At 42.7% G+C, this 101,600-nt stretch overlaps 7 protein-coding genes and 1 long non-coding RNA gene across 12 annotated transcripts in view; 3 read left to right on the forward strand and 5 right to left on the reverse strand.

Moving 5' to 3' along the window:
• Positions 1-5,821: 5,821 nt before the first annotated feature.
• Positions 5,822-20,357, forward strand: LOC140359549 (nectin-3). The gene is made up of 7 exons (XM_072444524.1): positions 5,822-5,915; positions 14,137-14,478; positions 14,564-14,866; positions 18,882-18,990; positions 19,053-19,210; positions 20,057-20,138; positions 20,211-20,357. The coding sequence occupies exons 1-7, from the start codon at positions 5,864-5,866 to the stop codon at positions 20,323-20,325; spliced, it is 1,161 nt and encodes a 386-aa protein (XP_072300625.1). The 5' UTR covers positions 5,822-5,863; the 3' UTR covers positions 20,326-20,357.
• Positions 20,358-22,129: 1,772 nt separating this feature from the next.
• Positions 22,130-22,896, reverse strand: LOC140359551 (uncharacterized). Its single transcript, XR_011926870.1, has 3 exons — positions 22,789-22,896; positions 22,247-22,327; positions 22,130-22,170 (listed from the first exon to the last, which is right to left on the reverse strand). It is a non-coding gene; the product is annotated as an uncharacterized lncRNA (long non-coding RNA).
• A 1,352-nt stretch (positions 22,897-24,248) lies between these two features.
• On the reverse strand, positions 24,249-28,202 carry LOC140359548 (gap junction alpha-8 protein-like). The gene is made up of 2 exons (XM_072444523.1): positions 27,895-28,202; positions 24,249-27,450 (listed from the first exon to the last, which is right to left on the reverse strand). The coding sequence occupies exon 2, from the start codon at positions 27,433-27,435 to the stop codon at positions 26,203-26,205; it is 1,233 nt and encodes a 410-aa protein (XP_072300624.1). The 5' UTR covers positions 27,436-27,450; positions 27,895-28,202; the 3' UTR covers positions 24,249-26,202.
• A 7,967-nt stretch (positions 28,203-36,169) lies between these two features.
• On the forward strand, positions 36,170-45,549 carry LOC140359554 (gap junction alpha-5 protein-like). The gene is made up of 2 exons (XM_072444533.1): positions 36,170-36,292; positions 43,669-45,549. The coding sequence occupies exon 2, from the start codon at positions 43,743-43,745 to the stop codon at positions 44,862-44,864; it is 1,122 nt and encodes a 373-aa protein (XP_072300634.1). The 5' UTR covers positions 36,170-36,292; positions 43,669-43,742; the 3' UTR covers positions 44,865-45,549.
• Positions 45,550-46,011: 462 nt separating this feature from the next.
• Positions 46,012-50,465, forward strand: acp6 (acid phosphatase 6, lysophosphatidic). Its single transcript, XM_072444532.1, has 11 exons — positions 46,012-46,063; positions 46,614-46,831; positions 46,902-47,030; positions 47,520-47,650; positions 47,741-47,820; positions 48,616-48,703; positions 48,870-49,002; positions 49,559-49,659; positions 49,749-49,841; positions 49,920-50,085; positions 50,158-50,465. Exons 2-11 carry the CDS (start codon positions 46,616-46,618, stop codon positions 50,287-50,289), a joined length of 1,269 nt encoding a protein of 422 aa, XP_072300633.1. The 5' UTR covers positions 46,012-46,063; positions 46,614-46,615; the 3' UTR covers positions 50,290-50,465.
• A 375-nt stretch (positions 50,466-50,840) lies between these two features.
• bcl9 (BCL9 transcription coactivator) lies at positions 50,841-73,591 on the reverse strand. 5 transcript variants are annotated; one of them, XM_072444525.1, is made up of 10 exons: positions 73,341-73,590; positions 71,519-71,684; positions 61,661-62,135; positions 57,961-58,274; positions 57,766-57,873; positions 57,461-57,635; positions 56,778-56,874; positions 54,534-56,703; positions 53,419-53,688; positions 50,841-53,147 (listed from the first exon to the last, which is right to left on the reverse strand). In XM_072444525.1, the coding sequence occupies exons 3-10, from the start codon at positions 61,942-61,944 to the stop codon at positions 52,108-52,110; spliced, it is 4,458 nt and encodes a 1,485-aa protein (XP_072300626.1). In that variant the 5' UTR covers positions 61,945-62,135; positions 71,519-71,684; positions 73,341-73,590; the 3' UTR covers positions 50,841-52,107. The 5 variants fall into 5 exon arrangements, with proteins under 5 accessions (XP_072300626.1, XP_072300627.1, XP_072300628.1 ...); XM_072444526.1 differs by lacking the exon at positions 73,341-73,590 and adding an exon at positions 72,961-73,296; XM_072444527.1 differs by lacking the exon at positions 73,341-73,590 and adding an exon at positions 72,318-72,438.
• A 21,326-nt stretch (positions 73,592-94,917) lies between these two features.
• Positions 94,918-98,912, reverse strand: LOC140359555 (uncharacterized). The gene is made up of 6 exons (XM_072444534.1): positions 98,580-98,912; positions 98,367-98,440; positions 98,036-98,264; positions 95,942-97,809; positions 95,153-95,365; positions 94,918-95,059 (listed from the first exon to the last, which is right to left on the reverse strand). Exons 1-6 carry the CDS (start codon positions 98,890-98,892, stop codon positions 94,949-94,951), a joined length of 2,808 nt encoding a protein of 935 aa, XP_072300635.1. The 5' UTR covers positions 98,893-98,912; the 3' UTR covers positions 94,918-94,948.
• A 1,744-nt stretch (positions 98,913-100,656) lies between these two features.
• Positions 100,657-101,600, reverse strand: part of chaf1b (chromatin assembly factor 1, subunit B) — a 5,810-nt gene continuing 4,866 nt past the window's right edge. The window contains exons 13-14 of the mRNA XM_072444535.1: positions 101,583-101,600; positions 100,657-100,889 (exon numbers count right to left, since the gene is read on the reverse strand). The exon at positions 101,583-101,600 is cut by the window's right edge and continues 71 nt beyond it. Of these exons, the coding sequence (XP_072300636.1) occupies positions 100,792-100,889; positions 101,583-101,600 (116 nt within the window). The 3' untranslated portion in view covers positions 100,657-100,791. The remainder of the gene's footprint in view (positions 100,890-101,582) is intronic.

A 101,600-nucleotide genomic window follows, 5' to 3' on the forward strand; every position in this document is an offset into this window, starting at 1 on the left:
CCGGGTCAATCTCACATGCAATACATCTAAAATAACACAAATGACTCAAGTCAACTGGATCAGCGAAAGATATTTTTATGCTTTTTCTAAAAACAAAACATTTTCAAATTTTAGTGACAAATTTCAAATTCAGCCAAAAGTTCCACCAAGTTTAAGTATTTTGGACTTTCAAGAAAGTGACACTGGAATCTATAGATGTGATTTAAATCACAAACACGGTGAACACATTTGCAATTGGACTTTAACACTGAATGAAAATATTAAAGGTAGGTAAAGCATAAAAGACATGTATGTTGGTGTTTGCACATTTCAGCTAATATATTCAATATTTTGTCTTCTCTGCAGACGGCAGCATGTTTACATTGCAAGTACACTTCATATATATTCTGTCAACTGCGGGCGCACTGCTGCTGCTTTTCACTTTAGCTGTTTGTCCCTGTAGGTGAGTATAAAGAGTACATGTATTATTCTTATATGAAAGACAAGGGTGTTTTTGCAGCAAGTTGTTGGTCAGATTATAGACTATTGTCATCTATTTGTATGTCTATGTACAAAACAAAATCCAGATGTTGAATTACTACAAATAATAAAATAAGGACTATGGTCATTACTTATGTTTATATTTGCAGATCAAATAAATGCACGCCACAGAGTCAGACCGATGAGGTATTTCACACAGTAGTGCAGTCAAGAGAAGAGGTCAGAGGAACAGAATATTACTTGAGAAGAAATGACTTGTATTTATGTCATCATCTGTCTTTCTGCTCCTCTAGGGTGGACCACAGGATGGCGATGTTGATCAGTATGTAGAGCGGTTGAACTCCCTGTATGCACAGAGAAGATGAGAAAGAGAGTGTTCTGTAGCCTACACCGTGCAGTGCCAGCAGTCGTGTGTATTATTTGGCCTTGTAGTTTGACACAATTACTCTGAGATTCCTCAAGTACATAAAGAATACTGTTCTTGTTTGTTACATATTTGTTTTGTGCATATTTCACAACAGGAAGCTATTTGATAAAAACACGTTCATAAAAGAAGATATCCTGCTTTTTTGTTTGAGTATTTTGTATTCAATTATGATATACGTAGATCATTATTTTACATTTTGTTCATTGTAATATGTAATGTCATAAGTGCAGTATTAATATCTAGAATGGCTTTACAATATAAAGAGTCCATTGACTTCCTGTTGTTTTTATGGTTGAACCCTGAATGTGTGACTCAAAGCCAGATTGATTTCTTTACTTTTTCATTTATAATGGCTTTTTCATTTATTCTATCCAAAATCTCATTTGAATGTGTGTCTGAAGCCAACCCTAAGGCCAGCGTCACCTGGAGCAGGTATAATATATATGAACATCATCATTTCAATCTTATTCTATCGACCACATCAACTTGTTTAGAAGCAGCCTGCCATGGCCAGACTCGGGCGTGAAGGTCAATGGTGCAGAGCTGCACATTCTCAGACCTTCTCCACAACTGAACGGTCTGTTTGAGTGCAAAGCCAACAACACGTATGGGACGGCTCAAGGCCACCTCTATCTGCATCTATCTGATGAAGGTAAACTATGGAGCCCACTTTATGCCACTGATACAATAACTCAGTTATAATAGTACAATGAGACACCTATTAGTATCTATAATGAGTCATATATTTTATTATCTTATTTTTAAAAAGTAAAACATTACAGCACACCGCCATAAACAATATTTACACTAAAACTAGAGACATTTAAGAGATGTTTGTCCATTATTATATATAAATGAAAAAAACATCCTTTTATTGTGGCCAGCCTAAGGCACACCTGTGCAATATTCATGCTGTCTGATCAGCCACACCGCTGAGGTGGAGAAGTGCTCACAAACAGATTTAGACAGATTTCTTTTTAACCCATTGCAATTTTAATCCCAGCTAATTGTCTATAGAACTTTCTATCAAGATAAAAAAAAAGACAAACATGATTTCTGCTAAAGTCAACAGCAAGAAGGTTTAACTGCGCAGTTAGAAGTCAAACATTGAAGTCGTACTTATTTCACATCTAGAAGCATTGAAACATCAGCTTTAACAAAAACAGGCGCTCTCGAACCCTGCTTTGGCTGAATGGAGACGTTGAGTAAAAATATCCGCCATTCCACTATTGTGTATGGAACAATACATCAAGTGCTGCCCGTTTGTTTCTATAAAAATACCCTTAACCTACAGCATGAACGAGAAGTGGCAGCAGACTAAAGCGAGCCCCGCCCCAATGACTGGCACCTGAAAGTTGGAGGTGCTTTATATGAATTATAAATATAACATTATAACTAGGATATTGAAATTGTATGATGCAACCAGATGAAAGTGTTACCCGTGTTACCAATAAACGTCTTCAGGATTTTTCAGATTTGACCTTTGAGAAGGGAAATTATGTCCATGTCAAGATTATGGATTATGTGGTAAATGGATGAGACGCAAGAATTTTAGAAGCAAAATTTAGGAGCCTTTCAGTTCAAGCTCCAATAAACTCACAAAAAACTAAATGTAAAGATTTATATTGGATGTGGATGTTAATGTAATCTGTGATTTAGAAAGTTATAGTCCATAAAGTTGGTCACATAATAAAGAAAATGATAAAGAACATGACTGATTTCACTGTTTGATCGTGATCGTAAATCGTAAATTTGAAATATTTCTTCTCACAACAATTATAACAATAACATTTTATATTGCAACATCGCTGCTTTATTGACATTAGCTTTGGTATTCAGAATAATACAATACCCCAAATCCTAAATAAACTGTGAGCAAAAGGGTCTGGGCCTGCATCTGGATCACAAATCTCACTTCTGGCATCGTAACCTATGAGAAAAATAACTAACAAACCTATTTTCCTTGTATTCCTAAATATTTGCAAAACATAATCATATTACCAAAAAGGCAATAGGAACATGAACAGATAAATAGCCTACAAACTAACTGTGTATATGACTGAAAGGATTATCTGCAATATTTTCTTTTTTAAGTAATTTTTTATAATGATTATGTATTTGTTTCGTTCTTTTTCTGTAACATATTAAATTACTCAGTGTATGAACTTGAACAGTTATGTCCAAGTGTTTAATATTTGACCAAAGTCAGATCAAATCTTAATTGTGCATATAATAATGTTCCTGTAGGGGACACATTTACATTATATAATTATATCATGGTTGTTATTAAGGCTTTTGCATAATAAAAGATAATGTGGCGTGCTAAACAGATGCAGCGTTGCAGTCTCGGCCCATCACAGTCTCTCTGCTGAATATGGCAAACGGTGTCTGCACACTGCCATTAGCCAGGAACTCATCCGTTAACCTGGCACTGGCCCTTCACATTCTCAATAACCCACTAAATACACCCTAACTTCTCCAAAATACGACATGAAAAAAATATAATATACAAACTACTCAATACTGACAATACAAAATACACACCACAGGACAAATGGAGCATGACATTGATGCACCAACTTTCAACTGTTTCAATCTAGAGTCATCCACAAAACCCACATAAATCAACATAAAAAATACAAAATGGGTTTCACAGACACAAGCACATGGTCACAATGCATTATGGGAGCCACACTTACATTCATGCACGCTGGTTCAGATGTTTTGGAATAGTCACCAAAAGCTAGAGATATCCTGAGCTGCAGAATTGCTTTATATTCACTTTTCCTTCTCTCTGTCTCTCCTACAAAAAAAAAAAAATACTTTTGTAATTATTGTGAATATTGTATAGCCCCTGTCACCTGGTGTTCAGTAAACAAAAAAAAACAAAAAAAACCTGGCACTGGGAACAAAGATGAAAAATGGTCCAAAACACACAACGAGGAAGAGTTAAAGCAAGTACACTTCTAAGAAGCTGTGTACACAAAATGTGACAGACAAATGACACCCACACTGACTTCATGCACACAAAACCTCATCGTGGAAAACATTCACCGATGTCAAGATGAAGCAACAATATTTACATTTTCATGTAATTTATATTCTCACTGTGAGACTCTTTTACGTCTGACAGTAGGAAATGTGTAAAGCTGAGGAGCATGATTGGTGTTTTTTCAGTAATAATGTCGGCTGCTGTGGACCTGTACTAGACCTTTTCCTGTATGACAGAGGAACATTAGACACTTCACTTACCACATGTTCAGACATAAAGCTGGTGCGATGGTCTCTGTGGTATCTCTCCTGCCACTCTTTCTGTTCTGCAGGCTCATTTTTGCAGGTAGGACTACGGTTACATTGTCTTTTACTACAATACATTTGTAAATTATTTCCTTTTCAGATTCAGTTAACATCATTTGTGTCATTTGTGTTATAAAATAACACAAATGACTCAAGTCAACTGGATCAGCGAAAGATATTTTTATGCTTTTTCTAAAAACAAAACATTTTCAAATTTTAGTGACAAATTTCAAATTCAGCCAAAAGTTCCACCAAGTTTAAGTATTTTGGACTTTCAAGAAAGTGACACTGGAATCTATAGATGTGATTTAAATCACAAACACGGTGAACACATTTGCAATTGGACTTTAACACTGAATGAAAATATTAAAGGTAGGTAAAGCATAAAAGACATGTATGTTGGTGTTTGCACATTTCAGCTAATATATTCAATCTTTTGTCTTCTCTGCAGACGGCAGCATGTTTACATTGCAAGTACACTTCATATATATTCTGTCAACTGCGGGCGCACTGCTGCTGCTTTTCACTTTAGCTGTTTGTCCCTGTAGGTGAGTATAAAGAGTACATGTATTATTCTTATATGAAAGACAAGGGTGTTTTTGCAGCAAGTTGTTGGTCAGATTATAGACTATTGTCATCTATTTAATGCACAAAACAAAATCCAGATGTTGAATTATTATAAATAGTCAAATAAGGACTGTGGTCATTACTTATGTTTGCAGATCAAATAAATGCACACCACAGAGTCAGACCGATGAGGTATTTCACACAGTAGTGCAGTCAAGAGAAGAGGTCAGAGGAACAGAATATTACTTGAGAAGAAATGACTTGACTTGTGTTGTTTATATTTCTCAACAGGAAACACAATAAAAGACATCCAGCTTTTTGTTTAAGCATTTTGTATTCAATTATAATATACATAGATCATTATTTTACATTTTGTTCATTGTAATATATAATGTCATAAGTATTAATATCTAGAATGGCTTTACAATATAAAGAGTCCATTGACTTGTTTTTAATGGTTGAACCCTGTATGTGTGACTCAAAGTCAGATTGAATTCTTTAAATTTTCATTTACAATAATAAGATAAGTACAAAGCAGTGGGCTGGGATTGGTGATAGGTGAAAACACATTTTCTGAGCACTCAAATTCATGGAAATAAAGGATTATTCAAGCATGTATGAATCAACTTTGCACATATAACGATGAGGGGACAACTTTACAACATTAAGAGGTACACATTATATGAGGTTCCATTGATTGATCTAAGAGTAAACTTACACAGGTCTAGTATGCCCTCTACACAGCAGACACCACCTCACATGCTGCTTTGGACGGTGGTCTTCATAGGGGTCTGGGTGTTGACCACAGGGCAGAGCCAGAGTGAAGGTCAGGAATCGAAAAGCCACATGTCTGAGAGGAAATGTGGAAGAACATTAGAGGGCAAGAAATGTACCAAAACTATTAGGTGACCAAACTCAGACAGTATTACAGTGTATACACTCCAAACTCCAGACCAGGAGAGGCCGCACTAATAACAGCTCAGGATGAAGCTTTTTTTTTTTTTTTTTTGATGATTCATTCTTCAGTCATTCTAACAGTCATTAGCCGAACACTGGCTATGATACGTCTTCAGAATTGTCTACTACAAGAACATGTACAGTTTAATGGTGACGATATTCATTCTACAGAACACCGCGATTCAAGGTAGGAACACGAACCATCGCTCACGTGCCCCTGTGGTTGGAGCGCGTGAGCGCGAGCTTTAGCCACACGTTACTTCTTACGTAGTAACGTCTAACGTATTCTACTTTACAAGATCCGGGACAAGATCCGTTCAAGTGTCAATAGTGTTATGTCATTGTCACTGATCAATGTTTATATTACAGTTTCTGTAAAATAGTTCTGTTGAGTTATGTAGACGATTAAATAAGACAAACCGCGGTGAAGTTAGTTTCACGTTGGACGTTGGACATTCGCCTCCGCAACTAGAGCGGGAGCTTCCTCTGAGTGTGCCCCGCCTGCAGTAGCTCGACACAGGGAGCTGCGCGCTGAAGTGCCGCTTGGTACGCCAGTTAGGGACCGTCTCTAAAGTACCGTTTGTTATCTTAAAAAATATAAACATATTTATAAAAAAAACAAAAAAAACAACAACATTGAGCATGAATCCAAGTTGCTAATCCTAGATGTCATAGTCCTTTTGGGCTAAAAAATTAACCCTTTGTAGATTTTTAAAGAATATTTTTAGTCAAAAAACAAGGATTCTTTTCAATAGCTCCTAAGTTAGCAAACCTAGATCGTAAATGCTAAGTGATTATAGTAGTTGTGCTCTCCAGGTATCACGCACACCTTTTACTTTTTCAAATTAACCCTTTGTAGATTTTAAAGGAATATTTTTCGTCAAAAATCAAGGATTCTTTTCAATAGCTCCTAAATCGGGTAACCTAGAAAGTCAACCCCAAGTTATTATAGTAAATTGAGTGTCCAGGTATCACGCACACCTTTTACTTTTTCAAATTGATCCTTTGTTGATTTTTAAGGAATATTTTTTGTCAAAAATCAAGGATTCTCTTCAATAGCTCCTAAGTCAGCTGACCTAGAAAGTCAAACCCAAGTGATTATAGTAGTTGTGGTCTCCAGGTATCACACACACCTTTTACTTTTTCAATTTAACCCTTTATAGATTTTTAAGGAATATTTTTCGTCAAAAAACAAGGATTCTTTTCAATAGCTCCTAAGTTAGCAAACCTAGATAGTAAAAGCTAAGTGATTATAGTAGTTGTGGTCTCCAGGTATCACGCACACCTTTTACTTTTTCAAATTAACCCTTTGTAGATTTTTAAGGAATATTTTTCGTCAAAAAACAAGGATTCTTTTCAATAGCTCCTAAGTTAGCAAACCTAGATAGTAAAAGTTAAGTGATTATAGTAGTTGTGGTCTCCAGGTATCACACACACCTTTTACTTTTTCAAATTAACCCTTTGTAGATTTTTAAGGAATATTTTTCGTCAAAAAACAAGGATTCTTTTCAATAGCTCCTAAGTCAGCTGACCTAGAAAGTCAAACCCAAGTGATTATAGTAGTTGTGGTCTCCAGGTATCACGCACACCTTTTACTTTTTCAAATTGATCCTTTGTTGATTTTTAAGGAATATTTTTTGTCAAAAATCAAGGATTCTCTTCAATAGCTCCTAAGTCAGCTGACCTAGAAAATCAAACCCAAGTGATTATAGTAGTTGTGGTCTCCAGGTATCACGCACACCTTTTACTTTTTCAATTGAACCCTTTTTGAATTTTAAGGAATGTTTTCCGCCAAAAATCAAGGATTATTTTAGCAGTTAGCAAACACCGTAGAGTTGCTGAACTGACTGGTAAACGGTCAAGGAAACGGCCTGTGCTACTGGACCCTGGACCACAGAATGTCAGCAGAGCTTTGAGGCCTTAAAAGCCAAGCTCACCACGGCCCCGGTACTTTGCCTACGCTGACTTCTCCCTCCCATTCATTCTGGAGGTTGGTGCAAGTCATGCTGGATTGGGGGCAGTGCTCTCCCAGGACCAGGAAGGGAAGGTGCGACCTCTTGCGTACGCCAGTCGAGGCCTGCGCCCGACTGAGCGCAACATGTCCAACTACAGCTCCATGAAGCTAGAGTTGTTGGCCCTTAAGTGGGCCCTGACTGAGAAATTCAGGGAGTAACTGCTAGGACACAAATGCGTGATCTATATGGACAACAATCCCCTGAGTCATCCCTCCTCAGACACACTGGGAGCTGTTGAGCAGCGCTGGGCCGCCCAGTTGGCCTCTTTTGATTTTGAATTAAAATATCGTTCAGGTAAGTGTAACCAAAATGCTGACACTTTGTCTCGCCAGCCTGGCACTTCCTTACAGGAAGTGGCACCGGGAACTTGGGGCACATGTCTGCCTGGGCAGTTAAAACAAGCCCTAAAGGAATGGTTACACAGGCAACACAGTCCCTTGTGACTTTTCTACCGCAAGTTGCCCCTGCTGACCTCCGCGAGCTTCAGCAGTCTGACCCCGCCATACAGGAGATCTTGACCTTTTGGCAACAAAATCGACAGCCCACTCGTGAAGAGCGACGAGCCCTCTCTTCGACTGCCCTCTTAGTGCTGGCCCAGTGGGACCGCCTGGTAGAGTTAGAGGGGCTGCTGTATCGGAAGGTGTTTCGTCCTGACGGTGGTGGGGCTGTGTATCAACTCCTTCTGCCTAAAGCCTTGGTCCAGAATGTCCTCACCCAGGTCCATCAGGAGCATGGACACCAAGGAATAGAGAGGACTCTGGCCTTGCTGTGTTCCCGGTGCTATTGGCCAGGTATGTCACGGGAGGTAGCCCAATGGTGCCAGGCTTGCGAGAGATGTCAGCATGCAAAGGACAACCAATCGGTTCCTCACGCCTTTATGGGCCACTTACTGGCTTCACAGCCAAACGAGATCCTTGCTATCGACTTTACCCTGTTAGAGCAGACCTCCACTGGTCTGGAAAACGTGCTGGTCATGACTGACGTTTTTAGCAAATACACACTTGTAGTTCCAACCCGCAACAAGCACGCTTCCACTGTGGCGCAAGTCCTGGTCACAGAGTGGTTTGCAAAGTTTGGTGTTCCGGCACGCATACACTCGGACCAGGGACGAAACTTTGAGAGCCCTCTCATCCAGCAGTTGTGTAAGCTGTATGAGATTACAAAGTCTCGGATATTGAACTATTGGCTATTGGCATGAGGCCATATTATCTGCCCCGGGAGTTCTCGCATGTGATTTTGATTGTAGTCTATGTGGCCCCGTCTGCCAATGCTGAATATGCTTGTGAAGCACTGCTCTCCTGCACTTGTAGGCTGCAATCACAGCATCCACAGGCTCTCTTCCTCATCTCTGGTGACTTTAACCACGCTTCTCCCTCTTCTGTTCTACCAACATACACCCAGTATGTCACCTGCCCCACCAGAAACAATAGAACATTGGACTTGTTTTTTGCCAACACCAAAGAGGCTTATTCTTCTTCCCCCCTCCCTCCCCTGGGCAGCTCGGACCACAACCTTGTACATCTGAGGCCTGTGTATGAACCCATCATGCGCAGGCAGCCTGTGGTGTCCGGTGTGGTGAGGATGTGGTCTGCTGAGAGCGAGGAGGCTCTGAGGGACTGTCTGGACTGAGCTTTACGGCCATGGGGAGGACATCAACACCATCAGAGAGTGCATCACGGACTACATCAACTTCTGTTTTGAGAACATTGTTCCCTCCCTGACGGTGCGGTGTTTTCCAAACAACAAGCCATGGATTACCCGTGAACTGAAGGCTCTGCTGAAGGAGAAGAAGAGAGCCTTCAGGTCAGGGAACAAGGAGGAGCTGAGGACTGTGCAGAAAAAGCTGAGGAGGAAGAGCAGGCAGGCTGAGGCCGGCTACAAGAGGAGGATGGAGGAGCAGCTGCAGCAGAAGAACATTCAGGGAGTGTGGAGAAGCCTGAAAACCATCTTGGGCTTCAAAATCTCCCCTGCCCAGACAGAGGGGGATCTATAGTGGGTGAATGATTTAAATGCTCACTTCTTGAGATTTGATTGGTCACCCGCCCCTCCCCCTGCACAGCTGCATGCTCCCTCTTCCACAGCTGGACAATGCCCTGCATCCGTTCCTCTTCATTTCTCCGCCCCGGACCATCAGCTCCGGGGCGGAGCTGTTATGACCACCCGGCTCAACGGCAGCCAAACAAAGAGGGGAGTCCACACAGCACTCACAATAATTAATAGTATATTTTTATTATAAATAATCAGGCCCTGCAAAAGAAACTAATGTATCTGTGTAGATGGCAACTAAATAAGTGTAGTGTGATATGTATCGTTGCCATGAAAATGTGCAAAAATAAACAGAATTAAACTGTGCTGCCACACAGTACAGCAACCAGTCTTGGGGCGTGGCGAGAGAGAGAGAGACTGCTCCCACCAGCCTCCCTTATATCCAGGCTGGCTCCACTCAAGCCAAATGATCCTAAGGTGTGTTAGGAGGGACCTGCAGTGGAGAGAATCACCTGGCAACGAGGAGAGGGTGCTGACTCCCACTGCCCAGGGAGCTGACACCCCTACAGAATCCCTAGGTTCGTAACAGTGGGTGAAAAGAGCACCAGACGCGTCTTCAGGTGGCTTTCAACGGGGCAAGAGAAAGATTGCGTCTGGCGTCCTCACGCAGAAAGGCAAATCATGACCAACGGGTCATAGATGTGCCATTTAAGGAAGGCCAGCTGGTGCTACTTCGCGATTACAGTGCTAGGGGTTGTCGGAAGACCCAAGACCTGTGGGGTCCTCAACCTATGTTGTCCTGCAAGCCCCAAGGGAAGATGGTGTGGTGTACACGGTGGCTCCTGTGGATCAACAAACCAAGGTAAAAAGGGTCCACCGATCCCCGTTGAAGGCCCTGCTTTGCAGTGACCTGCCACTGTCCCTGGTGTGAATCCTCCGGATGCACCTGTAGCACCAATCGTAGAAGATGAACAGTCATTTGAGGATGATTTGTTTTTACAGCCGCCGGTGCGGCAGCCAACAGTTGTGCCCCAAAACTCCTCCCACGTCCCATTACACGTGCCGAGTGCTCAAGAACCATTAGTTGCTCTCCCCACCGTGGTCACTGACCAGGCTCCGCCAGTAATTGACGCTGTGGCCAATCCTGGCTTCAGCGAGGCATCTGTACGCCGGTCCACTCGCACGACCGCTGGCCAATACCTAAATCCCCACCGTATTCCAAGGTCCCTAGTTGAACAACCATCCGGCCAAGGTGCTCCTGTGTCATCCTCCAGGCTGACACAAGTAGTTTTTAGGCCTTGGTGTTAAGTTGTGTTTCATCGTCGGGGCGACGATGCATTTCGGGGGGGGTGGAATGTGGCAATATGGGCTGTAGAGGCCTGTGCTGAGGGTACACTTACCTGCCGCTCCGTGGCGCTCAGCTGGCAGACACTTTAAGCGCGCCCTCCTCATCCGCCTCTCGTTTCACCCACACGCTCTTCCGGGCCTTGGTTGTTGGCCACTCCGTCCTCCATTCCAGGTAATGACAATCCCACGGCTTCGATTCATTTCACAAATTCATGAATTAAATTCTTCCGGTAGTGCCGCTGCAGTGCCACAGGCACCCATAATGCGGTCCGGGGCTCTGGCAAATCACCTAGCAGGTAATGAACTCCCAATTCTCCTCAGTCATTCAGTTTCAACGCTCCTAAATCCCGGTTTGCCCCAGATACACCGGTCAAGTACACCCGTTTGGCTTTTAACGCCTTGTCCATGACCACGTGCCGCAGATTGCGGCGAAGGCGCTGTTGTGCGGCAACAGCTGGCCAACGTTGCATGCGCTGGTCCACTCAGTTTGGATGCAGCCTGTGGTGTGGAGCGATCCCATTGAGCAGCTAAGGAAGTATCGTGTGCTACTCTGTCAACCATGCCCGGTATGTGCCGAGAATTTATTTTGATCAGTTTCGATTGAACGTAGTAATTCCACTGGTAATATTGCAAGTCTCCTGTGGTGGTCCGCAGCGGCTTGGGCACGCCCCCCTCTGCTGTTTAGTTCCTTCTTGGCTTCTTTTTGTTTTGTTCCTGCTCTGTTCTGATCCTGTATTGTGCCTATTTTGCCGTCCCGTTTTGTTCCTGTTTTGTCCCTATCTTGTTCTTATTTCGCCTACTATTATAATAACTTGGGTTTGACTTTCTAGGTCAGCTGATTTAGAAGCTATTGAAAAGAATCCTTGTTTTTTGACGAAAAATATTCCTTAAAAATCTACAAAGGGTTAATTTGAAAAAGTAAAAGGTGTGCGTGATACCTGGAGACCACAACTACTATAATCACTTGGGTTTGACTTTCTAGGTCAGCTGACTTAGGAGCTATTGAAAAGAATCCTTGTTTTTTGACGAAAAATATTCCTTAAAAATCAACAAAGGGTTAAATTGAAAAAGTAAAAGGTGTGCGTGATACCTGGAGACAGACTACTATAATCACTTAGCGTTTAGTATCTAGGTTTGCTAACTTAGGAGCTATTGAAAAGAATTTTTGTTTTTTGACGAAAAATATTCCTTAAAATTCTACAAAGAGTTAAATTGAAAAAGTAAAAGTTGTGCGTGATACCTGGAGACCACAACTACTATAATCACTTGGGTTTTACTTTCTAGGTTTGCTGACTTAGGAGCTATTGAAAAGAATCCTTGTTTTTTGAAGAAAAATATTCCTTAAAAATCTATAAAGGGTTAATTTGAAAAAGTAAAAGGTGTGCGTGATACCTGGATACCACAACTACTATAATCACTTAGCGTTTACTATCTAGGTTTGCCAACAGAGGAGCTATTGAAAAGAATCCTTGTTTTTTGACGAAAAATATTCCTTAAAAATCTATAAAGGGTTAATTTGAAAAAGTAAAAGGTGTGCGTGATACCTGGAGACCACAACTACTATAATCACTTAGCGTTTACTATCTAGGTTTGCCAACTTAGGAGCTATTGAAAAGAATCCTTGTTTTTTGACGAAAAATATTCCTTAAAAATCTATAAAGGGTTAAATTGAAAAAGTAAGGAGCTATTGAAAAAGTAAAAGGTGTGCGTGATACCTGGAGACCACAACTACTATAATCACTTAGCGTTTAGTATCTAGGTTTGCTAACTTAGGAGCTATTGAAAAGAATCCTTGATTTTTGACGAAAAATATTCCTTAAAAATCTACAAAGAGTTAATTTGAAAAAGTAAAAGGTGTGCATGATACCTGGAGACCACAACTACTATAATCACTTAGCTTTTACTATCTAGGTTTGCTAACTTAGGAGCTATTGAAAAGAATCCTTGTTTTTTGACGAAAAATATTCCTTAAAAATCTATAAAGGGTTAAATTGAAAAAGTAAAAGGTGTGCGTGATACCTGGAGACCACAACAACTATAATCACTTAGCGTTTACTATCTAGGTTTGCCAACTTAGGAGCTATTGAAAAGAATCCTTGTTTTTTGACGAAAAATATTCCTTAAAAATTAACAAAGGGTTAAATTGAAAAAGTAAAAGGTGTGCGTGATACCTGGAGACCACAACTACTATAATCACTTAGTGTTTAGTATCTAGGTTTGCTAACTTAGGAGCTATTGAAAAGAATCCTTGATTTTTGACGAAAAATATTCCTTAAAAATCTATAAAGGGTTAATTTGAAAAAGTAAAAGGTGTGCGTGATACCTGGAGACTCAAACTATTATAATCACTTAGCGTTTACTATCTAGGCTAGCTGACTTAGGAGCTATTGATAAGAATCCTTGATTTTTTGACTAAAAATATTCTTTAAAAATCTACAAAGCGGCGCACACTCAGAGGAAGCTCCCGCTCTACTTGCGGAGGCGAATGTCCAACGTCCAACGTGAAACTAACTTCACCGCGGTATAAGACCAAGACTTACGTGTAGCCAACTTGAGACAAAAAAACAAAGAGTGTTTTTTTTGTTCAAACGTAGACTTAACACCGACTTGTAACTTGTCTCCATGGAGATGCGTTTTTTATTTCTAATACCTTGCAATACATGGATTCTTACTGTGAGCCTTGCTCGCCTCTCCACAGATAAAATATCCATGGAAACAAGCATGGGGTGTTACAAAATGTATTCACTGATTTTATTGATATTTATTATTCATTCATTCATTTTCTACCTGACATGCAGACTCCACCCAGAGAGATCATGTGATGTTGGTCTGGCCCGGGAATCGAACCCATGATATTTATTATGTCATTCATATTTTAATTGAGCTTTTTATTTTCGATAACTTTATTTCTTCTGCTGGTCAGTTGCATTTCCATTTAAAAAATAATGTATTCTTGGGGTTTGTTCAATATTAGACAACTAACCCTATACAGTTAAAACAACAACAATAACAACACTACTTCTACTAATAATGATAATAACAACGATAATGTACTTTCAGCTGTTCGGGTGATTGGAGGGAACGTGACTGTGGTCCAAGGTAACACTGCGGTTTTACCCTGCCTCCTGACTGAATCCACTGAGAGCCTGACGCAGATCACTTGGCAGAGGAGAACCAGACTGATCAACACCGACACCAACTTCTTCACCATTTTGATTGAAAACGGCCCGGAATATTTCAATGGGAAAGATAAGAGATTCAGTTTTGTTGGAAATAAGTTGCAGGGCAATGGATCATTACAATTGTCCAATGTGACTAAATCTGATGAAGGGACCTACACATGTATATACACTTTGTTTCCAAGTGGTAACGTCAAGACAGAGATACCGCTGAATGTACTAGGTATTAACATTATAGTCTGTTTTGTGCGTCCATATATTTGGTTATTTGACCAGCATTTTGACTTTTGTCTGTTTTGATTTTGCAGTGCCTCCAGAAAACAGCCTGAAGGACGAGTTCCTTATTGTGGGGAACGAGGAGGTCGTTCTTGCGACCTGCATAGCTGCACGTTCCTGGCCTTCCTCTAATGTAGGCTGGGATTTGGGAGAATTATCTGACTTGTTAAGAATAGCACAAAAAATCACTGAAAATGCAGACGGCACTTTCACTACAGTCAGCATATTGTTAGGGGCTCCTACAAGAAACCTTCACAATCATTCTGTAACGTGTGTGATCAAGAGTCCAGCATTACCAGAAGGGACCACACTACCTCTCACCATCCAGGTCCACTGTGGGTATTTACACACACTATGCAGTTCACAAGTGATTTGTCAAATACCTTTCCACTCTGTCTATACATGATAATAAGTATTTGAAAAGGGAAAGGGAAGAAAAAGAGGAGCTTTGTTACACAATAACGTCTCACTCTGGGTTACATCCATCCATCCATCCATCCATCCATCTTCTGCCGCTTTATCCGGGGCCGGGTCGCGGGGGCAGCAGTCTGAGCAGGGACTCCCAGACTTCCTTCTCCCCAGACACTTCCTCTAACTCCTCCGGGGGGATCCCGAGGCGTTCCCAGGCCAGCCGAGAGACATAGTCTCTCCAGCGTGTCCTGGGTCTTCCCCGGGGCCTCTTCCCGGTGGGACATGCCTGAAACACCTCCCGAGGGAGGCGCCCAGGAGGCATCCGGAACAGATGCCCGAGCCACCTCAGCTGGCTCCTCTCGACGTGGAGGAGCAGCGGCTCTACTCCGAGCTCCCCCCGTGTGGCCGAGCTCCTCACCTTATCTCTAAGGGAGCGCCCAGCCACCCGGCGGAGGAAACTCATTTCGACCGCTTGTATCCGCGATCTTGTTCTTTCGGTCACTACCCAAAGCTCATGACCATAGGTGAGGGTAGGAACGTAGACCGACCGGTAAATAGAGAGCTTTGCCTTTCGGCTCAGCTCCCTCTTTACCACAACGGTCCGATGCAGCGACTGCATCACTGCAGCCGCTGCACCGATCCGCCTGTCGATCTCACGCTCCATCCTTCCCTCACTCGTGAACAAGACCCCGAGATACTTGAACTCCTCCACTTGGGGCAAGGACACCCCACCCACCTGGAGAGGGCAAGCCACCTTTTTCCGGTCGAGAACCATGGCCTCGGATTTGGAGGTGCTGATTCTCATCCCAGCCGCTTCACACTCGGCTGCAAACCGTCCCAGTGCATGTTGCAGGTCCGGGTTTGATGGAGCCATCAGGACAACATCGTCTGCAAACAGCAGAGATGAGATCCTGTGGTCCCCAAACCGGACCCCCTCCGACCCCTGACTGCGCCTAGAAATTCTGTCCATAAAAATTATGAACAGAACCGGTGACACAGGGCAGCCCTGGCGGAGTCCAACATGCACTGGGAACAGGTCTGACTTACTGCCGGCAATGCGAACACAGCTCCTGCTCCGGTCATACAGGGACCGGACAGCCCTGAGCAAAGGGCCCCGGACCCCGTACTCCCGGAGCACCCCCCAAAGGACACCCCGAGGGACACGGTCAAAAGCCTTCTCCAGATCCACAAAGCACATGTGGACTGGTTGGGCAAACTCCCATGAACCCTCGAGCACCCGATGGAGGGTATAGAGCTGGTCCAGTGTTCCACGACCGGGACGAAAACCACTCTGCTCCTCCTGAATCCGAGGTTCGACTATCGGTCGGATTCTCCTCTCCAGTACCTTGGAATAGACCTTACCCGGGAGGCTGAGGAGTGTGATCCCTCTGTAGTTGGAACACACCCTCCGGTCCCCCTTCTTGAACAGAGGGACCACCACCCCGGTCTGCCAGTCCAGAGGCACGGTCCCCGAACGCCACGCGATGTTGCAGAGACGTGTCAACCAAGACAGTCCTACAACATCCAGATACTTTAGGTACTCAGGGCGGATCTCATCCACCCCCGGAGCCCTGCCACCGAGGAGTTTGCGGACAACCTCAGTGACTTCAGCTTGGGTGATGGATGAGCCAGCCTCCGAGTCCCCGGTCTCTACTTCCTCTTCAGAAGACGTGACTGAGGGATTAAGGAGATCCTCAAAGTATTCCTTCCACCGTCCGACGACATCCCCAGTCGAGGTCAGCAGGCCTCCACCCGCACCGTAAACGGTGTTTGTGAGACACTGCTTCCCCTTCCTGAGGCGCCGGACGGTTTGCCAGAATTTCTTTGGTGCCGACCGATAGTCCTCCTCCATGGCCTCCCCGAACTCCTCCCAGGCCCGGGTTTTTGCCTCTGCGACAGCACGAGCCGCGGCTCGCTTGGCCTGCCGATACCCGTCGATGACCTCCGGAGACCTACAAGCCAGAGTGGCCTGATAGGCCTCCTTCTTCAGTCTGACGGCATCCCTTACTTCCGGTGTCCACCACCGGGTTCGGGGGTTGCCGCCACGACAGGCACCGGAGACCTTGCGACCACAGCTCCGAGCAGCCGCATCAACAATGGAGGCGGAGAACATGGTCCACTCGGACTCAATGTCCCCAGCCTCCCCCGGGACATGGGAGAAGCTCTCCCGGAGGTGCGAGTTGAATACCCTACTGACAGAGGGCTCCACTAGACGTTCCCAACAGACCCTCACAATGCGCTTGGGTCTGCCAAGTCTGTCCGGCTTCCTCCTCCGCCAGCGGATCCAACTCACCACCAGGTGGTGATCGATTGACAACTCTGCCCCTCTCTTCACCCGAGTGTCCAAGACACGCGGCCGGAGGTCTGATGACACGACAACAAAGTCGATCATTGACCTCCGGCCTAGGGTGTCCTGGTGCCATGTGCACTGATGGACACCCTTGTGCTTGAACATGGTGTTCGTTATGGACAATCCGTGGCTAGCACAGAAGTCCAATAACTGAACACCGCTCGGGTTCAGATCGGGGAAGCCGTTCTTCCCGATCACCCCTCTCCAGGTGTCACTGTCATTGCCCACGTGGGCGTTGAAGTCCCCCAGTAGAACAACGGAGTCCCCGGTCGGTGCACTGTCCAGTACCCCTCCCAAGGACTCCAAGAAGGCCGGGTACTCTGCACTGCTGTTCGGCCCGTAGGCCGCCACAACAGTGAGAGACCTGTCCCCCACCCGAAGGCGGAGGGACGCGACCCTCTCGTTCACCGGGGTAAGCTCCAACACGTGGCGGCTGAGCTGAGGGGCTATCAGCAAGCCCACACCAGCCCGCCGCCTCTCCCCGCGGGCAACACCAGAGAAGTGGAGCGTCCAGCCCCTCTCGAGGAGATGGGTTCCAGAGCCCAAACTGTGCGTGGAGGTGAGGCCGACTATATCTAGTCGGTATCGCTCAACCTCCCGCACAAGCTCAGGCTCTTCCCCCCCCAGCGAGGTGACATTCCATGTCCCCAGAGTTAGTCTCTTTGTCTGGAGATCTGGTCGCCGAGGCCCCTGCCGTCGACTGCCGCCCAGATCTCTCTGCACCGGCCCCTTATGGATCCTCCTGCGGGTGGTGGGCCCACGGGAGGGCGGCCCCACGTCGCTCTTTCGGGCTGTGCCCGGCCGGGCCCCGTGGGGTAAGACCCGGCCACCAGGCGCTCGCCATGGAGCACCCATCCCAGGCCTGGCTCCAGGATGGGGCCCCGGTGACGCCGATCCGGGCGACGTGAACTGCCTTGATTGTGTCGTCGTCATAAGAGGCTTCTGAACCGATCTTTGTCTGACCCGTCACCTAGGACCTGTTTGCCTTGGGAGACCCTACCAGGGGCATGAAGCCCCCGACAACATAGCTCCCGGGATCATTCGGGCACTCAAACCCCTCCACCACGTTAAGGTGTCGGTTCAAGGAGGAGCTGGGTTACATGGTTCATGTAAAACACATTCTTCGTGCATTGTGGGGCAGGTTGTGTTAATAATCCAGCATTTGTTTGGCTCAAATTCAAACTTGGGTCTGATTCAGATGTGTTACATTTAAAACTAGATTGAAGATAAGATTGAATACAAGAAATAAACACTTTCTCAGCATTATATCATATTTAATTCATGATGAGGAAGTTAGATGAAATTCATTATAGTTATTTTTGTGGTTTAAATGCAGGGCTTGAAGTGGCTAAAATGCCCCTTTTTGATTTTGATACAAGAATGTGTTGCAATACAGTAAGTATCAGTAGTTCAGTAGTTCAGTATCACACCACACACATTCTCAACATACCATACATTACCTTTGAACCTGAATTACCGTGATTCATTCATTCATGCATTCTACTGTAGTCACAAAATGAACTCATTGTTTGTGCTGGGATGTCCCTCTCCTAGCTATGATACTTACTCAAGTTTCCTTTTCCTCTTAGTCCCACCGAGTGAAGTCAGAATAAAGGAACTACCAAGGAAAGGAACTTCCAAACCCTCATTTGAATGTGTGTCTGAAGCCAACCCTAAGGCCAGCGTCACCTGGAGCAGGTATAATATATATGAACATCATCATTTCAATCTTATTCTATCGACCACATCAACTTGTTTAGAAGCAGCCTGCCATGGCCAGACTCGGGCGTGAAGGTCAATGGTGCAGAGCTGCACATTCTCAGACCTTCTCCACAACTGAACGGTCTGTTTGAGTGCAAAGCCAACAACACGTATGGGACGGCTCAAGGCCACCTCTATCTGCATCTATCTGATGAAGGTAAACTATGGAGCCCACTTTATGCCACTGATACAATAACTCAATTATAATAGTACAATGAGACACCTATTAGTATCTATAATGAGTCATATATTTTATTATCTTATTTTTAAAAAGTAAAACATTACAGCACACCGCCATAAACAATATTTACACTAAAACTAGAGACATTTAAGAGATGTTTGTCCATTATTATATATAAATGAAAAAAACATCCTTTTATTGTGGCCAGCCTAAGGCACACCTGTGCAATATTCATGCTGTCTGATCAGCCACACCGCTGAGGTGGAGAAGTGCTCACAAACAGATTTAGACAGATTTAGTGAACAATATTTGACAGAAATTGTGTTTTTTCTGTCCATTGGAAGTGTTTTATATATTTTATAACTCATGAGAAATATGAATTATATGAATTTACTTCAGTGATCATTGAGACAAGCTCAAGTGTCTTTTTTGTGACTAACCTAATATGTCACGTCGGTCTTTCCTGGTGAACAAGTCAGTGCTTTTTTATCGCTGGTTTTGCTGGTCATAGCTAAACCTCATAGTTTCCATCGAAGGACACGCCCCACACAAAATCATGGGAAACTGCACTCGTCCAATGTCAAGAGACACTTGATAGTCTCATAGCTGCAGGAGGTTTTGACATATGAAGAGCCAGATAGCATTTACAGTAGTGTCATTATACAATTCATGGCAATGTTCCTCTTTTACATTAACTCAAATAGTTTCATGCCTTTTGACCGGTAAAACAAGCTCCAGTGGTTCTCTCTAGTGTCCATGTTATCAGTCTTGCTTAAAACAAAACTCCCACAGCTCTGGTTGACTCACTTTTTCTCCTCTTAGGAACCTGTGTTCCTGCCTGGGTCTTATTTAGTCTATTACTTCTGGGCATCGTAGTTGCTGCTGCTGCAGTTTGGTTTTATAGGTACAGACATTTTTTATGATGAATTTTCAATACAGTGTTTCTTTTGTATATTAACTGATAATGTGTTTTTAGGTCAGATCAAAAGTGTAACATTCCCTGGTTCAACAGAAGAGGACAGCCTGTCCGTACAGAAGGGTCAGAAGAACAGGAGCCACAGTTATCTGCAGTGGCAGTCGATGTTGTTTAGGTATTTCATATACGGAGTTCACAGTTTTAGTTTTAGTTATAGTATATAGCACTGATATTGAGTTATCTCTGTTTATTTAACATATTGTTTGTTTGTTTGTTTGTTGCATTTAATCTTTATTCAATAGAAATATTTACATGAAATTCAAACGCAGCTACATTTTTAATTGTTACTTATTTCAAGTTTTTTACCTTTTGTTTAACTTATTACATTGACAAAGCATTACATGACTGTACTACATGAAATGCAACCACAGTGTCATTTTATTTAACATTCTATTTTTTTCTACACTGTGTTTAAAGTATTGAAATGCATCCGTTACTACCCACACTCCCGGTGCTGTGCCAAAACAAAACAGAAGCAATAAATCAAAACGCTAAAACATTCAACAGTCAAGTGTGAAACATGAAACATGGTGCAGAATCTACAAAGTAATTTCCTGTTACTTAAATTAAATCAGCACAAGGAAATTTGAGAGACTTGGGACCAAAGGGGACTTTTTATTTTAATTTAAATGTCTCATGATTGTGTTTCTTTTGATGTTTAGTCTATTATATTCTTGTGTATTATGTTATTATATTCATGTTATTTTTATTTTTGCTTTTTTCTGGCCATGTTCTGTGTTTTATGATTTAGAGAGAGAGAGAGCAAATGAATGTACAATGGCACTGTCTTGTATTCCAGAAAATTGTTAGTCTAGTTGGAGTATATGTGATGGCTTTGGCTGAGCCGTCCTTCCAGACAGTTTTCATAAATGTCTTGTTGCTGAAAAAATACAAGAAAACATACTGTATTTTAATTCACTTGCTACAACACATTTGTATCTAGTAGTTTTACCTCATCTAACTGATAGACAGTGTTTACCATTTCTGCAGCTACAGGTCGTGTCTTCCTACAAAGAAAGAACAGTAGAGATGAGCTTTTTCTTAATAAAAGTGGTTAATACTATTTCTTTACTTTATGACGATACATAGCAACTTACCATTTGCAGAAGAGAGTGGCCAAACAAACACAAACCATCCCAACACAAATTGCAGAAATTATAATTATAAGCATCAGAGGTTTTTGTTCAGATGATCCTTTATCTAGGGAGGGGGGAAACATGATCAATATTCCAGAATCCCTGTGTCCAGATGTGTCAGGAAGAAATCTATGATAGAATGAACTGTTTAAACGTCAGATGGCAGTTTTATTGACCTGGTTTATCATCAATATCTGAATGTTGTATGTTGAAAGGATTTTAAGCCATAAGATGAATCGTTTGTGAGGCCAATCTCTAATAAATAATGCACAGGTTTAACCTTAGAGAATCATAGGTTTAGAGATTTCTTTCAAAAACAGTGAATCGGCCACAGAGTTTTATAGATCCATCTGAAATTATTGACATCAAATTTTGGAATGTACATAAACACAACCTAGTATAAGGTTTTGTATACAGCAGAAAGGAGACTATGATATTACAACTAACAATTAAAACTAACATGACATGTCCATAGCTCAAGATTTATACACTTTTTTTTTTTATATGGATCAACGCACCTTCAACGTTGAGTATCCAACTCTGCTCCCAGACACCTGACTCTGTGGTGGTCTCACACGTGTAGCTCCCGGCATGGTCCCACAGAACATTGTGAATAATCAGCGCATACAGTTCGGCTTCAGAAAACGACATATTCATTTGAAGTCTGTACGCTTCAGGATTCCAGGTTATCAGTTTCCGTGATGCATATGTTACAAGTTTGGTTTTATTCTTGGTCCATGTTACTTGTCTGAGACTGCCAAGAGACTCATTTTTACAGAATAATTTAACTTTGTCCCCAATAATTGCAGATAATACATTTGGCTCTGAAAGGACAAAACAAAAGATGTCAAGTGCAATGATTGTAGCAGATTATGTTAATATTGAAGCATTGTCTTATACCTGCATTTGATGGAATGCAGAAAAGGCAATATGACCACATTGTTATCATGCAAAAAAGGCTGTAAGCATGTGCCATTGTGCCTGTGACATAGAAGAATTTTCAGTTAGTTAATTCAATTACCGGTGTATATAGTTTTAACACTCAATACATTAAGAGATCATGTCAAAGGTCAATGTGGGTAATAAACAGAGTGGATGGAAAACTATGAGCAAAACCTTTTCCACAACTAGTTTAGTCTGTGTTTAGAAAATGTCAGTTGATGTAAGCTCATGTTTTTATCACAAACAGTGGCTTTAGATGCGGTGGAACAAACCAACAAGCGCTCTTTTGTTCTTCTCAAAATGTGTGTGACTGTAAAATCTCTGAATTGTTTATCTTTGTTTGTGCTGTTATATTGGAAACAATGTTGTTAAACCTATTACTTTTAGTTACTTTGAATTACTTTTACATTTTGAATACCGGTGTTCTACAAAGACGTGGGAACTCAGGTCTGAAGATTCAGTTTCATATGGTTAACAAAGATTTAAGAAACCACACTTACCTCTACAATCACTATGTCAGCGGCTGCCTCAATGTGTAACAGAATGCAAATAAATATAAGTGCTAGCCTGGAAAGTATCATTAATAGTTTTTTACAATTGCAAAAAAAACACAACCTTAAGTGTGAATTGAGTATTGCAATGTGGCAAAATGATGTGGCAAGTGAATGATACAAATTGCACCCACAAAAGTTTCCAGGAAGTGGATGTCAAACACTACAATGTAACCCTGTAGCTTTTGTCAGCTACTATTCCACAGGAAGAGCTGCAACATTTAAAAATAGATTTGAATGTATTATTTTGTTTGTTATGCAAATAAAGAAATATGAATGACAATATACATTTATTTTGCCAGTAGGTTATGATTATATCCATAAATATGCATGTCTTTGTTTACATGTATGGGCTATTGGCCAGTGATTCTGAGGAATGACTCAGTTAAGAAACTTTTACTCTGTTATAAATGAGTATTGGAATATTTAAAATCATTAGGTAAATGAATAAACCTTGTAAGAACGCTACAATAGATGTTCTCTATAAATAAGCATCATTTGACCATCAAAAGTGGCTCAAGTTGTAAAGGTGTAACGTTGTGTCATGAAAGAAGAAAACATATTTACAGTGAGAATCAATAGCTCAGTGCTGCTCTCTAGTGGTGCCAATGATTGAGTACAACTCCAAAGAGATGTCCAATTGGTGGTTTTCATGGTTTTGAATGTGAGCTTTCCCTGAATAAATATCCATCCATCCATCCATCCATTTTCTACCGCTTGTTCCCTTTCGGGGTCGCGGGTGACTGGAGCCTATCCCAGTGACTTCGGGCCTTAGGCGGGGTACACCCTGGACAGTGGCCAACTTGTCGCAGGGCCAACACAGAGACATAGACATTACAGACAGTTCACTCTCACATTCACTAGGGCCAATTTAGAGTCACCAATTTTGCCTAACACATGCATGTCTTTGGACGGTGGGAGAACCCAGAGAGAACCCATGGTAACACGGGGAGAACATGCAGACTCCACCCAGAGAGATAGTCTGGTCCAAGAATCGAACCCACGATCCCCTTCTTGGGAGGCAAGAGCGCTAACGGCCTTTGCCACCGTGCACCCAACTGAATAAATATCCTGAACGAAAATTCACAAGTGTCAACCCTGTTCATTTATATTAGACCCCCAGAACTCCCTATATTACAACAAAGACTGTTTTAACAATATTCTGTTATAACTTATTCATTGTTCATTGTTTTATGTTGCACCGCATAACCAAGACAAGTTCCTATGTTTGTGAGTTCAATGGCAATAAACCCTTTCTGAGACTGATATTCATTTTAGCTGCCTCCTTCTGTGTTGTAATTATTGGCCTGTACAATGTTGTGAGGCTGAAAAAACAGCAATTATGCATGAAATAACTTAATTAAGTAACTTAAGTAACCAACATATTTTGCAGAAAGAAGAATATGAACTTATCCATGTGTGACTTTTTATTGAATTGGTTCACATTCCAAAACATTTACTGCCACACATAGAATATCAGCATAGAATACAAGTTAGTAGTAAAAACATTTTGTTTTTCTCTTTGGAAAATTTAAGCATATCTTCTTACAAACATACAGTGCTGCAACGAATCTACAAATACAAAAAGCGTACACGTATTCATTCTCTAGCAACACTTACATTTGAGCTTTTGTGGCATGTGTTAATACTCAGTATTGGCATATGAAGGCAAACTGTGGCTGGGGGTCACAAAGGAGACAAAGCTGCCATCTCTGTGAAATTATTGAGAGCCTTTTGATCATGCCCCCAAAACCAACACTGTGATTGTGCACACAGAGGCACATTGCGATGTACAGTAAGCCTGCACTGACTTTTCTACTGTCATTTGTTTGATTTAAAAACTCTATAAAAGGGGAGTAGGATTACTTAAAACGTAAGCTTTTAGATTTAAATATAGGCAAAGGTTTTCTTAGGTCCCAGAGCAATACAATCTATTGAAACAATGTAACACAATTTACATTTATAGGGCAGAATATCATACAATGATTGCAGTTGGATAAACAAAGTGCGCCAATGTAAATGTAATTCAATTGCAGTAAAAGTGTCTCCACCACAACGTTTTTTCCTTGAATTTTTACCATTGTAGCATTGGTCTTTTGGTTGCTGCTGTTTGTTTCTTGGGTTTGATCCTAAATGTTGAAAATCTCTATTTTGACACAAACAATTAACAAATAAAGTTCATTTGACATTATATACATTATTAGACATGAGAAGGGGCTTTATGTACAGTGGCAGTTGCCCATGATTTTTGTATTTTGTTTTGAATTTGTAAACAAGCCACAGTTAGTCACAAATCATTGTCACCGTGACATGCCGAGCAAGGATTACTATGTTGAACAAAAAGTATTAAGTCTATCGTGTGTTATTTTTTTACCACCGGATCAAGGATGCTTGTTTTCATTGATGAGTGCCGTTTCTTTTATTGTCTCAGTTTGAACAATAGTTTGTGCTGATGCGGCATGATCTTTATCGCCCGGACGCCTGTTTGTACAGAGCGAAAAGAGAGGATTTGGCCTGAGGTCGCTACTATAGACTATTCTCTGATAGGGCAATATGAGCCCCAGCTCTCGTTCATGGACAACTGATATCACAGTGCACAAGTCTACTTTAAAGGTCAACAACAAGCTGATCTCCACTGTTGAGATGCACAATCACTTTTAAAAAGACATTCAACATGTGGTCATTTTTGTTTCATCACTTCTCAACTTTGGGTGCCACCAGGTATACAAACAGAAATCTGATCATAAAATGTATCCTTGGGTGGGTGTTAAGGCCTCATGTCCTTCACCTTAAAGGTCACCAAAAGATTTGCTCTTATCAACCCAAAAAGCTGTTTCCTTCCTCAGAAAGAACTGTGTTTCTAAAAAATGTTTGCATTTTGTTGATCTTTGTGAGAGTTCTCAGACCCACTTCCCTTACAACCACATGGTGCTGTTTTATGGGAAAAAGTCAGCCTAACTACAGTGAAATGAACTGAACTGCAGACGCACAGAGTACAAACTACTTTCTCTCCCCTACTTTCTCCAACCTTGTACAAACTCCTATGCACTGTTTGATCGAGTAAAACTTAGAATAGAAAAAGATGGTTCTAAAAATGACCATAGGTTTTCATCAAGTAAAAACAGTTCCCTCCCTTCCATGCATATTTTATAGGTATTGAAACACATTCATAAAAAAACTACTCTGTCCTCGTAAGTCTACTTTTTGTCTAGATCACATTATTTTTATTATTTTTGTTCTAAATGTTTTTCACTATTTATATGCAGCTCACTGTTCAACACCTGTTTTCATAGTGAGCAGAGTTTTAGATGCCTGTGTGTTCAACATTTTCAGTGTGGTGTGAGCTTCTGTTCTCTCACATTTTCATACAGTGAGGTCATCTGACCTGGCCCTGCTACTGGCTTTGCTCATTCGGCTCAGCGGTCTAGTGTCCTCTATCGTATCCGATGCCTCCATGTCATTTGCTGCTGCTTGCACTTCAACATCCTCATCAGCTAATTCCTCCATTCTCCCTTTCTCTGCCTCTGCTGACTGCACTTCCTCCTCATGTAAAGTCACCCCAGCCGTCTCAGTGGTCTGGGCGTAAGACGGTAGAGTCTCATCATAAACCTTTGAGATGCTCTCCATGGGTAGCCCCTCCTCAGCCTTGTCCTCCAGGCTTTGGAAAGAGGGGAGGCCTCTCCCAGCCTCCATGCCCACCTCAGTCAGAGGATAGAGATGTGCTACTGGAGGGACCTTTTCCTCCTCCAGCAGCCTGTAGCCCTTTGCTCTCTGTAATGACGGCACTGCCAGGGGGACTAGGCCTTTACCTTGTGGTGAGGGCAGAGCTGAACCTTCACCCTGGGCTGGAGCTGGTGCTGGCTTACGAAACACAAAGCGGATCTTCTTCAAGCCCAAGTGGCTGATCTCCACAAAGTTGAGGAAGAGAGAAACACAGGCCACAGCCAGCATGAAGATGATGAAGACTGTCTTCTCTGTAGGACGGGATACAAAGCAGTCCACAGTGTTGGGGCAGGGCCAGCGGCTGCATTTGTACAGTGGCAAAATGCGAAACCCGTACAAGAAGTACTGGCCAACCACAAAGCCCACCTCAAACAGTGTCTTGAAGATGATATGGCAAATGTATGTTCTGAGCAAAGTGCCTTCCAGCCTGAACTTCTTGCTTCCCTTGGTGCTTGTCTCCTTTGTAGTTCGGACACTGCCCTGATCTGGAGCCAGTGGTAAGCGTTCCTCGCTCACCTCTTGTTGCCGGCTCAGTTCTGCCTCCTCACGTTCCTTACGTTTCTCTTCCATGTGGACGTGGTGCACAGCGTGGCCAACATACACCAGCGATGGCGTGGACACAAAAATGATCTGCAGCACCCAAAGGCGAATGTGCGAGATTGGGAAGGCCTCATCATAGCACACATTTTCACATCCAGGCTGCTGAGTGTTGCACACATAGTCAGATTGCTCATCACCCCAAACAAACTCAGCAGCGGTGCCCAGGATGAGGATACGAAAAATGAACAGCACTGTGAGCCACACCCGGCCGATCACCGTAGAGTGCTCGTTGACTTCCTCTAAAATATTGCCTAGAAAGCTCCAGTCACCCATGGTCGGTCCGTAGCACTGAAAAGTGAAGAGTGGGGTAGGGAGGGAAACAGGGTGTACCCGAAACATGGGGTGGAGTGGTCAGGTAGGACGAACAAGGGGAGGAGAAAAGAGTGTCAAAGCAAGAAATGATGAATGTGGAACACTGATGCTTTCAATATTGTAGAATAAATTTCAAGTATGACATTTTTTTGTGTAGAATATGGATTAAAAACAACTGTTAGTCATAAAACCCCCCACAAAAAACAACTTGGGCACTGTCGTCTATAGCGTAGAATAAGTTTGATTAACAGAAATATAAAGTAATACATACAGTATAGAAAAACAGCAAGTAGCATTGCAAATTTTCCTCGTAGATATGTATATATCAAAAGCAATAAACAGACAAACTATTCAGTCAAATATATCATATTTCTATATTTATAATGCAGAGTTTTAAATTAAGAAAAATGGGCAACTTGCCACAGCTGCGGCTCCGGCAAAGTTGAGTCCTGTCCCGTCCTCTTGGCACCCGACAGGGAGTAGTGAACTTTTTTCTGCCCTCTTTCCCACCTAAAGCCCTGTCCTTGTCGCCCCACTGAGCAGATGTGAATGAATCGGCTCTGATGGTTGGTTTTTAGTTAGCTGCAATATTTAAGCTTGGAGCCAGACGGCCTTTATTTGCGGGCGACGTGTGGTGACGCAGTAGACAATAGGATCAACCACGGCGGTGCAGGGATGTATGGGAGCAGGCCTCAGGCTTCCATACCAACATGGACACTGCACGGACAGGGCACCGGGTCCACAGCACCACTTGGATTCTCCATGCAGCTGCTCCACATGTAGTCTATGTGAAAACAGATACAGTGAAAGAAACAGCAGCCGCCAATCGTCCTCTAGCTGTGTGCCCTGTCAAACATCAGAGCAGTGAGGCAGGTCAACACCGAGCCACTAGCTTTGGCAGACATAGAGGAGGCGAGTGTCCAGTGACCAGTGTGCTCTTGCATTGTCCCATGTTTCAAATGTACCGTGTTATATGTTTACAGCTACATATGTGTTGCATGTTTGAATTATATTATAGATAGGCTCTTTATATCTGTGTAGACATACATATGTGTTTACGTCCTTTGGGCAGAGTCCCTCTGTCGGAATGTAAAGAATGCTTCAAATGAACTGCACACTTGAATGAAGCAAATTGGGAAAGCAAGTCAAACTTTCCTGGATCATGCAAGAACAACACTCAAGAGGGATCTTTGTTTGGAGGAATCCACTGTGTTTTTTAGAGTGAAATGCTATTGCACCTGATCTGTGCTATGAACATTATGTTTGCGTTTTATTTACTGTTTTGGCACTAAACTTTGTTATTATTATTATTATTATTATCTATTTATTTATTGACACTTATATGTCAATGTCAACTTTGAGCACATTTACAACACCACCAGCTGCCCAAAGTGCGTCACATGAACAATTCATGGTAAAAACACAGATAAATAGAAATGTAATTACAAACACAACATATTATAAATACAGTTAACTTGTGTTAAAAGCCAATGCAAAGAAATGTGTCTTAAGAGCAGATTTAAAAGACTTGTTCCACAGTTTGGGGGCAGCCAGGGCAAAGGCCCATTCTCCTCCAGTTCTTCAATAATCAGGATCTGAGCACATTTAACATGAATTGGTTTTCTGACTTCATTGATCTGGCTGGGACATGGGCTGATGAAAGCTCCGTCAGGTATAAAGGTATTTAAAACATCAATCAACATCAATATCTTAAAATCAATCCTGAAAATGACAGGAAGCCAGTGAAGGGAGGCAAGCTCCAGGGCAATGTAGATTATAGTACACTATTGTATATGCACTGTGCATGCCATGTTTAATTATATACTGAATTATTTTAGAAGACATTTTTACAACTTATTAAATGTATGGAGGAAGAGATATAGAGATGTTAGTGTGTTTGTCTGTTGATGTAGTTTGTTTTTTTAAGGATGAGTGAGGCAGTGGAGTTTTTCATAAGAATTATACACCATCACCATCGAGTGGCACCTTTGGAAAATGGTGATGTTATTTAACCATAACTTTGAAATTTGACATTGTGACATGGTAAAATGGAGTGGTCAACTGCACCTCAAGTCCACTACAGACTCACAGATATTATTCAAACAAACATGAGATTATAAGTAAAGAAGAAACAGGAGGGTTAAGTAGTTATTTTCCTCTTGTGTTGGCCGCCATGTTCAGAACCAGATGACTGTATCCACTAAGTTTGGGGACCAGAGTTGCCTTTAAAGAGTTATGTGTTGATATAGTGAACGCATGCATGCTAAGCTCTACGCTGGACCCGTGAATAGCAGTAGGATTTGACACAAAGACATGATGTCATGATTTAGGGTGCGGACTCTTTTGAGTATATCCAGTGAGGCGTAAGGTTAGATTGGAAAGCAGCGTAGAGCACGAACAGGCCCTTAATCAGGTAGTTAGCAACTCAACAAACATCACACTGTGATCTGCATATGGAAATGGTAACACAAATTCTTCTCCTGCAAAGTTGTTTTTTTATTAAATAGGAAGCAACAAAAAGCTACTGATGTAACAAACTTGATTATTGTTTTAATATAGATATATGCTTAATTCTTAGTGCAGGACAAAATAAGCAACTTTCTAGACTTTAGGTGGTAATAGAAGACATTAAGGAACAAAAAAACAAAAACTGTTATATCAAACTAAAATAATAAAACCCTGGAAGAATGACTGTGCTTTGTCTGCTCCTATTCTCAGTGGATATTTAAATCACATGAATTGTGTGTCATACAAAGTTGCACAGAAAAGAGTCTTTCAGCTGCAGTTTAGAGAGATGCCATCAGCGATGGCCTTCACAGATACAGCGTGACCTGGGGCAGCTCTGTGTCCCATGACACAGAGGCGCTCTCAGACCTCAATGGAACAGGCTTATACTTTAAGACATTACCACACTTATTTCTAAGCCCTCGTTTGTTTAGTGGCAAACGGAACGCTTACATTTTTGAACTGATATTTGTAAGTGCATCAATTTTCTTTGTTACCGCGGTGACCTGGATCTTTTCAATGTTAAAACATTTGGTTTTGCCATTGGAGGTTTTCCTCATGAATCACCTAGTCTATTGTGTAACAGAAACGCTGCAATAAAAACATTTATTCAATCAATATCATACTTTAAAAAAAAAAAACTTTAATTAAACAAATATGTACATTAGGTAAATATAGTAACTCCTGATTTCAGCCTAAATTTATGCCACATTTGCCATATGTGTTGGTTTGCTAATAGTTAATTTGCTAAATCAAAAACTATTGTCAATGCAGGGTCAATTAAAGTGCGTTTTCTACAATGGAACTCTTCTGGACGAATGAGGGATTACACCGACATGTCTTAACCTGACTACTTGGTAAGAAAAAGTAAATACTTTTTCCGGCTATTGGCAGACAGTTTATTAAAATACTGTTAAATACTGATCGATGATTAGAAAGATTACAGATGAGAGAGTGTTGTTTAAACACTGAGAAGAATGGACTGACTCACAACCTGCATTTGTGCTCCAGGTCCGTCCTGTTCTTTTATTCGTAATATATGAAGATTCAAACATTTTTATATAATCTTTTTTAAACTCAATTCTCAATAGCAAAACTGGTTGTAGATTTGTGGTTCTTTAATGAATGAAGGCGATTATAAGTCTATGTGGCTATGCGGATAATGTAGATTTGACAGAGGAATGCAATGCAATAAGCACATTTGGCATTTGACACTTAGCTGACACAAACGAAGAGGGCTGAGAGACTGTGAATAAATTGTTCTCATAAGCAGAGGAAGAAAATAGTGGAAGGGCCACTTCCTATGTATGTGGCAGCGGGCAGTAGGGACAGAGCACAGGGGGGACGTGCGACACAATGGAGATATTTGGGCGGAGGGTAGACGAGTGCTTAGCGTCGGGAGTGAGCCAGTGCTTTGTGTGACTGGATGAGAGCCCTCGATGGCTATGGGGAGAAGCTTAGATAATAATTCAGCTCAGACAGGAAGTTAAAGGAAATGTCTGCCATCTTGGTGTTGGGTTGTTTGCAGGACACACTTTCCCACAATCTCTTTGACCTTTTTTGTTTGATGGCATTATGTCGACCTTTCAAGCATCAAGGACCAAGTACAAGCATCCACCCTACTATAGTCTGTGTTTTTAGTCTAGGAAACTCACTTGGCAAGATCATAATTACATGGGATTCTTATACTTGTATCCACTGATATTGATACTAATATATTCTAGTACTTGAGGTGTGTGCACGCAGAGCAGGACGAACTATGTCAAGAACTATGACTATGTCTGACTTAGCAGGGAACACCCACCTTGTTTCTATGAGAGGAACACATGGCCTGCCACAGGATGATTTCAGGCGTCCACATCCCTCCGTCGGCCCACTGCCCTGCACAATGTTATCTGGGGCTAGGAACGCTGGCACACAGGCTCGGCCACACACTGCCAGGCGTCCAGAGGAGGTTCTCACACACTTTCACCCTGCGTGACAAATGATTTACTGTTTAGAGTCAATAGTGTTTCCTTAAATGAAGCTGATCGTTTTAACAACAACTAAGACAAACAGAAGCCACACTACAGTGCCCGGTCAGATAAGGCAGTTTGTGTAGGGCTAGGTAATTAATCCAATTTTTATTTGACATTTTTAGTCATCAATGATATGAGCGGTTCTACAGTTATATACAACATAAAAACATAATAAACAGGAAATGAAACCGAAACATGTACAAGTTCAATCCTAAATGTTTGCATGGGGACCAGTCGCTCCAGTCCAAGGGTCGTCCTGGAGCCTATTCCACCTGTCGGGAGCATGTGAGCAGAAGGCAGTCTTTCCAATTACACCCAAGAAACTGCCAAACTTATGTGCATTTGCCACAGTGTCCGGTAGTTTGTACAATTAACATAAATAATCTGGACGTTTTTCCACATAGGGTTTGTAACTAAAAATGAGGTGATGTGGCTCTCTTTGAACTGCAAGTGAGGGCCAACCAACTTTTGAATATAAAATACAAAGATGGGTGAGAAACCTGTCACCAGTTAAAGTTTATCTTATCTTATTCTTAGTAAATAATGTAATGAAAAATACATATCTTGTACAGTCCCTAATTATGTCTATATTTCATTATTGTGACATTTACATGCATGATTCCTCCACTACTCTGAAGCTTTTAGATTACATTTATCACAGTACTTGCCCTTCATTTGTCCCACAATGGGGTTGCAACACAGATTAGATACAGAAACAGATTAGGCAGAAGTATAATAATAAAAAAGAGAAAACTCTTATACTCATAATAAAAATAATACTCTTATTTACAGCTGTTGTATGGACAGAAAATATTGCACCAGGAGGATTGACATTATGCCACAGTATTGCACACGAGTATGACAGTATTGCACATGAGTATGACAGTATTGCACATGATTATGAAGATGAATGACATGTTCAGGACTAACAGTGTTTGTTGTGAAGTCTGACAGGAACAGGAAGGAAAGACCTACAAAACCTCTCCTTCACACAGCGAGGGTGGATAAGAAAAAGCAACTATCACTAATTAAGGTGGAGCATTTTTATCATAACTTTTTGGACCAAAGAATTTACTTTTGGACTTCCAAGAACATGGTTCAGAACAAACTTTACCGTTACAATTTGGGAGTAGAGTTTTGGGGATGAATGGCGGGACAAAAGAACGTGTGAGTTCTGGTCTGTCTTCAGTCATTCTGTTCACTTGAAATAAGACAAAGTCACTCTGTTAACACGTGAAGTGCAGAGTGCGCACACAGGGCCCGTCTATCCTCATGTCTGGGTTTATTTTATCCGGGTTAGGGGTCTTACAGATATCCCTCTTCCTGCGTTTGTTGGGTCACTCCTTCATCACGGCAGTCTGAGATGCTGCAGTCTGCAGACGACCAGAACATGCCGTTAAGAGTCCAAGTTTCCATATCTTGAATAACCTTGTTCACCACTTGGGTGGAGGAGGAACTGACAGAGGCCAAAGCATGGGATATGTTTAGCTTTCCAATGCTTACCTTTTCACTGCCCAAAGAACATGTTATAAAAGCTTGTATAAAGTATAAACATTGATATAAGATTTTAACTTCAACCTGACTTTTGGTCTGACTTTGAAATTCAGTATTTTTTGCTTATACTACGAAAACCCAACGAGAAACTGTAAGAGCCAGACTCTTAAGATAACAGTTTACAAAAGCAGAAAGTTACCCAGTGTCTGAGCTGATTGTGATGTACCTCTTTTGACATCAAGGGTTCAAGCATGCCTGACCCATTTATGCGTCCAACATTATTCCTTGTGTATAATATCAGTCTGGGCAGGGTCATAGGTCACACAGTAATAGCACACAAGCTATAGCTGGAGATACAAACATATGTTCAGTGTGTCAGGACCCAAATAAACCCGACAGTCGTCATGGCTGAATCCTCACTGCTCCTCACCTGTTCACGGGGGATTTGCAGCTCCATAATGAGCAAACAGAATCATTTCAATCATTTACCGCCGAGACCATGTGCTGTGTTGTTCAGAATAACTTTGAGAAGATGTTCTGTTGTAAACTTAATGGAGATAAGATGACTGATTGATGACTGATAACTGACCGGTTAATTTGTAACCTTAAAATTAAACTTATTATAAAGTGATAGTTGTACACTCAAGTAATAGTTTGCTCTTTGGTGGTGAAAATCAATAAAAACTATAATCCGGAATGCTAAAGCTGTAACTGTCCTATAATCCAGAGGGGCTGGGGAAGCAGGATCATGAGAGCTACATGCCCCGGACATGAATAGTCTGTTATTGCTGACCGATATGGAGGAATGAATGAGACCATAATGAAAACAAATGACACACCATGTATTTGGGTCTCAGAACCCCTGTCATGGACATTGGGAACGGATATCTCTGGAGGATACTTTTGGCGGGCGGGAAAGGTGTTATCACAAAAAAATGGATTACACAAACTGCACCAGCAATAAAGGACTGGACCGAAATCATAATGGACATACGGAAAATGCAAAAAATCACATATGGACCGAACTTGGAAATGGACAAATTCGACATAAACTGGACGAAATGGGACTCACATTATGGATCAGGTGTGCTCTAACCTTGTATTTTATTTTCATTTGGATGCATTATTCTAAAAACGGTAATCTCAAACAATACATACTTTGTATTTTCTCTGGTTCCGCCCTCTCCGCACTTTCTTTTCTTTTTTTATTTAGTTTTTCCTCCTTCTTTTTATTTATTTATTCTCTTCTTCTTTCTCTTTTTTTCTCTTTTGACAATGTTACTGGACTCTATCTTTATTTACACACACATTTTTGATTGGTCTGTGTTTATTCTTTCAATAAAAAAGAAAAAAAGAAAACAAATGACACAAATGTGACTAACAATTATTTGAAGGTGAGTTACAGGCTGTATGTAATAGCCATCTAAAACTTTCTCAACTCACTAAACTAAGTACATTTTTTTTTTTCTAATTCAAGCTAAGACGGGTTGAAATGTGGAAGACATTTTACTGACTGAGCTTTTTCCTACAACTGCTCTATACTTAAGCTACTGGATGAAATTAAATACAGATTCTCCATGGCTGAGATTAGGTCAAATTGAGGAAGGTATTCACTGCAGGCTTCGTGTAAAGATCCTATCACGTTTCAATTCTGACAGAGCTCAATGGAAAGGTCCAAGTCGTCTTGAAATGTAGCAGTAGTTTTCCTTTGCCCGTCATGTCCTTTGTAAACTGGGAGGGAATGCTAGTCAAATGAACCTTTGGTGTAGGTTTTATTATCATCTCAGGAAAGGGAAGTTTTAGACCAACCTATTTGCAATGTGTACAAAAAAATGAATAAAAAAATAAATATTATATATAATATTCAATTATAAACTATCACGTGAATTTGTTGTCTCTATGGGTAAATATTACTTTATATATTTCATACTTTGTTGTTGCGTGGGCTTGATACTTTATTTACCCATTTCAATGAGCTAAAGTTTGACTTCATTGCAAAAATATCCAGACAGAGCACGAAGTTATATACGAGAAATCCCCTTGGTAACGGGACATGCATGGGTTGTCGTTGTCATCCAAGTTTCACCCTATCTTAGTGAACTACAACAAGTACATTGTGGAACTTAAAGGAAAACGCTAAAGATATTTGAAACACATTTCAAAATCACACATATTATGTATTATGAGAACTCCACAATGAGTTATTGCATGTTTGTTGTCCTGGAATGGAGATGAAAGACTTGCATTATATAATTTTATCTCTAGGCAATGGAGGATTCCCCTTTTCATACTGTATGACCAAACCAAGAACACAAAGAACACAAAGGGTGTAAGTGTTTGAAATGTTTGGTATATTATTCCATAAGCAACAACGCAAACAGTAAACTTGGCCATACCAATTTTAAGTTCATGAACATTGTGGAAACAGACTGTTTAGATTTGAAAACTACTAGGAACATGCCGTAAATATGAGTACTTTGGAAGTTTACTCAGAGCGGAATTGCCATTGATCCCAGAAAACAATTCCACTTCCCCTCGGCTGCTGCTGGAGAATGCTTCCCAGCAGAAAATAGTGCACCAGGGATGTTAAGACGAAAAGGGGGGGTTACGGAGGGAGAAAGGAGGAACCGGTGGGAGGGCCAGGGTGGGAAAAAGTCTTGTGTGATGCCTCAGATTTTCTTCTGGTCCCCCCCATTAACACTTTGGAGTCGGTCAGCCGCTGTCCAATAAGAGCAGGCGCCTCGGGATCAGAAGTGACCGTCCCCTGACACTGGCCATCACAGAACTGACTTATTATTCAGGTGAGTCCATTTTACATATTGTGTAAATTATGTATTGGATGTATAAAATATACTACTCAAATAAAAAAAGCTAAAAGTAATATTTTCCCCATTGCACCCGGACCAGGACTAACTTTCTTAGAATTTTCAAGTGATTTCATAATGTACATAAGAGAGTGTATTTGGGATTTCAAAGATTAAATATTTTTTTTAAATATACAAAAATATACTAATATTTAATTAGAACCAGTAAAATGTTCCTTTTCTAATGATAATAATAATAATAATAATAATAATGAAAATACACATATAAGGTGGGGATATCCAAACAAGATTTATGAAATAGAATCCAGTTCTATTTATTATCTTGCAAAATACCAACTAAAAGAAATGTCAATAAACAAAGCAAAGAATACATTTCCAATCAGTAAGTGTGGGATATACTGTTACGAACTTAGTAAGAACTAAGTAAAAGAACAGATAACTTATAGGAAGCTTTAAAAAAAAAAAAAAAAATCTAAATAGAAAAACTCTTATAAACAAAACTCTTATAGACAAAATCTCTCATGTTCTTAATAAGGAATAATATTATTTGTTTTTCAATATCTACAAAGCATATTATATATATCTTTAATCTGGTTTTCCTTCTCTGACACCTGACAGTGTGGACGCCTCTGACAAAGAAGTTTAAACAACAGTTACCATAATGTAAATCACACATCAAGGGGTAACCTTTAAACCACTATAAAAGTCAGTGCTAGAAAGTGTGACACAAGCTAAACATTAACCAAGTCCATTTCCAAGTAAAAACAGCGGCAAAAAGCTCCCGAACATGAGTCAGGAATGGAACCACCCAATAATCTGCTTGTCATTTGATCATTTATTTCTCTGTCACACCTTGCAGTTGTCCACTTGTGTTGCCGCGTAATGCCATTTGAAGCTAAACAACCGATCATAACAAAGCTGTAGGTCTGTGTACACTTGGCAGTTGGAGATCCAAACACCCATGTAAGGCAGCAGTCCGGCCGCTCGCTAACTACCGAACGATTCAGATGAGAAGTATTATGACTACATTTGCTTTATAGGTCACACAAACCCAAACTCACCCTTTGCCAAGGCCAGCGCAGCTCCAGTTTACCTCACTCATCCTCCTTTGTAATCCTTGCCCTCGTGGGAGACAGTCCAGCAGCCGTAGACTGGGATTGACCTCGGCACGAGTTAAGAACATTGCCACTTTTAGATACAGCCTCAAGTGCAGCCTCAGCTTTATATCAGTCATTTGTATCGCTCATATTTGGTGTTACTGCATGTGATATCAGCTGAGTCCAAAACACAGATTCAGGAACTCCAGCTACATCACGGCCGACCTACAAACTATTCTCTTCGACGGCCTTAATCTGACGTTCATCATTCAAAGCCGGTCACAGCTACATAGGCAAGAAAACATGAACTAACTGTTTTTAGTGATACCAGAAGAGAAAACAGTAAGCATAGCATACATGGAATAAATTATGTTAAATACTAAGAAAATATGACAAAATGATATTACATTGAAAGTTTGTTTTAAGTGAACTTTTTCCTGCCATAACAAAATTGTATGTTATCTTATTGTGGGTTTACAAAATATTTGATCAGATGAATAAGTAGTGATGGAAAAGATGAAATGCTAAAAGGAGTCTTTATTGCTGAGGCAGAAGTAGTGTTGAACTACATATTATGCCTTGTAATCATTAAAACATTACTTTATTTCTAAACGAAAGGAGACGAAAATAAACTGGGCCACGCTTACTTCTGTAATTAAAAAATTACTTTACTTAGTTACTGACGAACAGTGGCGTCATTGATCCACAGTGCTGTTCTATATTCAACACAATATCAGTGCTGTATTGGTGCCGGCCACACCAAATTGGGTTTTATTCTGTTTAATAAAGATCTGACGCAAAATTTGTCCCACTGAAAAATGTCAAATAAGATGGTTCTTTTCTCAGTACTTCAATGAATGTTTGTTAATGACAAATACATTATTGTCAAGCGAAGAGGTCTTAAACTAGATCCTAAACACGATTACTGAAAAGTCTAAATGTTCAACAGTTATGAATAGTTTAGCCTTAACGAAGGTCAGTCCAAACACAAAGTCCCAGGAGAGGCACAGCTCTGAGAGGACTGGGCAGATAAGATAAGATAAGATAAGATAAGATATTCCTTTATTGTCCCACATGGGGAAATTTCATTGGTGCAACGCAGGTAGATACAGAGGTAGATACAGAAGAACAGATCACTTATAGGAAGTCTGAAAAACACTTTCAGTAGAAGATCTCCTATAAACAAAAACTCCCATAGACAAATAAATAAATACCATTTCATGTGATCCCGACCGTAATTGCACATGAATATGTGTCACGACAGCACATAGATTGCACATGAATTTCACAGTAATTGCACATGAATTGCACATGAATTCCAACAGCAATTGCACATACGACAGAATTGCACATCAGTATTAGGTTAGGTCAGTATTGCGCCGGGATAACGTGACGATCTCCGGGTAAGACGACTGTTCTCCCCAGTTTCATGAGTTCCTCCTTTGTGGAAACGCGGTACGGCGCCGGCCGGGGGGCGGGGCCGGAGCCGGGGGGCGGGGCCGGAGCCAAGACACATCGCAACGACACGACGAAAACACTCAATCCAGCCGAATAAAGTCAAAACAAGTTAATTTAAAGCGATTCCAGTGCGTGTCCCGATCGTTCGTGAAGTTCCTCTTTCATATAAACGTGTATATAAACGTGTACCGACGACACGCCGTACTTTAGCGCGGCCGGAGGGCGCGGGGAGGGGGGGGGGGGGGGGCTGGTGGGCTCGCTCGGAGCTAGCTCACGTCACAACAACACAACGAACGCAACGAAAAACGCTCAAATCCAGCCGAAAAAAGTCAAAAACAGTTGAATTAAAAAAATATTCCAGCGCGTGTCCCTATCGTACAGTAAAATAGAAAAAATATACTAACTATATTTACAAAATATAGGAGATAGAGCACAATAAGTGTGAGAAAGAAGAGAGAGCGTTTACACCGGGCTGCCAGCTGTACCAGCGCCTTATGACGTAGCAGATACATTAGGATGGTATGATGACAAAGGGAGCCAGAGTAAACTACACAGGATTTGAACCTATTTTGTACGGATTCTTTTGTATTTACATTCTACATTATGTTAAGGCTCCTGGTCATTTGCACACTACAAACCAAAGGTATGCATCAGCGTAATGATACCATCATCACGAAGCAATCTACATAAACTTTACATTATATAATGACAAACTGCTCATACTGAAGCATACAATATTTTAATCATTAGCAGAAGAGTAGTTATATTATAAATCTGTACAAGAGTAATAAAATCTGTAACAGTTAAATTAATAACGTATCATGAACAATACGATTCTATGTTCTCGATTTTAACTGTTAAATAAAACGTTCAATAATCAGTACCAGGATTTAGAAGGGCAGTAAAGCATAAATAACAACCGCATTGTTTGTCACCTTCGCACAATACCTCATTTTGATAAGCCCCAGTAATAACATCACATGTGACAAGGTGTTTCCTTCATCTCAAACTTTCACAGTGAGGAAAAGCTGTGGAGTGGGTGCAGCACACGACACCAGTCCAAGGACTGAGAGGGCCTGTTTAACAAAGGCTGCTCTACACTGTTCTGCTGTCACTATTACATCAGCTTTGTTCAGACCACACCCACCAATTGATATGAAGTAAGACAGTTAAATGTGTTTTTTTACATTTACAACTCTTAGTGTACTATAAGACAGGGTTATTGGTACCTGCAAGATTCCATGGTGGATGGTTGACCTCCAAACAAGAGCAAGGAAAGTACTGAATCACTGAATGAAGAAAAAGTACTGGTCAGTCTTGTTCAACCTGCCTGAAAATAGACCTTAATTAATCTAATGACTTGATCTTGCTTTTTCAGATGAAATCCAAAAAGACACAACGAGAGCAATTCCTTTAAAACCTTTTAAGTCTGTCCAAGCAAAAGCCGTCAGATGCTTATAGTTTTTTGGCCACACTTCTTACGCACATGTCTATTTATCTCAATGACTCCATAAAACTTTTACAGCTGATGCAGTAGCTCTCATTGCACTGAAGGACGCACACACACACACACACACACACCCAGCACTGATATTATAAACACATATGACAGGCACGACGAGCTCCAGGCCACTCCACAAAAGCCTTGATGAATGCTTCTAAATCGCTGGTTATTGCAGGTGGGACAATAGACACTTTCACAATTAGGACTGTAGCGTCGGCGTTCCACCTTTGTCTGTAGGAAATTATATTGTTTGGGATTGCTTCCTTTTGAGAACAGGAAGAGGCAATGTGGAATTGTCAGGAAATGCAAGAGAACAGGATGGACATTAGGCTGGACTACACGTGTGATGACAAGAAATATAAGAAATGGGTTGTTATAATTGAATGCTATGGCTGAGCAAAACGAATAAAACGATGCAAAGAGTTGATGGGAACAAAAAGAGCAGACAATTAGAGTTATCTTCCAAACAAGAGTAAGCACTTTGTTTGTATCTATTTATTTGTTTATTTGGTTTGACTGATTCAAGCATGTTAAGCCTGCATTGACCTGCATTTGAGGCTTGAGTACTCTGAAAATTCTGGTATAATCTACCCCTTGTCCCTTTGCTTGGTTGTTATTATTGAAAAAAAAACCTCCAAGTCGCACGTAGGATTCACTGAAATAGTTTTCCCAAAGGCCAAAGCAATACAAAAGATAGTGTGCATAAAGTCTGAAAAGGTAGAACCCTGAGCTTATAATGCCTGCTCCATGTATATTTACACTTAACATAAAGAGCTGCAAACCCACAAAGCACAACATACAGTATCCACAATGTCCATGGATTACAAGAAAAAAGGATATCTAATTGCTCCTTCCAGCATTAATTTTCTTATACAAAGTGTCTTAGTTTTCTACAGTCTTGGTCCAATTTATTCCATACATTCAAACCAACAGCTGAAATATGATGCAGCTTTACATACATTCTAACATTTGGTTTTCTCACAATATCACACCCTTTAATATGATAAGCATATACAGAGGTAATTCTTTACTCTTTATTTCTATATACTCTATATTTATGAAATGTGCAGTTCCAACTATCCTTTAATTTTACAGCATTAAAAAAAGGTTTGTTTGTATGTGCCCTGTAAGTAGCTTTTTTTATTTTTTACAATTCACATTAAATATAAATAAATATTAGTTGTATTAGTTTGGTGTTTGTTTCCCCACACTTCTCAACCATAGGTCATGTACAATACAAGATGTATAAAGCATAACTTTGTCTTTATATAATTTACGTGATTCTTATTGTGTTATTATTCCTAGAAATGTTGCTCGTTAAAGATTATACAGTTTTATTTAAATCTAGTTTGTTTTTTCAAACTTTTTAGTGTTTTAAATTGTTTTTCCACTACACTAGTTAAGTCTTCGAAATCATATTCAGTATATTAATATCATCTGCAAATAATATAAGGATGTCAATAGGCCTTTTTCTGTTATTAAGTAGGTTTAGATCAGAATGTAAAATGGTACTCTACTTATGCTGTAGTTTAATAGTCAATGCAAAAGTCATAATATGCCCAGGTTCCAGGTGAACATGAGGTCTCGATCTCAATGGGCTCTTACCTGGTTAAATAAAGGTTAATAAATAAATACATTTACAAATGGACCGCAAAAACACGGTCTTATAGGAGTTGAAATAACAGAATTTTTAGTGTACATTGAACCATTTCCCCGTACATTAAAATACTCAGTAACTGGTACTAGTAACCGGATGACATGGCCTGTATAGTATCACTCCTGATAAATATTCACTTATCAATTTACCTAAGAGATAATTCATTGTAGTCAGTTCCATTTGGCGAACAGTTGCAGCTCTGGGCATGGACAGAAGGTTCTCTCGCTCATGCTCCCATTTTAGCACTTGGCATCTTAACATAACAGACCACAATGATCTAAATTTAAAGTTTATTGCCATATATATCCACACATGTGAGGAGCTGGGAGGGAGGGGGGTCAGATGCTGTTGACCATCACTCCCTCACACCACATAACCAGAGTAGTTGTCATCCAAGCACGCTCAAAGCCAGTGGACAGCGTTTAACTATCTTTATAGGGAATTGCACTCTTCGGAAAGGATGAATGGTGAATGATGGTAAAGCGCTATCTTTGGATTCCTTTTAAACCCTGCTTATTATTCCAGCTTTAACCTCGGCAACCTCACTCATAAACTACTGCTTTTTAGTGAGTATATATATTTCCCATAACTTTCCCAAGTAAGGTAGTGGGTCCACTTGGGTGACGTGTTGGAAAAAGTTGTCAGCTTGTTATTTTCAGCAATCTTTTTCTTCATGTTGTAACTCATATTCCCTCTTTGATCTCCTAATGGCAAAGTAAGAGCTTAAATTATCCGAGCGTATGTGGAAACATAAAGATTGTCTCTGGATGTAGTTTTGATGGGTTTTCTTGACCTCTGGATAATCGGGGAGTTTATAGCACTCGTTAAGTTGTCTGGTAAAATACCTTATAAAGCCTGACACACAGCAGCTTGCTATACCGCCATGTTTGGGTTAAAACCAAACTAACACTAATGCTCGGGTCAAAGGAGGGAGCACTCTGTATCGAAGGGGGGAGATGTAATCAACACTATTACAAATATGAAAGGGGCTTACCGTAATCATTTTTGAACTAGTCTGTGGACATGAAATCTGCTCTACAGTGAAGTGTGCTTAAGGCAACACTGGACGGCTCTGGGTCACAGCAGAGGACAAAGTCTCCCAGCTTTGACTTGGCCTGTGGCACCTGGTTGCCCTGTCTGTCACTCACACACTATTTGGAATCTGGGACAAGGGAAATGTAAATATCTCGTTGGCGACTCATTCTCATTTCCTTGTACTTTTGCAAGACCTCTGAACTTTATGTTTTTGTAAAATTCTCAGACAGAAAAGACAGACGGTATTTTTATACGGAAGCGTCATTATTTATGTGCATTTTTCAGTAGTGCCGTTTCTTGTACCTTGTGGTAATTGAAGTGGAAAACTAAAAACAATGTTGGGGACGAATTTAGTATGCCAATTCAATATAATCATTGCTTTTTATCCTACTGACAACCCTTTGTCATCTTTGTCAATGTATATTCTGGTATAATAAAAGTATACTGTACCTGTGACATACTCGCTACAACTGGGTAGGATAACGGTGCATGGTCCGTGATGGGGTATCTAAGACGTAAACAAACCAGCAGTTTATATAACGTTCTAATCATATCAACCATCAGTCTAACCTGATGTTCTGGGCTTTGTTTTTTGATACAGGACATCCACTGCACCTTCCTCCTGTGTTCCAGCCTAGTCTCTGTCTGGCCCGGCTCGGCAGTGTGTGAGCAGTGATGGGGGACTGGACTCTCCTTGGGAACTTCTTAGAGGAGGTCCAGGAACACTCCACATCCATTGGAAAAGTTTGGCTCACTGTGCTGTTCATTTTCCGGATCCTGGTTCTGGGCACAGCGGCCGAGTCATCCTGGGGCGATGAGCAGAGCGACTTCCTATGTGACACGCAGCAGCCCGGTTGTACCAACGTGTGCTACGACAGCGCCTTCCCCATCGCCCACATCCGCTACTGGGTGCTGCAGATCGTCTTTGTCTCCACGCCCTCGCTGATCTATATGGGTCACGCACTGCACATCGTGCGGCGGGAGGAAAAGCGCAGACGCATGGAGGAGCTGGAGGATGGCGGAGCTGAGAGTGGAGAGGACCTAGATGGGGAAAAGGAGTACCTCCAGAAAAAGGAGCGCAAGAAGGAAGTTTCCCTTGAAGTGCCTGGAAAAGTGCGGCTCAAAGGGGCACTGCTGCAGACCTACATCCTGAGCATCTTAATCCGAACAGTAATGGAGGTGACGTTTGTGACTGTGCAGTACCTCATTTATGGGATCTTCCTCAAAGCCTTGTATCTATGCAAGTCATGGCCCTGTCCAAACCCTGTCAACTGTTACATGTCACGCCCCACAGAGAAGAACGTCTTCATCATTTTCATGCTGGTTGTAGCTGGTGTGTCTTTGTTGCTTTCAATGTTGGAGCTCTATCACTTGGGCTGGAGACGCATTAAAAAGTGTGTACACAAAAGGACGATGCAGAAAAAAGCATTGACAATTTCAATGTCTGCAGCTCTCGAACCTAACAGCCCACCACGGCCTTCCACCTGCACACCGCCCCCAGACTTCAGCCAATGCTTAGCAGACCAGAGCTCGATGGCCTCACATCCATTCAACAACAGTATGGCTTTGCAACAGAACTCAGTCAATCTGGCCACAGAGAGACACCACAGCTGTGACAACATGGAGCACGATGGGGATTTTTTGAGGATAAGGTACGAGCAGGTACCAACACAGCTGCTGCCCAACAGCTGCTCACAGCCTCCTCTGATGCAGCCCAGCTTCAGCAAAGACAAGCGCCGCCTCAGCAAGACCAGCCGGAGCAGCAGTCGGGCCCGTCAAGACGACCTGGCCGTATAGACTCCGAGACACACTGTGAAAATATCATGCAGAGCAGGGTTAAACCATAATGCTGACTTTGATTGACTGTGAGAGACATACAATGTTTAAAAATATGCTTCTTCTTTTTTTCTAATGCTTGAAAAACAAAATGCAAAACTACTTTACAGGGTCAGATATTCTGAACCTGATAATTGCACATTAAAATGGAATACGTCCAGTAGGTAAGACCAGATACTGAACTAAATATGACATAAAAAATCAAAAGGTTTGTAGAAAAGTCTTGCAATGCAAAACTCCTGTGCCTTAACACACACTATAATAGTAATGTTTCATACAAAGCATTCCTCTGTAAATGTGTGGTAATTGTCGGTGTAATGCCTCATCTGTCCAGGAGATTCAGTTGTCACTTAAAAATGTGTCTGACGCTGAAGACATTTGGCCACTAGGTGGCAACGATGCACTTCTCTTTATAAGTTTTATTTTGTAAATATTGTGTGGTTCACTTATATGTCAAATCGTGTTTTATGTATTCGTGCAGGAGGTTATCAGCTTCTATCATACGTACCATTGTTTCTTGTAGGATTATACCAAAACAGATATAATCCTCCATCCGTTTCTTGTGCATCAGGTTCTAGTTTCACTTGGGTGTGTCGTAATTTACTAAATTACAGCGCACTGAATAAAGAGTTAGATTTTAAACCTGCTTCCTTGTTGTCGTGTTTCTGAGGTTGTATTCAAATGATCCAGGTCAGCTTCAAGCACAGTGATACAGCTAGATTAATTGGTTAAAATTGCCTTATTTTGCTATAGTGGGATTATTTTGACAAAGAGTAAACATATTGAACAATGAAAAAATAAGTAAAACATGATCTAATAACATAACATAGATATCTACATATTGTGTCAAATGTCAAATGTGTGCCGTGCACAACGTAGTCAAATGTAAAACATTACTTTACACGTGTTCGCGGTGGAGGCGGCAGCAGCAGCGGCAACTCTGTGCAGCTGCAGCATTTCAGTGTAGAAGAAGAAAACACACGCGCGGGTTCTGGGACATGATGTTTTTATCCTCCTTCTTCCGCTGAAATGTGCACAGTGTTTGGTAGAGGATCACTACAGCTCCCATGATGCTCTGCGATACAACCAGCTAGCAGGAGTTAGGTAAAAGTGAATATAACGCTGAATTGAACACTGCTCATTTCGCCTCCAAACTAAAAGTAAGTTGATATTTTGTCTCTTGTTGCGGATTACGTTTGTCTGGTTAAAGGTGATCTGTGTGCCCAGAGTCTTGAGATAAGATTCGTCCCACAATTGGGAAATGCCATTATATTCTTCTAGTAAATAATTTTATAAGAAACTTAAGTGAATTAATGAACTTACCAACACTGTATTACTGTTTTACTGTCGCGTGCTGCTTTATTTACTACTGTGTATTACACAACGTGGTGAAGCTTTAATGTATTACATACTTATTGGCAATGTAAAGAATATCAGTAGGCTACTAATGTTTATTTCTATTTATGAATCATAAATGCAGTCATAAATCCAATATTGCTTAAGCTGTCAGAAAAAGAGGCTGTAATAATCTTATCGCTGTCTACAAAATGCCTTTGTTGCCACTTGATAAGGTTTACTGTAGAGGTTATGAAAAAGTCACATTTTGGGAATATACCTTTAAAATGCTTTTCTTCAGTACAAGTAAACATTAAGAACCAAAATGTTTATGACATGAAACAAATTTGTCTGTGATTTAAATCCTCCTTTCAGTCATGAACAAGCTTTGGGTGAAAGCTGGCGTTGTTGGTTCAGTTTCTGCTGCTTTTGGCTCAATTCTTTGGTCACAGCAAACAAGTGAGTCCAAAGCAAGTAGAACTAGCAGCCCCTCAGCTGGGGACCCCAACTCTCCTTATGAACTTCAACTGGTACAGGTCTTGTTCCGACACGGTGCACGGACCCCTCTGAAGTCTATTCCTAATGTTATGGAGGTACATATTTTGGTCGTATATTAATATATGTCCAATATTAGTAGTTTAACCATTCCTAAACGTTTTGAAGGTTCAGTGGGTAACAACTCTTCTGGAGCCTCCTCCGCACACACACATCAGTTATGCTGTAACAGATCTCAGTGGTGGTCCCAGACCTTCAGCTCCTATGGAAGATAACTATCGGAAAAGTGTCTTGACCGTGAGTACTGTAGGCGTGTTCTGATTAACAGAAGTAGAGAAAAGATTAAAACAAATTAAGAATTTGTATTATTTGTAACAAATTAGTCTTTACAGCTCAGTGTCACTTACTATAAGTGAAGTGAATAAAATTATTTATGTATCATAAACATACACAACACTTTCAAATACACCTGTATACATCTGTTGGGGGGAAATGTTATTACTTCAGTCTCAATGAATGTAGATTCTTTATTTATAACTTCATCTAGTGGTCATGAAGAAACACTATTAGGCTTCAACTAAGTGAGTAAGCAGACCATTGTGATGCAACTCTGTTTATTAAGTTAAGATTCCTACATTTACTTGCATTGTATGCTGTTGTTTTCAGTAGGAGGTTTTATTTACTAGATTTACGCCAAGCTTAAACTCTTGCTGTGTGTGTACCACATTTCTCTGCTCGAGTCCACAGTAATGATCTGATGGTAACATGATTGTGTTGATTTGGCAGGGTGGCTCTTTCCCTGGTCAGCTGACCACACTGGGCATGCAGCAGCTGTATGAACTGGGCAAAAAGTTGAGGCAGAGATACATTGAAGACAGTTCCTTCCTCTCTCCTGCATTTAGTCCAGCTGAGGTCTAGTAAGTGTTCTGAAGGAAGAACACATTAAGGTATTACAGCACAACCACGAACTATTGAATAAAATGTGTGATCTTATTTTCAATGTTTAGTGTTCGTTCTACAAATATTTGGAGAACTATTGAATCTGCCAAGTGTCTTGTAGCAGGGCTCTTCCAGCAAAAACAAACAGGTAAAAGCACAACAAAATGCATGCACAGTGCTCTCCACTAATAACAGCATTGTATCAGTTTGTTTCAAATATACTTTCATATAATTTTAAATTCTTAATTTAAAAAATAATTGTAACACTAAAATTTGACATTTTGACATCTATGATCAATTCCAATGCACTGTCAATAGGATGATTTCAAAGTCACTGCTGGAAAAGTGCAAATCTGTGAGGTCTTGGAGTCGGAACGTCCCAAAATACACTCAACTTGCTCAATGTCTCTTTTTGTGACAAATCACATCTCTTAAAGAGACATTTTATGTACATAACTGTATTGTCCTGTATTTGAGGCTGTACTTCTTTGCAATTATTTTAAAAATTTAGACTCCACGTCATACACAAAATATTGTGCATCAATTCTTTACAAATAAAAGCACTGTGAACAAAATCAGCTTCTTGCTATGATAAGACGCACTATGAAAAGCCCAGCATCTCTAAGTAAATATTGAACAAAACGTGAAATAATAATCTACATTACAACCTGTGAATCCTTTATTTCTCATGGCACAGGTCAGAGTGGGAGCAACAACCTGATGAAATAAATACATTTAAAAACGTTCAAGTAAAGATAAATACCAAACTGAACTAAATATAAAAATTGCAAATTGCAAGGTGCAAATAAAATGTTTTTATTTTTATGGATTGGGCAAATAGTTTAGGGGTTAAATGACCATTTACTGTATCTGGGGTGTTACTGGTTTGAGCACTGTATCTCTTTTTGTGCATACACATCATGTTCCTGTTTTTATTTTGTAGAGATTGTGCCAATATTAACCACGGAGGCTGAAGCAGAAATACTATACCCAAACTTCCATGGCTGCAAGCTGCTCAAAATTCTTGGCGGGTATGTATGAATTTAATGTGAAGCCAGTCAAGTCCTCCCATACTCGCCAACCAAAACTGAAATCTTGAATAATGTGTTGTGCAATTTTGACGCAGAGTTGAGATTTTTCTGGCAGGTTGTCTCCCAATTTCTATGTTGTGCGGCTGACAGTGTGTGTTGTGTGCAGCCACCGCTGGGCACAGTCGTCCATGCTGCCAGACATCGCAGCCGACCTGCAGAGCATTCAGGAGGCGCTGGGCATCGCGGCTCACCAGCAAGTCGACTTCATCCTCATTAGAGACGACATGGTTGCCAGAGAGGTGACAGTGCCACATCATGATTCATATTACTATCCCCAAAAATACACAGGTTATTTTTAAGTAGAACAGTATGAAAATGACGGCATAGAAACAAAAACCACGTTTCTATTAATTTTGACAAATTAGAATCGCTTATTACTATACTAGTTATTTGATTTCAATATATCATTCATTAACCTAAAAAATATCCCTTGTGGAAACATTGTCATTGCAGAACTGTCATTTTGTAATGTTTGATTAAACACTAAGGATTTTGTGGAATAGGATTCTTCCTTTGTTATTTGTAATATTTTCTTTTTTTAGAAGAATTACAAGAGAAACTACTGGTAAATAAGGTCAGAAATTACACCAAAGGACCACAAGTGTAACTTAATAATAATAATAATCATAAAATAAGACCTACTTGTATTAGTACATTAGAGTGAAGTCGGAATGTAAAGACTTGACTATAATTATTTGGACAATTATACTTTACATGTGAAATATTAGAAAAACAAAATTGAGTCAGATCCCAACGGACCACGTTACTCTAATGGTTTTAAATCTCTTTTTTTAGACTCATGGCCTTCCATGCCCGCCGGTGTTGGATACTTGGAGAAATAAAGTGGAGCAGAGAGCTGTTGATATGATGTGTTACGTCTATAATCCAAGCAAAAGGTTAAAACAATGAGTTATAGATATCAATAGGAACAACATTTTCTGTTGGTAATATTGTATAATACATATTATTCTTATGTTGATGACAGGGAGAGCTTGCAGCTTTGTGTAGGTCCACTCTTGCACATTTTATTAGTCAATATTGAGGACAAACTGCAGAGAGTCTTGCAGGAGCCAAACAGGTAAGACATCTTAGAAATGAGGGACCTTTTGTTACAGTATACAGGTACAGTATGTTGTTTTGATTGCTATATTTGCAGGAGGTTGTTTCTGTACTCTGTACATGACACCACATTAATCCCATGTCTCATGGCTATGGGGATTTTTGACATGCGATGGCCACCATATGCTGCCGACATCACTCTGGAGCTGTACAAGCACAGACAAACCAAAGAAGCTTATGTCAAAGTCTCATACATAGGCCAGGTAATTACATGTGATTGTTTTATCATTTGTACTTTTCAGTTTGGTTCTCAATTGGTTTTGATCTCCATTTAGGACCAGTTACTTCCTGGATGCAGTGGAGTCTACTGCCCCCTCCAAGAATTCAAACAGGTTCTCTCAGCCCACTCTCTGAGCCCTGATCAATATCAGTCACTTTGCAACAGCACAGAACATTTACCTAAATAGTTGAAATCACTGTACATGTACTCTGGAGATACACCAAAGGTTTTGAGACCCCTTGGTCAGCAGTCATGAAATGCATTTTGTATTGAGAAGAGTAAAATGCTATTTAAGATGCAATCTGTGGCACTGTCAACAATCATCTGTAAATGCATGTACTTTCTAATGTACACTTAAGCACTTGGCCAGTGAAAAAAACTGTTTGGCACTTTGAACAACTACATACCTCTGGATATGTGTGGCAATTAACCAATTAAGATTTGCTCTATTTATAATTATTGCTATCTGCCAGTAGTTACCATGTATTGACATGTTTGTGGTGCTTAATATTGTTTTAACACAGTGTTTTTAAATAAAGATTTGACTCCTTTATGCATGTTGACTCACGCACACTCCTCTAAATTGTAATGCATTTGATTAAAACAAATAGGAGTTGATGTAATGTAACTGTTCAAATGTCTGCCTTTTGCCTAACTGGTTCTCCAAATGTGGTCAAATGTTGAAATATTTGTCCACACAATCACATCACGCTAACCGCACACTCGGGAGACAACATGTATATACCAAAACAATATCTTTTATTTGTAGTCCATCACCACAGCCCTGGAAGGCTAATCTGCACCAAAGCCAATGGAGAACACATGACAAGCTTATACAATAGAGAAAAAGGAACCCAACTGGATGTAAGCAGTATGCATTTACATTTCTGTGCCGTCCTGAGACCATACACCCACACCAAATGATACCAGATTTACCTAGCTCAAGTTGAACATTGGTCTCCTGTCTCAAGCTGCTGACCATTGGGGGGATTATTGCTGTGAGAATGATTTTACCCAGAGTCAACAAGAGCCAAAACAACAGGAACAAGAAACACAGCACATCTGGGTATTAGTATTCTTCACAATGGCAATGCAAGCCCTGTACGTTTTGAAGCATTGGTCAAAAGGCGGTCACATTTTCAAACAGGACGTGGAGATCATTGTGCTACAACGCTGCCAGGATCCCCACACGTTGCTTTCACTGATAAAAATAGAAAAAGAAGACGCTTTCTGCAAACGGTCAATGTTTGTGCTTTTTTAATAATACTATTATCTTAATGAGGTCATAGTTTGGTTTGTTATACACTGGAGTTACAAAGAAAATTAAAATAGACTAAAATTTGAATAGCCCACCAATGGTAAACAGTACAGTATTTTAGGGGTCGTTCCTCGCCCAATGAAAGTTGGGTAGGAGGATTTGAGAGGTCACTGATAGATGCCTATACATACACATACACACAAACAAACACACAGTCTGAAACATTCACCCTCCCATCCACACACGGATATACTGTACAGAAACAATGGAGCCAGAGACAAGATGAAGTTCCACTAAATTCTTCACAAAGCACAAATTCTTATTCCTTTCTCTTGTTCCATACCACTTTCTGGACCAAATCTGTTTTTTTTTTTAATATGCAAAAGTAGACATATACTGTAGCATCTCCACACTGACTTTGTAAGTGTCAATTCCTCTTGACGTTGGAGTCAACTCTACAGTCAGATAATCAAAAAACACAAGAACAGATTTGCAAAATTGATGCACAACAATCCCTTACATTCTTAAGTTCATGAGCCAATTTCAAATGTTGTGGCAAGGTACTCCTGTCTGGGCCAGTACAAAGTTACACTGCAATAGTTCCCACATGGGATATTAACGCCATTCTATTCATTTCTGGATAAATCTTCTCATATCATGTCTGAGTCTGTCAGATTTGTCACCATTGAGTCTTTACTCCATCATTGATTAGTCCAAGAACATTCTTGATGCAAAGTTTCTGTTGGATTAGAACATTCCAGGGCCAGGACTAAAGCCCATGTCCATGTCGCGAGGCCTCATTTGACCTCCCATCATCATTGTCTGCTGAGGGGGGCCACCCATGCCCTGCAGCGACATCATCATGTTGGGTGAGCCGCCAGGACCAGGGTGGGCCATTTGTCTACCCTGCATCATCCCGCCCGGGCCCCCAGGGGACATCATCCGGTGCTGTGGTCCCATCATTCCTTGACCCATGAATCCCGGTGGCCGCATAGAATTGTGTCCGGGGTTCCCCATCGGCATGTCTTGGGGGCCCATTCCTCCACCCGGCCCCCCTGGCATCCCACCCATTCCCTGCATGGACATTCCCATCCTCAGGGGACCATCGCCCATCATGCCTTGCATAGGGAACCCTGATGGGTGCGGCGGTTTCCCCCCCCTCTCGTCTCCCCCTCCTCTTGGAAAATAAGACAAAGTCTGGCTGGGCTTTTCGGAAGGTATTATCCTGGACAGGTCAAATTCAGGAATACCGGATGCTCCTGGGCGCATTACTTCATGAAGGTCTGCGTCACTAAATCCACCTGGCATGTTGTTAAACTCAGGTCCTCCAGGTGTGTTTGGTTTGCACATGCCTGCATCACCCCCTCCCCCATGAGGCATGTTTCCCATTCGTCCACCCATAGGTACTCCATCACCTTGGAAACCCATGGGATGGCCCGGAAAGCCTTGTGGACCAGGGCCGTTGTGCGGGGAGAAAGGTCCCTGCTGAGAAGGAGACTGTGTAAGAGGATATCCCTGGTTCCGGTGGGGGTAGCCCATGCGTCCTTGTGGCATCATTTGAGGATTTGCCATTCCAGGGTCCTGGGGATTTTGTGGCATCATCATGCCATGGGGCATCATGCCTGGGCCCATGTTGGGGGCATTAGGAGACGGCATCTGTGGAGGGATTCCATGGGACAGAGGCTGGGACCCCATGGGATTCATTCCCAGAGGACTGAGGGCCGGCATGGGTCCCGAGCTACCAGGTCCCATCATTCGAGGGTTTCCTTGGTGATTCATTGACATACCTAAGTATGTAAAGAAAAACAAATCAACATTTTGACATTTACATGTAGAAACTATTATTCAAATCAAACAATTAACTGTGGGTGTAAATAAAATATTTTTGAAAAGACTTTTTAAAGATTTGGCACAGAAAAAAGCTTTAAGCATTAATAGGACAGCTAAAAGAATTTAAATCCATACTGTCAAATGAATCGGTGATAATCAAGTTGTGGTTTTAGCACCTTCACACATGCGAGTGCTTTTGGCACATATGCTCTAAAGATAAATAATTACCATTATTGTTCCCTGAAGGCAGGTTAGGTGATCGGGCAGGCGGCGAGTCATCGTCAGAACTGGCCACAGTCTTAATGGCATCATGGTACAGCGGTGTGGAGCTGGGCATGGCAAACTTGGACATGCGTGACATCATGATGGAGAGTGGGTTTTGAGATAGCGTGGGCTCTGGGGGTATTGTGTACGGGCTGCCAGACGGGACACTGCCGGGGAGAGACATGGGTCCAGATGGAGCTCCTGATGGAGGGGCTGAGGGAGGACCGTTACCACCTGTGAAGGACAAAACGAATACAGTCATCGGATCAATTATTAGGATTTGATGAAAATAAAACAAAATGTATTCAAAGGCCATTTTAAAAAGGGAAATGTATTGCTCAATGACCACAAGAGGGAGCTGCTGTACCATTAGCCATCAACCCCTATTAAATTCATGTTTGTTTACTACTTTCTGTCATGGCTCCTGTACAATTTAAAATTTAACTCAAGACATTAAGAATTATTGATTTATTATAAACCTTAAAATAACTCAAATATCAAGTAATAAGGGTTTTTAATCTATAAGAACTTTTTGAAGTTCCAGTCCCCTTTTGATGCACATTCACAGAGTAGGAACTAGGGACTGGGGCCACAGTTTGGGGACTTTTATTTAGCTCCTGCTTTGGGGTAGGTACTTAACGGTTGGACCAGGAACGCAAATAGTGTACAAATAAGTACAACATACTAAGACTTAGACAAACTTTTATGATACATAAGACAAATTACTTGGACACAGTAGCTCCAAAAATAAATAAATAAATAAATAAATAAAAATAAAAAAATAAAAATCGAAAAAATAATAATAGATTTAATAAATTATGAATAACGTTTATATGCATGGTTTACAATGTAGTAGAATAATTAAATAATATTCAAATGTTCTACACTATAAAAGGTGCTATGTTAGACCCACTTTCAGCCACTGTTGCAGTGTAAATGCAAGAAAGGGGAACTGTGTGGTTCCTCTGATTAACTGACGGATTATAGGTACTTGTTGGTACCGTTGTGTGTGAAAACCCCTAATGAGAAACCTTATTACAGTTTAATATATATTGTAGTATTCAATTAATAATGAATACCTTGCTCCATGTTGCCCATGTTTTGTGAGTGAAGTGAAGAGTGAGGAGGCTTGCCACCCTGAGGTGGCACTCCAGGACTCTGCATGGGCGGCTTTGGTGAAGAGGCCCATCCTGGAGATGGGGTTGGAAGAGAAGGAGACCTCATATGGACAGGAGAGGCACCTGCTGAGCCCATCATGGAGTGAGGGGACTTCATGGGTGCTGATGTTGGTGGTGCTGGAGGGGCAGGAGGGCCAGTCGGACCAGTCAACATGCCTGCAAGCTGGGACGGTGTCTGAGGGGATTTCAGGTTTCCGGAGGGGGACCCCATCATTGGTGACTGGACCTGCCTCAAAGGAGGGGACTTGAGCGGGTTGACACTGGGGGAGTTGCCCCCTCCAGCCTGGACGTTGAGGTCAGCTGGTTTACGGCCCCTTTGTCCTTGTGCTGGCCCAGGACCAGAGGGGAGGTGGTTTATGCGGCCGTTGCCCCCTGTGGGTGTAGCCCTATGCTCTGGACCAAAGCTCGGGTCTCCATGTGGACCCCTCATTCCTCCTGGCCCACCAGGAAAGGGCCGTCCGGGTCCCATAGGAAAGTCTCCTGGCTGCCCCTGTTCTGGGAAGGGTGGTCCTTGCATAGGACGGCCCTGTGGACCCATGCCGTCCATGGGTGGCCCTCCTCCTGCTCTCAGCCTCATTATTTCATCTGGACTCATGTTCATTGGAGGCTTTGAAGGAAGCATATGTGGGCCTGGCCCAGGTCCAGGACCCATGCCAAACTCTGGCCCCATGTCTCTGCCTCCCATTCCCTGAAGCCTCGATGAGGGGCTCATTGGACCGTCAACAGGCATCCGTGGAAACATACCCATCCCATTTCCTGGCTCCATTCCCCCCCTTTGGTGGCCCATCATTCTCTGCATGTCCATCATCATGCCTGGTGGAAGTCCTTTTTCTCCTCCCATACCTTGGTGGAACATTGCTTCTTGGACAGACTGAGGATTTGGGAAACGCTCTCCTCGACCACCTGGACCAGCAAACATACCTCCAGGTCCCCCTGGAAACCCACGCCCATCTCCCATCCGTGAAGGCATATCATCAGGCCACCCCATACCAGGTCTTGGTGGACCCTCCATTTCAGGATTTATCATCCCAGAGAATCCAGGCATCCTCTGCATATGTGGGGGCATGCCTCTTGGACCAGGGCCCATGCTCATACGCTCTTGATAGTGGTCTGGGGGTCCTCCGGGGCCTCCCCACATCTCTCCTGGACCCATTTGGTAGGGGGGCGGTGGCCCTCGCATCATTCCCCGTGGACCATGTGGGTGCATCATCATGTCAGGCATGGGTCGATGCTGCATCTCCTGTTTTTTCCTCTTCTCTTCATAAAACTCCTGCTGCAGTTTCAACCAAGCCACCTGCTCTGGAGTCATCTGCTCCCCGTCTCCAATGCCCCCCGGCCCAACCATGTGTGGACCCATTTCATCCTGTGGGAACGGTGGCATATCCCTTGGACCATGAGGAGGACCAAAGGGTGGACCTTGGGGACGTGGGCCTCCAGGACCAGGTGGTCCTAGGCTCTGTGACTGTGCCATCATGGCCTGTAGGGGGCCCTGCTCAGCCCTACGGGGGCCACCTTCAGGACCTCCATCATGGGGTCCACCATGGCTCTGTGGGGGCCCAGGTGGTGGAGCGTCCCGATCATCAGGAAAAAGCATGCGCTGAATGTCTCTTAAAGTCTGTAGTGAGCGCTGCCGGTGCTCCAGCTGCTCCTGGGACAGCCCCTCTGTGTTGGCCTCCATGTTGAGCAGCTCCTGGGCTAGCTGCTGCTGCTGCTGTTGTTGCTGCTGCTGCTGTGGGGTCAACCCTGTCCCTCCAGAACCTCCACCCGGACCTTCTGCTGTCGAGGGGTTGAGACCTGCCTCAGTCTGGGAGCCTGGAGCCTGGTCCACTGCTGCTGTAGGGTTACTTGGGCTACTGCCAGGAAGATTTTTGGATTCTATGCCGGAAGAAGATGACCCTTCTTGTGGAAGAACACCCGTTTGGCTTCCTTGGTTTGACGGCTGAGATGCGTTTGCCTCTGTCATGCCTGGTAAGGACGGCTTAGACCCTGCCTGGAGACTTTGATCTTGGACATGAGCAGAAGGTTGCTGGGAAGGTTTGGCGTCGTTACGGAGGTTGTTTGCTGCATTGTTCTTTAAAGAAAAAAAAAAAATCAGTACAAGTCTGATGTAGAGCAGTATTTAAGGATAAAAACGTTGGCGCTTACTAAAAGGAGGTGAGCCTTGTCCTTGCTATTGGAGATGTTTTTCATATGGAAGGCAATGATGTTTTCTGTATGGCCAGTCAGCACTGAATCAGCCGCCCTGAGGACATGGAGATGTACATAGTAAGAAAATACAGTGCAAATGATAGACAATTAAAAACAGTTAGGGTCATGGCAGTTTATCATAGTTAACTGGTTGTAAACTGCTACACACTAACACCTTCCACAGAACATGCTTGATCCAACTCCCGTCTGTGCTCATCTGAGCCAAAGGACAATTCCTACTGAGACACTTGCTTTGGAAACACTGGATTTAAGCTATTACTGGGAAAGGGGAGGCGGAGTGGAGGGGAAGCAAGCATCCTAATAACATCCACAGAAATGGCGGCAAACAAACATCAAAGACAACAATATCTACTGCTGATGACAGGGACACAGGTGCACTTCAGGCAATTTACATAGTTGCTTATTGCATTTAGTTTTGAACTGCAATTTAGTAAAATTATTCACAGTGGGCATCTGTAAAACTGTTCTACATATTTACGTGAATTTAAGTCACATTCTACTTGGCAACTCTACTCTATTACATAAAGTGCATAGCGCCGTCTTCCCATCACCATGAGATTGAGATTATGACAAGAAATATTAAACACATTGTTTTTCTTGGGAAAAATATTATATCTTACTTGTTAGCCATCTCTGTAGTGAAGACATACACAAGCTTTGAGCCTGGTTTCTGGCCACTAGAAGATTCTGTTGTTGAGCCTTGGCCCATAGCATTGTGGGAAGGTGTAGAGGAGCGACTGAGTCCTGTACTGGAGGTAGAATGGGTGTCTTGGGGCTTCACATCACTGTTACAGTCTAGGAAGACGCAAGGAAAACTTTAGGATTTGTTTTTCCCCATTATAACAAACAGTTATAAGTCAACCAGATCCATCACAGGTTTATTGCACATGATTAGATGCTTTTTTTTTTTTTAAATCACACTTACTGAAGAATCCTTTGTCTTCTTCATCACTCTCCCCCCCAGAGCACCAGTCAGCCCCACTGTAAGGCTGCCTCCTCTCTGCCACACACATACGCTTTACCCTGCTGCTTTCTGGAGGGACAGACACAAAAATAGTGTAAACAATTTAATAAACAAATAATACAATAGTGGGTGATGAAGTCAGACTGTGTGTGCCACCTTTCTCTTCATTGGAAGGCATGCCACTCTCCGGCTGGTCAAAGGACTCCACAGAGGTGCTCCTCTCCCTTTTTACTTTAACCTTGGAGCCGGGGCCAGAGGTCAAGCCCTGGCCATTTTTTAGTCCCATGCTCCCTGCCACACCCTGAGCCCCTTTAGAACCAAGCGTCTTGGGGTCACAAGGTGAGGGCTGTGATTGGCTACCAGCACTTCCTGGCTTGCCCTGATTGGGCATTTTAGACTCCATTTGGACAGCAGTGGAGGGGGACATTACAGGAGGGGATCGCACCATGACCTCCGTCTTAGGTTTAGGGCTGCAAGACACAAAGCAATGTACAAAAAATTAGATGACAATGTAACTACATTAAATGGAGACTAGAGGCAAAAATTTACCAAATAAACATATCGAGAACAATGTTTTAATGGATAAATGGTCGCATTTATATAGCAAATCTCTTCCTTCAAAATAAGATAAGATAAGATATTCCTTTATTGTCCACACATGGGGAAATTTCATTGATACAACGCAGGTAGATTCAGAGGAAAAGGACGGATAACAGATTATAGGAAGTTTGCACTCAAATGCACTCAAAGCTCTTTACATCAAGGAACCAGTCATCAATCCACACACCAATTCACACACCAGTGTACGCAGACTGGGAGTGAGGTGGGTTAAATGTATTGCCCAAGGACAGTTGAGTCAGTTGTGAGTCAGGTGAATCTGACGACGACTCTACCAAGGATGTATATGTCTTGACCAGTATTCACAGGTAATGCCTGATCTCATCATCTCTCAGAAGCTAAGCAGGACAGGGCCTGGATAGTACTTGGGTGGGAGACCACTGGAACACCAGCTATCACAGTGGAGCAGCTAGAGGAAACTGTTGTGTACTTGGGCAAGACACTTCACCCACATCGCCTAGTTTGAAATTGGTGAGTGCGGTGGTCAGAGCAGCCGGAGGCGCATTTTAGCTGTCTCGCTTCAGTTGGCCTACCCCTGGTCTGATCAACTATACAGGCTTATAATCTGACATTTAACACAAATAATATTCAAATTTCTTCCTCCAAGTCTGACCTCTGCTCCAAACCGCAATTTTACATGTTCTTAACTTACAGGGAATTGTCTGTTAAAAAAACCCTCTCATATAGGGATGCCACATGACGCAAACTCGATCTGTCGATCTTTCAATTAATTGCCCAGCCCCAAGTATCATGGAGGGAGCTATATAAATCCAATGATTAATAAATATTTATTTATTAATTAAACTTCGGACCCTAACCCTACCTGGATATGTTATATCGTACCTCATTTAAAGTTGGCCTCAATTCATTCAATCCTTGAATTATAATACACTGACAGAATAAGTAGAAAAAGCTTCAGTTGTAGTCGTGTATGGAACACGCCTGGACGAATGAGGGATTACACCGACTGACAGAATGAGCACAGAAACATAAAAATCAATATTTAGTTATCTAAATTGCACAATAGAGAAGCTAAAACAGTACCATCTGTGTAGAGCTGGGTTTCGATTCAAATTTCAAGAATCGATTTGATTCCGATTTTTACGTTTCAAAATCGTTTTTTTCGATTTCTCAGATCCCATCCGATTCGCTCCGATTTCGATCTGATTTCCGATTCGATCCGATTTCGATTCGATCCGGGGGTTAATGTTATTAAAAATGTATTTGAACCGTTTCCTTCACTTCATGACTGTGTAGAGAAGCAACATATTAAAACTAGTATTATATCAATATTAAACAGCAAATCTTACAAGTATTGGTAGTTACTGATGAAAAGGTTAAGGGTCAATCTACCTTCAAGAAAGATAATCCAGGAGTCCTGAATTATCTTTCTTGAAGGAAATGTAGAAAATAATTTTAATTAAAAAAAAAAAAAAATCGATCTTTGGACGTACGAATTGATAATCGGTCATTAATATGCGAATCGATTAAAAATCGGAAAATCGATTATTTCAACCCAGCTCTACATCTGTGGTGTGTTGTAATTTATGGTTGATATGTAGATTAACAGCATTTCCAAACCCCTCAAGATCCCTATTGGCTCCCAAACCTTCAGAAGTCAGAAACCCTACTTCTTATTCTGCCAGCCGGTAAATAAATAAAGACAAGACTGTCATGACAACAACATTTTGACAGTGCTGTATTCACCATAGGAGGAGACTCGGGCCATAGCCATTCTCGACAAAGCTGCAACCATTACAGTTCAGGCAACTCAAGCGAGCAGCACATGTCCGACTGGCAGGGTGCACTATTACCACACCCTGACCTCTTTTCCCTCTGTCCTGTACATCACAAGTTCAAATATTCATAAATATATAAAACAAATGTCTTGAAAGCTAGCCGTGTCCTGGTTTGATTGTGTGTATTCAACAAGGCTGACACATAACCATCTGAAAACTGTGGCAAAGGTAGAACTTTGGCAACCAAGACTCTTTTCCAGAGGCCGCAGATCCATGAGTCAGCAGGGAAAACATCCACGCTCAGCGGACTCCCTGAACCCAGAGCCACTTAAGATCACACACCAGGAAGTCCCAACCGAAATGGATGATGGACTATTTTTGTTGAGAAGCGACAAAATCAAATTCTAAATGATAATTGTACTTAATAAATAAAAAGCGATGGCAGACCAGTCCACAGTGCAGTCTTGGTAAAAAAGATTCCTGTATAAATATCTAAATAAATCTTTCAAACCTTAGAGAAATACTAAAATAAAAGTTAAATAAGTTATTCTTAAAGTTTATTTCTAGACTCATTTTAGTGCTGCCACCCCTATTACACGCATCACATGCAGAGCACAGGGTTCCGAGGACCACCAGCTTGACCATGAAGTTTGGATTGAGCCCATTTATGCACCAGCTTCATTGTACAAACTGTAATTAAACAGGGAACATACAGTAGGTCTACCATGTGGAGATCTTTCTTCTGGAGAAGAGGTGCACTCTCTCCAGTGTTTGAGAGACATATCGCTGAAGAAGCTTTAACAAACAGATCAGGGGCACAGTTTGGAGGACATATGACTTTGCTAAAGTGTTCTAAAATCCCGTCTTTAGTTGATAAAAATATGCTTCATATTCAATTAGAAATAAAAACCTAGAAGAGCTATCTGTTGAGCTAAACCGTGGCTATGTGCAAAATCAACGTCTAAAACGCATTGTTCAATAATAGTCACTGGAGATAGTGATACAGCCTTCCAAGCTCTAATGTATTTTTACACTTTCGAGGAAGGTTGGGGGCACAGGGGGCACTAGCAGGCATTTAGGCTTAGGCACTTAAATAGCTAGCAGTGGCCATGAATTATCATTCTATGTTTTTAACCAACTGGAGGCAATGTATTTGCTACCTCGACAACATTTTTAGAACTTGCTAATTAATGAAAAAAATTACAGTAATTATTTTAATATCCAATTATAGAAAAAAGAGCTGCATGCATTTGAATGTTTTTTTTTGTGTTTTGAATGTAATTTTTTTTTTGAATGAAGTTATACATTATTTGAATTGTTAGTGGCCGTACATGCGTTCGAGTACATTTGTTTTGACATGATTTGATGGCAAAAATGCTCAGAACGAGTCTGTCGATGTTTTATGGCTTTAGGATTTACAATTAACCTTTAGATAGTTTTGTCAGGAGCAGTGTATGATAAAACACATGGCTGAGTTGGCCTAAATGACCTGCTCTCACCTTTGTGTGTTGGTGGACGGGGAGTTCTTGAGCCGAGTGGAGTGCATTGATGGGGCTCCCAGGACCACAGAACAGGGCGGAGTAATGAGCTGGTTAGGGCTGCCGCTGTGTGCTGTGAGTGGTGCTTTTGCCCGTGCGTTTCTAGAGCCCTGGACAGGATTTCCAAGATTTGAAAGATTTCTGTCTTTGGCGTCTTCCCGGTCTTTCTTTCCTCGTTCCTTCTTGTTGAAATGTGTCGCTGCTGATCCTGCCGCCGCTGGCCTCTCCTCTTGGACCTCCAACATTCTCCCCTCTCCGTGTCTGTGTGAGTGTGTGCGTATGAGCGCGTGTGGTGAATGTAGTGTGTGCAGTGTGTATGTGTATGTGTGTGTGTACAAGCTGTGTGTTCAAACTAATATAATACTGCAGGAGTCTTCTCTTGTTCTGGGTGTTTATGAAACTCACCCAAGGGGGCTTTCAATGGCCCTCGGGCACACTGTGGAGAGAGGAAAAGAACAGTCAGTAAAATGAGGCACGATCGGACACAATACCTTGAATCAGTCAGACAAACCCTAACTCTAGTCAGAGAAGCTGTTTAAACTAAACTCACAACAACCACAATAGCTTAAAACTTTTACATTACACTAGCTATAAGCTGTAAAACTGGTATTGAACTCAGAAAAAAAAGAAATATCAGACATAGCAACTGACCCAAATATGGAAGCTCTTGGAGTAAATAAAGTAAGCAATAAAATATTTTTTGGAGATAAAAGAGAATACATTTTACATTTCAAATTACAGAGCTACTGTACAGCACGGTCATTAATGCCACAGTGAAAAGACAAAGCCCTACACATGGGTAAGCCGTAGGATATTACTAAAGGCCTGATCAGTGAATCAGTGACTTTTCTCTTCACTGAGATGATGAGAACTGCACGAGAATGTTGTTGAAAAGAGCAGCACAGTCAGTTAAATTACACTGTCATCCAGAAAATATTTAGGCTCTCTTCCAAAAACTCCACATTCTAGCTGGCTCTGGAGCACTCTCCTGGTGGAGGAGCAGCAGGAGGTGCAGCGGTGGTGTATCGGAGAGACCCAGACAAACATACACTGTGAGTCCTGCTACTGCGGCTCGTCTGGTGTGGCTACAGAGAATATGATTAACAGCTCCTACCGTATGTCCTCACTTCTGTTTCACTGTTACAAATGAGTGGAGCACACAATGGGACCTTGTATTTCTAAACCTATGCTTTGCTATAAACAGAAGACTGACCAATCAGAGTGGGTCATAACTTGTCCCAATATGAAAACAAAAGTTACATGTGTGCTATGCTAACGCAAATGGAACTGCCAATAGTACAAACTTTTCTGCACACACAACTACTTTCAACTGCACAAATGCCATACAAACAAGCTATTAGACTAATCTCGCTGCTTACGCCAAATGCACAATATTGTTCTTTTCAGTCTTTCAAAGATTACAGCTGATTACACAGCCACAATTTAATTAGTAATCATGTGTACCTAGTTTCACAATACTGGTATCTGTCTGGATGCCTTCTGGTCTATTAACCTAAAAAACATGGATTTATTAAATATTGTATTCTTTAAATAAAGTTACTGGTTTTGCTACCTACAGTATTGGGACCCATAAACTAAAAGGTGTTCATTAAACGATAGCCTAAAGTACAAAGACATTCATAATGGGAATATGCTCACCAACAAGGACCTGTCACTCACGTTTGACTGCAAACTAATGAGTCTAATTGGAAAACTTGTTGACCAGACATATTTTAAGAAAAGGCAAACACGCACAGGAAAAAGCTACACATTCAACAAAGGTAATCAGAGCCTGCTCTCCCTCCAGCTCAACACCGGAGCAGCTCCAGTGCAGACGAGTTAATGGGCAAACTCTAGAATGTGCCTCTAAAAATTTGCTTTTTGTCTCTCGTATAAATATGAGTTTCCACATGAAAATAGAGCAGAAAATAGTTACATTACAATTGATTTGGGGTTTCAAATAAAGGGAGGCACAAAAGGGGGCACACCGTCTGAACAGTGATCAGAGCAGATCCTAGACTGTCACAGAGAGGATGGGCTCCAGGTGTGAAGAACATGGCCCGCTGCAAACCAATGGTGGCAGAGCCTGAATGTTACAGCAGAGCAGTATCAACATGCAAAGACACACACAGTCTCATTGGTTCATCTCAGCCCCGCTGTTGGCTGTAAAGACCCTGCTGATGTTTCAGCCTCATTTATGCAAATCCTATTTTGCAGTTCAGTCACAATGAAGCTCCCTTGCTGCATCTGCTTAACTTCCATCTCAAGAATGCCTTTACCCTACTATTTGTTTAGGACTGTAATAGAGACAATATCTCCACCTTTCTCATTATAAAAAAGCAGTTTGAAGCAGCAGCCGTGTATTAGCTCACATAACAAAACAGCAAAGATAAAACCGAGGAGGTACATAAAACACTCTGATCGATCCAATTACTGTAAAGCACATAGATTTCTGCAAAAAATAAATAATAGTTATGTTTAAATGTTTCTTGTGCTTTTTTTGAAGAACAAGTTTTGAAGCAAAGATCGTTTTACCGATGGATGACCAAAAATGAAATGTCTTTAGTCCAACAGCATGATGACTGATGGTTGAGGTGAAAAGGGCTGTGTGCAGCAGGGCACAACATGGACCTGCAGCTTTGGAGCTCACCTGAACAAGTTCTCTCCAGCGCCACACCCAGAGCTACAGACAGTACTCACAGTCTGTGCTCAGAAACTCAGGAATGCAGAATGGCACTAAACATAGAGCTGTGACGCCACCAACGCAACATTTAACATAATACACCAATCATTTGTGACAGGAACAAGTGTTCACACAAGTAAGGCCTTTTTTTTAACTAATGGCACAAAGATGTACAAATATTTACAATGAACTCAAAAAAATGTTTCTGTGACTGTCTTCCACAGATATTCATCTCAACAAGCTGTAGTCCACAGGAAGGCTAAATGACAACAGGTTTCAAAATAAAGGCTGAACTGAGTCTGAAAGAATGACAATTTTCATGATGAATCAATGGACAAGATTTTTCTGAATTATGCAGGTTATTGAAGAGGACATTTCTCAATCTGAGACAGGCGACAAATAACCGGCAGTGATTGGCTCGCTTCCAAACACACTTAATACTATAAAGCAGTCGCACAACATTGTACAATGCCCCTTTCAAATCAACAATCAAGACCTTTACCACGTTTAATACCCAAACCATAAGGGTTAACTTACGCTGGGTTGTGTAAAGGCCAATTCATTCGGCTCTAGCGTTCATACTTCAACAGAAGCACCACAGCCAAACTTCTCTAGACCCCGCCCCCCCATGAGCCCCAACAACTGTTTCAGTGCCGTTGCTATGGAGATTATTATTACAGCTCAGTTGATATGGTTTAGCCCAGTGTTTAACTTTTTCTAATTGTCAGATGTGCAGGAGGCAGATAAACCAGCTCACACACACAGAGACTGTGGCGAGCGGGGACAATGGACGTGTTCTCTGTATGTTAAGCTACAAAAATGCTTCATGTTTATTACGATCACATATTCACAGAGAAACGAGCCAACTGAGGAACTGAATTTAGACGCAGCAGGCCGTGTCCACAGCGCCGCCCTCTGGGTGCATATAAAACCTAACCAGGTTATAATGTTGGTCATTTATGCTTGAGAAAAATATCTAAAACATCCCAAATCTATAACCAACGCTAATGCAAAAATCACCCCTCAACCTCGCGAGAGCTGTGGCTGGTCTCATCACTCAAAAAGACTCAGAAAGTGTTCAGAATGAGAGACTGTTATATGTGCAACTTTGACAACAAATGGTTTAGCAAATCAGAGCCTAGTTGACGTAATTTTGAGCCTGAGGTGCACAAACAAACTTCTTGCTTCTTGAAGTATGAATTGGCCCAACTGATTCACACATCTATGAGTAATGCTGTATTGTCCTGCCTTTGAGGGTTTCAGTGCCCAGAAAACCTGTGCTTCTTTGAAACGTTTGAACTCCGGGTCATTCATGTAAAATTGTTGTGTCGCCATACTTTAACATTAAAGACTTCTTCCTATGGCTAAATGTCACTATGAAATAGTGGGGCCAGCAACAGAACTATATCTGCAGGTTTGAATCAGGTTTGAAACCGATTTCTAGTTGCCATTTATATTACAATGATTTTGAACAATATGTGGTGTGCGATGAACAAAATGTAATATAATGATCAGCGTACAAGAGGATAGATTTGGATTACACAAAACAGCACGGTTCTGCACACACAATACAATGAGAGATTGTCATATCGGCCCTAAAGAGGTACCAGCAGTGATAATCAAGTCTGACCGATTTAGAATAATTTACCGGCCTGGATCAGTTAGGAGATCAAGAGTTAGGCATTAATTTCACCTCATGACAAATGTATACGTTTACTGTTGGACGTTGGACGTTTTAAATTCTTGACACTCTGTACTGGCATTTGTTGGTAGGGGGTCGCCACTAAACCGATGCGGAGTGAAGGAGCTGGATGGAAACCGCTCGAGACCCCGGTGTGTCCTGGTGGTCTATCTGCCCCTCTAGTGGGCCAACCATGATGCCTTGCAATCCCCAGGGAGGCGACATGTGTGTAATGTCATATTTGGTCTGATCAGATGGTAGTGACAGAAGCCTCTGTGTGTCCATCACAATGATGGAAGTGGCAATGAAAACGCAAAGTGTGATCCACATTTAGCTGGTGGAGGGGGAGCGTGGGTGTCCGTCTCAGACACACATAAAGAGCTGACTCACTTGTGACACATCTGCTGGCGTCGCCCGGGCATTCTGCCATGTGTGGTGGCCAGCTCCAGCAGCAGAACGGGCACTCAGCACTTCAGCCAGCTCTGATCTGTCTCACACACTTCACCCTGCTCCTGCCTCTGTCCATCTGTCCTCTTCACTGGCCTACTCGCGCTCCCTCTCTCACATCCACACACCCGAGGAAGCCACAAACAACATCCTATTAGAACTATGATATGCAAATTAAGTGAAAAACAAAAACATGGCAATATACACAATATAACAAACTTGTATCATCTTGGAGTATGTGTCCTGTTGACACAGAGATGCAGAGAAATCCCACAGACGGTGACACACAAGATGTTGGTGTTCATGGTGGTCATGTGAAACTGACTGAGGAGCGCCTGCTTACAGCCAGTGTGCTGCCCTGCACGCAGACCCTCTTGACTGTGCTCTTTGGTCCGTGACGCCCTCCCTCCATTGCTACAGTCTCTCCCACACTCGACCCACATTCCTCCCTCGCTCACGCTGGGAGGACGTCTCCCTGAAACCACAAGCATTGTGGGAAATCCCAACGGCTGGGCCCTTCCAATTCATGCAGACCACTGAGGTCTTCCTTGTGTCCTACTAAGACAATTTTCATACATTTGTCAACATTCATGATAACAGTTAATGAATAAATGACCTTACATACCAAAATCTTATTTCATTCATCTAAACCATTAAAGAGATTCATTGGAACCAGATTTCGTCCCTAAGTTACCCGAGACTGCCCTAGTGGTGGTGTGTCATTACCATGGAATTTTAAATACAATGACTAAGACCTGCCCAATTAAATATAAAGTCACATAGCAGAATATACATGCACTCACTCATACACGAACAGTCACACGCTGCACTGAGGAAAAGGTCTTTGTTGATTCCACAGCATATAATAACTTTTTCCCCATCAAATTTGTGAGCTGGGCTGAGCAATATGAAGAGAAAAACTACTTGTGTTTCTCTCTGTGTTAAAAGTGTAAAAAAAAAAGAAAAAAGAAGTTTAATCAAATGTGGATCAATGGCTGCTCTTTTATGAAAATAGTTAAGAAAATAAATGGATGAAATGAAAGTATGAGGCATATCTAGCAGCAAATATCTGTTATGAACGTATTTTACAAGTAAAAAACCAAAGACCATTTTTTTTACATGTCCATTTGATATAATAATGGTGATTAATCGGTTCTTTCTATGAATGCGGACATCTTGACTAAAAAGACCTAAGCAGATCAACAAACAATTGGAGATGATTGAATCTCAATTCAAATTTTATTCATCGCACAGCCCCATTTGTGACAATAAAAGTAATTCTACTACATACAGCACTATAGTTAGCCTTCCTATTGCAGATATAATGTACAGAGAACTGCAAGAACGTGTCACTCTGGCATCAATTTTTACGGCTGATTTAAAGGCTATTTTTCAATGTGGAAACCTTTACAATAGTTATAGTTACATCTCACTCAGTGCTGTGCAAGTATTAATCAAATTGTTATTGAACTGTGATCAAAAGGTAGCAGACTGCAATAATCATCTTAGGGCTTGTTATTGGAATCCCAGCCATAAAAGCAAGTGATTTGGAGTTTTTGTGTTTGTGTTAAATGCTTAAGTTAATGAACCATATTAGAAAAGGCAATGTATATTTCAATTAAATAAGTACTTTTTGTTTTTCTGTGATGGAACGATGTAAGAGGAAAATACATGTCAACAAAAGCTAAGAGCATATTTTGTGTGTGTATGGCTGCGTTCTAAACAGTTAGAACAGACAAAGTGTGCAGACCAAGTGTGCACTGCAGGCCAAGTGTGCACTGCAGACCAAGAGTGCACTGCAGACCAAGAGACCAAGAGTGCAGACCAAGAGACCAAGAGTGCAGACCAAGAGACCAAGAGTGCAGACCAAGAGACCAAGAGTGCAGACCAAGAGTGCAGACCAAGTGTGCAGACCAAGTGTGCAGACCAAGTGTGCAGACCAAGTGTGCAGACCAAGAGTGCAGACCAAGAGTGCAGACCAAGAGTGCAGACCAAGAGTGCAGACCAAGAGTGCAGACCAAGAGTGCAGACCAAGTGTGCAGACCAAGAGTACAGACCAAGTGTGCAGAGTGCAGACCAAGTGTGCAGAGTGCAGACCAAGTGTGCAGAGTGCAGACCAAGTGTGCAGAGGGCAGACCAAGAGTGCAGAGGGCAGACCAAGAGACCAAGTGTGCAGAGTGCAGACCAAGTGTACAGACCAAGAGACCAAGTGTGCAAACCAAGAGACCAAGTGTGCAGACCAAGTGTGCAGACCAAGAGTACAGACCAAGAGTACAGACCAAGTGTGCAGACCAAGTGTGCAGAGTGCAGACCAAGTGTACAGACCAAGAGACCAAGTGTGCAAACCAAGAGACCAAGTGTGCAGACCAAGTGTGCAGACCAAGAGTACAGACCAAGAGTACAGACCAAGTGTGCAGACCAAGTGTGCAGAGTGCAGACCAAGTGTGCAGAGTGCAGACCAAGTGTGCAGAGTGCAGACCAAGTGTGCAGAGTGCAGACCAAGTGTGCAGAGTGCAGACCAAGTGTGCAGTGTGCAGACCAAGTGTACAGACCAAGAGACCAAGTGTGCAAACCAAGAGACCAAGTGTGCAAACCAAGAGACCAAGTGTGCAAACCAAGAGACCAAGTGTGCAGACCAAGTGTGCAGACCAAGTGTGCAGACCAAGTGTGCAGACCAAGTGTGCAGACCAAGTGTGCAGACCAAGAGACCAAGTGTGCAGACCAAGAGACCAAGTGTGCAGCCCAAGAGACCAAGTGTGCAGACCAAGAGACCAAGTGTGCAGACCAAGAGACCAAGTGTGCAGACCAAGAGACCAAGTGTGCAGACCAAGAGACCAAGTGTGCAGACCAAGAGAGCAAGTGTGCAGACCAACAGCGCAGACCAAGTGTGCCTTAAACAACATTGGGCAGAGCTGCTTTGGAGTCTCGCGAACTCAAAGCACATTTTCTACGAGAACTATAATTTAATTTACTGCAAGTGAAGTCATAGCTTCCTTAAAAGAGAAGATTCAATACAGCTGATGGATGCTTATCACTCAAACGTAAAATTAGCAAACTGATTTCAAATTAAAGCAGAGGCAGTGAAATGTATCACAAGTTCTATGGTAAATTAGGTAAGCGAAAGAAATCTGCTACACCAGCCCAGTACCACAACACTGGTGCACTTGAACACATGCACTGGATAGTAGATAATCATTACAGAGCACCATCACTTTTCACTCTTCAAATAAATCATTATTTTACATTTTGTTCATTGTAAACTGCAGTATGAAAACTGCTTAATAATAGAAATAGGTCTGACTGTCTTTTCAAAGCTGCAGAACTTGGTCACATTGTATGCGACATTTTTTAACCCTACAAGTATGACCATGAGTCAGAATTTTGAGAATAATTGCAATTAAATACAGGGCTGTACGTGGGGATATGGGGTAAGGGAAAACGACACTCACGCCTCAACTAGATGCTGGGTTACTCAAACATTCCAAAATCAGCAAAATACAACTTTGGATAAGCGAATGATGAGGGAACACCATTATAACATGGTAAAAGCTCAATAAAAGTAAATTTCACATAACATGTCCGCTTTAAAGCATGTTATGGACTGCATCAGACAGAAGATGAACAGTGGCATAAACCAGGACGTGGCTCTTCATGTTATCTTGCAGCCTTCAACATGTCCGGTGAAGGTTACGGCAGGTCAGAGCAGCTCACGGGGTTCCACTGAGTAGCTTTAAGAAGAGCCTTTAAAAAGTGCACCAAGAACAGCATGTGTGCCTCTGCTGCCAATCACTGCAGGGGAACTTGTAAACAGATTGTGCATCATTTGTGACTGAGCAAGAGCCTGTACCAGCAACAACTCCTGCTCATTTCCACGTACGATGTGTAGAATAGAAAACACGTACTAGTTTCATATCGACCGGTACATGGTTCTGTGCGTCTTATGCTCAAATAGTAGCCATAAAACATTTAATCTAAAAACAATCTCAAATCTTTCAATAGACTGCATGTAATTCACTAAATGGAACATCAACGCTAAATAAGTACATGAACACACGTATTAAATATGCAACCTTTTCCCCTGCTCCTCGGGGAATACTACATAATTACTGTACTATTGTGTCGCAGAAAGTCATTATGCTGCTGAACTTTAATTCCTTAATTAATTGTGACTGAATGTCTTAGTCAGAACAGCAGGTACATTAGTAATAAACCGATAAAACTGGGACCATTTCAAACACTCGAGTGAAGAGAATAAAGAAATATCATTCCTAAAAATATACGTGCGCCTGATGCCACTCACAACAAAACCAACCAATTTTATTTTGGTTTGTCATTCATAACGAAAGCGATACTAGTTTTAATTGGAAAAGGCATGGAGCAAACACACGCATGGAAACACGAGAGGCCAGTCATCTAAGGAGAAAATAAATCCTTTCTGCTTCGCATCAATATCTACTTCCGCTCATCCTTCACCCTTGCTGTGATTTTTGGTTAACACTCGGTGCCTTCCATAGCAGCTAAACCAGATCTGTGAATGAGAACGGACATTATACAAAAGTCCACTCAAGGGTCTGGACTCACGCCACATTTAGAGCCGTTCGTGGTCAAACTCAACTATGAGTCAAGGTTTCTCAAATCACAATGCGGATACCCATCACTGCAAGCACGTGTAAAGATATGTGTCAAAAGGGATGCGGCGAGAGCACGGGCTTGGTTATTAGAACAGCGACAACAAGGTAAACATTACAACCACGTACGGGACAAGATAGTCAGCTACATTTTGAATAGGGTGGTGCCAAAACTATACAGACAATAATACATTAATATTCTGATTAATCACTAAAACTTGTATGTACCAACGATTACATTTGACCTGGTGAAGCATTACCTATGCATGAAGAGGAATCTTTGCTGTTTTTCTGGCAGTATTAGTTGAGAAATAAATGAACAAGCACAATGTGAGGCGAGTGTGTGAGCAGAGGTAGGCACGCGGGGTGAACAGGGTTACCTCAGAAGCCCCCCTGCCCTTTCAGCAGGGCCTCATACGGAGAAGCAGGCCTCAGCTCCCCTGGGCACTGATGTCTGCTCGCCTCTAGACTCCTCCCAGGCAGCCTCGGAGGCTGTGTAGGAACCGGGCCCACTCACGCCACGCTACAACCACTACTCATTCACACCTGAAACACACACAGAGAGATTCATTCAGTACAGAAACTTCAGCTGAACAAGAAGATGTGCAACAGTGAAGCATTGTGATGTAAAAACTGAAGAACCGATGCCCAAATAAATAAATGAAACACTTGTGATATTGGAAATTACTGGGACAGACCCTGTTCAAAACAAATGCAAGAGAAAGTATTTAGAAATGAACATTGATTCTTCAGAAAAATATCATATGCCCTATGATGCTTAATGCTGATCAGAATACACAGTAAAAAGGAGTGAAATTATGCATTTACTGACCAAAAATAAAGGGCCAAGTACTGCAAAGAATATATTTCTTGCCTGATGTCTGTGCAACAGATCCATGACAGCAGTGTTGCCTAGCAATTGAGGAGATCTGAGTTAAAAGGAGCTATCATAGTTTGCTAATGACCACTGCCAAGAAACCTTAGTACAAAATTAGAGCACAGATACATTCTGAGCTAAACATCAAGCTGGTATTGAACATGGCTTAACTTGACATTTGTTCACAACATTGGCCCTTGAGGACGCGCTCTGGAGACACTAGAGAGCAGAATATTCACTTTCAAGTCACAGCATATAAATAAGAAAAAGGTAAAGTTGGGTTGAACCTGCATCATTTCCACCTCTCTGGTGTGAGTGGTTGTGTCAGGCAAAGACAGCACAATGGCACACGAGTTACTCACGGGCCTCCTCGAGGAAGTCGTCCTAAAACACACCGAGAGCCGTCCAAAGCTGAAAGTGCAGATAAACGCAGCAGAGCCCGCTCCAGAGGCTCCTGGCCCTCAAATCTCAGCGCCTCACTGGACAACTCTTGGCGGACAAAGTAATTCCATGGCGCTTGAAAACTCCAGGAACTTTTTTTTTTCTTTTTCCTAAAAGAAGTTGTTCCTGTTTCGCCAGAGAACTGGGGGGAAGGGAGGACTGGAGCACTTGCATTCATGGAGCCTCGGCCAGCGCAAACAAAGTCTTCCCCGAAGAGGGAGGCAGTGGACGCGGCTGAGAGCGAGAACAACGACTTCAGCCCGAGCCCGAAGAAATACGCGCAGAATTACACGTATATTCAAGGCTTTCGTTTCAATAAAGTCATTTAGAGCCTTCCAGCCGGACGTTTATTGTGAAGTTTTGCCGCTTTGGTTAACAATGTAACAATTAAATCGCTCGGTAGATGATCGGTCTGACCGAAACAATCAGCAGACGAGGCCTATAATCTCGTTACGCGTTTATAAAATCATATGAAAAACATCTGAAAGGGAGAAAATACAATACCATCGGCGTGGTACTCCTGAAGAATGCAGAACATGCGTGCTGCATTGTATCCTTTTTCATTTTCACCAAGCACGGGCGGTCCTCCAGTATAATGGGGTAAAAACCAATATTTCTCCGCGGGTTTTACACCGTGCCGAAAACATGGTGAATAATCCGCTTTTGTTACCCTGGAGAACAGCGTCCGTGCCTACAATGTGCACGCTGTCTGCCGGGCCAGACACGACGTGGGTTTGTTCGCCAGCCTTCGGGGACAGAGGCAGAGAAGAACGGATACCGGAGTGAGATGTCCCCGGGAGGAGGACCCGCGTGTGCCCGTTGCCAGGAGGCGATCCATGGCTCCTTCACTTTCTGCACAAATGTGAAAATAAAACACCACTTACCCGTAATGTTAACTTTATCCTCGCTTTGCTCAAACGACGAAAATACGCCGCGCTCATATCAAATCACAACATTATCAGGGCAACATTATGATAGAAATACGTCTCCCCCCTCTCGCTTTCCCGTGGCCCTACTCCATTACATCCCAGTCAAGATTTCCTGTCGCCCCCCGCCGCCGCGGCCCAATGGTTCAGTCCAACTTCTAAGTAGCAATTCTAGGTCAGGTTTGTGTGCTAGTGAGAATCTGGACAACTGGACCCCAAAGTCCATCAATGAAGCCCTAAACCCCGCACAGGTGCGTGCGTGTGCGCGTGCGTTTGTGTGTGCGCGCGTGTGTGTGTATTTGTGCGCGCGCGCGCGTGTGTGTGTGTATTCGTGCGTGCGCGCGTGCGTGCATCACTGTCACAGATGGTACAGTCGCATGGAGCTTTGGATAAAATATGTGTCAAAGTTGAGCAACTCGGTTTATTGACGGAAAAGGACCATTAAAGGCCATATAATGTACATTATTCTCATTCAATATTCAGCCTATGAACCATTCTCCTCTAAGGCCAGACAGTAAATAAGCCCACAGGCCCATTAAGTTTAGGGGGAAAGTATGGGTAAGACAAATTCAACTGAAAATTCCAAGCATAGGCATTCAGAACACTTTAGACGTCAGCAGAGGACACGCTACAGAGTGACGCAGAGTAAAGTGTTATAAAATCAATAACCAATGAACCACTGTTCAAAGTTGTTATTAGTGTAAATCAGGATGGACCAGTAGGGCCAGAATGATGATCGGCCTAGGCCTATGGACGGGAGGGAGCCTACCACCAAATGACATCACACAACAGAACCAGGCCTTCTCCAGATCAGGAGAATGAGATGGAATAGGCTATTAGGTCTAATGTAGGGTCAAGTGTGTGTGTGTGCGTGTGTGTGCGTGCGTGCGTGCGTGCGTGTGTGTGCGTGCGTGTGTGTGTGTGTGTGTGTGTGTGTGTGTGTGTGTATTGTATATTGTATATTGTATTGTCTATATTTTGGAATGGATTGTTGGTATAAAACAAACAGGCCTAGGTCAGAGGGCCACAGACAACCTGACAATGAAGTGAATCATTCAAAATGTTGTATTTGGCTTAGTTTTGATGCCTCCACACCTTTAATAAGACTTGGAACATTAATATTAGGTGTGTATAACATAAACATGTTTGAATTTCCCCAATTTTACAGTAAAAAGTTCAAATTTTTGTTGTTTGGACCAACTTAGCAGGAAGTTGGAGGCCAACAAAAATTGGTCAAAGGGCCGCATTTGGCCCCCGGGCCACAGTTTGGACACCCCTGGCAGATTGATAGGCCCATAATTGCAGCAGAGCAGGAAAAAAAAAAAAATCCAGAAAACCTTGTTATTAATTAATTTAAACAGTTTACCAAATTAGGGTTAAAAGAAATTCCCAGGTCTAAAAATATATAAATTGGAATAGGATCAAGTAAAATTGCAGTGTCTAAATTATCTTTTGGACACGTCGGACAATTTGTATTGTGCAATATAAATATGAACCATTGAAGTATTGAAGTAATTAATTAAACATACATAAAATAATGAACAAACAAATATGTATTCAGACATGTATTAAAATATACTGTTGACTATTTGCCAATAATATTACACAAATAAAAGTTTTTTGGATGGATTGTAACTACTTTTAAAAGGACAATTTAGTACAAAAATAACCTGCAGAGTAAATTGAGTAAACCTGCAGAGTAAACTCCCCCTGCTGGAGATAATTACAACATTGGCGATAATAAAGTGAAATCAACAGTGTTTTTAAGACTACAGGCTGTTTGAGTGTAGAATAAGTTCACATGTATATCATGTATTTGCATGACATATGCAAATCTGTGTGCGACAAGCTCACCTGGTCTCAGCAGGATCACAGACATTTTGCTTAAAACATGCTAAGGTTTCTTTTCCGTGCCAGGCTCTTCCAACTATTTGTGCCTGTAGTTTGAGTAGACCTCTGTGCCTTTAATTCAGTTTCTTAACCAGTTGTTATGCACTGAGGTTTCAATGTCCGTGAGAAAAATAACTAATGATGTTAAAACAGACTGATGCCATTACCTAAATAAAATTATACTGAGCTAGTGCGCACACAAGCCGACACACTTAAAGGACTATCACAGGCCTCAGAGGAAGAGTGAAACATTAAGGACATGAAATGAGAGTGGTCCTTTTCAATATTTAATCAAGATACATTTCAAATGTAACCCAAATGTATAATCACAGCAAATGGGGACAGAATGAATTGGTGTTTAGAGTACATATTATTAGCTGCTAGTGTGATTGTGTGGTGTGAGTGTGTTCTTCTGTCTTTGGGAAGCCTGATTTCAAAGCAAGACTGTTTTTACACACTCTAGATGTTCATGAATGTCCCATTCAGTCCTAGTTTGAAGAGGTTCTTTGAGGACTGGAGGAGCTGTGCGTGTAAAGACGAAGTTGTAAGTGTATTATGTCATCATCTTTATGTCCATTGAGCCTATTTGACTTGCTGCTAACAAGAATTAACGCTTATGTTAGCCTACATTAGCATACACAAATTGTATATTAATTTGAAACTGAAGTGCCTTGTTAAAGGTCCATCAACATTTCTGGTGGAAGATCCGCCACTTGTCATTGAAATGTGACTGTGTTGCCAGTGACGTTCCTCTGCATGGAATTAAGTACATTAAGCACAAGTCAAGTTACAGGTCAGATAAGAATTTGTGTTTTGAATGTATTGTTTGGCAATAAAAACACCTATAATGAAATAAAAAACAGACAGATAAGTTTAATTCCATAGTGTGGAAAGCAAAGCAGAAAAATCTCCTTGGAGTCAAGCAGGTGGCGGACCCTCTATCCCAAAAGTTCCATAGTTTAGCTTCCACATACCCCAGAATGAGCCCTTTTACTAAGCACATGTCTACAAAGCATGACTTGAAACCTCTTGTATAGAGCCTTGCAGATGACACAGGACAAACTCAGCGGATGAGAGCTGCATATTTGTGACTTTTGACAAGCAGGCCATGGCATGTTTGTGCACGCTACCTCAGATCAGTGACACACTACAAAGCCCGTCTTTCTCTCTCACTGTTGTTCAGAAACATTTGGCCTTCCATCTCCTTCAGAATTGCGTGTGCGTGTGCATATGTGTGCATGATGAAGCCCACTGGTGGAGTAACAGTAGACTGGCAGTATTCCCAGACCGGGGTTGTATTAGCCATGCACACCAGAAAAGCTCTTCAGGTCCGTGTCCTGGCTCTCCAGCAATGCACTTTGTAATGACTAACACAGAACACTATGGAAACAGGAACATAACAGTCAGATTAGGGATGGGCCTGTTAATGGAAAAAAAAAAGGTTTCTAAATATGGCTGAACATTACAACTTGTTCAAAAATATAGAATTCCCATTAGATTTACAGAGTACATTTTAACCAGGAACACTCACCATTGCCAGAAGACTGAATTATTAACTGCTACAACACATCAATTCTGTAACCGGGTTAGCAACTTAACTGCTATCTCCGTGTCCTTTAAGTTTAGTACAATAAAAAAAGCAAAAATAATGAGCTGGTTTTCTCATGGGAGTGACTTGTGTGGGAGCAACATGTGTGTCTTGTGTTAGCAGAGCATGCACACTGACTCTTCACTTATCATATTACCATTTGCATTATTTAAGCCTTCAATAACCAGTCTTATACAAGGGACACGGCACGTTGACACAGAGAAGGCGAGATAAGCCTGAAGATGGGAGAGTATTCAAATGGACTTTAATGGCCTTCCAGAACCCCGTCAGTTGAACTCTTAAATGCCACTGCCATTAGATTTGTTTTTTGCTTTGGCCATTGCTTCGTGCTTGTTGTTGGTTTCTCTCCTTCTCGTGTACAGGTTTGCTGATGATAACAGAGGCAGTAGTGTGTGGGTTATCAAAATACTAAGACAGTGAGCTCACCCGCACAGCGCTGAGGTCACTTACCGGAGTGTGGCAACCGGACCAATCACCAGTCAGTCTATTATCATGTATGCAGTGTTGCTATGAGTAACTGAGACACGCAGCGCCTTGCAGATCTTTTATAACGATGGCCGCCTCACTGCAATGTCTGTTTGTTCAACTCCACAACTTCGTCTCCTGATTGGTAATGAATGTAATTTGGTTTAGAAATCACAAGATCATTCTCCCTTCTTCTCGTGTTGTTTACCGTCCCCTGCAGGGATGTTTTCTGACTCTTTCCAATGGCAGAGGGAAGTAAATAGGCTAGAAGACTGAAAACAATGTTAATTAACTGATCATTAACCAGTGGAGGCAGACCCCTGAGATCTAAACAGGCGCCCACCCACCTGCACCTCACCATTTGGCTAACTGGACTCTTAATGACTAATCAGAGGCGAGAGTGATTAGAACGCCTCCTAAAGGGAAGAATTTATGATTGTGTTAGTGTGTACTTTACCGTTGTTGACAAGTAAGTGAACTGCTGGGGTTAAGGAAGACCAATTGGGTGGATATGGCAGTTGATTGTTGAAATTGGTCATGTGTAGTCACTTAAAGTTCAATTAATGTGAGAAAAAACAAGTATTTGCACTCCATACTATACCAAACCCAATTCTTTATAGCAGATAAAAGAAAATGATTTACCGCAGAACATATTTGAGTTGATGTTTGGTCAGTATGTATATGTATGTATATGTGTTTTGAATAATTGCAAGATAGGATAAGATATTCAATCAGTTTGATATGGATTTTTGAGCCAATATTTGTCCTGCTGTGGCCGATAACTGATATCTGTCGATACCAATTTTGATTGTAAAAATTTAAATTGATTAAAGTTTTCAACACTGTTTATTGAAAGAAAATTACAATTATAGGCCCTATTATGTGCCTTTAATTATATAAATATATAGCCATATATGTTTGGGTTGTTTTTACCCATGTTGCTCTTCTGTTTCCATTTTTACTTATTAAAAAGGACAAATTTGATGCACTAAGGACGAACTTGGAATGACACACGGACACACAAATTTGGGCAATTTAGAAAGAAATATGCGAAATGTTTAATATCAAACGGGTATGATATTTGGGAAACCCTCCCATATCGCTGATACCAATATGGGACAGATAATACCTTTCCTGTTAAAATAGAGCATTATTATTATTATTAACAGAGCACAATGTGTGTGTTCCCTCTCCTTATTTCTCTGGTAGAAAATAAGCTCCATCCTTAACCAGCACCACCTTAACCAATTTGTGCCATATTTGTGATGGCGCATCTGCCCTCTCTGTTCTTTAGGAAAAACGGAATCTTCTAAACACCCCAGTATCTTTTCGTATGAATGCTTACCGAGAGGAAACGATAGATGCAGACATTCCACTACCCATAATTCCCCCTCACTCTATCTTGTTGCCATGGGAACGGCAGCAGACGGGAGACAGGTTCATATCGGCCTCCCCCAGGTCTCCACTAGTCTCCTTCCTCCTCTCTCTCCTCCGCTCTGGTGTGCTGTCAGGGCCCGGCTGCTCCTGTGTGGGCCACTGATACTCGCTGATTAAAGGAAGTTATAATTTGATTTTCTCAGCAGGCGCCGTTTAATAGAGCAGTTTAACTAAAGCTGTGGATCCCCAGGGCTTATATGGGAGAAGGAGAGGGTGAGAGAGGAGGCGAGTGGAGGAATAGTGTTAATCCCAAACACTACGGAGTTATCACCCCCAAAGATGACTGCGCTAACCGCTTCTGCCTTTGTAATTCTGTTTACATCCATCTGTCTTTCTCTTCACTTCGCAGATTAATCTTGCTCCACTCTCCTTCCCCTCCCAAAAAACCCTGCATGGAAGGGCGGGTTACTGCGTGTATCACTGGCCTATTGTGATAATACCGTTTAATTATGCTCTCTAGCTTGAATCAGCCCTATCACTCCGCCTCACCCCTCCCAATGACGAAAACCAGCAGCGAGCACCCGTCTGTGGTGTGTCTACTTCCTCCCACCACCCACTCGCCGCCCCCTCCCTCCCGTACCCACGAAGCCCCCCCATCACCACAACCACACTGCTCCGTTCTCCAGCTATTTCAGACCCATTTAGCAGGGATAAGCATCTTGAGACAGACAGAGGGCTTTTTTTGCTCTCTTTCACACAGAAGCGAAGAGAGGATATGGAGACTGGCATCCCGGTGCCCGCATCGGAATACCAAACAGGGGGCTTGGGCATCTTAATATGCAGTGTGGGACAGAGGCTGAGATCAAAGACAGGAGAGGAGGCACAGACAGACAGAGATGGGTGGGAGGGTGAAGGGGAGGACGGAGGGAGGAGGAGAGCAAGCCCACTGCGTTCTCCACATCTGAGCATCCTCGCCTTGACATCATCATTTGGGCTCTGCGTCACTCCCATGACCCTAAGAAAAATCAACAGCTTAATTACTAGTGGTGAGGAAATCTACATGCACCCTCCCGTAGCCCCCCTAGGTGCTCTCATTTACATATGCCTGCTGTATGTAAATTCAAGAACACAATCTTGCCTTAAAGTGGAGACACAAATTTGTGCAATGACTCATAAATTAAAATATGAGTATGAATATTGAGGTAACAGTTCTACTACATGTGTATAAAATAAGAAAGCTTTCCTTTTGTTATTGCTTTGTTACAAACTGTGTATTAATTAATGATTATGAATGTAATTAAATAATATTAGTTGTAATAGTGGGCTCTAGGTTGCACCAACACTTCACCATCATCTATGTTGGGTTTACCTGCTTTATTTACATGAAACTTACATTCATTTGCTAACCTAAATCAACCCATATCTGAACTTTGAACCGTCCTTTTAAAAGTTGTTGGTTTTTTATACCTGACTCTCGACTGTGTCACTTGATGCTGTTGCTGTGACGTGTCTTGTCAGCTGATTTACACAGGTCTCTGAGCTGTCGTCCTGCCTCTACCGGTAGGAAGACAGCGCCATCTGCCGTCCAACTTCTCCAGGGCAATATCCCAGGTATGAGAGAGTAAAAAGGCCCCCTCGTCCTAGGTGCAAGCTGAGAAGACACCTCACAGCAACATCTCGCGATAACCCTGAAGACAACTCTAAGTGAGCAGTCGACACTATCAGGCATGAAAACCAAACTCTGGTCTGAAAAAAGAACCTTGGTTTATTTACCTCATTGGACTACGTAAACAGTCAGTCTAGATTATCTTGCTCAGCGCACGAGGATACTGATAACAAGAATTGACCCACCGTTTTGTCATTTGCCCACAAATATTTGGTCAATCATGTCTGAGCTTCTCAAATCAGAGAAAACGTTGTCAATGCTTGTATTAAGTTGCTCAAAACACCATGACATCAAACACTGTAATGTCATGAACAGCGTTTATTGGTCACCATGTCCTGCACCAAGACACAATGACAGTATTGCTATAGGCCTGTGTCATCAGATTGCAGGTGGATGATGTGCAAGAGCCCTCCTCCTCCTCCTCAGTAGTGGAACCACATTTTGCTCCCTTTCACGAGAACAAATGTGTTCCTCTTATCTCATTCTGAATTCATACTTTACACACTGTTTATCTATATAAATAAATAAGCAGCATCTTCTCATTCTCCAGTGCACATTTGCCTTGTTTATTCTTCCATCATAGAGCTGGCTGTGGATCTACCTTTCGCCACCTAGCCCGCCTTTCCATATCTCCTGAGTCAATTAAGATCGTGAGTAGCTGTCCCTGAAGCGGTGTAGACAGCCTAAATGAAAAGGCAGTGGATGTGAAATATGAATCATTAGAATACTGCAAGGACGGGCTGGGGGGAAGAAGTGAGAATGGAGAGAGGGAGGGGTCCGCCTTGGAGATGAGAAAAGAAGCAGAGGAAAAATGAGAGAGCAGATAATAAAAGATTAACGTCACGCCTCTCAGAGTGGTGGAATTTCAAAAAAACCTTACAGATTATTTACCCTTGTCCATAGAATAGGATGGATACAAGCGCACGAGTCAAGCGTACAGGAGAAATGGTAAAATGGCACTACTTTTGGGTGTCCATGATGGTGTTGCTGGCATCCAAACAACTGCACCATGTGCGTGTGTGTGTGTGTGTGTGTGTGTGTTAATGTTTGTTGCTTCTCAGACTGCAAAAAGAAAAACGACAGAAAGCAAAAGAGAGATGGAGAGAAAGTGCGGGCAGATGTCTGCATTCACTCTGTGGGAGGCTCAAGGCTGTTTGCCGAGGACGGAGAGAAAGAAAAGGGATAGAGAGAGGCGCAGACAGACAAGAGAGGCTGGGATTAAATGAAACCTGTTTGCCTTTGATTCGTGGCTAATTTGCAGTGAGATAAAGAAAACAAACCACCTACGCAGCGCCACGCATGAGCCACATATAGCCTCTGTTCTCTCCGAGGAGTTCACTGACACACAGAGCCATCTCCAGTTCAAGCTTTTGTGCCCTTCTCGCCAATGACATTGACATTTCTCAACCCGCTAACCTCTGCCTGACTTCAAACTCATGTCTATTTTTAATTCCGGGGCTCTAAACCGTTCCACTATCAGCTCCTTTTGCTTCTTGAATTGAGAGCATTATGCCTTCCAACACTCCAGAATACCAGCAGAGTGCGTTGCCGGAGAAACACATTGACTAAACATACACACACAGAGGCAGCACACAGGCGAGGCGAGGCGCAAAGTCCTTCCTCATTAGCCCTGATTCCCCCTGAGTGACATCTTTAACAAAAGGATGCAGCCTCTGCCGCCATGGCAACAGCCTCCTCCATCTCGATGCGGCGCGCTGCTTTAGTCTGTTTACATGATGGGATCGCCGCCTCCTTTGCCTGCACTCAATCGTCCTCTTTCAGCTTCCATCGCTCTCTCCTCTGCCTGTTTATCACCACATTTCTCCCCCTGTCTTTCCCATTACAGTTTGCAGCCCCCTTTTTAGACACACTTAGGTAATCCATGGGTTTCAGGGTGATGGAAACCTAGCACCGTTGCCATAGCGATTAACAATCCAAAACTAAATATGATATCTTTTGAACGGGCAAAAGTCCTCAAAGTATCACCTTTTAAGCAGGAAGCTGAAACCCATGAATACATTATTAGAGGGTATAATTAAAATGAACAAAGAAAAGTATCTTGCCCAAAAAGGGACATAATTTTAAGTACACTGTAACTTTTCTGGTGGAAGGTGGTGTTAAATTTTCCTAGAATGTTCCACAGTTTGTCATTTTATTCACTTATTTTTTTAAACTAATTTGTGCATATCCCTGGCGGCCTAATAGTAGTGAAAATTACTTTTTATTGTAGTTTTCAACATTTAGTTGCTTTAAAATTTGGCATAGGTTTCAACACGGCCCCAAATGACCCACTCCTCTCTGTTTATCCAGGTTTGGGACCGGCACAATTGTGGTTGGGGTTTTGGAAAAGGCATAAGTGGACTGAAAATACCTTCCACGTCAAAAGAAGGGCAACGCAACAACAAGATAGAGTATTTTTGATGTTGTTTGAGAGTATTAAATTAATATTGACATGATACTGCCACACACCTAAAAAGGCACTCAATGATATAGTTAGATTATGGTCAGTGCCTATAATTGTGTGATCAGACCTCTGCCAAAATACTTTGCCCTAAATACTTTTCTGACCTACTATGTCAATACAAACACATTTGAAGTTGAATTATTTTCTTCATTTTAATTGTGCGCCAGCTTTGTTTGAGAGTTAGTTTCCACATTTTTCACCATGAGTTAGAGTGAGTGAATATCAACACTCATGGTTGACGGTTCAATCCCCTCAGCTCCCATTTATGCTCTGGAAGTGTTCTTGGGCAAAACACTCTCATCACCTCTCATCACCTCTCGTCTTTGTGCCATTTAGGAGTGTCTGAATGACGAGCAGATTGATGTAAACTGCTTGACAAATTCACCTTGATTGTGCCATTTACGCGCTGTATATTTCAGACGATTCAGATTTCATCGATGGTAGAATAAAGAGCACTTGAAAAAAGTATGTCACGGCGAGGACTATCATTACAGACCACCTGCTTGCACACCACACGGCAATATATCTGAACTCGGGGAAAGGTACATAACAGGAGTGCGTGGATTTGATTAAACGTATTGTAGAAAGTGCCTAAGAGCTTCCAAGAGACTGTGATATCTAGGCCATGGGAGGCCAGAGCAGCCGGTGTGTCTACTGTCACAGCAAATCAACTGTCAGCTGTACACCACCTGCCCGCCCACACTCCGCACACACCGCACACACACACACACACACACACACACAGATGCACACAAGTTTGAGGAGGGCACTAAGAATAGCTTGGGCCCAGAGTGCTGCCGCTCCTCTCTCCTCTCCACCTGCCACCATCATACCCACGGTGCTTCACTGGCACCATTAGAAGCATATATACAATCAGAATCCTCATTGTCTCATGCACTTTTGCAAAGAGCTGACCCCGCCCTTCCCGCAGCTCGCTAAATGACTCACCTGCAGTAGACTGTACACAGACGTCACCGTGTCGAACCCTGGAGCATGGATTTGTTTATTGACGAACAGAGCGGGGGGCAAGAAAAGTCAGAAGAGGAGCGTTTCAATCATCTGCGTGCGTGTACCGGTCTCTGCTTGTAGCCAAACATTGTACACAAGTTGAAGAAAAATTCTCTAAAAATACTCAAAAGTACAAAGTCGTGGTCCAAGAAATTACACAAGCAAGTATAAAATAAGTTGGCCTATTTGTGGAAACTACAACTCAATAAAGAGTAATTGTCTGGACATTACATCTTGAGTTATAATTTGAAACAAATGTAATTGGAAACCGAATACATCGAATCATTATACGGTATTTTGAAAGTACTCACACGAAAAAGACAAAGAAAATATAAGGAACGGTTCAGGAAACAACTAAATAAAGTCCAGACTAATACTTTGGGACCATGACGCAGCCATACACATCATTCCTTCTCATTCATTCACAACAGGGGTAATTTCACATACATTTGTACCGATACATGCACCTATGGGTTTCAGACTGATGAATAATACCTCCATAACATTCAAAGAGTTATTTTTATTGTATGTTTTGAATTGTCAAACAGTAAAGCGAATCCCATGACTCCAAGGACAAATATAGGCTGTATGAATAAAGATGAGAGAATGAGAAAGTTAATTCAAGTCTGCCTCTTGCCACTGTCATTTTTCCACTTTTTGCAGGACGACAGGTACTTGACTACTCTGAAGGACCAGAACCATTGCGTCATATCCATGGGCGTCAGAGTGATGAACTTTGAGCACCGTTGCAATAGCCACAATTCAAAATGAAATATTATATCTTTAGGCCTACGGGCCGAACAGCAGTGCAGAGTACCCGGCCTTCTTGGAGTCCTTGGGAGGGGTACTGGACAGTGCACCGACCGGGGACTCCGTTGTTCTACTGGGGGACTTCAACGCCCACGTGGGCAATGACAGTGACACCTGGAGAGGGGTGATCGGGAAGAACGGCTTCCCCGATCTGAACCCGAGCGGTGTTCAGTTATTGGACTTCTGTGCTAGCCACGGATTGTCCATAACGAACACCATGTTCAAGCACAAGGGTGTCCATCAGTGCACATGGCACCAGGACACCCTAGGCCGGAGGTCAATGATCGACTTTGTTGTCGTGTCATCAGACCTCCGGCCGCGTGTCTTGGACACTCGGGTGAAGAGAAGGGCAGAGTTGTCAATCGATCACCACCTGGTGGTGAGTTGGATCCGCTGGCGGAGGAGGAAGCCGGACAGACTTGGCAGACCCAAGCGCATTGTGAGGGTCTGTTGGGAACGTCTAGTGGAGCCCTCTGTCAGTAGGGTATTCAACTCGCACCTCCAGGAGAGCTTCTCCCATGTCCCGGGGGAGGTTGGGGACATTGAGTCCGAGTGGACCATGTTCTCCGCCTCCATTGTTGATGCGGCTGCTCGGAGTTGTGGTCGCAAGGTCTCCGGTGCCTGTCGTGGCGGCAACCCCCGAACCCGGTGGTGGACACCGGAAGTAAGGGATGCCGTCAGACTGAAGAAGGAGGCCTATCAGGCCACTCTGGCTTGTAGGTCTCCGGAGGTCATCGACGGGTATTGGCAGGCCAAGCGAGCCGCGGCTCGTGCTGTCGCAGAGGCAAAAACCCGGGCCTGGGAGGAGTTCGGGGAGGCCATGGAGGAGGACTATCGGTCGGCACCAAAGAAATTCTGGCAAACCGTCCGGCGCCTCAGAAGGGGGAAGCAGTGTCTCACCAACACCGTTTACGGTGCGGGTGGAGGCCTGCTGACCTCAACTGGGGATGTCGTCGGACAGTGGAAGGAATACTTTGAGGATCTCCTTAATCCCTCAGTCACGTCTTCTGAAGAGGAAGTGGAGACCGGGGACTCGGTGGCTGGCTCATCCATCACCCAAGCTGAAGTCACTGAGGTTGTTCGCAAACTCCTCGGTGGCAGGGCTCCGGGGGTGGATGAGATCCGCCCTGAGTACCTAAAGTATCTGGATGTTGTAGGACTGTCTTGGTTGACACGTCTCTGCAACATCGCGTGGCGTTCGGGGACCGTGCCTCTGGACTGGCAGACCGGGGTGGTGGTCCCTCTGTTCAAGAAGGGGGACCGGAGGGTGTGTTCCAACTACAGAGGGATCACACTCCTCAGCCTCCCGGGTAAGGTCTATTCCAAGGTACTGGAGAGGAGAATCCGACCGATAGTCGAACCTCGGATTCAGGAGGAGCAGAGTGGTTTTCGTCCCGGTCGTGGAACACTGGACCAGCTCTATACCCTCCATCGGGTGCTCGAGGGCTCATGGGAGTTTGCCCAACCAGTCCACATGTGCTTTGTGGATCTGGAGAAGGCTTTCGACCGTGTCCCTCGGGGTGTCCTTTGGGGGGTGCTCCGGGAGTACGGGGTCCGGGGCCCTTTGCTCAGGGCTGTCCGGTCCCTGTATGACCGGAGCAGGAGCTGTGTTCGCATTGCCGGAAGTAAGTCAGACCTGTTCCCAGTGCATGTTGGACTCCGCCAGGGCTGCCCTTTGTCACCGGTTCTGTTCATAATTTTTATGGACAGAATTTCTAGGCGCAGTCAGGGGTCGGAGGGTGTCCGGTTTGGGGACCACAGGATCTCATCTCTGCTGTTTGCAGACGATGTTGTCCTGATGGCTCCATCAAACCCGGACCTGCAACATGCACTGGGACGGTTTGCAGCCGAGTGTGAAGCGGCTGGGATGAGAATCAGCACCGCCAAATCCGAGGCCATGGTTCTCGACCGGAAAAAGGTGGCTTGCCCTCTCCAGGTGGGTGGGGTGTCCTTGCCCCAAGTGGAGGAGTTCAAGTATCTCGGGGTCTTGTTCACGAGTGAGGGAAGGATGGAGCGTGAGATCGACAGGCGGATCGGTGCAGCGGCTGCAGTGATGCAGTCGCTGCATCGGACCGTTGTGGTAAAGAGGGAGCTGAGCCGAAAGGCAAAGCTCTCTATTTACCGGTCGGTCTACGTTCTGACCTCACCTATGGTCATGAGCTTTGGGTAGTGACCGAAAGAACAAGATCGCGGATACAAGCGGTCGAAATGAGTTTCCTCCGCCGTGTGGCTGGGCGCTCCCTTAGAGATAAGGTGAGGAGCTCGGCCACACGGGGGGAGCTCGGAGTAGAGCCGCTGCTCCTCCACGTCGAGAGGAGCCAGCTGAGGTGGCTCGGGCATCTGTTTCGGATGCCTCCTGGGCGCCTCCCTCGGGAGGTGTTTCAGGCATGTCCCACCGGGAAGAGGCCCCGGGGAAGACCCAGGACACGCTGGAGAGACTATGTCTCTCGGCTGGCCTGGGAACGCCTCGGGATCCCCCCGGAGGAGTTAGAGGAAGTGTCTGGGGAGGAGGAAGTCTGGGAGTCCCTGCTCAGACTGCTGCCCCCGCGACCCGGCCCCGGATAAAGCGGCAGAAGATGGATGGATGGATATCTTTAGGATGAGCAAAACTCCTCAAAATTCCTACAAACAGACCTACAAATCATGAATACATTCTTATTGTGGGCTGCTTTTTTGTCTAATTCTCAGATTTTAATTTACCACTTTTTTAAACTGTCTAAAACTATTACACAGGACCATCTTTTGGACAGTGACGTTGGCATGACAATTCGTTCAGATGAAGGTCTGCAGTATTTCCGCGGCTTCTTGTCGTGTAACTCTGGCGTTATCTACTGCACGTTTTTAAATCTCCTTGTTTATAAAACTTCACACACACAATAGATGTATAACCAGTATCTATATACTTTTGTGTGGGCATGTGTGCAGAGAGCTGTGGGACTGCCTGGTTACACACACTGCTGTCTGTGGCCTCCTCTTCCCCATGAATACTAATGTGCTCCAAACCCCAGAGATCAGGCCTGACCCCCCCCCCCCCCCCCCCGCCCCTCTCCCTCCCTCTCTCCCTCCACCAGGCTGCCTCTGTGTGTCCCTCCATCCTCTCCTCCGCCCTCCTCTTACCTTTCAACTTTTGTCTCCTTTCATCTGCACCACCTGATTTAGCCTTCTCTTTCCTGCCCACTTCTTTTAGCCGTCCTCTACCTGCGACTTTTTTTTTTTACCTCATCTAGTTTTCAGCATCACCTGGCTTCGTCGTCTTGCTCCGTCCCCTCGTTCTTGCAGCTCGCACCCCTCCTCAAAGGGGGACATGTAAATGAGGTCACGAACACATCAAGTGCATCACTCAGGTAGGAGGTGCGTAGGTGTGTGGCAACTGGCAAAGACGTGACTTCCAAGCCCCCCACTCCAAGCGTTTGTGTTCTATTAGTGAACTATCGTCTCTGTGCGAGTGCTGCTCCAATTACAGAAACACCCTCACCCCCAATACAGTTTGACATCCTGAAAATTATTCATGGCCTAATTCATTCAAAATTGTATGGCATTTCTTGGCTGCTTTATTGTTTGTATAATTTGTCTAACCACAAAGCCATAAGCAGACGCTGAGCAGGAGTGCGCTGCGTGCAAATGTTCTAGACCAAAGACAGTAAATTAAGAGCTCTGGGAAAATAAAGCTGCCACTTTGGGGTCTCAATAAAACACGGTGTCACAGCTGACCAAGAATAAGAAGAAATAAATAAAATGACAAATACAAAAAAATAAGAAAAAACGTTCATGTCCAAGATGCAAAGTGTTATGAGAGGAGTGATGCTCAAACTTGTTGATTAAGGTCATATTGAGATAAGAGTTTGTAATATAGATGGTTGCAATATTGAATTTAAGAATAGTTTCAGGTTTCAATTCACCTTTTTCTGTTTTTCCTGGTTATTGTTGTAAATGATTTGCCAATAAGTCGCATTGTGACAAAATAACATAAAAACTCATCATTTAAATGACAGTATATGAGCATTACACTTATTAGAATGAATAGGAGTTGGAATACTTTAACAATAAAATCAGTGGATACAGAATAATTCAGAAATACGCGTGTGAGCATCTGAGACGCGCAGTTGAGAGCTGGGAGGGACAGTGGGAGGGGCTGAGGGGTAGGGGGCTGTTTGAAAAGTTGCGCTGTAGAGAAACATTAGTGAGTTGGTCGTTTCCTTTTTTTAAGACTTCATTTGACTTGCTAACACGTCTGCTCTGATGGCGTATAACAAACATCAGTGGATCCGTGTGCATTTGTTCAGGAGCAGCAGAGGGAAATGATGAAATTAGTAGAGGAATCCTACAAGAAGGCATCTCAGTCTGCATTCCTCCTGATGTGGAGCAACAGGCTCCTGAGACTGACCTCATGCACACACTCAAGACAATGCCAGCCCCTGCAGGGGGGAGCGCACACAACATGGCACATGGGGCGACGCTTAGGGCGCACACGACGCTTGCTAAAGGCCACATGGGCAGGACAGCCGCGCGCGCCGTAGAGATAAGAACATCCGCACAGTTCACGCTGCATGACCACTTCAGGTTTCATCATCTTTCCCTCTCTTTTTTTTGTTGCTTTCTTTCTCTTGAGTGAGCCAGGCAGGGAGGCAGGGGTGTCTTATTCCCTCTCTTTTGTTGCCACTGCTGGAGAGAGTGAGCGCATATCCACACAGACTGTCCCGGTCCCATTCACACCCACAGCCACAGAGAGACAGCATCAAAGCACCGGCGACGTAGAAGGATTACTTGAACCACACACACACCGGGACACACACTTACACACACACACTTACACACACACCGGGACACACACTTACACACACACAGACACACACACACTTACACACACACCGGGACACACACACTTACACACACACCGGGACACACACTTACACACACACAGACACACACACTTACACACACACACTTACACACACACACACAGACACAGACACACACACTTACACACACACACTTACACACACACACAGACACACACACACACACTTACACACACACACACACACACACTTACACACACACACACACACACACACACACACACACACACAGAGACACACACACACACACACACACAGAGACACACACACACACACACACTTACACATGCACAGAGACACACACACACACACACACACACACTTACTTACACACACACACACACTTACACACACACACACACACACACACACACTCACACACTTACACACGCACATACACACACACACACACACACACAGAGACACACACACACACACACACACACACTTACACATGCACAGAGACACACACACACACACACACTTACACACACACACACACACACACACACACACACACACACACACACTTACACATGCACAGAGACACACACACACACACACACTTACACACACACACACACACTCACACACACACACACACACTCACACACACACACACACACACACACTTACACACACACACACACACTCACACACACACACACACACTTACACACACACACACACACACACTTACACACACACACACACACACACACACACACACACGTCTGGTGGCTGCTGCGCGCGCCCCTCTGAACTCTGCACACTTGGTACGGTCCAAGCATTCCTGCCAAGTAGCTTTCACACATGGAGGGGAAGCTTGTCTCGAGCAATTGCTGACAAGCTACAAACAAGACAGCCACCCCTTTCTCCCTCTCGTCCCGTCTCGTCCTCGCAGCCGGGGCTCCTTCGCCGCACATCTTCGCCCCCCTGCGCTCTCCATCGTGTGTCCCCCCCCGGGCAGTCCCGCTCCTTCTCGGCCCCCTGCGCCCCCCCTTTTCCTCTCTCCCCTTTGCCTCTGAGAATGTGGGGGCCCCTCAGCATAAATTGTCAGCTGTTCCTGGGCGTACTCTCCATGGCTCCCTAAACACACATAAGCCCACATATGCAGTTGCTGGTGGGACAAGGGTAACCTAAGTAAGTCCTGTTGGTTACGAGAGTCTGGAAAAGTATACCCGAGGCCCCCGAACACTGCAGCAGTGAAAAGCGCTGAGGGTTGAGCTCTATAATAAGCTGCAACAGATACTGGGGGCCTAATGGTATTGTGGGGCAACGTCAATACTTTCTAATTACTCCCAAACTCACTCGCAGACACGGAGCGTACTTTTGTGCCTAATTGTGACTTACTCACACCGTTTTATTACAGACTGGGTGTAGTTTATTCAACTCGCACACGGGGTCAGCCAATGATGACCTTGTGATCTCTACAGCTGTAATAATTACTCTTTACCCAGTTTAACATAATCATGCCAGTGACGCACGCTTTCAGGGAAAATTTTGAGGAGAATAAGAATAAGAAGTCTATTTTTATTGAGAGATACTCGCAGCATGTTTGATACTTGTATGGAGTGGTTCATAGGTGAGGCTGGATGTGACTAGGCCTGGAACCATTTTGCATTCATTGTTATAGAAGAGCTGTGGCGATCCGTCGGTGAAGACTGCCCTCTAGTGTCCGTTTTACGCACAGCTTTTTCTCTTGACTTTTAACTCTTATCTCTTCTTTTAAATGACAATAGGTTGTATGTGTGACATCATTCCTGACATGGACATAGTCTAAACTGAGGCAGAGGGTCAGGTCAGGATTCCATGGTGGAATGTTCCTTGTAACTTCAGATGACAGATGTTTTTATCTGATTTATTTGCATTCAGCCAATTCACATTGAACAAAGACTGCAAAAAAAACTTCAAACAACTTTCCTGACAACTCAAATTGATTTAAGTGAAATTGTTATTTTTATAATAACTTCAAAATGATACATTATTCAGTCATTAAGCACTTATTAATTAATACATTTATAGAAGCAAGTTTCTGAACCCAGTCCCTAAAAACAATAATAAGGTATTTATGTACCACTTTTCCACCTTCAAGCGACAATATAATAGATCCATGTCTTCAAGGCACTCAAAGCGCTGAAGTTTTAAAGGACAGTGTGGGTGAAGTGTCTTGCCTAAGGGTACAACAATATTCCCTCTTGCGCCCCCCTGTGGCATCTGGTGTTTTAGCGGTCTCCTATCCAAGTACTAACCAGGCCATGTCCTTAGCTTTTGAGAGCTGAGGAGATGGAGCAGGCAGAGCTACTTTGGTTATTCTTTCAAAGACAGTGAGTGGCTCATAGTTATAGTTCCTGTCTGATCTGCCATCGAATCTGTCTAAGCATGAATATAATTCAAGATGAACACATGAAAAAAATGCACGAATGAAAACATTCAAAATAATTATCTCAATAATGATGAATTAGTTATACAATTGACATCAACATGGTAAATAAGAATCTGGTCAAATAAGAAAGATTCAATAGCTAAATGTCCAGCCATCTCCTGCCCGTAGTAACTATAATGCATAATATACTATGATATAAGTTGGGACAGCAGCAGTGTTTAAACACTAGGCTGGCAGAGGTCAAGTTGTACCACTGTTTCTCACTTTACAACTTAATAGCAAATAAAAAGGACCCAAGCGTCTCTCTATAGACACATAAAATGTGGATTACTGAGATTTGCTTTCCCTCCATCCAAGTCCCACAAACTAAATGATATATGTCAGGTGTAAGAAAAAAATAAATTATAAACCAAGCACAGTACATTGTTTGTATTGTGTCGCAGTCGCATCTTCTTTATTCTTGCCTTTTATTTTCTGCCCAGCACCAGGTTTTTATTCTGCTGTGGCCCAATTACAGATTTTAGATCAATTTTATCAAGATATTTGAAGTTCCCAGCCCTAATCCAAAAATATTCCAAACTATGTTTATTCCATTAAACACACATTTCCCCCCCAATAGTACACAAGAATAAATATGATCTGACAGCACATCTTCACATTCTAGAACACAACCAGCCTAGAAAGACAGCCATGGATTCTGAGTTAGATGTTCATCTATATCAGATACGTTTGAACACATTTACCTACTTTGATGGTTACTAATGCTTTGACGGAAGAATCTAATCTATTAACAATTCTGAAAATATTTTTTAATATTGATATGTATATGATCCTCCCTCTGTGAGCCTCTGTCTTCCACGGGTCCTTTTCCCGGTGGGACATGCCCGAAACACCTCCCCGGGGAGGCGCCCAGGAGGCATCCAGAATAGATGCCCGAGCCACCTCAGCTGGCTCCTCTCGACATAGAGGAGCAGCGGCTCTACTCTGAGCTCCTCGTGTAACTGAGCTTGTCACCCTATCTCTAAGGGAGCGCACAGCCCCCCGGCGGAGGAAACTCGACCGCTTGTATCCGCGATCTTGTCCTTTGGGTCATTACCCAAAGCTCATGACCATAGGTGAGGGCAGGAACGTAGATTGACCAGTAAATCGAGAGCTTTGCTTCCACTCAGCTCCTTCTTCACCACAACAGTCCACTGCAGCCGCTGCACCGATCCGCCTGTCGATCACACACTCCATCCTTCCCTCACTCGTGAACAAGACCCTAAGATACTTGAACTCCTCCACTTGGGGCAAGGACTGCCCACCCACCTGGATGAGATCCTGTGGTTCCCAAACTGGACCCCCTCCGACCCCTGACTGCGCCTAGAAATTCTGTCCATAAAAATTATGAACAGAACCGGTGACACAGTGCAGCCCTGGCAGAGTCCAACATGCACTGGGAACAGGTCTGACTTACTGCCGGCAATGTGAACACAGCTCCTGCTCCGGTCATACAGGGACCCCCCAAAGGACACAGTCGAAAGCCTTCTCCAGATCCACAAAGCACATGTGGACTGGCTGGGCAAACTCCCATGAGCCCTGGAGAGTATAGAGCTGGTCCAGTGTTCCACGAGCAGGAGAACAACTTTGCTCCTCCTGAATCTGAACTTCGACCATCGGTGGCATTCTCCTCTCCAGTTTTATGGCATTCTCGTTTGTCAAATCATAACCATTGTAATTTATATGGACTCTGGCACACGTTTACAGTATGGTTGCTATGTAACAGTTGTGGAGTTAAATTTGTCATATCTGCTGCCCATGTCCAACCAGGAAGTACAGTACAATCATAGACTTTCCAAAATGGTCAAACTGGGGACAAATAGGGCAAATCTTTAGTAAAATGTGAAATATAAGTGATCACTAGGTTTTAGTGAAATGTGTATTTGAACTTGTTCGAGTGCATACATATTACAATTAAAAAGAGGCTTGTAAAAGGTAAAGTTTTATTATATTTTTAACAGATAGCGGGCGTGAGATAATTTTCAAAAATCATTGGTCAAAAACATCTATTTATGTGCACACATTGCATTTATTCAGTTGAGGGGGAATCTGAGGCAGAAGTGCCTCAACTTTGATTAAAGTGATAAAGGAGATCGTTATGTCATCTGTAAGGACACTGAAGCCATATCCATTCAGAAATTCACATTTTAAAAAAATGACACGTTTCCCTTTTAAAAATTGTCAGTCTTTGAAAAGACAATGACTAAAATGGTCTACAAATTACACATGCAGTGTTCCAATACCAGCTCCACTCCACAAATCCACCTAAACTCTTTTAGCTCTAGCAGTTTAAAATGATGAAGGAAAAAGGTTGGAATAATTTAAATGGAGCACACCAAAAGGACAGCGACCTAAACACGGCAAGGACAGGCTCAATTCTAACTATTCTCCTCCGATTTCAAGTATAGCCACCCATCTTTGCATCACTTCAAGTATACACACCCTGACACGCAGCCTTCAGCTCATTACCACTTCTTAGGTTTACAACATAAGCTATGACATAAGTGCACTCAAAGTTCATCTAAACATACAAAAATAATGATAACAATATGTAACTGTAATAGTTATAACAATCACTTTACATTTAATTCTATACACAACCATGAGGTTGTATCACCGTGGCATCTCATCCCGACCCCCTGAGTGTAATGTTCAAGTTTAGCCTTCTGACGCTACGGAAACGCAATCTACAACAACCCTTATTTGGTTATTTAAATAATATTAGGGATCATTGACAGCAGCAATGATTAGAATACACGATAGATTATGTCTTTCCACAGACCATTGTGCTTGTGTGACAGATGCACTATGTACATGCAGCAGGTCCATCCAGTGCCTTCCCCTCCACACTGTAGTCCAGTGTCACCCACAGTCTTCAACCTGAAATACAGATGCACTATTACTTTTATTCAGCTCTATGACAGACATTAAAAAGGTTAGTCAAGATTTTAAGAATGTAACTGCCTTCATTTACCGTCAGCAGAGTTTATTCATCAGCCACAGGATCCAGTGGCTATGCAGCTCCGACACTTGTACAACTTGGGGTCGTGAGTGCGGATGTGGTTGCGGACATTCCTCAGTCTAAAGAACGTCTTACTGCAGAGCTGCAGAACACACAGCAAGAAGGATTTCTTCACTTTAGATTCAAAAGTACCAATATTCTGAATTGCCATCTAAAACACAGCAACAGTTCTTACCGGACATGGCCAATGCTTGCCTTCCACGTGCCTGAGCCGGTGCGTCATGAGCGCGTCACAGTCCCTGTAGGAGGCTGGGCACTGCGGACAGACGTGGGCGGACTTTGGGGCTTTGGGGGCTTGGCTGCGTGGCCCTCGAAGCTGCTTTAGCCTAGCTCTGTGCACCGAGTCCAATATGACACAGTTCCTACTGCTCAAAGCCACTTTGCCTTTCTGTCACGGACAAAAAGAGGGGAATTATTTATTTGACGTTTAATAAAAGCAAACTAAAAAGTAGATTTGACTAGTGATTGTTACACTTTTGCCCTTAGTCTGACTCTACTTTCTTATATTTTCCAGTACAGCTGGTAAATATTGAAAAATGTATTTAGATATTAACCTTTTCAAAATATAATAAAAAAGATCTTTTGGATATTATTTCATGAACATAGACAATACAGACTTTAATCTGGACCACTTAATACAATTTCAAAAAAAACAAAAAAAAAACATTTCTTCTTCTAAAGTCTTGACCTCTGCTCCAAACCACATGTTTTACTGACAGAGGGATTCAAAAACCCCAATCATATCATTGACGGTTGGACATGACTGAATCTCAATCTTGTGATTATCGTAATTGCCCAGGAATGCTGCGCATCCTTCCACCCAAAACACACAATCCAGCAAACACAAAATAAAACCACTCCCTGGTCTCTCCATAATGTCTACAGAGAATGAATTTGCACTATAAATGAAAAGCAACAGATTTACCAAAAATCTATGTTGTTATGTTTCCATAACCAAACCCACCTTTGGCATGTTGAGCGGGACCTTTGGCGCAGTAGATTTGGGCAGCTTGTGCACTTTTCTTGCATTAGTCCGGTCCACCTTGGTCAGTTTCTTCTCCACTCGCTCCCTCTTGACTGTAGAGACAGGTGGGGGGGCTCTGGCCCTCAGTGCTCTGTGGTGGGACTCCTCCCCTCTGAACCGAGCCACTGAGCGGGTGAGGCAGATGTCCACACTCTCCTCCTCCTTCTTCAGCCCTATGGGACCTCCTGGAGACCGGCAGAAGCTGAACAGAAAGCCAGAGTCTAGCAGTTTGATGGGGGGCTTGCTTTGACGTTTGCCTAGGTCTGGGGATGGAGAGTCACAGAACTGGCCCACTGGGATGGGTTCTGCTGGCTCTTCCTTAATAACTTTGTACAGCGCATGACTGTAGATAGAAGAGGGTGTATTATCAGGCATTTGTCCACCAGTTTGATTAGTTTTGTCTTTATCTATAGCTTTTATATTTGTCTTCTTTGGCCCTTTCGCAGTCTCCTGTCTAAGCTTTGACTTCTGTGTGGGTCGACTGCTGTTGTAGCGAGGTATTTTGACAGCATCTGTCCCCTTACATTTGGCTTGAGTCCTTTGTAAAGGTGGAGCAGCATAAGACACATCTGAGATGGAGTATTCTGCAGGTTCTGGTTTAATCCTGACTGAATGCCTGGCTGTTATTTTGGGGGCGTTATGTCGTACGGGCCTCTGTGAGCGAAGATGTGTGCCCTCGCCTTTCCGGACCAGCTCTCTCAGTTCCCGAACTCCACAAGAAAGCCGAGAAGGGAGCTGGAACACGTCAGGTACTACTCCTTTACTCCTCATGCTCCGGTCAGTTGGAGGAACATGTCGTGATGAACCTTTTTTTTTCTTAACATTAATTTCATGTGCTGTAATTTGACTCGCAGACCTGCACTTCCCCGTTTTACTGAGGAGGTGAACGTTAACCGGGTTACAGAGAGGAAGTGCCAGTGTCACGCCCTTATATGGCAGTACTGGTGTTGAGACACGGGGTTTCCTTCTTTTGGTCAGAGAATAATTGTTGGCTTTCAATTTTCTTAGTCTTTTCTTTTGTCTCCATCCAACCAGATCTTCTGGTCTGGGCAGGAGAGCAGTCCTCTGTAGCCCCAGAACATGCATCAGCTGGTACTTCTCTTGTGTTCGTTCATAATCCTCCTCATCTTCTCCCATGTCAGGGGCCTCCTGCTTCACTCTCACTGGGCTGCACACAGAACTGGGCTTAGTTCTAGGGGAGCTCAAGAGCCGAGAGGTTGAGTGAGTTTTCTTGTATCGAGGAGAACTTTCAGACTGTGGCAGCAACCTCTGAACCTCTTTTGCAGCCCCTGGAGTGGACCGGAGAAGACGAGTGTGTGCGGGGGATACTGGTGAATAAGTTGGTTTCTTTGATGAAGGGGACTTAAAATCCATAAGTTTCATTCTAGGAGATGTACTCAAAGGGAGGCCATTATAGCCTTGGCGTTTTGGAGTTTGACGTAAAATGCGCCTAGGACTGATTAATTCTGTAGACTCATCTGATGAATCTAGTGTTAAAGAGAAGCTGTCATTCAGACTATCAGGGAAACCAAAGCCTCTTTTTCTTCTACCCTCGCGAAGCAAGTAGTCCTGCTCTCGACAGGGACTGCCAAAGCTGGAGGTCAGGTTTCTACATGGACGGAGGGGCGTGTGGTGCATGAAAAGTGGGCATTCTTTCTCCTTCATGAGAGCACAGCAGGCCTCTACTGCAGGCCACATGCCCAAGTGACGAGCCAGCGTGGCCACTTCAGGGAGATCCCCCTGTCGGACCGACAGAGTGGAGGAGTAGGAGAACTCCAGCAGCGATACAAGGCTGTCCTCACTGAAACCTAAACAAAGGGAAATCTATCATTAGACATGCATGGGTCCAAAAGAAGAGGACAACATTCCCTACAGGCCCCACTGTGTCGGATGATTACTTAATAAAAATGTTCCACTAAAAGTCAAGATACAACACTGATATTTAATCTTTATCTGAAATTAAACTGAGGTCTAACCGATATAAGACTCTTTGTATTGCAAATGAAGTGAGGTATGCGAGTGCGGATGCTTTACCGGTCAAGTCGATGTCAGTTTTGCTGCTGGCGTCCATCTCGGTGAAGATTTCCTGGAAGTGGTCACTGACCGCTGCTAGAACTGCTTTGTGTGCAGAGTAGGAGCGACCACTCGTACGCAGAGTGATGTCACAGAAAAGGCCAGCTTCCCTCTGACTCTTCAACCTGGTCAGCAAGTCACTGCTGTATGACGCCATGGTCTTTGTGACACATGCTCTGCTCCCCAGTTCCTGATGGGCAATGGCAGAAACACAAAGAGCAAGATGATGCGAGTGAAGCTAACATCAATTAAAAAGTATCTAATACATTTGTCAAACCATTTCTGTGCTCACCATAAGTTTCTTGCTGCGCTGGCTTTTGCATTGTGGGCAGTTCAGGACAAAGTCTTTGATATGCCAGTACATCCCTGTGAAAGTGACAGTCTCTTACCATTAGTCATTGTAAACGATCGCAGGTATTTGGTAACAAACTAGATGATTGATTTCTGTGTGATATGAACATGCAGTGTCCTAGAGAGCCTGCTGAAGAAAAGTGATGCCTCTTACCGTCCCACCAGTAGTTATCAGCCACACTTTTGTAGGTCTCCTCTAAAGAGAGATGGCGCTGGTCTGGACGCCGCCGGTGAAACGTACCGATGGCCTCTTGTCGTCGGTCTTCGTCCAAAACCTCCCGGTAATTAATAAATCCTCTCTCGAGTTTCTTGCGGTACAACAGTCCATCAATTACCTCAAAGTTTGGCGAGCTCCGCGCCGGGTTCACCCCTGACTCCATGTCCGGGTCAGACCAGGGTCCGCCGGGCGGACAGAACGCCTCCGTGTGCGCGTACTGAGCCGTGCTATGAGCGCAGTCCCCAGCCATGTGCACGAGGCTGATTCAGACTTAAAGACAAGTTTGTTCACCTTTTCTAACACGCGAGGTCTCTAGAGGAGCTGTGAATGAGGTCTGCAGATCAGTGGGACCCTTACGTCTCGCTGCAGGAGCCCCCCGGCACAACTTTGAGCACCGTCCGGAGACAAAGTAGACGTGTATGCGCTGACAGGACGCCACAGAATACACACCTAACAGTCATTTGCATTACACATCACTCAGTCGTCCACATTATGAAGTATGATACGAGTGCAGAGCCGTGTCGTGCCACATTATTACCGCGTGTGGTCCCGTGTCGTCCCGGCCATGGTAAACAATCAAAAATGCCACTCTCCTTTTGCAGGCCTTAGATCAGGACACTGTCAAAGCATCATGTCGAAACCGCCGTACTTCAATGTCACAACTTATACGCACCAAGTTTTCAGAAGACCTTTACTAACGCGATGTGGTCATTTTTCGCCGCGTTATCCTTTAGAATATCTGTATGTCCCCGGCCAAGTGTCGATAATAAATTCAACCAGAGAAATATCGCGCCAACCGCAGAGAGACAAGAAAAGTCCCCAGTTTCGCAGCGTTAAAAGGCTTTCACCGCCTGGCTCTCAAAGGTGGTCCATTTCCCGGCTATTTCAGGACTCGGGAGTGGTCTCCGACGCGGGCTGACGGTGGGCAGATGTACCCCTGCTCTTAACTTGAGATTTCTTTTCCTCAACTCGAGTCGGAAGCAACATAATGACGCAGCTCTCAGCTCAGCATCGCCGCTTGAAACGACCTAAAGCGAGGTTGTCTCCGCGATGTCCCTCATGTTTCATATCAGCCCAGGGCCGTGTCCACAGCGGGACGAATGGCGCGTGGTGGACACACGGCGTGGATCGTTACACTCGCGGTTACGAAAGTCCAGTCTGTCTGGCTAATAATCAAAAATGTTAAACTCGTAACCTTCTGTTTGTTGCTAATCGTCAGCCTAACCGAGCCGCCTGGTCCCCGCCCTCGGACAAAGGCCATTAGTGGAGGCCTTGAAGAACCCCTGCTTTCTGTGATGTGATTGGCCAACACAGCTGCCACTCACAGAAGTTTGCGCCTACTTTTATCAAGGTAGGTTGAAAAGGCAGCACTAGTATCACTTGCTGCACAGCAAAGTAGATGTAATATACATTTTCTACTAAAATATTTATTTGTGCTATACAAAAATGTATATAAAAATTTAGGTGAGAATTAAATGAATCAAATATACTATATTTCCATCTAGGCTGATCCTAGGAAGATAAATGTGGCCATGAAGATTTGAGGAAACAGTCAATTTTATATTAGTTATAATTCATGACACTTAAATTTATTATTATAAAAGTTGTTTGAACACTGTCTAATGCACTCTACAACACAATAAACGTTGAATACCAAATATTTTTCACAAATAACGAGTATGCATTTGATTCAACACACAAGTATTCAGAACCCTTTATTATGCAACATCACGTTTTTCCATTTTCAGTAAATGAAGCTTAAAACAATGGTTATTCTTTGATAAAATACTTAAATTGTGAATTTAAGACGATTTAACTCAAGTGTTATACAAAAACATCACGTATCACAAAAGCGCTCATACATAAGGATTATAGTTCTATAAATCAAAAACAGATCCTACATTAGACATTGGGTGCCTGTTGTGCTCAAGTACACATTTTTCATTGACACTGTAGAATCACTTTTCAGTCCTTTTTTCACAGAGGGCCACAAATAGATTTGACGAGGGGCACGGTGGTCAACACAGTGGCGTGTTTAGATTGGTGCATTTATCATAACCACTGAACCTTTGATGCAAGTGAACATTGATTTTAGGTTTGTATCACAGAATATGATGTCAACAAAAATGTGACCATAGTTTGGACACCACTAGCTGCTACTTGTATTCTCTGCAGAACCGCTGTCCGTCTTCGGTCTTTTGGACTCTGGGGGCTGGCACACTGGATCCGATGGGGGAGAGGGACGTTCTAGAAAGATATAGACAGAATTGTTATTATATATTTTAGGCTTTATTTTATGCTTTGCTTTCTAGACCTTCCAACTGTCCAGTCTTTTGAAATCACCAGACAAACTTTAGATATTATAAATTAAATGCTATATGCCTCAAATCTCAGGTTTAGGCCGAGCCAACCCCAAGACTTCAGGGCTTTATTTGGGCACATTAGTATGAAGGCGACACTGACTGTTACAGGTTTGTAGGGGTAGAGGGTTGCAAATTATTTTGTAGACAATTTAAATAATACAATTTGGAAAAGCAGCACACATGCCAGGCTCCATGTGCAGCCGGCCGCAGTGTTGAGTTCTTCAGCTCCGACAAGTTACTGCATGTCCTCCCTTCTCTCTCATCCCCATTTCACGATCAGCTGTCCTGTCTAATAAAGCCTACAGGCCTGAGATATTATACAAAATGGCCAAGCACCTGCAGATCTCATCGGCCTTTAACTACAAACACCAGTGTGTGCCTCCAAGAGAACTTCTCTCACTCATTTGTGGACTTGTATGGATGTTTCTAATTGCATTTGTCTAAATTCAGACAAATAACATTAGTCTAAATGGTATTAGTGAGTAAAAATGTTCAGTATATTTTGATAATGGATAGGCAAGTTTAAGTGGTTATGGATCCGTCTGTCTCTGGACAACCATCTTATTTACAAACTGACCATGTTTAGCCTTCTCAG

This window comes from Eucyclogobius newberryi, unplaced genomic scaffold (genome assembly GCF_026437365.1).
Source record: "Eucyclogobius newberryi isolate DKJ021-1_F unplaced genomic scaffold, fEucNew1.0.hap1 SCAF_14, whole genome shotgun sequence".
Lineage (NCBI taxonomy): Eukaryota > Metazoa > Chordata > Actinopteri > Gobiiformes > Gobiidae > Eucyclogobius > Eucyclogobius newberryi.

Coding starts and splice junctions, on each gene's coding strand:
- LOC140359549 (XM_072444524.1), top strand. CDS start 5,864: ATGTACAGTTTAATGGTGACGATATTCATTCTACAGAACACCGCGATT. Junction 14,479..14,563: donor GATACCGCTGAATGTACTAG/GTATTAACATTA, acceptor TTGATTTTGCAG/TGCCTCCAGAAAACAGCCTG. Junction 14,867..18,881: donor TCTCACCATCCAGGTCCACT/GTGGGTATTTAC, acceptor TTTTCCTCTTAG/TCCCACCGAGTGAAGTCAGA.
- LOC140359548 (XM_072444523.1), bottom strand. CDS start 27,435: ATGGGTGACTGGAGCTTTCTAGGCAATATTTTAGAGGAAGTCAACGAG.
- LOC140359554 (XM_072444533.1), top strand. CDS start 43,743: ATGGGGGACTGGACTCTCCTTGGGAACTTCTTAGAGGAGGTCCAGGAA.
- acp6 (XM_072444532.1), top strand. CDS start 46,616: ATGAACAAGCTTTGGGTGAAAGCTGGCGTTGTTGGTTCAGTTTCTGCT. Junction 49,003..49,558: donor ACGACATGGTTGCCAGAGAG/GTGACAGTGCCA, acceptor CTCTTTTTTTAG/ACTCATGGCCTTCCATGCCC. Junction 49,660..49,748: donor GTCTATAATCCAAGCAAAAG/GTTAAAACAATG, acceptor TGTTGATGACAG/GGAGAGCTTGCAGCTTTGTG.
- bcl9 (XM_072444531.1), bottom strand. CDS start 61,944: ATGTTGGAGGTCCAAGAGGAGAGGCCAGCGGCGGCAGGATCAGCAGCG. Junction 58,275..61,660: donor CCGTCCACCAACACACAAAG/GTGAGAGCAGGT, acceptor TGTGTCTTGCAG/CCCTAAACCTAAGACGGAGG. Junction 56,704..56,777: donor ACAAGGCTCACCTCCTTTTA/GTAAGCGCCAAC, acceptor TTTTCTTTAAAG/AACAATGCAGCAAACAACCT.
- LOC140359555 (XM_072444534.1), bottom strand. CDS start 98,892: ATGGCTGGGGACTGCGCTCATAGCACGGCTCAGTACGCGCACACGGAG. Junction 98,441..98,579: donor TGATAACTACTGGTGGGACG/GTAAGAGGCATC, acceptor TCACTTTCACAG/GGATGTACTGGCATATCAAA. Junction 98,265..98,366: donor AGCGCAGCAAGAAACTTATG/GTGAGCACAGAA, acceptor ATTGCCCATCAG/GAACTGGGGAGCAGAGCATG.